The 136,887-nt window shown below is 39.2% G+C and overlaps 2 protein-coding genes across 23 annotated transcripts; one reads left to right on the forward strand and one right to left on the reverse strand.

Moving 5' to 3' along the window:
* Positions 1-8,222: 8,222 nt before the first annotated feature.
* ZNF475 (zinc finger protein 475) lies at positions 8,223-63,079 on the reverse strand. 21 transcript variants are annotated; one of them, XM_070569456.1, is made up of 7 exons: positions 62,665-62,809; positions 54,651-54,733; positions 52,836-52,978; positions 36,097-37,344; positions 23,819-23,857; positions 11,575-11,755; positions 8,223-8,394 (listed from the first exon to the last, which is right to left on the reverse strand). In XM_070569456.1, the coding sequence occupies exons 4-7, from the start codon at positions 37,129-37,131 to the stop codon at positions 8,243-8,245; spliced, it is 1,407 nt and encodes a 468-aa protein (XP_070425557.1). In that variant the 5' UTR covers positions 37,132-37,344; positions 52,836-52,978; positions 54,651-54,733; positions 62,665-62,809; the 3' UTR covers positions 8,223-8,242. The 21 variants fall into 21 exon arrangements, with proteins under 21 accessions (XP_070425557.1, XP_070425562.1, XP_070425558.1 ...); XM_070569461.1 differs by lacking the exon at positions 23,819-23,857 and adding an exon at positions 57,556-57,703 and having other exon boundaries at positions 62,665-62,791; XM_070569457.1 differs by lacking the exon at positions 52,836-52,978 and adding an exon at positions 57,556-57,703 and having other exon boundaries at positions 62,665-62,785.
* A 51,313-nt stretch (positions 63,080-114,392) lies between these two features.
* Positions 114,393-130,803, forward strand: LOX (lysyl oxidase). 2 transcript variants are annotated; one of them, XM_008530548.2, is made up of 7 exons: positions 114,393-115,986; positions 116,318-116,426; positions 117,778-117,915; positions 119,170-119,326; positions 122,675-122,770; positions 123,130-123,245; positions 127,179-130,803. In XM_008530548.2, exons 1-7 carry the CDS (start codon positions 115,356-115,358, stop codon positions 127,183-127,185), a joined length of 1,254 nt encoding a protein of 417 aa, XP_008528770.2. In that variant the 5' UTR covers positions 114,393-115,355; the 3' UTR covers positions 127,186-130,803. The 2 variants fall into 2 exon arrangements, with proteins under 2 accessions (XP_008528770.2, XP_008528779.2); XM_008530557.2 differs by lacking the exon at positions 127,179-130,803 and having other exon boundaries at positions 123,130-123,249.
* The last annotated feature ends 6,084 nt before the right edge of the window (positions 130,804-136,887 follow it).

Genomic DNA, 136,887 nt, shown 5'->3' on the forward strand with positions numbered 1-136,887 from the left:
GATTTATAACCCTCCTAACGTTTATGTTCACTCACCCCATTTTTCCTTTAGATGTCATCTTGTCTAATGTCCCATGGAACAAAACTAGACAAGCCGTACAACTCAACCTGTCTGATTTGCTTTAGCACCTACTGCAAGGTAAGAGATTGGGAGAATGAAGCCATAACTACCCTGATCACTTCACTGTTGTCACCCCTTGTCTTCCTTGCACACAAATCCTGCACCTATCCTTCATCCTTGTTCCAGCTGTTCCTCTGCCTTGCTGTCTATGTTGCTCTCCCAGAAACCTCCACGCACAATACACCTGCTCTTGAATCCCCCTGGGAGCCTTTCCTGATTGCCTCAGGGGTGTTCCTTCTAGCCCTCATCGCTAAAAGGTATATGGAATTGCTTCACCACCTTCTGGATATGAGTTCTTCATCTTTCCAGAAAATTCCACATTGGTGATAGAAGTCGGGAAGGAAGTATGTAAAAAAAGAGGAAGAGAAATAGCAATTTTAGCCAGAGCAAATAACTAAAATGTGAACTTTGATAACGTCTTTTATGAGTTGATCCCACAGTCTGAAGACTTTGTACTTGTCTTCACCATGGTCAATGCCACTTACGAACATATAGGCTATAGAGCTTTCCACCATGTTTCACTTTACAGCACATCTGGGAAATGCTGATATTGGTACTGCACACTGGTGTTAACCACTGATGCTGCTTACAGGCAGAGGTGGGCCCCACGGGCCCTGACAGACAGTCTGGAGGGCTGAAGAGATTAATTTGTGAGCAAATCAATCAGTGGGCACACTGGTTAGGAAGCTGTGGTCTAGAAAATGCACCAGATTAAGGCAAAGCAACATGCCTTATCAAGTTATCAGGAAATCCTGTGGACGAATCCCAAAGAGTAACAAAGAAAAACAAACCAGTTAGAGTGGAAACAAAACATATCCAACCCTGCAATACTTAGAGTAGATCATAGTTTCTGTAAGTTTCTTCCCTGGGGTGTCCTTTAGTGTCCCTGCTGCCTTTACCTGTTCTTCCTTTCAAGGCCAGCTCCAACCTCCTTCTGCTGTGAGGTCTTCCTAACGATGCCAGTCTCCCATCTGCTTTGGCCACAGGAGTCAGAGCCTGTACATCACCATTTGGCTCAGTTACACACAGTCTTACATTGTTCACTGATGTTTTATTGGAGCATGTTTAGTCATATACCCATGCTCTCTGGCCTTCCGGGGTTGCATACCCTTTTGCTAGCCAAATAACCAGGATCTAAGTCCTGATTAGATGACGTCAGGAATCCCAGTCCTCTCCTCAGACGATTCTGAGGATTACTGGAGAGTACGCAGCTGCCTTGGCTGTTGCTTGCCATCTCTTGCCCCTAAGTGCTGCTTGGCATGCTCCATGCAGTTTCAAGTGCTCTCTTGGTCTGTTTGTTCATGTATAGATATTGGCTCCCCTCTTATTTCAGCACTCCACCCCACACCCCAGCACAGCTAACAATAAAGCAGAGTGAAGGCTTAAAGATAATGTACAGAATTAGAATTACAATGCAGAAAAGGAACATTTACAACTTGGTAGCAGTGATCACTGGTCCCAAGTCTACCACCAGCCTTATCCCAATGTCGGCAGTCCCCTACCTGCAGTCTGTCTTGCTGACACGTTGCTATGGTTTCAGTCCCTTCCCCTTGACCTAACTCTGAGTCCAAAACTCCAATTTCTTTTTTTGTCAAGCTCTAACCAGAGATTGAAAGACCAGTTTATTCAATAATGATTCCCCAAAGTTGGAGCTCTGCCCACTGAAAAGGTGGCCATTTACATTCTTTTGTAGAACAGTTTCTCTCCTCTTTGCTGCAACTACCATTCTGAGACTAAACCCAGGACTAAATTTTGCATATCAAAAATGCCCCCTAATGTGTTTCTTCAAACAACAAAGAAAGAGAAAGAATCTTTCCTTTAAACAGTGAATGATGTTGGTATCCCTGATATGTGAAAATAACTGCAATTTTAAAGTCTTGTCTTTTTGGGTCCTAATTGAACCAACCTTGTCTGCCTTGATGGCAAAAACAATGTCTTATCCTCCTGGGTTTTTGCCCAAATATCAATTATGTGCTCAACTGTCAATTTTCCACGAGAGGGCAAGTGGTCCCCTAATGGGAAGCCAGGAATAGCTTTATGTTTGAGCCGCATGGCAGAGACTACTAGTTGTTCCCCCAATTCCCTGTTCACCTCTTCCTCCTGCTGCCACAGCGAGAACACAATGCCCAGCCTCCCTTGCACTTAGGTACAGCCATGTGGCTGAGATTTAGCCAATGAATATGAGTGGAAGGATAAGCATTTCTTCTACAAGAAATGGTTCCACGAGCCTGCCGAAGGCGTAACTCCATGTTATTTTCTCCTTGTGGCTGGGCTGAAAGGAGACAGCCTCCCAGGACAACTTTTGAGTGTCACATGTTGAAAATGGCAGAGACTTCATCAGCCTGGGGCCCTAAATGATTTCATGAATGAGGGACATCTCCCTGTTCACTTGCCCAGGGATCTTTTTAAAGCAAGAGATAAACTTCTATCTTATTTAAGCCATTATAATGTTTTGGTTCTATCAGTTACAGAAACTAGCCTGCCTACCTTAATCCCAGCTGTAAATGTACACCCCACAGAGAGGCCTCTACACAGATGTGGAGTTAGCAGAGGTCTGTGTGGTGTGATAAGGGACACTAATGGTCAGGGAGACCCCACTTCCCATGCTTTCTTGACTTCCACTCCAACATTTTGTCTAAAATTCCATCACATGGATTTTGTTACTTTGGCTAAAGACATAATATTTCTAGGAAACTTCTTTTAAAATATTTCCTGAAAAGGATAGCAATATTAAACCATTATCTTCCATGAGCCCCTGAGCATAGATGACTTTCTCAAATTTCCCTCTAATGAAATACCTAGTGAAAAGTTGAGGAAGGGACACAGGCAGTGAGATGTTGAAGGGGAAAGTCGGAGAGATGGAGAGATGTCAGGAGCATGGAGCACTTGAGATTTTGCTCCAAAAGAAACAGAAGTGTAGGCAGTAGTGGGTGGAAGGTGGGACAGTAGGATCCTGGAGAAACGTTGATGGGAGGGCAGAGAGGGCAGAAGGTTCAAAGAGAGAAGATAAAGGCATTAAAGGCAAATTTCTTTCTTGATAATTTGGCTGAATGCCAGTCCTCAAATCAGATGCTTTTGTCCACCCTTTTCCTACACGTTAAGCAAATTATTTTGATGGTTCAGTCTACTTTTTAGATCTGCATATGACCCCTCAGGAAGACCCTGGTGAAAATCATAACAGAACTTTGGGATTTATTCAAACCATATCTGTACTTTCAGAGTTTGGATGTTTTGACTATTTTTCAGTCGGTACTTTAGAGATTCCTATAATAATAACCATCTACCATTTCAGATTAGGCAATTGTTTTCTTTCTGCAGCTCATAGAAAGGACAGACAGTTGGGCAGGGCAGGGCCATGGGGTCATTGGTGCCAAAAGTCAATTACCAAATAATTCAAACGCCTTTGTCCATTTATTATTATTTTTAAAACAAGTGTGTACATATGACAGTATCAGTTTTGTGGTTAAGAATATTAAGAGAATATTAAAGTTAACATTAATTAAACAGAACATTAAAAATCTGCATCCAGAATTTGTACATGTTGCAAAACAGCAGTGTATTAACTGGTGGCAAATCTTGGAGCCAGTGTTCCTTGGGCTATCTGCTCTACTGCATATTGGCTGTAACATCCTCCTCACTAATCAAGCAGTGGAGATGGCCAGCATCCTTTGTGGATTTCAGGGCTCTACTTCTCTGATCAACAGGAAGATTTATTGGTCCTACCCTATTCCGCACAGATGCTTCTTCTATTAGTTTTTTGTTGCTGCCAAAACAAATTTACTGCAAACTTTGTGGCTTAAACAACACACACTTATTTTCTCTCAGTTCTGTAGATCAGAAGTTCAACCCTGAGTTCACCAGATAAAAACAACTTGTTGGCAGGGCTGCATTCTTTCTGGAGGCTCCGGGGAAGACTGTTTCGTTGCTCATTCAGATCCTTGGCAGGATCCAGTTTCTTGTGGTTATAGGACTGAGGTTTCAATTTCCATGCTGGCTGTTTGGTGGGGCCACCCTTAACTCCTAGAGACTTCTCTCTGATCCTTGCATGTAGTTCCCTACATCTCAGAACCAGCAACGGGGTGTGGAATCTTTCTTGTGCTGCCATCTCTTTCACTCATCCTTTTTCCTTCTTACTCTGCTTTTAAGGACTCATGAGATTAGATTGAGCCCACCTAGATAATCCCAGATACTCTCCCCAATACAAGGTCCATACCCTTAGCCACATCTGCAAAGTCTCTTTTACCATGTAAGGTAACATATTCATAAATTTTGGGGACTAGGGCCTCAACATCTTTGGGGGCCATTATTTTGCCTAACACACTCTCAACTAAGAATTATCTGAACAGCCTTGGCCTGTAGGGTGATAAGTGTGAATCAATGATAGGACCTAGCCTCTATGATGCTTAGGCCAGGTTTCACTTTTTTTTTTTTTTTAATCAGATTTTCAGTTGGTTTATATCCATGCTGGCTTAATCTCATGTTTCTTGAAGTAGAATTAAAATGCATTATCAGAAAGACTCTGGAATCTCATGCTCCCAGCACCTCTCCCTGCCACCTCCATTTCCCTCTTATGCCCAAAAGAGTAGTTGAAATTTAAGCCATTCAAATTCAACGTTAGTGGGATGTGAAGAACTAAATCTGCCTGGGTGTAGAGAACATGAGACATCATGATATTTTCCCCTCTGATGGTATCTATTTGAATATTTTTATAACAAAATTTAAAAACAACTCAGAATAAAGGTATACCATCCTATGATAACTTAGCAGTGTTTTTCCTGGTGTACAGTCTCTCTACACCATCCTCTTTGGCCCCCACTGGCAACTGACTGCTTCTCATTTGTGCTGTTTCTTCCAAGTGCAGGAAAACCTCATTTTCATCTCTGCCTACGGTGCTCACAGAGTGGGCAGGGCCAGCAGAAACAGGCACAGTAGTTCATGTGGGCCAGACGGTGAGTCAGTAGGAAAGTAATAAATGATAAAGGAAGATGGACCATTGCCAGAGGTGGAAAAGAACTCCTCAGGATTGGGGAAGGAAAGGGCTGAACTTCCTGCCCTGATCTGATATGGGATTAAAGACATACGAGTTGGTTTAGACAGGGGTGTAAAGAAGAAATACTGTTAATGTCAGAAGCAGGCAAGTACAGAAAGTGCCTGGGCTGTTTTCAGGGGTGGAGGACTTTGGATATCTGCCCTCCATCTCTTCCCTGTTCACAGATGGGTCTGCTTCTCAGTAGCAGCTTCTTTTTCCATGAAGAGACTCACGCCAGTATTCCCTAGGCTAAGGCAGTGTCATCTAAGAATGATCCTTGGAAATACTGGGAGCCCATCTGGAATTGCTTCCAAGGCTGCCTGATGAGGAGGCAGCCTGAAGAGCTCCCATAATGGAGCTCTAACAGATTCCCATGCTTACTCCTAATAGGAGATTCTCCCTCTCCACCTCCCTTAGGATGTGCTTGTTCAGTCCCCAGTGTTCCCTTCTGATAAGGACATGCCCTGCAACTTGGATGGGAATTCAGTGTGCAAATGAGCATCAAGAAATCCTGGAATTCTTCTCATAACCTCGACTCGAGGGGAATTCAATTAAAGTTTGTGCAGCACCAGTTAACAGGGCAATGAGGGAATTGCATTGTTGTTGGTGCCTGTAATAACCTTACATCCCAGACCAATAACTGCCTGGGTGAGTGTAAGAGGGCCAAGTACCTTCACCTAGGATCTGTTCTTCATCATCGAGGACAGTATCTGTGGGAGCCATTTCGAGGTTCAAATTCATAGCTCACGGAGGTGCCAACTATTGTTAAAGAAATTATTTTCTTTTGAGAGTACAAATATTGGCACAGAAGTGAACTAATTGGGGGAAGGGCAGTTGGGAGAGAGCAGGTGAGCTCTTTCCTATTAATGGGGAGACTGATGACTTGCCTTGAAAATGGACAGGAACTCTTCAATTGAAGTCATTACAGCTGAGCTTGCTCAGGATTTAATTCCATTTACATTTGCTGGCTCACTGAGGTGAAGCTGGAAGTGGAGTCCCCAAAGTCAGCCCCTTGATGTACCTCAAGCTGTTCCCTGTGAAATGACGACCCCTACGAAAGCTCGGCCTTTTCAACCACTTCAAGAGCTCACAGACTTAATTCCTACAGATAAAGTAGGTTTTTGGTCATGCTTTTAAAGCAAAGAGCCCAAGAATCTCTCTTTATGTCTCCAAATGGCAGCTCCTTTCAATGTTGAGGCCAGAACTTTTGCTTTATTTCCCCTGCTATTTGACTTCTAAACGTTAGCAGAATGCAAGTGTCTTTTGAAACACAATACAGCTGACTTTTGTTTTCACCTCAGTTTAAGATAAACTCAGCCCAACAGCTGAACTGCAAGCACCCTAAGACTCCCATTTGCCTTAATTACTAAAAATTGTACAAAACTTTTCACATTTGTCCGATCGTTTGCATTAGTATAGTTAATTTTATTAATGATGGTGTCTAGCATACAAATGGCAATGGAAAGACTATGGGTTTGGAAGACCAACATTCCCGAGTTTGCTTCCCTACTCCATCTCTTAACTCAAGTGCAGTGTGACCTTGAGTTAGCTATTTAGGCTAAGTATCAGTTTCCTCATGTGCAAAATAAGGATAATGAGATTTACTTGTAGGGTTGATGTGAGATTTATGTAGACTGATGTATAGGAAGCACTAAGCACAGTGCCTGACCCATAGCGCACTCACAGATGTGTGAGTTATTAGATGTTGTTGTCATTTTTAACAAAATAAAAGAACCAAACCATCAACTATGAGACATTAAACGTTAGTCTTTCACAAGATGATAATCTTATTTGAGGGTATCTAAAGACTTTTTAAAAAGCTCATCTCTAGCTTCCTTTAGAACAGGCAGGAAAAACCAAATGATTAGCACAATTATCCTAATGTAAACTTCTGTAATACGTAGACGTGTGATCAAAATATTAGGTCAAATAAATTTGCTTATATAATTTGGAGTTAACTGTGCTGTGTAAGGTCATGAATATGAGGCTTGCAGGAACCCAGTGGATCCAGAATTGCCCTGAAGTTCGGCCATAAAATGAACAAAGATTTCAAGCAAAACTGCTGGGAGTCCAGGCGAAGCAGAGCTGCCTGGGGGAGCAGAGTTTCCTGGGCAGAGCACCTCCCTGGGCCTGGCATCCTCCCAGGAGAGCCCCACCTCTGGAATACACATTCAGGGACTCTAAAACACAGAGCAGTCTCACAATCCACTTACTGTGAATGGGCCTTGGGTGGGGAGGCACAGAATTTCCTGGCAGGCTTTTATACCTCAACAATAAAACACCTATAAGCCCCTAGGAAGGCAGGGAGAACTCTCGCTGGGCTTCTTCTATAGAAGGAAGGAGGTAGCCTTCACTCATTTTATGAATCCCCTTGTAGCAATCTCTGACATATGAGGCTGGCACTGGTTCTGAAATCTCTCTGTAATATTTCTCACTATCGGTAAGGGAGTATGAATTAGATATGGGTCTAGTACTTTAAGTCCTTAGCTCTTTTTCCAGTGTCTGTCTTGTTGAATAATTTTATAGAGAAAAGAAGATTCCCAATTAATAACTCAATTAAAAACAATTCCCTGGATCAGAGGAAGCAGGGAGTGGCAAGTTATTTCAGAAAGCACAAGGACGGGAAAGAATCCAGTTTTTCTTGGGACTAAGAAGTTGTCTGAAGTCACCACCCAAAGCTCTGTTCACTGAATAACAGTCCTAATTGTGAGGTTCAGATTCTTGTTTGGGAAAATAGAATGGAAATAAAATGGCAACAATTGGCTCTGAAATTTCCTTGAGGCAAAAATGCCAGCTCTGATGAGGTGCAGCCCACTTATAATTCTGCCTCACAAAAGCGTGACATGCATGCCCCACAGTGTGTCTCTGAACATGCATGCAGCTGCTTGTTAAAAGCAGAACATTTGCCCATCACACAGTGGTCATACTTTTGCCACCAAAGCACTGAGCTGGGCTTCCTGTGCTAGATAGCCTTTGGTCAATTCCAGTTTTCTTTGTTTCCTCTCCTCGCCTCCCTTTTTTTCCTTCCCGCCATATCCCAATCTCTTTCAGAAGGATTTAATCACTGTAACACTTCAGCAGAGAGAGAGAGCTTTACTTGGCGACTTTTGGTTTACAGGATCGTTGGTGAACAATCAGTCTGTCTGGCAGGAAGGTGCGCCCACAAACAGCACAGGGAACCAACGTGCTCTGGGCACTGGTCCAGGCAGCTTCATTTAAGGCATCGAGATCATAGAAACCTTTGGCTGGGAAGTTAAAGGAAAAAAGAAAAGAGAACAGAAAAGAAAGAAAAGGAAAAGAAAATGGTAAAACGGATCAGTTTTCATTCTGGAGAACCATACCCTACTTTTTATGGAAAATATTTTCAGGAAATACCTGTTGACTGAGGCTTTTAAACAAATCCTGTTACTTTTGCCAAAAAAAAAAAAGTACTGCTCACTCAAAGGTTGAGTGAAGTTAGCTATGAACCAGAGATTTTTCACTCTTTGGATTTTACAAAGGGGAAGATATTGCTTTATGTGTTATGATATGCATTCTTCACTAATTATTAATATCTTTGCTTATTATCATGCAAATTATTTTCTTGCAAATATAACTTGTGGCCTTCTTTCAGATGCCTCTAAATATAAGCTTGCAAAGGAAAAAGGACATGTATTTGTATTTTCCTCTTCTGTAATCCTTCAGTGGAATGTTTTTAGAAGTCAAAACTGACAGTTGAGAGTGAATTTAAGATGAATTATATCCTAAAAATGTATCACCTCTTTATGGTCATAAACTCAAAGATTCTTTAAATAATTAAAGTGACGAATACAAGCAGAATAGTTAATCTGATGGAAAGAAGTGTCCTTAAGAAAACAACAAAGATAGCTGAGAGACGTATAACCTTCATTGGCAGAGCATAGAAAAAAGGCATGTGGCTTTGTTTTAGAGAAACCGTGGGACTCAGCTTTAATAAACCTTATTTAAATAGAATGACTTTAGTACATTAAATTGAAAATATGTTTTAGAATTGTCCAAAATAGGCCCCCCAAAATGTAGCCAGGCACTCAAAAATATATAACACACTTTTTATCATTTTCATAGTACATATTTTTTCATTAAAGCCCAGGCTATTCTTATATGATTTCTGTCTAATGGTTCACACAACCATGACAAACCTCAGATTCCTTAACATGCCCATTCCTAATGTTCTTTTTTTGATCCATGGGAAATTAAACCCCAGAAAACCTAGTATTTCTCCTTTGGATAAAGCAAGTACCACTTTCTATGCAGGATACAAATGTATATTTTGAGTGCTTTGAAAACTGTTGAAAAAAGAACGGTACTTTCTCCTTATTCATATGAGTTTTAATGTGGACTCAGATGTTCCAGAGTATTCATTGATTCTCACTTGTAGATGATTCATCACATTTCTTTTTTTTTTCTTATTTTTGAGGAAGATTAGCCCTGAGCTAACTACTGCCAATCGTCCTCTTTTTGCTGAGGAAGACTGGCCCTGAGCTCCATGCCCATCCTCCTCTACTTTATATGTGGGACGCCTACCGCAGCATGGCGTGCCAAGTGGTGCCATGTCTGCACCCGGGATCCGAACCGGCGAACCCCGGGCGGCTGAGAAGCAGAACATGCAAACTTAACTGCTGTGCCACTGGGACGGCCCTGATTCATCACATTTCTAAAAGCTTTTGCATAAGGCTTTGGCTTTGGGTCTGGAGGAAGGGTAATTTGAACTCTATGACTACACTGTCCATAGGGTGGAAATGGTAATGGGAATTCCCTTGCCTACAGAGAAAGAGTACCTTCAGAAATAAAAATAGCATGAGGCCAAGAGGAAAATTGCAGGGACGTGCACCTATCAGACCTACCTTTTCCATCTGTAGGCAAAAACAGAACAAGGAACCTACCTGGGCTTTCAAACTAGTCATCTCTTCTAGATGTGTGATAATTATGCTCAAGCAGAGAAGTGATAAAGATCAGAAGTGAAGGAAACTCATTTTCCACACCAAATGAGAATTGCTGGGAAGAGCTTTTCAATGAGGTAAACAATCTCTTTGTGGGCAAATGCTGTAATTTCAATACATGACGTTTTCATCTTGAGTTCTTTTCCGTCTATATGCAGAGTCCTCTTCTTAGCAAAGACTGTGAATAGTTGGGTTTTAGCAACATCTAGAAATTTATCGTGACAATCTAGGTTACATTCTGTGGGTTGCTGTAAAACTCTCTTTGGGTCACATTTCTAACAAGAGTGTTCTGGACTGATTGACACTAAATGACCTCCAGGTTACCTCCCAGATCTGCAGATCTATGGCTACGTAAGAAGAACGAATGCACTGAATGATACTCCTCCTAAAACTAAGAAGGATTTTCTTTGAATCAGGGGCTCAACTGAGAAAATAACAATGGTAGAAATGTGATGAGCAAGTTTGAGCTTGCTTGGCAAAAATATTCTCTGAACTACTTTATTCTCATTTCCTAAAAGAGTAAGCATGAGGCTCTGTGATGAGGCCACACGTGGCAGTTTATGGACTTTCAGTTTCCTTTGGCTTGAGCAGTGCTTTACAATATATTAATCGCAAAATTTAAAAAATCTGGACATTTCATATAGATGTCTAGATTTCCAGTCTTTTAATGTGTTATTGAAATGTGTGACCACACTGGGCTAAATTTCTGAATAAATAATACCAGCTGGAACTGGCGAGACAGTCAGTGCTCTCCAGCTCACCATGGGCCCCAACTTCCCTTTTTTCACACCTGCACCAATTTATTAAATTTTGCAACCTGGCTAGTGGACCCTGTAAGCATTTGAGTTTGGTACCTTTGCTCTATGAACACTAAGATACATTTATATTTGAAAACTTGTTTCCAGATGCCCCAAAGGTTTTTTAAGTTCTACATTTTTTAAGTATTATGTTTGATGGTACATGAAAGTAATTTTCAGGAAATATAGTAAATTCCAGTGGGTCCCTCTTCTTTTTTTTTTTTTAAAGGTTTATTTTTCCTTTTTCTCCCCAAAGCCCCCAGGTGCATAGTTGTGTATTTTTAGCTGTGGGTCCTTCTAGTTGTGGCATGTGGGACGCCACCCCAGCATGGCCTGACGAGTGATACCATGTCCTTGCCCAGGATCCGAACCAGTGAAACTCTGGGACGCTGAAGCAGAGCGTGCGAACTTAACCACTCGGCCATGGGGCTGGCCCCCTGCCTCTTCTTGCCCAGTTTTGCCAGCACGTAGTGTCTTTCTGTCTCAGCATCTGAAGGCAGCACTTCGGGCAGGCATTCCAGAACTGTTTTTCCTATTTGGCTGTAGCCAAGAAAGTAAATGTTGCTGATTTCAGTTGTTTAAACAAATAAGAAAAGAATATCTCTACTCTTACAGATTTAGAGAGAAAATCTTCCCTTATGCACTCAAGTCTTTTTTTCAAAAAACTTACCAGTGATGGTCCTGACTTCTGGTTTTTTAGGTTCTGGTCTCCTTAACTCCTTAGGCAACAAGTTGTTTTCATTATGCCATTTTTTTAGACATTGTGGCTCATGGATGGCGATTGATTTTGTTCCATATTCACGACCACAAATGTAGCAAACAATTGTTGGTGGACGTCTTATCATTGTTGGCTGCAAGTAATATAACATATCTGTTAGATAAAGTGTAGGTTTGGAAATTATATTTTAAAATTATAATGCATTCAAATTAGCTAGAAAATCAATATGATGTTTAAAAACTCCAACCAGTCTGATGAATTTAAACTTTATGACAAGAGAACAAACTATGTTATCTGAGTGACTGGGGGCAGTGAGGATGTGGGTTTGAGAGGAGTTTAGGAAATAAAGAGGAGCTAACCAGAATTGTACATATCGGTAGTTTATAAAATGTATTTTCTCATTTAATAAATATCGATTGATTATCTTCTGACTATTCTCCGTGCTAGGAGAACACAAAGATAAATCCGGCATGAATCATCTGCTCAATAACATCTAGCTTTAGCATACTGGTATGTCTGAGAAATAAAGTAAGTTCATTGGAGCGTTTATGATAAACACTGTTGTGCCCACCCACATTGCCTCATGTCAACAGCTTTCTATTGCAAGCACCTGTGTTCTCTGCCTTTTTTGACATAGAGTAGGCTCCACTCACAGGCAGGGCAACTAATCAATTATAGATGGGAGGTGGTGGATAAATACCCAGCTTCCTCTCTAAGGCTGATTCCATACAGTCTTCCAGAAGTCCCCATTGGGACTGCACCACAGTTACTCATTAATGTACTATATAGGCTTCCTTCTCTGCCCTATCTCTCCTCCCACTACTTTGCTGGGGTTTCCTGGGATCATCTCTCAAATAAACTACTTGAACTCAAATCCTTTTCTTAGCATTTCTTTCTGGGAGAACCAAATCTGAGGAAGCATTAAGGATAAAATGCAATAGGGAGCTTCTGCTTCTGTCTAGGATATAGAAAGTCATGAGAAACACTGCTCCCACCTAAACAATGAAATAAGTCAAATAGCCTACAGAATCATAATTTTTGAGCCCATTGGAGACTCAAAGTTGCAAGGTAAATTAAGAGTTAAAAGAACTGCCTAAGTTTGAGGGTGGATAAACAGAATCAAGAGAAAACCTCCCACACTCCAACTTTACATGAATATGAGACAACAGTTGTCTGCCACAGAGAAAAGGGCGGACAGCTGAGTGCAAACACCTCTGAGGTGCAGGCATGCAGGGTCTGTGTATATAAACTCTCCCATCCAAAACAGTCCAACACTGGGGAGAGGCAGAAGCCTTGATAGAAAGCTTCAGTAATTCAAGAACACAGGATCTGCCTAAATCTGAGGACAGAGCTGGAGAATTAGGCCATGCACTGAGTCCTGGGTAAGAGCAGTCTACTGCTGAAGGAGGGTTGGGAACACTAAGGGCAACTCCTTCTCTGTTGCAGGCATGTAAGGCACACAGGAGTCTAAGAGTATAGCAGAAGAACTAGGAGGAGCCCTTTGGCTCCAGGCCATTCACTGAGTTCAAGGCAAGGGCAGTTTACCACTGGGGGAATTTAAACCCTGTAATGCACTGAACATAACTAAAGCAAAGACAAGATCCAAACCTTGCTAAATTACAGACGACATTGACACACCAATTATACTCACAGCCTGACAGAAGAAGAGGCAAACTTATTTTGAGTATAAGTATAATCTACTCAGAATCTACTGTTCTCTTACACAGAATGTCCAGCATTCAATCAAAATTATAAAGCACACACACACAAAGAAAATAGGACCCACCACCATCAGATATAATCTTAATATAACCAGACTAAGATATGGCCTAGATAACTGGACTATCAGGGTTTTAAAATAATTATTTTGATTAATACTTAAGAATAATTATTTAAAATAATTGTAGTAAATATGTTAAAAGATATAGAGGAAAAGGTGACAGCATGTGTGAATATATGGAAAATTAAAGCAGAGAGATAAAAATTATTCAAGAAAATCTATGGGAAATGCTAAAATAAAAAACATGATATGGGAGATGAAATATTCATTTGATAAGACTTTCAGCAGACGTCCACACAGCAGAAGAAACAATCAATAAACTTAAGGATATGTCAGAAGAGATTTCCCAAACAGTAACACAGAGAGAAAAAACAGTGAAGAAAAAAATGGAATAGATCAAATGGTCCAACATATATGTAATTGGATCCCAGAAGGAGGAGAAAAAAAGTGAAGAAAAGAAATAGATGAAGAAATTATGTCTGAGAATTTTCTAAAATTAATGAGACAACAAATAACATATCCAAAAAGCTCAGAGAAATCCAAGCAGGTTAAGTAAGAAAAACAGAACTAGATACATAATAGTGAAACTACTAAAGACAAAAGATAAGCTTGAAAGCAGTCAGAGAAAACAGAGACAATATATACAAGGGAACAAGAAAACAATGACAAAAATTTCAGGTGATTTCTCATCAGAAAAAATGTGGAGGACAGAAAATAATGGAATGACATTTTAAAAATGATTAAAGAAAAAACCCACTACCATGTCAATTTAGAATTACATATCCAGTAAAAATATCCTTCAAAATGAAGGTGACATAAACACATCTTTAGACAAAAGGCAAAAGAATTCATCCTTGGCAGAGCTGCTCTACAAGAAATGCTGAAAGAAGTTCTAAATACTGAGGGGAAATATCAGCTAGAAATCTGTTCTATAAGGAATAGAAACAGCATAAAATGCAAATAGTTCAATAAATTAAAACAATCTTTTAAAAATATTTCTAATTTTTGTACATACAAATGACAAAATCTCTTTAGACTAAGGGCTCTTTGAAGAAAAATGGTAGCAAAGGAGTATGGAGTTTATGGTGTATATATATATGTAAACTTTACATATATATGTAAAGTTTTTATGCAAAACTTATTTTGTAAAAAAAATAACTTTACTTATATATATATACATAAAGTTATAGTAAATAAAAGCATAGAATTCTTAGATCTTCCTTGAAGTAATTTTTCACACATAGAATGCGACATGCTGAAGATGCATATTTTAATCTCAATAGTAACCACTGAAGCACTAAGTCATGCAAAGAGGCATAATTAGGGAAGATAGAATACTTAAAAAAAATTGTTGAGTTAACTACCCCCAAAGAATGATAGGAAAAGAGGAGTAGAGGACCAAAAAAAATAAATAATAAAAGAGGCAAGAGGAACAAATAGAATTAAAACACCAAGGTGGTAGACTTAAATCTAAATATATCGATTATTGCAGTAAATATAAATGGACTAAAGAACACAATTAAAAGGCGTAGGTTGACAGACTAGATTAAAAAACTAAGACCCAATTACATGTTGTTTATAAGAAATGCATTTTACAAACACGGAGACACAAATAGACTACAAGTAAAAGGATAGGAAAAAAATTTCACATAAACACTAAGCAAAAGAAAGCTAGTTTGGCTACGTTAGTAAAATTTAACTGAAATTCAGAGGTTGGAAATCTTTCTTCCAGTTGTGAAGATCAAAGAAAGCTTTGAGGAGGTAGCATTTGAAGAATGGGTAGAATTTAGACCACAAGGACTGGGAGGGGTAGAGAAGACTATTGGAGCCTGGGGAAACAGCATGAGCAAAGCCTTGGGAACAGGAATCTGGAGGTGAGTACAAGGAATAGCAAATAATGTAGTTTGCCTGGTGTTCAGTGTAGCATTGAGAACTAAAATCAGACAGGCAGGCTGTAGCCATGCTGTGAACAACCATGAATGCCATGCTAAGGTCTGGGTTTTGTTTTGTAAATGATAGGAAACTGTTAGGGCAGTAATCTATAAAGGGCTTTACAAAAAGGTCTGGCTGTAATGTATCTAAAAGGGCTAACAGGGCAGCATATCTATGAGAACTTCAGCATTCATGGCTCTGAGAGCAAAGAAATCACAGGTCCAAGAGAACACCAATGTTTTATTCTAGGTAACAGGGCGATAGTGATGTCACTTACTGAAAGGGGGATTGAAAAAGGCAGGTTGGAGAAGGAGAAATAAAGGGATTCTGTTCCGGACCTGTTGTGTTTGACATACTTGTAGAATCTAAATGTGAATAAGTCCAACCAAAACAGGAAATAGAGGCTTATAATTTAGGATTAGCAGGTTTCTGAGCTATTCACACAGAAGAGATGTTTAAAATGATAAAAAGTTCAGAAAAGGAGTTTATAGAGAGTATATGGAAAAAAGTTCTTAGGAGAATATCTACAATAAGGAAATTGGGGAAGGGAAATTGCAGCCTAAAAAGATAAAGGTTCAAGTTTCCAGTTAAAGAAACAGAGCATGGGGACAAAAGACTCCATTTAGGATTCTGGAAACACTTCTGGTTTCCAGAAAGATAGTGTCATCAACTCTGTCAAATGTTACAGAGAGTAACGGGTGGTTGAGGGAGGCCGTTAGATTTGATTACCAGTAGATTGTATACCAGTGACTTCTGCAAGTTTAGTTCCAATGTAGTGATAAGGATAAAACTAAATTGTTAGGAGTTAAAGATTAGGTTGAGGAGAAGAAGAATACACTCAAAAAATCTGAAGAAAGGAAATTTGAGAGACAAGCAGAGCTGAAGAAAGATTTGTTTTGTTGTTTTCAGGATAGGAGTGTCTTAGGCAGAGAGAGACTATAGGCTGAAGAGAAAACAAATAATCAATAGAATAATGTCTCCAAGGAGGCAGGAGGAGATGGGGTCAAGGATGTGACTGGAGATGTTAGCCTCTGAAGAAGGGGAAGACGAAATAGATGAAGTTAGAGAAAGGTTGTTGTGGAGAAGTGAGGCGCAAGAGGAGCTCACGTAAGAGGAATTTAGTCTTCAAAGAATGAGGCAAAGTGATCTTCAGGGAATGAAGAGATTTGAATTCTGGGCAAGAGAATAGTGAAAAATATGGGAATTAGGCACTGTGGGGAATGTAATAGTGATTCAATTCGGGAAGAATACTCATCGAGTAATGGAAAAGACCTAGTTAAGTTGAGCTGCAAGAAATTTTAATGGAATTAAATGGCCTTTTTCAATATGTTCTTAAGTAGCACTGGGTGGCATGAAAGCAGAGAAAAATTAACTTGGTGGTGTGGTCTCCTTTGGGGAAATAAAACGTGGCAAAATGTGTGAAGGTTTTAGAATCTGCCTGCTTCTAACTAAGACTATTGGGGATTACAACTGCAATGGGAAGAGCACAGAGCAAGATCAAAATTGGAAGGAAGCACATTTGTGATTTCTGCATACCCAAACCAAAAAACAGACTCTAGCTGGGGAAATCCACAACTGACACAGACCAAGCAAAATGGAAAATAGAGTTACTCTCTGCATGATCCAAGTTTTTTAAAAAAGCATATTATTTGAAGTAGAATATTTTTATTATATTATTCTATACTGAATTATGCCAATAGACTATATTCATCAAAATAACTATAATTGTTTATCCTTCCTTGTTATTAGCCACATAGCAGGATCTATACCTGAAAAGTGACTTTAAAAATATTTGGGGAATTCAAGACCTAAGAGAAAGAATAAGGAGAAGCAATAATTTTCAAAGTATCCACAAGTTCCTTACTAGTTTTTACTTGTTCGCTAACTTGAAAGATTAATTAAGTGCAGGTTTTTTAGTTTAAAAATGAGGTTTTTTTTTTTTTACTTTGAGAATAATGATTTTATTAAAATTCCATATGGAAAGAATGAGCCAAATGCAGTATTTAACCAAGCATATAAGCAAAATAAATGGCATGGGTCCTAAATGAGGACATTCATGTCACATTGTCAGAAGGTTTCTTTTGAAAGGAAAAATTAGAAGAAAACAGGCAGACACAGAGGCCAGAAGACACGCACAAAGTAACTTAAAGAAATGTGGGAGAAAATTAATACCATAAAAGGGCTAAGATGTTCTATATTATATTTTCCAAAGCTTGTTCCATGCTCTGTATTTGTGGTTGAACTGCAGATGAACCTGCAACATACTGCATATTCTTAGGTTTTGAACATCTTACTCCTAAGCTTACTCCTAGGGAAGTGCAAGTAACACAGACACTGCTAAAGAGAAAAACGCATCCCCATGGGTCTGAACAGAGGTAAGAGAATTTCTATTATTTTTCATTAATTTCACGATTGTCAGTCTGAAACTTCCAGAGAAAGCTGAACAATCTCCAACTTGTGGTTACTGCCACTACCCCAACTGCCAAGGTATTACTTTTCAGCCTCTTTCTCCAGCATTTTCAGATGGAAGCGGACGTGTGGGGAAGGGAGAGGAGGAACAGGAGGAAGAGACCATAGCCCTGGCAGAAAGGGCAGAAGGCCCCGTCTTAGAAATGCGCTAATGAGACATGGCATAACAGAGCAAGGCAGGGCCAGTGGAAGATTTGCCCAGGGGGCTCGTCTGCCTGGGGGCTTGCCAGGGCCTGCCAATTCCAGGAAAACGTAATTAAAGGAAGGCAAAGAGGAAACCGATAAGTTTAATGTTTCTGCAGAGCAAAGGATTAAATCAACAGTTTTCCTGTCAACATTTCAGATAATATTTTGGGGGTGTGAAGCATTACTTCTTTAACATCAGGGTAAAAGATTTTTCAAAAAGTTAATCTCTTGAATTTACTTCAGTGTTATTTCAGGTGTGAACTGTTTCCTAAACTTCCTACATGAACCGGCAGCTAAATTCTCCATACGCAAAAGTTTATTAAGGCTCATCACAATTTTGCTTTTGTTCTTTCAGTTTCCTGGGAAAGTGTATTTAGGCTGGATACAGGCAGAGGCACTTGAACACTTCAGGGAAAGTTTTCATATGTGTGTTTTTCTTTTAACTTGAATCCACTAACTTTCATATGTTTTAAATCATTTTGCTGGCCACTATTGGAATTATCATTTTATTTTCCACTCAGCATTTTTTTTTTTTTCTTTTCGTTAATGTCTTTTCTCTGTCAGGAACACCTCATGATCGATCTTATAGGCCAGGACTATGCAAAGCAAAGGGAAGTGGACATTTGACAACTTTTCCCCTAATCATTGTAGATGATCTGTTATCCATCCATTCATTTTTACAGTTTAAAATAAACAGCTGTAATATCACCAATAGATATTGGAAAGGGAAAAGATTAAGGACCAAGAAAAGAGAATGGTTTGGTGGAGAACCTCCAGAGACATATGGGTGGAAGAGAAATAGACATAGTTCTAGAAAATCTAGACTGGGATACCTATTTCAAATAGCTTCAAATGGCTCTCAATAACCTCTCTGGTAGTTCAGGCTGAAAGGAAACCACAGTGAATTGCACAACTCAATAGCTGATAGAGCTTAGGGAAAGAAGCATAAGAATTAGCTAGCAGGAAAAAGTATTCCTAACACTAAATACTGTTGCATGAATCTTAATGAAAGAAATATTGAAAACTAAAATGGAAGTCATTACTAGCAGTTTTACAAAAGATCAGAAACACTCTATATTTGTTCATTTCTTATATCAACCCACAATGAATATTAAGTAACAGTAGTGTGAAGTTATAGTTGTGTGATATTATTTACAGGAGAGTTAGGAGACCATGATCCAAAGATGTAGCTTTTTTGGAGATTTGTTGTGAAATAGAAATTAGCAAGTAATATTTATGGGGCAATAGATCCCTTTGAACACCTAATGACTGCTATGATTATCTCTCCAGAAAAATGCTCATGTCTGCGGAACTATGGATGTGATTTCAAAAAATTGGTGGACTCTTTAAAACTCATCCATTAACTCCAGGAAGTGAGCTGTTGGGCCTTTAGCCAGAGGCAAACTTCTTCCTCAAATAGATGCTCCTTTGTGTAAGGAGCCATTTGGCACCAATTAAATGCATCAAAAAGTGCTGAGTTGAAACATGCAAGAACTTATGAAATACATCACCTCCAGCTTCAGTGATCTTACGTCCTGCTCTGCCTAGAACAGTCGCTGGTATACCTGTTGTCTTGGCTAAGTATTAACGGTTCCTTCTTTTACTTTCTAAACTGTCCCCATTTAGTCAATAAATTGTATGGTCACTCTACCTCTGATCTCCTTTGAAAAACATTCATTAATAAAATACAAACAATCATAGGATGAAACAAGAACAACAAGAAGCTCAGAAATGTTGAAGCTGTGACGATAAGACTGGTAATGAATCCATTTAAACATAGAACTAAGGCAAAATGACTACAGAAATTATGGTTAGAGAAGGGAATATAAAAGGAACATACCTTGACAAATAAAAATACTTAATTATCAAAAATTGGCAGGAGAAGGAGAGGTGTAAAGATGTTAATAAGACTAAATTCCTCACCTTACATGGCAAACAGTCAATTAAAGCAATGTAAAACTAACTCATGGAGTTGAAATTTTTTTTTCGAATCTTTCAATAATTTATCTTTGTTTTTAATGTTGGTAGATCCTTTTAAGAAGTAATATTCTTTAAGTGAAGAAATATTTTTCTGAAGTTCAGCAATGTCAGTTTCACGTTGGTTTCTTTTTGTTAAATTTGAGTAAAAGTTATTGTATCTCTGTTAATAACTTGGATATGCTGATCTCACTTCCATGAACCAGTCCACATCTCTATTTATTTATATATGTTTGTGTATACAGAGAGATGTCTGGAATGATGTTGACTAAGGTCAAACTAATGGAGGTTGGGGTAATTTTTATGCTAATTTTTATACTTTCCTAATAGTTTGAATTTTTGTAATGAACTTGTGTTATTTTTATAAGAATAATAAAATGATAAAAAAAGAATATCAACTCCAGAGTAAAAACATAAGCAGGGAGTAGGTAATAAAATCTGCCCTAAAAGGAAAAATCAAGTGAAGCCCAAATTGCTTTCTGAAAATTCCTTTAATAATTGATAAAAGATCATATTCAAAGCTTTGTATATAATACAGTTTAGTATTATAATCAATTAATAGTTGGAACTAGAATTAATATTAGGTATGAATACAACTTTGCATAGCATAAAACAAAAGTACAAGGCAAAATGAAAATATTTACAGTATCTTACACAATTCTAATAATATTATTTTATTTTTTCAACTGTTTAAAGTTCAATATACATCAGTTAAATGCTTGTATGATGCAATTTAATTGAAGTCCTAGAATTCTGATCCATTTCTTTAAAAAGCAGCAATGAAGGTCTGGAAAAATAATCTCAGGGCAGGATTTAGCTTGAGTCTGTTTCTACCATAACATAATTTAAATATAGCTCTTTAAGATATTTTAGTTTTGTTCAGGCTTGTTTCCCTGGCTTGGATGCATTAACCAAAACATGAATTCACAAATAACTAAATGGGGTTGTATGGTATTCATCTGACATTGAAAAGTGGCAGCCAAAAAGATAACTTGGGGAGTGGATGGACTGAACCATCCCTTGGGTCCTGTGTTGCCCATTGTGGCTGGACTGACAAATCACCGTGTAATTTTCAGCCGCCCAACTGCCCCCCTTCCCTCTGCACTTGATTCTGTTTTGTGCAAACTTGGCTTGTCTGACACGATATCAGGAATTTCTGTGGTTCTCCGCGGCTACAGAATAAAGGCCAAACACTTCATACTGACTTCATTCATGGCCAGCGTTAGCGCCGTGAAACAAATCTGCTAGCTGCACCAAACTCAGCACCATTCCCAAAGCTGGAGGCCACAGTCCTCAACTTTGCTGCTCCATGACTTTATTCATCTAGTCCTTCCAGCAACAAACATTTAATTGAGTATAGTACCTCCTCCATGCTGGAGGTGTTGAGGATCCCCAATCCTTAGTTTTCCTTAGTAATGGAGACAAACGTATAAATTGCTAATTAGAAGGCAAAATTTACAAGTGCCATGGTAGGAAGACATAGTGACACAGGAACCTGAAGTAGGAAGAAAGGGAAGAGTTTTGACCAGAAGCCAACAAAGTGGGTGATATTTGAAGTGGGTTTGTTAAATGGCTAGAACTGTACTGGTGAGGGGAGAATTCCCTCAAGCAAACTGCCAATGACATGACCTTTTCAATAACTAGTTAATATTACTGAAGTATGTTAACATGAAAGCTTTAAAGCCCATAGCAAAAAGACTGATGAGAGGAAGTGTGAGAGCAAGAATTAGTGCATTCAATACAGGACTGAAACACGAGTGGTCAGACCTTGAGAATTCAGTCAAAGTTTGGCACCTTTTCTAAGTGTCCCCCCATCTTCCCACCTTTGTCCTGAGCTCAAACTCCATTCTCTGTCATTAGAAGCTAGCCATGCTTCAGTAGCTGGGTAGGGATTTGACAGACAGTACTAGACACAGGTCTATGCCAAGAGAGCTGGTTCAGCCTCTGTGTTGTTGTGGGAGTCAGGCAGAGAGAGGCAGTAAAAAAAGTAATGAAAAGCGTCTTGATTGTGTTGAGACCTGAATGCAAGGATAAGGACTTAATACCTTTGAGACAGAATCAGATCAAGGAATAGGCCAGATGGAGCAATTTATAATTTTCATATACTAAAACATCTTGATTTTTCTATATTGAAGAAATACAGACTGGTTCTGTCTGTACTGAACTAGACAGCAGTCTTAAGTAGTAATAAAAACACTAATGCAACTGGAAGTATCCATAAATAGATAAACAAAGTGTAATATAGCCATTCGATGGACTATTACTCAGCAGTAGAAAAAGAACTACTGCTACTAGGAACAACATGGATGAAACTCAGAATCGTTACGCAGACAGAAGTCAGACACAAAGGAGTACCTTAGTCGCTGATTCCATCTATATAAAATCCAAACTAAGCTGAAGTAGTTAAAAATCAAATCAGGGGTTGCCTGGAGGCTGGAGGTGAAAAGAGGAATAAAGGGTATCAGGAATCTTTAGGGGTGATGGAAATGTTCTGGATCTTGATTATGGTGGTGGTATAACAGGTACGTAAAACTGTCAAAACTCATTGAATTCATGTGTTTAATGCATGCAGTTTATTGTTTGTATATTATTCCTCAATAAAGCTGATTAAAACCCACTCATGCAGACCTGGTTCAGTGGAGTATTTTAGCATTCCCGTGCTCAGGCAATACAGTCAGTTCCAAATCAGCAGTACGCATTGGCAGATGAAATTCCAAAATCAAATAACATATTTTAGAGTGACTTTTGCCAGGAACTGGAGAATGTTTTTAAGTGATCTAGATTGTAAACCCTTTAATTTGTCTAGCAAGAAATTCTTCAGTTGAACAAAGAGAAAGAATTACCATAGAAGAAAACTACAAAAAGAAAAAAAAGCACCCAGAGAAATTTAGAAAATAGTTTTTTTCCAGGACATTAAAAATTTTGCCAGAGAAAGTGCACTAGGTAGCGACTCCATTCACACACAATTTCATGCAGAAAAGTCCATAGATGCCAGGGCATGAGCCCTGCAGCAGAGATGGGTAGCTTAAAAGTGGGGCTTTCCCTTTGTGCCATGTGCGTGGCGTCTGGTCTGTCTGAAACATAACCGACACCAGTTTCATATCTTCCAGTAAGAGAAATCTCAAGGTCCTTTAACATATGAGTGTGTGTGTGTGCGCGCATGTGCACAATAGACACATAAAGTCAGCCAGTCACTTTCCTCAGCTGATTTCCGGGGTAGTGAAAGGCTCCCTTTGCCTCAAACTATTCATTCCTTTACATTTTCCTCGGTTTTGCCCTTGACATCCCTCCAACCTGTAATTATCATCTTTAGACTCACTCCCCTCAGGAAGGAAGAAAGAGAGAGCTGAGAGCCTTGCTCTAGAAGGTCGCAAGTACAATTCCCTATCTGCAACCAGGGAACAGAGGAAGCCCCCTGCGTTTGCATGTTTGGAGGCAGGAGTTGGCTGGATTTATTTGCTGTCATTGAAGCAGTTGGCCTGTTCTTTTTGCAAAGGCCATTTAGTGGGGCTGTGCCAAAGCACCATATCAAAATGTAAGATATGTCTTTTTTATTACCAAATATGTATGCAAATAAAATGAAATGCCTAACTCTTTCCCTCAAGTAACATGCTTTGCACATTACTTGGAAACAAACAAAAAAGGCAGAAAATGTAAGCGTTATTTTTTTTTTAAGGTTGCATCATAACATCCCGGCACCAAAACAGCCATACACCCTGTTCATTTGGGGCCATTCATTAACCTAAGAGTCAGAGAAATCAAGGAACTCAGAGGTGAGAGAGCATCCTGAAAGGGAACAGTCCCTGTTGGCCTGAACTACGACTTTGAGTAAATTAGAAAAAGGTGCCCCACCTTAAGATGCTTTCGGACCATCTGGTTGTGATCATTAATCTGTAATGAGACAAGTCACAAGATGCACAATTAAAAAATAGTGGCCATGGGAGAGATACATATGACAATCCCTGTCCCAGGACCTGGCCCAGAACCGGCCCCATATATTGATGTATGTTAGAAGGAGCGTGATTGGTAACGAGCTCAGTATGGCCAGTCCGAAAAGATCTGGGTTGAATCAGATATTTTTCAACTGTGCAAAAGCCAATAAAGCAATGGGATTCTAAATATTGATACTAAAGTTGCATTGTAAGTAGAAAGAAACCAGAGACATCTGCTGAGAATCCAGCTGAGACTGATTCGGGAGATGAGAGCGAGAGGCACTAAATGGAAACGCATCTGGAGGAAAGGGCTGTCTCTCAGGAGGTGAGTCAGCTGTACCTCAGATGCCGTTGCTCAGGAAGAATTTTCTGGTTACAGGCAACGTGCCAGGCACTGTGCTAGGTACAGAACCAGGAACTGGCCCTAACAGCGGGAATGACCACGCTTAACTCACCACCTTCATTTGGGAAATATTTTTTGCTTTTTCCTAAGCTCCTTCTCTAGGGCAATAAGTCAAGTTGACAGATCCCTCTTTGGCATGCATGGAGCTCATTCCACCTGAAATTATTCAAGAAACAGGGGCGGAATGAGAAGGACCTGATGAGCAGAGGAAGCATTTTTTTGACTTCTCTGCCCACTGATATGTTTCAATTCAGACCGATTAGTTCTGAAAACTACTCTCCAGATGTGGAGCCTCTCTAGGATCCTGGTCTTCTTGTGGTCCTGTAAAATTCTTAGAAGGTTTGGCTCCCGGATGTCTGACCCACAAGAATGCCCTCATTGTTCTGGAGACTCCCAAATGGTGATTGGCAGCTGGGGTGAGTTCCCCTATGCTCAGCATGAAGTGTGCATGCCAGTGGTTCCTGCACACAACTATCGCACAACTATGTGGGTCCCTTATGGGTCCTTCATGACCCAGGCTATGCTCTTTACAGCCTCTCACCCAGGCTATGCTAACCCCTTAGAACTATCTCCTCTCTGCTCCCTACTCTGGATCTCAAATTGTAAGCTGATGGACCACAGGCCATTTCAGCCAACAGACAGGCATGTTTTACCAGACCAGCATAATCTTCTCAAAACTTTTAAATGTGAATATCTCTAGGTGGGACTTACTCTCCAAGATACCACAGGCTCCACCCCTCCCTATTGCCGTATATACAGCCTCCTCAACCCCTCAAAGCATTTGAGCTTGTGACTCTGAGCAGTCTATTTTCCCACTTCCTCTCCCCACATAGCTCCCCAACAAAAGGTATTTGCCTTATATCTCATTTCCAAAAAATGAGCTAAACTCGTGGTTAATTTGCATTAATATGCCAGTGGCTAAAAAGAGTTTGTTACCTATCTAGGGAATCTATGCATTTTAGCTGGAATCTCCTATAGAGTCAGTGCTTTAAGTCAAAGGACTGAATCTCCGACTGTGGAATTTAAAAAAGTTAGCCAGGTCATAGGGGAGGCATTTTAGAAAAAAAAGTATGCAGTGATATATTAGAGATTGTCACACTGAAAATTCCCTGCTCGCTTTGAATTTAAGCACTTTGGCAATTACAACAGAACTTGACAGGAGGCTTGAAGCCCATCTTTAGGCAAGAGAAGCTCTTACTTTAAGGGATGAGACTGGTTTCCAAGACCACATAGGCACCGTAATCATGTGTAATCCTCAAGTCATTTACTTGTTGGAAGATTTTTTGCTTCCCCCACTCTCAGCTGAATCTCAGGCTGTCAAAAACAGGGGCCCGCCTGCCAGGGTCTGAGGGACTTGTGATGTGACTGTGCAGTTGTTTGAATGGGTGTCACTCCATCAACAAGCATTCCTCTTCCTGGACGACAAAATTAAACACAAAGAATTTTGGCCTTAGCTGCTATTTTAGATTTTCCATACTCGTGATCCCTTCCATTAGGCCAAATAATTGAAATGTCTGTGGTGAGTGCACAGGGCATACCATAGAATGCCGAAAGTTTGGATGGGGAAATAAGAGGGAAAGTTTTCCTCTCCCATACTTGAGGAAAAAAGTAAAACCTCTTTTAGAAATTCTTGTGAATATTCCAATATGAAAATGTCCCACTGAGTAGCAGCTAACAATTATCCAGCACTTTCTAAGTGCCAGGCCCTATACTAATCACTTAACATGCTTTATCTAAATAATTCTCATAATAATCCTCTGGCAAGACTCGGTACCCCCAATTTACAAACCAGGAAACTGAGGCACAGAGTGAGTCGTAAGGGGTGAAGCTGGTTTTCACTCGGATAGCGGGTCTTCAGGCATTGGCGCTGTGAAGGGAACAGGAAGGAGCTGACCAGTGACCACTCGTCGGCTACCATCCCAGGTCCTTTGCAGGCATTCTCTCATTTCAACCTCTCACAGTGGGGGAACTGAGGCTGGGGAAAGTTAAGTAACTTGCTCAAACATACGTGATTTCATTGTGCATCTATTATCTGATTCCAGGTCTGTCTGATTCCAGCTGCTTCTAGACACATGAGTGTCACCAGTGGTCAGACATGCCTTACATGTCCAGAGAGTCAGCCATTGGGTGAGATTGGAGAGAAAGCAGCAAAATTCCTGCTTCTGCTCTCTTGACTGCCTCAAAATTTCATTCCTTGGGTTAAAACTGACCTCTCTCCTAGCTTCTTTCAAAATGCAAATAGTCCTATGAGGGAGATTTTTCTGTGCAGGATTTTGTCAGATTCTCCCAACTCCCTTCCAACAATATCAACAAATGGTGGTTGGTTGGGGCGGAGAGGGTGCAGACGGTGCTGAAAGGAAAAGGAGGTCAGTATATGAGGCTGGGTCACAAAAAACTCACTTCCTAAAGTCAGAATTTTGCCTGCGGCCATATAAAAATTTTAACACACTTGACTGAGACTGAACGTATATAATTAAGTTTCCACATCCCAGGCATGTCCTACACATACAGATAAAGTGTAAATAGCATTTTAATACATAGGAGTAACTGCAGAGTTCAGTCTCAAACCTCAACAATTGCAAAGTTTTATTGTCTAGAAACCACTGGTATTTCACATTTACTTCTGGTGTTTTCAAACAATTCTACCCAAATGTCACATCTGGAAGGATCGTTGTTTGAAATTAAATTGTTTTTGGAAATCACTGGATGCCACGTAAGGAATTTTCCAATCCAGCCTCTCTATTGGGCAACTATTAGAGATGATTTGGAGTTTTGTTTTGCTCCTTTTAACAATAAGAAAGACTGGACTATTCATTTGGAAATGCTCTTAATATTCAAGTATCTTCAGGTAGCTGATTTTTTAAGACAAACTATTGGTAGTTTGTTTTAAACTACCCACAGTTAGTAGTTTGGCATTTTAGTTCTGTAATTGCCTACCCTGAGATACAAGGCTGAAATATGTAAGTCAAAGAATGAATTCCAAGTTAGAGTCTGTTCCTGAAAAGAATACGGTTTCTTAGCTTAAGTTATTTTTCTCTTTTTCTTTTTTCACATTTGAGATAAAACTGCTTTTTTCCCTGATCCCTTAGAAGGATATTGGTTGGAAGGTGAGGTATTTGATTAAATCTCTTGCTAAAATTCTTGCCAAGAATGACTTGCCTTGAAGAGAACGGACAGAGGATGTCCCTCGTGTCTGGTTCTTGAGCTCTTCAGTTTGGCACAAGCTCTGACACTTGTAGTCAGATGGCTTCCAGTTCGTAGGATAAAATGAAGTAGCAAGGGAGCCATGGGGGCAAGACAGGAAAAACCCACAAACTGAGATAGCCACTTAGATTTTCCGGCTTCTACAGTTAGAGAGAAAAAAAGGAAAGCGTAGACACTACCTGACCTGGAACTTGGAAGTTGGCTTATTTCCAATGCCCGATTTGTCTACAATTTATGCTAAAGGACCCTCAGCTCAGGGGAAGGCCAAAGAAAGAAGTTTTCCAATCAAAAGACAAGTATCCCTTTGGATAGAGCAGAAAGAATTCGAACCTTGGGACACAGTTTTGTGTTTTTCTCTCCTGTCCATGTTAGAGTTGTTGATTCCAGGTCCTCCCCATCCTCTCCCTCTCTCCCTCTACCTCAATTTCCTGAACCTTTAGGTTGGGACTAGTGACATTATGATTTCACCTTCTCTGCTTAAACAAAGGTAGCCTGGGATGTGAGAGCTGCTTGGGGACTTTAAATGACAGGATCATGGCATCAGAGCTGGTGCTTGGAACAGGAAGATTGGTAAATTATTGAGTTTCTGGATTTATTAGGCCCTTCTTCAACTTACAGGACATTTCTTTACATATAAGACAGTCTCATAGAGGCAAATATTTGAAAGAGACAATGGATGTAAGGAGGAAGTGAATTACACAATATAAAAGGAAAGCAAGAGATGGAATCCTCAGTCAACTCCTCTCAATGCTGCACGTATTCATAAGGCTGACCTTGTGTCTCATATTTAGCAATGAGATTCTGTTCATAGGACATCACCTTTGTTCCCATAAGAACTCCTTCAAAATTGTGTTGCACTGCCTTTGGTGGAGTTCTAAGAATTTTGGGATAGATTTTAGTTGTTGCGCTTGTAACTCTGATTTATAAGAACTGTGTATATCCATTCAGTGATTACACAAAGATTTCTAAGGATCTCTCATTAGAAAATATGGATGTCTGTGTGTTTGGGGCTCGAAGCGGAGAGGTAGGGGTGATGGAGAAACAGGCTTATGAAGACATATGAAATCACTTAAGCTAGATTAACTCTGAGAATAGGGCATTTTGTAGTTTTATCATTTTCGTCCTGAAAAATATTTGAAGGTATAATACGTGATCCTCTCCTCTTACAGAGGTTACAACCAGTACTTTTCTTTCTAGAGAAGCAGAAAGCCTCATATTGAAGCACCAAATCAATGACCACCTATTTTTGCTTTGGTCTTTTGGCTCTGGGAGAACTAGCTGGAGCTATTATGGTCTCTCTTGCCGTGGATATGTGATATGTAATTATAATTTGAGGTTGATTTTTAAAATAATTATGTTAGACTATAATTTGTACAGATGAGTATTATCCTTCAAATGTTTATGTTAGGAAGCTATACATCAATTTCAGCGGTAATGCTGTTGCTCTAAAATTCATAACTCCCCCCACCCTCAACACATACAGTTTACACACACAGATTCCTTCAGGTTGGCTTCTAGAGCCATAGTGCAGAAGAGAACTGGTCCTTTTACCTTAAAGTTGCACTTTGTACACCTGAGAGCCGTGAGATCCTAGAATCCTGCCCTGATATGCAGGCATGGTTGGCACCAAGGAAAGATGAAGAGCTGGCACATGGAGGTGAGCATTAGTAGTCCAGCTATCAGCATCAACAGAGGGCAGTTTGTGAGGTCAAGGCTGATTTTTATGACATCAGCTCAAGTGAGGGGGTGAACTAGGGCCACTAAAGAGGATTATCAGGGTAAGAACCCCCAGAAGGATCCCACTGGATGTTTTATCTACCACATCCAAGTAGTTTCAAGTCATTCTTGTGTTTGGGAATCCCAGAGGCAAACGGTTCTAGAAGCCTTAGTCTTGATTTCAGGAGCTCAGCTCAACTGAAGGTATGAAGAGACAAAGGACTATGTAGACTCTTAAACCTAACATTTTTCTCTCTCTTTATACCTCTTTCTTTCTCATCTGATAGGCTTGATAAGCTTGCTTGGTATGTCATTGAGAAAACATAAGATATAAACTAGCAGATTGTAGCTCTTTCATCTTCCCACTAGCAACCTACAAACTTGCCTTCATCTGCATTCAACTGACTCCTGAAATGGAGAAGTGCCCTCTCCTATCAAAATCCCCGCTCCAAACAAGCTGGGATCCCACTCCCTGGTGCCAATTTCTTCTCCACTTACCATTATCACCTCTCCAGCTTCTTCACCCTCCCTGTCTCCACTGGATCACCATCCTAAGCATTCAAACATAGTCTAGAAGCTCTCATCTTTTTTTTTTTTAAAGATTTTTTTTTTCCCTTTTTCTCCCCAAAGCCCACCGGTACATAGTTGTATATTCTTTGTTGTGGGTTCTTCTAGTTGTGGTATGTGGGACGCTGCCTCAGCGTGGTTCGACGAGCAGTGTCATGTCCGCGCCCAGGATTCGAACCAACGAAACACTGGGCCGCCTGCAGCAGAGCGCGCGAACTTAACCGCTCGGCCACGGGGCCAGGCCCTAGAAGCTCTCATCTTTTAAATAACCTCTCTTAACCCAATATCTCTATTTCCAGGCTACTTATTATTTTCCTCCTGGTTTTCAAAGCCAAACTTCTGAAAACACATCATATCTTATCATTCATACACTCTACAATCCCCACCACTACACTGAATGTGTTCTTTCAAATGTTACCAAACTAACTCCACATTGCTAAATCAAACAGACATTTTTTTGCCTTCATTCTACCCAGTCTCTCAGCATCCCACACTGTTTTCCACACCCTTATTCTCGACATTTTCCCTGATTGCGGATTCCATGACACCATACTCTCCAGTCATTTCTCCAGTGTCTCCAGACACCCATCCTCCAACCCCTTCTGCTCTAACCCCTAAATATTGTAATGCCTCAGGGCTCAGCCCTGGGTCTATTTTTCTAACCCTATAAGCATTCTGATGACTTTGAATATATGTTAATAACATATAAATGTGTATCTCAATTAATCTTTTCTTTTGAGATTCAGACTTATATATTCAAGCTTACCTACCCACTAAGCCATCTTTCAAGCATTTTGAATTCCATATGTCCAGAATGGAACTATTGATCTTAACTCCCAAGAGCCTGCCCTTTCTCAAGTCTTCCTCATCTTAAAAAATGGCAAGGCTAATACAGTTTTTCAAGCTAGAAATCTGGGATTTGTCCTGACCCCTTCTCCACCCCTCCACATCCCAACCATCACCAATTTCTGCGCCCATTATACCTTACCTCCATCTCTACTACCAACACCCGAGGACAAGCCATCATTACCTCTTGCCCGGATTCTGCGAAAGCCAAACAGCTGATGTCCCCACGTCCACTGGGCAGCTGGAGCGAACTATGCTGTTTCTACAGTCTCATCTTGTGTCCCTGTCCCCTCCTTCATTAAGCTCTGGCCACTTTTCTGTGAACTTTTTAGTTCCATTTTAAGATCTTTCTTACCTTGCAGCCTTCACACATGCTGCCTTTGGCCAAAATGTCTCCTCTTCTTGCCGTTTCCTTCTCCCTGCATCTTTACTCTCGGCTAATGCTTTTATAACTTTCACATCTCAGCTGAAATGTCAGTTCCTGCCAGAGGTTTTCACTAATCAATATCCTGAATATCTACTCCCATAATTAGACACTGTCATATTACAATTTGAAATTTTATATTTTTTATTTATTTCACATCATTTTCTCTATAAGATTAAAACTCCCATGAAATCAAGAACTAAGTCTATCTTTTTTTTTTTTTTTTTTTGGGAGGAAGATTAGCCCTCAGCTAACTACTGCCAGTCCTCCTCTTTTTGCTGGGGAAGCCTGGCTCTGAGCTAACATCCGTGCCCATCTTCCTCTAGTTTATATGTGGGACGCCTACCACAGCATGGCTGCCAAGCAGTGCCATGTCCGCACCCGGGATCCGAACCAGCGAACCCCGGGCCGCCGAGAAGCGGAACGTGCGAACTTAACCGCTGCGCCACCGGGCCGGCCCCCTAAGTCTATCTTTTTTATGACTCTATATTTAGTAATTAGTCCAACGTCTAACAATAATTATTTGCTGAATAAACAAACTTCTGCCTTCTTTGTCCTACTGAACACTCACAGCATGGCAAGGCAGCCATACTCTTTTTGTATCACACATATACCTCCCATTTAGTGACACGGAAAGATGGGCCTTTGGAATTAGACATATCTGGCTCTGACATTCACTATTAAACCCACTGTGTGACTTTGGGCAAGTTGCTTAACCTCAGTCTCCCCACCTGGAAAGTGGGAAAAGAAATATCTGTCTTACAGTAATATTATGAAGATTAAAATGAGATCATGTATATAAAGTGCTGAGATCATAAAGGATCTCAATAAAAGTTAGTTCTCTTTCTTTCACGCCTCCTAATAAACTCCAAATACTTCTTACCCAATAGATACAGAGGCACACACACAACATTTGACAATATGAGAACATCCCTCCTGTCCTTCTGGGTCTTTCTGATTGTGACCTTCCCACTGAGAGTTTTGCCTGTAGGGAATGAGATAATTAGCCATGGGACAGAATTTATAAAGTTAAACCAAATATATAACTGTAGCCCTAAATAGCTGGAGTTTGTATTATAAAGGCATCTTCTCAAATACATTTGGAGGCAACACAAAGAGAAAGGCAATAACATTTTTGATAGGGTAGAAGACATTACTTTAAAAGAAAACACCAGATGGCAGCACCAGATGCTAGAGATGGGTCTGATGGGATTTTTGCTTAAATCTGAGCATCTAGGATGCCAGAGATAGCTTAAAACTACATTCAGAGAAGCAATCATTTCTAGAAAAGATAATTTCTGTAAGGAAAAAGAACGTCTATTTTGCAATATAGTATAGGATTTTCAGGAACAATGTTTCACATGTTTAAAGCAAAATCCTAAGCAAATAACCCCAAGCATTATTTAACTAGTAAAAAGTAACTAGACAAAGGCTTCATTTTGGTTTGTAGTTATATTTAATTAACTTGGTCAATGTGTACTCCAACTAACCAGAAAGGGCCTAAAGTCAAAGAATGAAATACTATCAGCTTCTAGGAAAGGACAATATTTTTTCCAAATATTAAATGCAAATATTAAAATTTATTCACTCATATTAAAATAAGAAGCAATAATGACATCTATTATCATTATTATTATTTTTTTGGTGAGGAAGATTGGCCTTGAGCTAACAGCTGTTGCCAATCTTCCTCTTTTTGCTTGAGGAAGATTGCCACTGAGCTAACATCTGTGCCAATCTTCCTCTGTTTTGTGTGGGATGCCACCACAGCACGACTCGACCAGCAGTGCTAGGTCTGCACCTGGGATCCGAAACTGCAAACCCCAGGCTGCTGAAACAGAATGTGCAAACTTAACCACTACACCACTGGGCTGGCCCCAATGACCTCCATTATTGTACTCCTCAGCATCACTTAGGAAATTGCTTACTAAAATAGACATCAAAGGATCTCATTAAATAAATGCAATATTAAAATTTAAAGTGATAATCTATGGTTTCCGTATTATGCATCAAAATTTCATCTGGAATTAACACCACTTTTAAAATCTTGCTAAATGGGATATTTCTTATTCAGGCTTTTCTTCTTTTGGAGGAAAGGGAGTGCGATGCTGCTCATGACGCCATATAGTAGGAGGCAATAACCCCAGGGCAGTCACACCTTTTAAATAAAAATCCACACCGATGGTTTTATTCCTCTTACACAGTGCTTAGTATCCTTCACAACTTCCCTGTGAGATCAGAAAGAATGGATTCAGTCCTATATTTTGAACAAGAGGCAACGGGACATTTCAAGCCCATCCAGTGGTTAGAGGGCAAAGCAGAGCTAAAGCAAAAAACGCCTCTGAGGCTTCCGAGGAGAACTTGTCTTAAAGGCTTGTGTTTGTGTTTAGACTTTATTGAAGGTTAACAGGAGCATCTGTGTCATAAGGAACCTGAGCCAATCTGTGCTGGAGGAACATTCCAAGAGCAGGGTAGGTCATTCTGCCAGCAAAACAGTCACTGTCGCCCAAGTGGAGTGAATTGTTTTCCAAGCACTACAATCACGGTTCTGAAAATATTTTTCTCACCTAAATGCAAGACAAGATTGAGGCCCCTGAGAACATTAGGCAAGATCACTGATTCCAATCTGGAGTGAGAACAAGGATTCTAGAGGGAAATTGTTCTAACTGACAAGAGAAGACAACAAAGCAAACATCTGAATTGTAAAAAGAATGAGTGTGCATTGTAATCAGCCAAAAGTCGGCCATCACAGTCACACACGAAATTCTGAGATCTAATAACAGATAGGGCAGTGCTCTTTATGGAAAATGGATGGTTCACTGTACTATCTAAATTTCAGGTGACACAAAGAAAGAAAAAACAGCAACAGACAAGATCAAATCATAATCAAAAGAGAAAATTACACTACCCAGGAGAGGGTTTCTGCGGAAAGCACTATAGAATGGCGAGTGTCTTTTCCAGAGAAGGAATAAAGTCCCTTGCTTCAAGAGCTCTTATGCTTTTCTGAAGTCTAGGAGTTTCCTCCATTTTAATTAACCCAAGTTTGCTTTAAATCCGGCGGCTAAAGGGACCCTATGTTGGATGACCTTCCTATGCCCTCCACTAAAGCCTGTGTGGTCCCCAACCAGGCCAGCACACATCTGACAGCAGTGAGTGCCAGTTTCTCCCTGACACTCGCCTTTGCAGGTCTGGAGCAGGGGTGACTGTACTCTGACATGGCCTTGTCCTCTAGATGCCCTTGTTCTGATGGATGCCCCCTACTCTGATGGAAGTGATCAAGTCATTGAGGGCTTTCACTGGCCTCTCCTTTGGATGTTCTCCCCTCCAGACGACTGGGTGAGTCAGGAGGTGTCTTCTTGTGAAGCTGTGGGCCCAGGCCAGCCTCTTTTAGCAGTCGTGACTGAGTGAGAACATGCTGTGCTCAGCCTGTTGGCTCCACTCTTGGGAGCACAAAGTATGTGTTACAACAACAAGCACAAGAATCCTGACCACACTCTTCCTATCTTGAGATCTGCAGTGAGAACACTAGAAGTAAATGCATACAATCAGGAAACAGGGCTGGAAGTCAGAACACTCACGGAGTTTCTCATTTGTGGCCCCGAGACACGGATTCTTTTACTCTCTGAATCCAGACCCCACACGTTTTGGAAGAAAAGCAATAGCCAGGAGATGGGAAAAACAGATCATGTTTATGAGACCAGCCTGCAGCCCATGCCACACTCAAGAGTTTGGGTTTTCATTCGGCAAGGAAACTAGCAGTTCTTTCTTCAAGGTTCATTGGAAAAACTTGCCCAGCATCTGCTAGTTTGATTCTTCAGCTTTAGGATCGTTGTCTTGGAATCTTCTAAACCAGTAAGTGTGTAATTACTTCATTTTAAACATAGAAGTTAGGAAAAAGTAATAGACATTTGCCAAAATAATGCAATAAAAAAGGAAAATTTGGATTAAAAATAAAGGATGCCTCCCCACCGCCCATTCCTCTGGTTTAATCTTTTACAATAGCTTCCATAACTTTAGTTTCTTGAAAACAGTTCATTTAAAGAATGCCTGAAGGTGAGGCATTTCAAGGAGCAAGCCTTAGAGAAAGGACTTTGACCACTTCCTATTTCTCATCGTTTGACAGTCTGTATAAGACAGCGCATTCACTCCCCTGGCATGACAGGACAAAGTGCATAGACCATGCCCTGTCTTGCAGGTGGCCATCCTCATAAGCATCCTTCCCCAATCCTCGCTGACGGTGAAACTTCAGGTAAAGGCCCACCAACACTTCACCATACAGGTTTTGGGGACCCTGGGGTCGTGTTTATTTACAATTGCCCAAGATGGGGGTTAGGGCCTGGTGGCCAACCCAGACACAGAGTACAGAACAGCAGCAGGAATTGAGCACTTCTCAGAACCATGAACACACACCTAGTTGCTTCAAAGTCTACACTGGGGTTAATTCCCCACATACTACAATCATGAAATTATTGAAAGAAAGCATGCCGTATTTGCAGAGCATGTCTATTTCTGCAAGTGCTCCAGTGTTTAATTATTGCTAAAGTCATTTGGGGTTTTTGACACAGTTTCTATTTTAGTAAGATAAACTCAGCATAACCCAGCATTGCCAAAAATGAATTCCTAAGGTAGATGACTAAAATAAACCGGTAATAAATATTGGCTGTTGGAATAGGAATTATATCTCTGTAATGTAGACACAGCACTAATGACTCATTTTCAAATAACAGTCTCTCCCAAGGATTATTGGTATGAGGGATCAGGGAAGAAAGAAGTCCAGCTCTCTTTTAGGCAGCAGAATGGAATAGGACTACAAATTCACCAGGCAACGATGTAATTATATTTACTTTCTCAACAGAGATACAGCCCCTGGTGTCCGACAGAGGATCGGCTTGGCTGGGCTGCGTTGAGGCAGAAATAAGGGATTGAAAGAAATCATCCTAGGGGCCGAGGCAGCTGATTCTGGGGACAGGTTTCTCTCATTCCGCTGGAGGCAGAATGTACCCCCAGGTCTACCCAATGCATCTCATGTGGCACGAATTACCTTATCAGTCACAGGGGGTGCTGCCATGTTCCTTTGTTGCTTGGAATTAGTGGAATCCTTTAGGCCACCTTCTCTCCCTAACGTCAAATTCTGAACTGTTGACCCACTAGGTTGAGCTTTACAACTTCTCTGATGTACCAGAAGGCGGTCTGGGGCAAAGGTCCGGCCACAATTTGGGCAGGGCATGAGCTGAACTTGACTTGGCCCCTCTTGACTGGACAGTCCAGTTGGAAGATGCTGAGGCTTCTGTGGGAATGGCCGGCGGAGCTCCCTGGGGAGCCGATCATTTTCTATTTTCCACTTTTCCAGGCATTTGGGCTCATGAATAGGAAGGGATAGGGTGCCAAATTCCCTACCACAAATGTAACAGATGAGAGTCCTTGGTCGGGCTGGGATGCCACCAGAAGCTTTCTTGAAACCAGTAAGGTCATCAGAGCTGTTGGGATTTGGTACTCTGGGTCTCTCACCCTTTGGCTTGCAGCTTCTCTGGTGAACAAGAAGACGATCTGGCAAGAACGTGCGGCCACAGGATTCACAGGGCAGCAGCTGAGCCTGAGGACTCTGAAATGCTGCCTCATTTGCTGCCTGAAGATTGTAGGACCCGCTGCCACTGACAGGCGGTGGTTTGAAGGGTTCTGGCCTCCTCAGGTGCTTGGGCAACTTGCTGTTTTCAATACGCCACTTTTCCAAGCACTGGGGCTCATGAATGGCAAGTGATTTGGACCCAAATTCTCGGCCACAGATATAGCATACCCGGAATCCAGGCCTGCGGGATGGAATCACAGGGGGGCTGGACTGGCTTTCCGACGTCATTCTCCTACTGGACCGTTTTGAGAGTATCACAGTTCCAGGTCTATTTTTCTGAGGGTTTGTCTTTATATTTTCACCAGGATTGATGTGCCCTTTTTCTGCCAAAAGGCTAGAATGGGAGTCACTAGATAGAAAAGCCTGGTTGATAAGGAAGGTAGGTTCTTTAGAATGGTGGAAAGTCTGTTGCAATTTGCTGGAAACCTTTTTCTTCTTTCCTCTTTCCATTAACAAAGAAGTTCTTCTTTAGTGCTTGCTCTGATTTCAGGCCAGACTCATTTTGGGCTTCTGCTTAGAGCGGAGGTTAGTCAGGTTGGCTGTCCTGGGGTTCCACATTGTTGCCAGTGCCTTAGACCCAAAGACTGTGACTCAGAGCTTCATTGCAGGGCAGCAGTCTGGAATGCTGGAAAGTCCCCATTAAACCTCAGATGCCTCCAAGATCTGCAGGGGGAAACATAAATCAAGAAGCTATTACATACACACACACACACCCCTCCCCACCTTTCAGATTGTAAGTTGATAAAGAGCAGTGATTTTTTTTTTTTTTTGACCTATTATCCTCTTTGGCTAGCACAGTAACTACATATAGGATTTGTTCAGTAAATATTAAAATAAGTATGAAGGGAATTTCCATTATGAATTTCACTGTGATCATACTAAAAGTAGTATTTTGCTCAGAGAAAGATTGACAATTACAACATATCATAGAGACATATGGCACAAACCAACAGAGGCATGGTGATGAGGTCTTAGGAGAGGGAACCAAGAACTGTGAAAATTAGATTGACAAAACCACAGATCATGTAAAAAGACCTCCTCCACTACCTTAGGGATTCCTTTTTTTTTTTTTTTCCCTTTGGTGAGGAAGATTTGCCCTGAGTTAACGTCTGTGCCAATCTTCCTCTTTTTTTTTTTTTTTTTGAGGAAGATCAGCCCTGAACTAACGTCCCCTGCCAATTCTCCTATTTTTGCTAAGGAAGATTGGCCCTGAGCTAACATCTGTGCCCATCTTCCTCTATTTTATATGTGGGATGCCTGACACAACATGGCTTGATAAGCAGTACATAGGTCTGCGCCTGGGATCCAAACCAGCAAACCCTGGGCCACGGAAGCTGAGCTTGAGAACTTAACCACTATGCCACTGGGCCGGCCCCAATCTTCCTCTATTTTTTGTACATGGGATGCCTCTACAACATGGCTGATGAGCAAAGTAGGTCTGCCCCGGGATCGGAACTGGGGAACCCAGGCCACTGAAGTACAAGGTGCAGAACTTCCACGTCTTGGCCATGGGGCCAGCCCCCCAAGCGATTCTTAACTTCGGGCGCTATGGATCCTTTCGACAGTTCTTTGAAGCCTATGGATCTCTTCTCAGAATAATGATTTTAAAGGCAAAGAATATACTTCTTACCATTACAAGTAAAACTAATTTTATTGAAATAATTTATCAAACATTTTTAGTTGTGATATATCTTTTACTTGAGATATAGTAATATGCCAGACTTCTTGAGCATCCATGGGCCTCAGATTAAGATCTCCTGCAGAAGAAGTAATTCGATAGTGAATATTATGAGGATTATCAGGAAATTATGAGGATTATCAGGAAAACCCTCAGATGGGGATAAAGTTCTTATAAGCAACCAGGTATCCAACTTTCTTTATTATGGGAACAGAGTATTAATAAACTGTGGCCATAACTGTTGAGCCAAGAATGCAACTCAGGCCTACGCCCTCCTTGGTGGGATATCTGCAGAGCTTCCCTGGGATGAAGATGCTCAGACTTGATGCTCTTTTTAGAGCTATCATGATCACTTCCTTGTTTTATATAGATATGGATCTATGTACAGATATGATCTATCTTCCAAATATTTTTTATAAAAAGATGGCCAATAGTTTTCCCAAACAAACTAGAAGAAAGGGCTGATAAGGTCTCATCCTAGGCAGGAGCCTAAGGAGTTTTTACCTTGGTGAAATAAATGCATGAGTCAGTTTCACCCCAGGTCTACAATCTAGCCCCAAGAAAGATTATTTTCAGAATTCTTAGGACCTTCTTCATTTCCTGAAAAATGATGTGGATCTGGATTAGAGGCTCTGTAGCATCCACTCCCAATCACAGAGGGAGCAGCACCTGATCTGAGGCTGGACCCTGCAGACCGCAGCAGGCACTTGAGTTCAGGCAGAGCAAGGACAGCCGTGCTGGTAATATCAAAACACTGTTTGGGCATTACATTTGATAAGGGACAAAAAGAACTCCGAGATCTGTGCCAAGTTCCTGTATTTTGGTGCCAAGAAAGGTCTGAATCTTTGCCATTAAGACTATCAAATAAGGTCTGGCACAGAAAAGGAAGTTATTCTTCATTTTGACAGATCCTAAGACAGTGATATTAACACACGTGACAAAAGAATGTGTTGGCCCCAAATGGAGTGGCCAGCACAGAAAATGAAGCTTAGAGAAACAAAATTTATCACTTGATCAGCACCATCCAAAACAGAAAGTGGATCTAGAGAACACAAGGAATGCAGTAAAATTATTTCATTAGGTTTTTCTCAGCACGTGGATGAAACAACTCCCCAAACCGCTCTGCTTCGTCGGTTCTGATTTCTTGTTCACCAAGGATCTCCTCTTTTAGTTTCCCATTTTCCTTGATACCAGAAAGTTTCAGACACCAAACGTACTTCTTCTTAAGACAAATAGGAAAAATCAATGCAATCAAATGACCTTACTTCCCCTAAACTTGCTCACAATTTCCCCCTCTCTCTCACAAATGCACGTGCACACACACACACACACACACACACACACACCCCTCGAAGCAGGTTAGAATACTGAGAAAGCCCATGACTTGCCTCAACAACTCCTCCATCCCCCTTATGACAAGGTAAGAGAACTAATAATTATTGAATGCCAACCACGCATCAGATATTGTACTAATTTTTTTATATACATAATTTCAGTTAATTCTCAAATGATTATGTGGCAAAGTACTATGATTTCAATTTTATAAATGAAGAAACTGTGACTCAGGAAAGACAAGTAAGTTGCCCAAGAGAGTCAGTTTCTAAATGGCAGAAGTGGGAATCAATTCCAGCTCTCTTTGGCTCCAATACTCAGCTCTTCCCATTATTCATTCCGCCTAAAATTCCATTCGCAGAGCTTCTTCTCTTTAGTTTCTGTTCCTGTTTTAATGTATAATTCATATGCCCCCTGGGAAGGTAGCTAAGCTCCAGCCTTTAGGCTCCCCTTTAGGGGAAGGAAGAGGCAAAAGGGAGGAGAGGACTAGGGAGCCGAAGAAAAGAAACCTCTGAGCTGGAAAAAGCAGGAGAGAGAGATTGGGGCCACTGAAGAGAGCGTTCTTTCTTAAGCAACAGGGATCATTTTATTTTGCTGTAAGTGCTTTCCTAGATGAAGTTTTTCCCTGCATGACGTGCAATATAGATCCTTTTCCTGATCTCACCACCATCCTTAAGAAAAATCTACATTACTAGCCAGGGGCGGGGACGGGTGAGGGAGAATTGGGGTGTTATAATGGATGCAGGGTGGAAGCGGCGACTGCTCAGCAGGCTGGACTGTGTTCAGTTTGCAGCCACTTCATTCTGATGAGCGCATGGATCTTTACGCATACAGGCGTTTGTGCACTGCTGGCATTTTCTCCCTAGCATGTGTGACGAAGCATAATAAAATTTCCACTGAATCTTCACATCTTTTCTTTTTCTATCATCTCTTTACTTCTCCAATGTCTTCTTGAAATTTGTCTTATTGTGATTAAAGATACCACAGCATGAAAGATGAGGTATTTAGAAGCAAGTTAAATTTTGGGGAACTGAAGTGTCTAATGGAGAAGTTTACGATGTTTCCACCAGTGATTCTGCTAAGGCACTGTGACAAGGCACAGCACGGTCAGCTACTCTACCCTATAAGTTAGTTCTAAAAGCAAAAGTGCTGGAAAATACTAAATACGTGTACTTAAATCACTTAAGAAATTGGCCCATCACTCAGACACGTCATAAAACAATGTTGCTAGTTTATAAAGAGAACTATTTTGCAAAGCCAGCCAGTTTCACCCCAGGCATCTGAGGAGAAACGTTCACTCCAATTGGCCTGAATTATTCATTTTGACCATATTTGCACACAGGATATTTAAAGAATGTCTTGGAAGGCATCACGTTTTACCAATACGATGCCATTTTTCCACGCCCTTTGGGATTCATGGGAAGGGAGAGACAAACTCACAAAGATGAATGCAATAACCAAGGAAACCCAAAACCCATCTTGTCATTAGAGGGTATTTCTCTATAAAAGAGGGGAAAGAACACAATGAAAATGATTACATTTTAAAAAAAATAATTTAATCTTTTGAAACAAAATAAATATGTTATACACGACCCCTTTCCTGTTACTATAGAATCCAAATTCTTTAAATGGACAGATGAATAAATAAGAAAGATGAAGTTGGGACTGATGCTGGCTGCAAGCAAAATTGTAAAATAGAGGAGGTTTGTCTTAATATCCTCTGTCCACCCCACTGAGCAGCCTCTGCTCTCCCCTGCCTCATGCCCTCATGTGCTCTCCAGTTTTCCTTACCTATGAACTCTCACTTTCCAAAAGGAGATGATAGACTCATTCATACCAAGGCTTATGATTGATGAAGTAATATCTCTCCCAGAGTCTGGCAGAGACAACTAGCTCCCTACCAATACTTATTCTGCCTGACTCCCTCAAATTAACAGAGCCCCAATTTTTAGCTGGACATGTGATTTCCCAGCTAAAAGTCTGTGGGCTTGTTTGTAGCTAGCGAAGTACTGTGTAGGACTTATAAGAACACTTCTTTAAAAGTGGAGGCACAACCTGCTCCTCTTCCCTTCCTTCATCCTGATGCTTAGAACGTGGATGTGATGGATGGAGCTCTAACAGCCATCTTGGACCAGATTACATTCATGTAACCCTTGACATGATAGAGCAGAGACCTGGATGGACTTGTGTCCCTCATAATGTTGGAGCAATTATATAAGCTCTGGAGCGCCTCCCTGGGGCTATATGTACGTAAGAGAAATAAATGTCTATTTGTATTTTAGCCACTTTTTTAAGAGTCCTTTACTGACATGAAAACTTAATACTAATTGAGATACAATTATATTTTAATAGTTGTCATTGACATAGTAGTCATTGAATTCTAATAACGATATATGAAATTTCAGGATCTTTTTATTGATGAAAGAATTTTTTTTTGAGGGAGTATATGTTTGGGGGCAAAACTGGGCTTATTAAATATACACATCTTCCTGAAAATCAGAAATAAAAAACCCTGAAACCATAAAGACTGAATCAGTAATTCTTAAGAATTTGATTAACAATCCTTCCTTTCCTAGAACTATTTTTTTTGAACAAATTTGAAAGATTATTTTGCTTCAGGAAAATAAAAATTGATTTTTCCCCATGAGCGTTTGAAAAAGCTAGGAGGCATCATTGTTATACCAGTTATTAACTTTTTGTCTCTATATTCCAAATGCCCTTTTCTTTATTTGGCTTTGTGATGCTGGCACTGGGACTCTGCACACCCCATTTCCGCTTTGCCAGCTGCCTCTCCGTTACACTCTGCCAAAGGTGGTACTGGACGGAGATTGCAAGGTTGGAGGAGGAAGAGAGGGCTTGCTCCTTTTTAAAGGCTTTCTGTCTGCTTGTGGTTCCTGTGAGCATCAGCCCAACAGCATTTCTTCATCCCAGCAGAAGGAGTTCTTTCCAGCAGCAGCTGTTGAAACCAGTTGACAATTTTTCCAACACTTGCAAACCAGACTCACTCCCCCCACCCCAGCAGACAACATCACCAGCAGGAGACCATCTGTGTCTCCTGTTTGGAGATCTGATTTTCAGCTCCATAGGGTGCTTCTTCTAAGTTTCTAAGTTTTAATAATTCAAACCTCTTCCCTTTCATCCCTCAGCCCTGGGAATGTAGCTGCCACCTCCTTTATATAGCAGTGCTCTCTTTTTACCCTGCTAGTTACCTAGGTAACAGCTTCTTTCCTGGTTAACCAGTCTTTATATTAAATTCTCTCAGTTTAAATAACTGGTACGGTTTCTGTCCAACTGACGTAACCATTCTCAGAATATAAGTAACAAAAATCTGTGATATTCAAGATTCAAATTTGTGCATTACCTTACTATTGCAATAAATATAAACTCAAGTGAAATCTGTCATAGCATCTTAGAAAATAATATGATGCTTATCTTAACATTCAACCCCCAACTCATTCAGACCACTGAAAACAGATTTTTGTAATTTTTACTTTATTACCTGCTTCAAGAGCTAGAAAATGTTGCTCTTCCATCTGTGACTAACAATTAAATCATAAGGGGAAACTTGCCATTTTAGGCATATTCATATTTTCCTTAATTTCATAGGACCTTCTTCCGCTGCTGTCTGCCCAGCCGTAAGGCCAACACTTCCACAGAGGGAGTCAAATTAAAGAGCCGCCATTCATAGATCAAAGATGACCAGGAAGAGCTGAAGGGAGCTGATACAGCTCACTCTAGCTGGTGCTCTGCACCCTCTTCTGGGTAGCACCTGGACCAGTGGTATTTGCAGTGCTCAGTAATTCTGATGAGTGGACAAAGGGCCAGTGAGAGCAATTAGGAACTAAAGGTGGTATGGTTTGGGAAAGACAGGAGCAGTATCTGAAAGGTGAAAACTGGAACCACTGTCAGAAAAGCCATTTAACCTGAGACATATGGCTTCAAGGGAATATGGCTGTCCAGATTGGCATATCCAGGCTGATTTTGAACAGCTAATGAAAACTTTCTCCTTCCTTGTCTCTCCTTCACTGAGAAGAATTTTAAATCAAGAAATAAATTCCTTCACTTTCATTCAATCTAATTATCAGGTGTAGACATAATAGTCTATGGTGTTATGAAAGCTACAAAAACAGAAAATGGAAGAAACGCAGTCCTTATGCTTCTAAGTAGAGCCTTCTGTAAGGACATTTTATGTTGTTAAGTCTTATAATGTCACCCTATGAAAGCTATTGTTAGATTGAGCCTGTAATTTTCACTCTATATTGAGTATCAAAATCACAGAGTACTTCAGAGTCATGAATGTCACACAGGTATGACCAGGTAATTATAATATTGGCATCGAGAGTGGTGGAGAACGGGTTATGGAAACCACCAGAACAATCACATTAGAACCTATAACATATAGAAACTCAAAGGATAGACAAAAATAAAGTGGAGGAGTCAGGTCATTGAATAATAAACAAGTCTACATACCATAGTTTCTGACATTTGGGATAGATCTATTGTAATCAAATAGCTCTATTGCAAACAGCTCTTTCTCAAGGCTTTTAAGAGTGGTTGGAAATGCCAACCTAGCCCAAAGATATGTTCTTTTTGGCCTTCATAGAGTTAAAAATGTTTGAATTAGCTGCCATTATTTTATCTATTTATTTATTTTTTTAAGTTTTTTAAGATTGGCCCTGAGCTAACATCTGTTGCCAGTCTTTTTTGTTTTTAGTTCTTCTCCCTAAAGCCCCACAGTATGTAGTTGTATATTCTAGCTGTAGGTACTTCTAGTTCTTCTATGTGGCATGCTGCCTCAGCACGGCTTGATGAGTGGTGCTAGGTCCACGCCCAGGATCCGAACTGGCAAAAACCTGAACCACTGAAGTGGAGCGCGAGCTTAACCACTAGGCCGTGGGGCAAGTCCCTGCTATTATTCTCAAATTGGGAGAAGTCACACAAAATCAGGATTTTGGGTTTCTTTTGACAAAGCGGAAGATCTGTGTGTAGAGCCCACATTTCAACGTGGTAACATCCAGCATCAACTAATACTAAGTAAGGGATATGCCTGTAGGTCAGACACCCAGTCTTCACTCTTCCAGAGTTTCTCATCAGCCCCTCGCTTCATCAATTCATAGCTCGTGGTTGATTCTCAAAGGCATTTGAGTTTGTGACCGTTTGTGATCCTTACTTTAAAATGTCCCCTTCCCCCCATTTTTCTCCTCAATTAAATATTTGAAAATCACTTCAAGGAGTGCTCATCGTCAGGAAACCGGGAATCCACTTGACGTTTTTTTCTATGGAAGATAATTACTAAAAGCATGACATATTTATTGGTAAAAACTCAGACCAGAAACTTCCCAATGAAAACAGAGTGAGGCTAAAATACTTGGTTCTGGGAGGGAGGGAAATATCCAAAGGTAAAAGAAAGAACCAGTGACCTGAGAAGGAATTTTCATGCATTATTAGAGGGTCATAGGCAATGATGCATCTAATTTCAGAGAGAAAGAAAAAAATCAAGCAGCCAGTGTTTAGACCAGCCACAGGAGAGATGATGGAAGGGAAAAAAAAAGGAAAAGAAAAACACTAACAGGGAAGAAATGTATTTTGGAGACCATCTGAACTTTTTGGAGGCATTCCCATAATTATTTAGTTATCCATTGATATAATAAGAGCTACTTTTCTGCTTAAGGCAACAGTCTTTGATTTAGCATTAAATGATCCCCCAGATGAAGTATGTTGCATATAAGTTATTAGTCTAAAGAAAGAATCTGTCAATAAAAAGAACCATAAATAAGTTACTAGCAAAATGCTGTTGGATTTCCATGATTTGGGCTGGAAATGCTTCAGAAGAGAATTACGCTTCCTTGTAGGAATTACAGAATTTGTGGCACTTTTTTCTTTCTGCCAAGCTGACCATTTTGTTAAGTACCACCTATAAATTAGTTTAAACTGAAAATGTGTAAGAATAGCACAATGATTCCTTCTCAACCTAGAATGAGATATCTCATAGCCATCAAGTGTCTAAAATTGATGAATTATGTTAAAAAAAAGGTGGGGGAAACTACAGATAGCCTTGTTTTAGAATTAAATTTTAAAAAATTACAAGTAGATGCATGTGTTTACTAGCCTCCAACATGTGATATGCTTGCACAGAGTTCCCACTGTCTTCACGCTCATGATTTAGTGTCTTGGAGTTCTAACTCAGTGCAATATCTCTGGCACAGACTTCCAAGCCACAGAGTGATAGTATCAGAAGTGTAGTCACTGGACTAGTGCATCCAGGTGGAAACAAAAACAATGAAGAATACAGCTGCCCCGAAGGGAGCTTCTTGGCCAGGATAGATTGGCATACAAGAGATGGGCCTCACTGTATCCTGGAGGAACCTTTTTGTAACCACATCACCCACTTACCCTACAACAACCTCAAAGTTGTGCCTTAGCATGCCATCCATCTCCAGGAGGTCGGTGCCTCCCGGAACCAGGCTAACACTTAAATTGATGGCCATTACCATTCATTACAGACATCAACACCCTTTGTTAAAAAGGCTCTCTCCATCCAAAGCTGTTTCTGAGGAAAGTTCCCAGGAAGAAAGTCAAAAACAGGGCTGAGCCCATGAGGCAGGCTGGGTTTCTGCTGTGTGTGTAATGAATGTGCCTCTATTTTCTGAGATGCTCAGCATGACTTGCCTGGTGGTGACTGCGGTGACTTGGGAGTTTATGTATGACCACAAGATGAAGGCTGTTTTGAACGTGGGCTTTTTGTTGCTAGTCTCCCACATCTCATCCTCCTGTGTAAATAAGTCAACAAGAAACTATTGTCATTCCATCTGACACCTCTAAATCTCAGGAACAAGGCATGCTTTCACAGGCCAGATGGTTTGAGCTCACTGATAGTTCAGAATCCTCCATACCACACCCGTTCGTTGCTCTAGAATCTTACATGAGGTATTCCTTGCTGGAGAAAACTGCTAAAAAGATTCTCCTGGTGTCTAGGAGGAACTTGTTCATTCTCCATGTCCCCAGAGCCAAAGCTAAATATGAAATGTGGTGACAACTCTTTATTTGCAGATGTCCTTAGCTTGTGGTTTAATTTTTTGGTGGTTTAAAATTTACCGAATGCCTCCTTCTAGCCCAAGCCCAATAACTACCAAATAGCAAGGAAGTTAGTGGGAGTATCAGCTTCTTTGTTCTGTTTTTTAGTAAACAAAAAGAAGATCCATGTGTATTTTAAGTTGTACATAGGATTGGAAAGACTGGGATATTTGATTAGAAGAACTCAATTTAAAATCAACTCTGTGACGGCTGATTTTTCCTCTTGTGTTTTCAGCGGGCTCTTTTCCCAACTTCTGTGCTTTCACTTTGTTTCATTGTTTCCGTTGTCTGTCTGCTTTAAGTCTAAAAGGACAGCCCAACACAACAAGGACAAGGCGCCAGTAGGAAGGGAGCGGAGAATGTGGCACCCCCTGGTCGGCTCCACTGCTAATTTGCTCTGGAGGGATAAGGCAACGCCCATCAGCTCACCACTAGAAAAGTGTGGCTTATATTTTAACTCCATTATAGTCTGGAGAAAGCATGATTAGAAGTGATGGACCCAGTTTAATCACACAAATCCTCAAAAGTGCAGAGCTTTTCCCTGATTTGGTGAACGAGATCGAACAACTGAAGAAGAAAGGGACCCAACTAGCCATTGCTGATTTTAAAGAAGGAGGAAGGGGGCTATGCCCCAAGGAATATGGGTGGCTCTGGAAGCTAGGAAGAGCAAGGAAACACAGAGCCTCCAACACTGGCCTCCAAAAAGGGGCACAGTCCTGCTGACACCTTGATTTTAGCCTCAGGAGATCATGCTGGGCTTCTGACTTAGAGAACAATAAGAGAATGAATTTGGGTTGCTTTAACCTGATAACTTTATGGTATTTTGCTACAGCAGTAATAGAAAACTAAAACACCCCAACAAAAAGAAATCAGCGCTGTGAATGCAGCTTTCTGCAAAAATGGTGCTCAGCTAGTTTCACCCACGTTTTTCCCTAGAATCTTATTAGTCAGCTCACAGGCACCCAGCTCTAATCTCCATTGGAAACACCACCAGGGGGAACTCCGTCCCAGGATTCTTGCTGAGATACCCCAGTCAGCCCTCTAGAATGAGAACAGTAGTACAGCTTACTCTATAGCAACAAAGTGTAAATATTGACATAACATGAGTCAGTGGGGTCCAGTGTCTCTCTCTGGCTCTGGTGAGATCCCTTAATCAGAGTGACTGAGGAAATAATCCTTTCAGAGTTTGCATTCTCCTCAGTGTGGTCTATACAGTTTTCCGATTTCTCTTCTTTCCTCTGTGACTGTATTCTTTGTTTTGGCATCTGCATATTTAAATCAATTAGAGCCTTATGGACTATTTTCTTCAGAAACTTGAGTTAAATGCAAACTGCTCCTGGCTAACTGACTACATTTCTGGTTAATGAGAGTGTCGTGTGCATAACAATTTTTCTTTCCCTTCTTTCAACTGTGTTCTCAGGACCACAAACAGTTTTTCTCTAACAATTGGAGGTAGATGTTTAAATCCTTCCTGGATGGAAAGGGTCACTTCCAGTTTGGATCCTGAGCTGAAAAGACATTTCCGTTTTGTAGTCATTTTCTATTTGGAATTATAGGGTATCAGAATATGCCATTTTGGCATAAGGATTATTTTGAGCTGAAGGCAATTGAGAAAAAGCAGATACAAGAAAAACTCTCTGCCCTCCCTCTATTTGCCTGAAAGCAGGACATAAATTTGTAACACTGTCTCCCTTTCTCAGACCAGGAAGGGCAGAACTCAACTAGTGACAACTGTAGGCACTTGTCAGCCCAGAGACAAACACCAAGAAGAACCTATATAACAACATTACTAAATAGCCTTTATCTTCTATTAGTTTCCCCCATATATTTACCTTAACATAGTTTGCTGCCCCTGAAAGCCTAAATCTCTTTTCCTTTGTCTTGTCACTTCTCCGCACATTTATTGTTCTTTGTGAAGGTGCTATATAAACCTCAAATTCTGACCACCCTTCGAGTTACTCATTATTGAGTCCTTCCATGTGTACGCACAAGGCACAGGTTAATAAACTCTGTTTTTCTCTTGTTAATCTGTGTTTTGTCAGATTATTTCACAGGCCCTCCCACTGAAACAAAGAGTGTAGAGAAATTTTTTCCTCCCCTACAGAGTCCCAGTATAAAAAGGATCCCCTGACATGTTGTGCCATGATGCTTTCTTTCTGTGAAAGCCCATTAAATGGCATTAGTAGTTTATGGTCATTACTGTTCAGCCATCACATATCCAAGGTTTTATGCACTACACACACAGGAGCAAAGCAAAAATGAAATGTAGAATATTCTGTACAAATAGCATAAAAACATTAGAGATGTTGCCTGGAGTGCTCAGAAGGGAGAGGTAGATTTTATTTTAACGTAGGTGTGAGACTGGGTATTTTGTCCTTAATTGACTCATATTTGGGACGTATCTACAGGTGGAAGAGGGCCACACAGGGAAAATTATTGCACTAACGTGAGGTAATCACCCCAAATATAGGACATCCATCTCTGTTTTCCTGCCCATGTGTTCCTTCACAAAGAAAGACTGAGTCAGTAATTCAGCCTCCGAGTGTGTTGCTTTAAGCCTTGGTGAATGGGTGGTCTGCCTTATCAATGTGTTTCCCAACCTCAGTTGTGGTCATGTGACCTGCTCCTGGGCCAGGTTTTCCTCAATCTGTATTGATGCAATTGACTGTTGGGATCTAATTATAGAAGTTCACATTTTCTTAGGTGCATTTCATCCTGTTTGGTTTTATCACTTCATGATCCTATAAAATGTATCTTGGTACCCAGATATTAAGAATTAATGTTAACTTTTTAGGTCTGATGATGACATTATGATTGTATTTGTGTGTGTGCATGTGTGTGAGGAAGATCAGCCCTGAGCCAACATCTGTTGCCGATCTTCCTCTTTTTGCTCAAGGAAGATTGTCACTGAGCTAACTCTGGCAATCTTCCTCTATTTTATGTGGGATGCCACCACAGTGTGGCTTGACGAGTGGTGCTAGGTCTGTGCCTGGGACCTGAACCTGCAAACCCTGGGCCACCAAAGCAGAGTACACAAACTTAACCACTACTCCTCCAGGCTGGCCCCTTGTGATTGTATTTTTAATTGCAATTTTTACTGAGATAGTTGTAGATTCATATGCAGTTCAAAGAAATAATACAGAAGTCCCTTGTACATTTGCCTAGTTTCTCCCAATAGTAACATTTTGCAAAACTGTAGTCTAATTTTGTCACTGACTAACTGCCCTGAGGAACTCAAGGAAGCATTCAACTGTTTAAGAGATGCAATCACCAACCACCTGGAATCAGACCAAGCCTCACCACAAGAGCTACATCTATGACCTTTGCCTTATTTTTCATGCTAAGATCTCCTCTCTGGGAGGAACTTAGGCCTTATTACCATAACCCGCAGTGTATGTGGAAGCACTTTTTCCAACTGATGCTGCTCCATGTGAATGCCCACCTCTCCCTTTCGAATATTCATTCCCCATCCAAAACAAAAGGCCCCTGCTTTCCTGTGTTCAGGAACAGTGCAACTTTGGAAACAATTCTGCCTGGCCTCCTGTTTGTTGCAAACAAGTCCTACTTCGTGTGACAACTACTTCTGCTTGAGAGCCTGATTTTAACTCGGCAGGAGGAAAACCCACTTTTGGTTTGCTAACAATATCTCAAGCAGAATATTGAAATTGATACAATCCACTTTTGCCTGTCCTGATGTGTGTGTGTACATATTAAGCTCTATTTTACACTTGTGTACATATCCACCACTACGGTCAAGATACTGAACAGTTCCAACACCAGAAGGATGCCTCTTGTTGCTGTTTTATACCCATCTCTCTCCCTCTCACTGCCCTCTCCGAGTTCCCGTATCTTACTGTTAGAAATCACTAATCTGTTCTCCACTTCTCAAACGTTTTTATTTTGAAAAGTTAAATAAATGGAATTATACAGTATGTAACCTTTTGGGATTGGCTTTTTTCTCTCAGCATAATTCCCTGGACATTCATCCAAGTTGTTTCATGTATCGATAATTAGCTGTTTCTAATTGTTGGGCTGTATTCTATGGTATGTATGCACCATAGTTTGTTTGACCTGCTCAAGGACATTAGGTTGATTATAGTTTGGCTATTACAAATAAAATTACTATGAACATTTGTGTGCAAAGTAACAATGTCATTTGAGCTGGTTTTTGAAAGATGAATAGCAGTTAGGGAGAGAAGAGGGAAAGACATTTCCAACTGACAGAGGGGCATATACGAAGATGTGGGAACCTAAAAGAGAATGATATGCTTGAAAAATTGTGGGACTTGGTTTGTGACAGGAAGGATAGGTGTATGCATGGTGAGTGTGTGGGGTAAAAGGGGGAGGGGTTTGAGTGTGTATATGATTATGACCAGATGGCTATGTATGTGAATGGATGAGTGTGGGTATGTAATTAAGTATAAGCAGATGGATGTGAGTGGATGAGTGTGTGTGTTTGAGTATAAGTGTATAGATGGATATTAGTTGGTGGGTGTGTGAGGATGGGTGTGAATAGATGGGTAGGATTATAAGTATGTATATGAGTGTGTGTACTTGAGTGGGAGTGTATGTATATGTCAGTGTGTAGATGGATATGAGTAGATGAGTGTGGGTATATACATAAGTATGAGTGGATAAATGTAGGTGTATGGATAAAAGTGAGTGGATGGGTGTGATGTCAGTGTATAGATGGATCCGAGTGTGTGGATGGGCGTGAATTACTAAACGTGGTATGTGTATGGACGTGAGTGGATGTGTGTGTATAGATGGGTGGGAATGATTGAGGTGTATGTAGACAGGTGTAAGTGAATGGGTGTTTAGTGTTTAGTGATGTGAGTGTGTGGGTATGGAGTATGTAAATGGATGTGTATATATGAGTTTGTAGATATATGTGAGCATGTGGATGGGTAGTAAGATGTGGGTGAAATGAGAGAGGGAAAAGAATGGTGAACAATTGATATAAGTAACTGGGAAGGTAAACTGGAAACAAATTATAAAAAGCATTGTAGCTAATCTCAGGGATTTTTGTTGCCCTACAGACAAAGAAGAACGTTTATAGATTTTCTTATAACACAAATAACATACGATTGAAAAAACATCTTGAGTAATCACATCTGGAGAACATCAACTTGTAACATTTAAGGGCTACACAAAGGAAGTTCTTTAGCTTCCTAAAAGGACCCATTGCAGTTTCCTCTAAAAGCAAACTTAGTAGGAAATGAGAGCACCCCGATTTACAAAAGGTAATTTGCACCTAACTTCTTGAGACTATGTGTGCTACACAAAGCCTGTCTTGTATTTGTTCTTTCTGGGTCTGAAATGTTTAATGTTAGTTCAAACAGTTGCCTCCATGTCCCATCTTATGTTACTAGTAGGTGACATATGTCTAAATATTTTTGTTAAAAATCTTGACAAATACTTCTGGACCAGAAGGTAAACTTCTGGGGTCGAATTTTGCTGCATTTAGACAGAGCTTAAAGAATGAAAGAATTTATTTCCAACGGCATCTTCCCTTTGCATGCTAAACCAATTCTGATTCCCTTTTCTGTGTAGCATGGGATCAGGTCATTCAGATCTTAATTTTTGTCTTTTGGTGAGGAAGATTGTTGCTTAGCTAACATCTGTGCCGATCTTCCTCTATTTTGTATGTAGGACACTGCCACAGCATGGCTTGATGGGTGGTATGTAGGTCCATGCCCAGGATCTGAACCTGCAAACCCAGGCCACCAAAATGGAGCACGGGAACTTAACCACTACACCATTGGGCTTGCCCCCCAATCTTAATTTTGATACTATCACATCTTGGAAAAAAGTCCAGGTTCAAGCAAACTGTGAAATACACTGGTAAGGTCCAATTTGCTAAGTAAAAGCAGAAAGAGTAGCTTTTGGCAAAGAATCAAGTAATATTTTGTTAGTCTCCACTTCAGAGTACTTTTTGCACACCCCTCCTGTAAACTTAGGCCTAGTTCAAACACTAGCTCCAAAATGCCTTTTCAATTTGGAATCTTGGGATACATAACTTCTCTGTGCCTCAGTTTCATCTTATGTTTAGTGGGACAATAATACTTACCACACAGGGTTGTTGTGAGGATTAAAAGTAAGATAAAATGCTTAGCATAATGCACAGTAGGTGGTAAGTATGATATTATAATTGTTATTATATGATTTTAATATCTGTCTTCTTCTTCATACTTTTATAAAGAATCCAGCAGGCTGAAAAATATAATTAGGAGATTAACTATAGATTTTTAGAATTATTCTTCCTTTTGCTAAAATATTCTGAGGAATTCCAAAGTTTTCATTCTTTAGTTAACCCAAATCACATTTTATTAAAAGACATTCCAACCTGCAGTCTTGAAAAGGAAAGAAATACTGAAAAGTTATGAGAAATATGAGTACACTTTCTAAAATTATCGAATCTAATCAGTATGAAATACGTTACTCAATTTTCCATCCCCAATCTGAGCTGATTGGAATGAAGCCGGGCACTGGACGAAAGGCTCACCAGTAGCCTCTGACGTGGCCTGACATGAAAAGATGAAGTGGTCCCATCACATTCCTATCTTGAGAAAGATAACAGTAATGGTTGCAAAAGCAGGGAGGGTACTGAGAAGAGTTATGAAGTGGAACAGCAGAGTGAAACATCATGGCAAAGAAATTACACATAAGAAGACAGAAAAGAGGGAGAGGGAGTGACTGTAGTGAAATAGGATAGGGTGTGGGAACAGGCTAGCGCTGGGACACTCAGGTGAAAGTCCATGCGGGGCTGCCATGACTACTCGGGTACAGAAGATGTGATGTTCTGTGGTCTTTATATCTTACTCTATGTCTAGAGAATATCTGTGCTCCTAGAATGTTGTGATAGTGCTATTAGAGAATAGAAGAAGCCTTTGTCACAATGTCCCAAGTAAGAAATGAGAAATTATTTTTGGATGTTATCACTGTCAATTATGTCAGGTGTGAAAGAGGAAGAAGGTGACCTCACGGGTGGAAAAGCAGTGACCAGGTTGGGTTGGCAGGGCTTGACTGCTGACAGGACTCTTTCCCCACTTCTCCTGGAAAACGAAGTGGGGTGGGCGGGGGTGGTCCTCTAGTTTTGGTTCTGCTCATTTGAAACAATTCAAGGAAAAGATCTGATAAGCATAGGGATGAAAAGCCACTGGAATCATACCGGATTATTAACACTCTACTCAGCAGAAATAAAAAGAACTTGGTTGAGAAGCTCCTTCGATTTTCCTCTAGAATTCTGAAACTTTTATGAAAAATTACCTATTATTTTTTTTTGATGTCTAGACCAGAGAACAGAGTCCCCTCCACTCTTTGGCTAGGAATTGCCCTGAAGCAGGTAGACCTTGTGCTTCCTGAGGCCCAGTTGTTAGATTCCCCGATGTTTCCACACATATGTACCCTTCTAATGAATGCCCCACTGTCTGAGGATGCTTGAGTCTAGTAAGAAGGCCTGCCTGGACCTGGATTTATTTGACAGTTCACTCTGCCTGGAATGCTGCCTCTGGCGCTGGAGCCCAGAAGAGAGATTTTGTGACAGTTTTTGAGTTCCCGTCACCACCACCATATTATTCATTAGAGATATTTCCAAATAACCTGACTCTTCCACCCATGAGTTAACAAGCTAATGATTACAATATGTTTACTTCAATTACGCATCTGTTAGCATCGTGCCTCGCTACAAAAAAGAAAACCCTACTCCTGCCACTTAAAGAAATAGAGGCATATTTCTTTTATGTCAAAGTAGGAAGTCTAGAGATATTCAGAGGCTCAACGATACCAGTGCTTCAGTGCTGGTCTTGGCCTTTCCCTCATGGATGCAATTACTTCACTACTACTACGGCACTCTTTAAATTATGTCATTTTACTGTCTTCATACCCAGCAGACGGACCAATCCTTGGTTCTAGTAGAGCTCTTGTCCTGTGTGGGTTTTCTGTGATGGTTTGTGGTTAGCCCAGCTCCTAGGGAAAATTTTCAGACAATTCCGTCAGCTTAGGTCCACGGGACACCAACGATAGGCATCATGAGTATCCTCTTCTTTTCACTCTCCTCCTCTACCTTTCCTGTCCTTTCAGGAGCGGAAGTCCCATCTACCAAGGCTGCTCCACTAAAGGACAAACATGGAAGATTTGTCATGTGGCTCCTAAGCTGCCTAAAAAGGTTTTTCCTTCTTCTCTGTCTGGGGGACTATGTTTTCACCCTGCCTCCCGGGGTGGGAAAGCGCAGATGACATGCAGTTTGTCAAGTCCCCATTTGCTTTCAGTGAACTTTGGCAATTTTTCAGGGCTGCACTTTTATTTGCTGTTCACTGTTCTTTCCTCCCAGTTGTCTTCTCAAACTTCCACTTAAGTGTTGTAAGCTGGTTTTCATTTATTTGCTCATACCATTGTGTTCCTAGTTTTCTAGTTTTTCAGATGTCAGGATCTTACGATGCCACAATTATATGGAAAAAGTATATAGAATAGGCTGAGCTCTCTCAAGACATTATGGAGCCAATCTTTGGAAATTCATAGATTCAAGAGCTGTCCTGTAAATGTCATGAGGAAGAATGACACAATTTTAGGCTACAAATCTTGAATCTTTTTTCGGTTAGTTGTAAAACTCCAGCTACAAAATGAACACTGAAATAGATTCAGTTACATTAAAGATTACTAAACTGTTGGTGAATCACAATAGATTAGGCAAGCAATTGATAATTCCATTTAAGTCACTTTAGCTGGAACAGTATTCCTGTGCTACTTATCAATAAGCTTCTCCTGGGAGTCTCTGTTGAAAACTTTATTTGGAAACTTCTTGTCACCCACAAATACCCCAATAGTTAATTAAACTCCACTTGACATGGTATTTGACATAGGAAATAGGCTAACTGAAGAGGAAAATGTGGTTTTAATTTCTGTTGATTGAAATGGCATGTGTTTCATATATAAGATGGCTCACTTGGAACTGAATAGATAAAGCAATCCAAGATTTGTCTTATTTTAATGTTGCACAACCATTTGGTATTTTTTGAGAGGAAGTGCCAGGGAACTTATTCAAAAATAATGTAAATACTAATTTCTTATTACACATTTCTTATTTTAAAATGAGCCATAATGTAAACAGCTTTTCAAAAATCAAATATATATATTTCCATCCTTTCAATAAATTTGTATGCTTGTTTAGAAAGAGGCTGGAATTTTATTAGTTATATTTATATCACTTCGCTGAGCACTCTGCTTCCAATTGCTCACACACAAGAACACATACACACCACACACACACACACACTTCTCTACACATCCCTCTCTATGTTCCTTATAGGACAAGAGATGTATTGATAATCATTGTCATAATCTTCATTTTGCAATGAATCCATGCTAGGATGCCCATCCATCTAATGCTTATTTGGGAATGCTATGCTGGATTGTAACCAGGTCAGATGGTACTAATAAGGACAACTGTTGGCTGAAAATGGAATTCTTATTCTTTCTCCAATTGCTTATTTCTTCTGTCTCCAATCCTCACTACTTCTCATTTTGTTCTTTGTTCACTTCACAGTAATTTTAAAAAATAACCTTTGACTATATCTTGTGACTTGAGAGAAGTCACACTGGTGGTGAGGCCAGGCTGAGAAGATCATGAGGATGTTTTCCTCTGCTCCGGCTCTCCCACTAGGTTCTTGATCTTACTGTGGGCTTGCATGGGAGATGTGGGATTGGGGAGAAGAGAGCAAGAGGAAAAGTAAAATGCACTAATAGACACTCTAAACAAATACTTAGCATCTTTTCATTCCCTGTATGATTGCCTATTAATGATTTGGCAGAAAAGTAAACATCTTATCCTACTCTAGTCATCTTCTGACGCTCTCTTTTTTCGCGTTTTCTCATCTCCTGCTCTTCCTACTTTTTGCATCTTAATACATCTCTTCTTCCATGCTCTTGCACTTCTTTCTACCCCCTTGATGTTGGATAATCTCTTGGAATGTTTTATTAATTCACATATAAACATTTGCACTTCTTTTGTTCACATGGCCAATTATTGCTTTTGGGTGTTCTGCCTTCCTCTTAAGTTGACTGCCAGGTGGGTGAATGGGCCTGTCTCGCCATCCTTATGCTGTTCAGCCTTAGCCACTCTTGCCCCCTCTAATCCATCTTTTTCAGAGCAGTCATATTCAACTTCTTCAGTTACAAAACATATCCTAAACCTCCCTGGACTAAATGTTCCATGGTTGTCCCATTACTCTCAAAATAACATCCAAACTCTTGACCATGAGGATCCTCTGTACTCTGGTGCCTCCTTAAATCTCTGCCTTGGTTTCCCTTTACTCTGCCCTGTCTGCACTGTGCTTCATCTGTGTTCACCTTTTAGTTCCTCAGACAAGCCAAACTCATTCTTTCTCTGGGGTAGGTTAGGGGAGGGACTGGAAAGTGGCTTTGTACATGCTCTTGTCACTGCCTAGAATCTTCCCCCAGTTTTTTGCATAGCTTTCTCATTTTGTCCTTAAGGTCTCTACTTAAGTATTATCGACTCAGAGACCGTTCTTGACTACTTTTTCTCAAGCAATTTCTCTTTCTCTCTCAAACACATACACATACACGTGCATGCACACACATACATGTAGACACACACCCACACACAGAGACATGCATGCACACCTGCATCCATGTGAACACATGCATATACATGCACACAGAGACACACATACACATGCATGCACACACACATACACATGTACACATGTACCACTGCCACTACCACCCTCAGAGTTAACGACATCATTCTTTATTTTCTTCCCAGCACTTACTAAATATGTTTTTGTCTTGTTTGTATACATGTGTAGTATCTCTCCTTTGCTTGGACTCCAAGACATTAGGGACTTGTTTTCTCTCCACATGGTTATATCCTCAGCACCTAGCCCAGTACCAGGCACATCACAGGTTCTAGCAAAGTACCTGTTGAATGTACATGTTGAATGAGCTGAGTGAGATTAGCTTGATTTTATCTTAAATTTTGAAATAGAAATCAAGCTTGTTATTTAAATACAGCAATAAAAACATAAAAGGACTTTTGAAAAGGAAGGGTTAACAGCCAGTTTTGTGGTATTTTCTCAAGTCTCAGGGATACCTGAGCATCTAACCCTTGTTCAATTCTCCTTACAATACTAACTCCAGGACTTAGTATTCTAGCTTTAGAAGTATGACTCTACTGAATCCAAGAGAAGTGAGAATCTAGCCAAGAACTATCTATGGGACCAAGCCCTGTACCTTGTGGTAAAGATTGTTTCTCAAGTCATGAACAACCAGCATTGATGGCATGGAGCTGCCCCTGAGAATGGAGCTAGATGGGCACACCAGAGGTGGCTGCATGACTAGCTAGACACATGCGCTGGGTGCTATATGAGTAGGTAGAAAGCTGAAGGAGAATCTGAGTGTTGGCCTTTCCTGAGCTGGCCTTGTTCATGTATTGTTTCTCTTGACCACATGCATTCTGACTTCAGATGACGGTCAAAGTTTAATTCTCCTTGGAAGTCATATCTCTTCTGAAGGGAGCCCCAGAGTACCAGGTATCCAGAGGAAGAACAATTTTGAGGCTACAAGTCTTTAAATGTCGAAATATGATTTTAGAAGATATTTCATCAGAATTCCTTGAAGATTAGAATGAGGGTCCACAAACTACAGCTCACTGGCCAAATCTGACCAGCTATCCACATCTTTTTGTAAATAAGGTTTTATTGGAATAGAGTCATGTTTATTCATTGATGCAGTTGTCTCGGACAGCTTTTGCCCTATAACTGGAGAGCATATGGCCTACAAGGCCTAAATTATTTACTATTTGAGCATTTATAGGAAAAGTTTCGTGACCTCTGAAGTAGAACATACAAATGAGACTCCCTTTTATTCTAACAGTAAAACTTCCAGTTATTAATGTGAATTTACAAATAGCATTCAATGCAGGCCTGGGCCTTGTGGCATAGTGGTTTAGTTCAGTGTGCTCCCATTCAGCAGCCCAGGTTCACAGGTTCAGATCCTGAGTGTGGACCTACACCACTCATCAGTCATGCTGTGGTGGTGACCCACATATAAAGTGGAGGAAGATTGGCACAGATGTTAGCTTAGGGGTAATCTTCCTCAAGCAAAAAAAGAAGAGGAATATTGGCAACAGATGTTAGCTCAGGGCTAATCTTCCTCAGGAAAAAAAAAAATAGCACTCAACGCAACCAGAATTCTACCAAGTTTTGCTTGCATACAACTCTATTAGACTCCTCTTAGAGTCTCCTCTCAAAAAAATGTTTGCCTGCTTTGCCCCCTGGACATTCTATTTACAACTAGTCATCACTTTTAACCTGTTAACAACTTGCCTCCATTACATTCTCCCTCTCTGCTGCCCTCCACATGGTGTATGCCTACTGCTGTACTTGCATGCTGTGATATTTTGAAAATGTTTCTATGTTTTTAAGACTCTACAGGAATCACCATGACTCCCTCAGGAAGAATGTTCTGGAATTGTTCAGATTCTTTACCATTTATAATTTTTTTAGAATTACATGTATTCTTCAAATGTTTCACTCACCACAGAATTGGGAAAACTATTTAAAATAATATTATATATTTGTTGACATTATATAGATGCAGAGAAGCAACAGCCATATTAAGGTCCAGTTTTCAAACAAATTTCTCTTAGAAATAATATATAAGATTCAAATTGTAAAATAAGCTAGAAAATGCAACTGACAGAAATGATAGTTTACATTCTCAGGCTCAAAAGAAATGGATATTTTATGACAGTGATAGCAAACTTGGAAAGCCTGAGCAAATGTTTTTCCACAGTAAACGTTTGAGTATTGACAATTTTCTATCAATTCATAGGTATGCCTGAAGATATTGAATCTGATGCTTGTTTTACCAAGTATAGATTTTTTTCTCTGTAATTGTGAGAAATACATTGTTAAATATCCAATAGAGTAGAGATAGTAAATAATTTCCTTGCAGAAAGTGAAACAAGAAATAGTCTCCTTTCCTCTTTCCTTGTCTAGCAGTGTCTGGAACACAGTACTCAATAAATGATTGAATGAGTGAATGAAAATCAAGTTTAAGTCACATTCTGTATAAATGGGTTTGAAAAATACATCTCTTTTGCTGGCATTATCATTCTTGAATAAATTTATAACTGCATGGTTTTGGCTCTTCCTTATTATAGAATCACTTAAAATCAGATTACTGCCTAAGGAAAAGTTTGGACAACATTCAAGAAAGAATGCCCAACCTGATGCACGTGCATGGTTCCACTGGCAAGCAGACATGGAAGGATTCAACTTGTATATTTGGGGTTTTTTTGTTTGTTTATGTTTTGGTGAGCAAAATTGGCTCTGAGCTAACATCTGCTGCCAATCTTCCTCTTTTTGCTTGAGGAAGATTGCCCCTGAGTGAACATCTGTGGCCATCTCCCTCTGTTTATATGTGGGACGGCACCACAGCATGACTAGGTGAGCAGTGTGTAGGTCTGTGCCTGGGATGCAAACCCATGAACCTTGGGCCGCCAAAGCAGAGTGTGCAAACTTAACCACTACTCCACCTGGCTGGCCCCAACTTGTATATTTGTTTTTATACTTTCATACTTGCTTTACTATTTGCAAATCAAGATGAGCTGGCTTATTAGAAACTAATGATACCAATAAATATAGATAAATAAATTCACCTAACAGAGTCCAGAAATATATGGTTGATTCACATATGTGGTCAATTCATTTTTGACAAAGAGGCTAAGACAATTCAACAGAGAGAGGAAAATCTTTTAAACAAATGACGGTAGAACAACTGAAAAATTACTATCAATGCTCCACTTTCACCACACACAAAAATTCATTCAAGGTGGATCATAGAACTAAATATAAAACATATATGAAAATATATAAATATAAACACTATAAATCTCCTAGAAGAAAGCACAGAATATCTTTTTGATCCTGTTATTTGCAAAGATTTCTTGGACAAAACGCCAAAAGCACTAAATTTAAAAGAGAAAGAATTAAAAATTTTCCTTCATAAAGATTAGAAAATTCTACTCCTTAAAAAACACCATTAAGAAAATTAAAAGGCAAGCTGTAGATTGAGAAGAAATGTTTGCAAGACATATATTTGAAAAAGATTTATATCATATGTATAAATATATATATTATGTCCTATGTCAAGTAACTCAATCTTAAAAATGCACAAAGCTTAGAATAGACTATTCACAACAGAAAATGTATAAATAGTCATTAAGCTCATGAAATAAAATTCAACATTATTAGTTGTTAGTCATTAGAAAAATGCAAATTAAAACCACAGAGATACCACTAAACACACACTAGAATGGCTAAAATTAAAAAGATTGCTAATACCAAGTGTTAGTGAGGATGTGGAAAAACCAGAACGCCCATGAATGCCTGGTGGAGGTGTGAAATATTCTCATCATTCTGGAGAACTGTTTGGCAGTTCCTCACAGAGTTAAACGTACACCTACCTGATGACACGGGCATTCTATCCCTAAATAATTACCCGGGAGAAGTGAAAATGTACGTCCACAAAAAGATGTACACAAATGTTTGTAGCAGCTTTTACTCTTAGTGAAAAACTGGAAACAACGTAATATATATGATCAAATAAATGAATAAACAAATTACGGCATATTCATACAATAGAATATTACTTCGCAATAAAAATGAACACTCCACTGATACACACAATGACAAGGATCCCTCTCAAAAATATTATGCTGAATAACAGAAATCAGATACAAAAGAGTGTGTACTGAATTATTCCACATATGAAACCCCAGAACAGGCAAAGCCAATCTGTAGCTGAGAGAAAATAGTGATTTTCTGTTTTAGCGATTGCTTGGTGGGTAGATGGATGGGTGGAGAACGGACTACAGAAGTTAATGGACGTGTTCTTATATTAATTAATATTAGTTACGTGGATGTAATCATTTGTCAAAACTCATCAAACTGTGTACTTAAAATGAGTGCATTTTATTGTATGTAAATTATACATCAGTAAAGATCATATAAAAAAGAAAAAATCTAAAATGGGCAAAAAATGTGAGCAGATGCTCAATGAAAGTGAGATATAAATCTCCAACAATCTCATGTGAAAATGTTCAACTTCATTAGTTATCAGGGAAATGCTAATTGTAACCACAGTGACATATCATTTCATACCTATTATGAAGTTAAACAAACATCTACCTATCTTTCATCAGTTTCAATTCTAGGTCTGAACTCAAGATAAATGAAAACATATGTCCACCAAAAGGCTTGTGTAAGAATGTTTATAGCAACTTTAGTTATATGAGACCCAATCTGGAAACAAACCAAATACCAATCAATAGAAGAATAGATAAACAAATGTGGAATAATACTGTAATGCAATAATACTCACCTACGCAAAGAATTGAACTAGTAATATACACAGCAACATGGAAGAATCTCAAAAACATTCTCCTGAGCCAAAAAAGTCAGATACAAGAATATATACTGTATGATTCTATTCATATAAAGTCCATGAACAGTCAAATTATTCATGGAATATAAATCAGAATTGTGGTTGCCTGTGGAGGGAAGATTGACTGGAAGGGATGTGAGCAAACTTCCCAGGTGATAGAAATATCCTGTCTTGATTAAGGTGATGGGTTACGTGGTTACACATATTTATCAAATTCATTGATTTTAGGAACTTCAATTTAAGAACTTAAGAGTAATTATTTTTCTTTGAATTCCTTTTCTATAGCAAGGAAATATTTACTACACACTGGTGAGAAGGAAGCAGAAGAGATCAAGATTATCTGAAATAAGTAGCCATTATTAGTTGAAAGGTAAGATTTGAGACTGATTAGCTACCAGCCAACAGAGAAAGAGCCCACCTGAGAGCCTCACCTTGTGACATTTGTTCTTTGCCTTGGTACTTTGGCTTTTATCACAGCCTCTTGAGCCCCTCAGGGAGGGGGCTGATGGAAACAGGAGCAGAATAGCTGGGAGCGCCACAATTCACATTCACTCTTGCAGGAGTTCTTATAGTAACAGGAGCCCTGGCCTTTGTCGCCTGGATGTATCCTGGCAACCTGTCAACAAAAGGGACAGGACAGAGTTCTCTAGTAACGGATTGGAAAAATCCAAAACAAGGAGTGAAGGAACTTAGAAACTGACAGCAGATTGGGTACGGACCTTAGCTTCCTTTGAAGTTGACTCCAGGAACTTTACCGATGGATGAATCAAACAAGGAGAGGCAGATGAATTTAAATCACAAGGCTCTTCTTGGTGTGGGAAGAAAAAGAAACAAAACTTACTGACTGTCTTATTGACATTTTCTAGGGTCTTTAAAAAGCATCAGCTATATAGGAGAGCTTAGCCTCTTCTAAAAGAGGGAGATGGATATTCCCCATGGCTCTCAAAGATCTGTGCTTTGGTCTAAAACATAGGGAAATACAAGATGTAGAAGATATGGTTAGCTTATTTTCTAATCTATCTTAAGATAGAGCAAACATTTTTAAAAACTAAGGTCAACATTTAAAAATGTACCTGAAATAATTATGATTTTTAGGCCCCATGTTTAAAGATACTCTGAGACACTAAGCTAATTATGGTACAATCCTACAATGAAATACTCCTGCAGCATTAAAGCTCAGGAAGGTAAAACGTTTCATTAACACAGGAACAAGTCCACAATATATTTCTAAAAAGAGATGCTACAAACAGAGTAAACAATATGATCTTATTACACTCTGTGTATGTGTGTGTGTGTGCATATGCATGCGTTTAAAGAACATACATGAAAATGTTAATGGTAGTAACAGCTGGATGACGAGACTAAGAAATACTTTATTAAATGTTTCTTAGAGCTGGGAGTTGGGGGAAAAATCCCCCTAACCTTTAAGATTCTAAAACTCTGTCGCTCACCCCTAGATAATTGAACTGGGATATATAGGTAATTCACAGGACTGTTAGTTCTGTTGAAGTGACTTCAGACCACGCAATCTAAAGACACCACTGGCTAATGAAGTTCCACATTCTAACATCCTATAACACTCTAAAGATGAATAGACTTATCCTCTACAGAAAGTTAAAGATATCTCAGGTATACCATCACATAAGATAATTCTAATTTGGATGCTTTTCGTTTGAAACCTTTCATAAGATGCCATATATGGATGATCAAACGTGCTTAAAATGACTTAAGAACTGCTATAAGAGGGACTAAATATTGAGATGGAGGCAAGACAGCTTAGTTTTACATTTGACTTTTTACTATCTCGTGGGTCTCTAGTCAACATATTCCTTACTCTACACAAACTTCATGCTTTCTCTGCCCTATTGTGAGCTACATGAGGGATTTTTCTAAAGAAATTGCCCAACAAATAAACACCATCCCAAATGCACACACAGTATTCAGTCCAGTGGCCGGCTTTTTGGGCCAGATGGCAGAGGAACAGACAGGAAATGCTGGCCTGGGACAGGACAATCCCGGGAAAACACCGAGAGAGCAGATATTTCCATGCTAAAATAGGGCAAAGGGTTCTTTATCTGGACTGCAGCCGCTGCTCTCAGGAGGCCCAACACGACAGCTCCTCCAGCAGTGGGCACTGGGTAGCTAACGGAGCATCCACAGCCGTCTCTTCCCTGGCGGGGTCGCCGAGTTGCCAGCTGCTTTTCTGCAACCATCGGAGCTCCCTCTGAAACTGGCTCGAGAGGAGCTTTTGTTTTCCCTCAAATTCTCGACCCAATTGAAATTCATGGATTTATAGTTTCAGCTTAAATTAAACTTCCCGATATTCAAATTTATTTCATCTTGTCAAAACAGGCCTTCTTAGGTGGCTCTCTCGCGCTTTCTCTGTCTTTTAAAGGGACCAAAACTTTTAAGTGGCTTATATTTTTTTAAAAAAATCAATCTTAAAAGGCATCTTGGACATCAAACAGCTCTTACAACACAACCTTTTGATGACTTAAGTGTAAATGAAGCAGAAACATATGGATTCCATTTCCCATAAATCACACACGGTCCTTAAAAAATCAAGGGAGAATGTGCTCAGCACGATGTATTCTGTTTGGTTGAACCCAAAACTTCTGAAGAATACTTAGAGGCTGATGAATCCAAAATATTTACCCATCCCTATTTATAACATTGGGGGGAAAAGCCCTTGATTCATGGTGACAGCTAAACTGCTCACATCTGCTGAGTGGGCAAGCAGGACCAGAGCTTCAAGATAACTGTGTTCCTTCTTCTGTTCCCACTCCAGACACTCAACTAACCTCAGATCAAAGACACTGAAGCCCTTGCTTAAACAGAGCTTGTCTGGTTTGGTGTGACTTGAGCTTTTCTCACCTAAAACAATTGCGAGTTATTTCAAACTATCTGATGTCCAGTCATGTTTGTGTCACTGCAGGATGATGCCAGCCTCCACCAATGATCCCTCGTGGCAGCAGCCCCACCACAAGGAATTCTGGCTTATTTTCCCTTCATAAAACCACAGCTGTTGTGCATTCACAAGCCCCTGACTTTTTCATCAAAGGAATAAATCATGGTGATTCTATGGAGCAGGAGAAACGCTGCTCCTAGCTGCTATCTCTGATCATCCTGGTGTCTCTTCATTGATGCAAAGCCCAAATCTTACTCTAAAAGCTACTGATAATCCTTCTGAGTTTATTTAAACTGGTCAGGGGCTACATTCTGTGTGCAAGACTTTTTTTTAAACAGCTGCAGCAGGAACTCAAACAGGATGTTTGTGAAATTTGGGAAAATAGGTCCACCGGGCATCTCGTTCTCTTCTACCCAGTTATTGTTTACCTCGCCTTACCACCTAACTCAAAAACAGCCACTGCCAGCCAGCTGACATCCGTCATCTCAAATCCTTTAACAACCCTATAAGACGAAGAGCTAGTATCCTTGTTTGCAAGATAAGGAAACTGGAGCTCAGGGCCTTTAAATGACTGGCCCCCAATTGCGAGGCTAATCCATGGCAAATCTGGGATTGAAATGTACACCTTTCTGATGCCCAATGACTCTTTCCACTGCCTCCCGCAAGACCTCACTGCCAGATTGCCACACAGAACAGTCTGACCTCAAAAAAAGAGAGCCGTTTTTCAAGATACGCCTGTCACAGGAAAAGCCTTTGCATAAATTGAGTTTTGTATACTGTGTTGAATTTTAAACGTCTAAATTTAAAACATTGCAAAAAGTGTCCTGTGGTAAATTAGAAAGAAAAGGGGGAGGATACACTTTAAATACAGACTTTTAAAACTTAAAAAAACGGTATTGTATTTGTTGCATCAGAATCCTGCCCAACACATCTTAAATCCCCGAGGACTCCTTGCCCTGGGGCAGTGTTTCTCAACTTTTTTTTTCATTATTGCTTCCCATTTGAGTCTTTTTATATATATTTTTTCTAATACTCCCCAATTCTGAAATTTTAATACCACAGGTTTACCTTATATCTGTTTATGTATTATGGCCCTTTGGTGGGCCACAAACCAATGTATAATCTAAAATTATGTTATCACAAAGCCAATTTATACTGGCTCCATGGGAATGCCTGAGGGACAGACGTCTGAAGAGCTGACAATGCTGACCTCAGATAAACTTACGGTCAAGCTAAGACAGAGAAAAAGTGACCAAGAGGCCACAAAAACCATGGAAATACTTCCTAAATTGCCAAAACAGAAAAGCACAGCATATTGTTCCTTAACTGTGTTCAAGAGAAAAGTGGACTTATTTGAAAAGGGCAATAAGTGTATTATATTTTCTATGCATTTGAGTGGTTTTATCATAGAAATAAAACTCTTGCAGCTGAAGTGGACTTTAAAATAACCTCTAGTCCAGCCAGCTGTCTTCAGGCAAAAATATACCATTGGTCTGACTTTTTAAAATTGACAAGGCATCTAAAGAGAGGACATTAAGTTATTTCTTTAAGTGCCACAGATTTAAACTCAGACTCCAATAAAAAATTATCAAAGGACTCTCTTGCTTTATCTCTGGCATAATAAAAACACTGCCAGGGAAGATAGAAGGATTTCTTTGTTTTGATCTCACTTCCGGTGGACTGGGATGTGTCTTCAGTGTTATATCTGGTGCTCTGCTGATAATAAAATATTTTGTATATACTGTGTTGTTTATATACTCCTGTTTCGAGGGCCTGAGATTCTAAGTTTTAAATATTTGCTGTGAGTCTGGACAACTCATCACAAATTCTGGCTCTCCAAGCTGTCCTGGCACAGCTCTCCACCCTGCTCCTCCACCTTTTCTCCAACATCCACTAAACCAGACCGAACACAGGACTTGTACACAGTAGGCGCTCAGTAAACATTTGCCCACCAAGCTGGGCACACAATCTTTTGTTAAAAGAGAAAATAAGAACCAGCTTGGTTGAAGATGACTAAAAGTTACAAGATGTTAAGGCCACATTAATACTTAGTTAAAGTATTCTACTTAATATAATATAAACATTTTGAAATAATTTTGCCTCTCTTTTCAGAGAATTGGCAGAAGTCCAGCACCTTACGGAAAGTGAACGATAAATGTTTAATAAATACTTAATCACTAGTTTATTACCCACAGATTTCTAAAGCTGGTTTAAATTAGAGTGTTCAGGGCTGATAACAGTCTAATATTTTACCTTTCCATGTACATTTTATGAAAGGCATTTCAACCTCTTAATTGAAAACAGTAAGTTACCAGGGAATTCCCTCTTTTAATTCTTTCCACGAGTCTCAGAGGGAGGGCTGTTTCTTCTCTGGTAATTTCTTCCCTGTTATCCCTCCTCTCTAGCACCTTTAATTTCTCCTTCTTCTATTCTACTGGCTTCTTCCCCTCAAGCTTCAGCCAGTCCCAGGTGCCCTCTGTCTTAAAAAATAATAATCTGCATTTGTTCTGTGCACCCACCCTCTTCCGGTTTCTATCCTCTTCTCTCACCGAAGCAGCTTCTTAGAACATATTCAATGATATTCATATTCTTAGAACATATTCAGATCCCGATCAACTCATCCAAGAGTTTTTTCCAGTTTCCATTACCCACAATGACTTTGATGTATTTAACACTGTCACCCTTCCACCTATTAGAAGTTGTCTCCTCTCTTAACCACTCCACTGGTTAAAAAAAAAGTACAAATTCCTCAGACTGACTTCAAGACCCAACGAATATAAATATAATCCATCCAAGAAATAAAGGGTCCAAAACCAAAGTCACAGCCCACAGTTCCTGGTGTGTAGGCTGTTGGTCACCACCCTGAGTGAGTGAAGAGAGAGATGGCAGCTGGTAAGCAGGGAGTGCTATATTCTGTGAGCTAGAAAGAAAGAAGAGAGGTTACTTTTGTGGTATGCTTGTTCAGACAGCTTGCTGTTGAGTCCTCCCTTTGCTATGATAGGATGGAGTTTTCTGTCTCTCCCCACTCCCTGATTTCCTGCAGATCTTTGCTGAGATGGAAACTTGGTTAAAGTAATAACTCAGGAAAGCTTTACCAAAGAGTTGGTCAATATCAACTGGTCCTAGTTTCTTGGCCTTGTAGAGGCGCTCCTTGAACTCTGAAAGCCTTAAGCTAACTCTTGTGGAAACAATGTCCCCATCACCCTAGTGAGCTGCCTAATAAAGCTGGATGGTGGGCACATGGTAAGGGACACTGGAAAAAGACAATATTGTCCAGACGCCAACTCTAGTCTAGCTCTGTATAAACCAAAATGAAACGTGATAGGAAAATCATCCTCTGAATCATTAGTTCCCAAACCAGTGCAGATACTCCACTCCACTCCCAGGGACATTTGGCAATGTCTAGAGTTATTTTTGGTTGTCGTATATGGGGTTGGGGGCTTGCTGCTGGCATCTAGTCGGTAGAGGCCAGGGATGCTACTAACCCTCCTATAATGTACAACACAGCCCTCCACAGAAAAGAGTTCTCTGGTTCAAAATGTCAATAGTGCTCTGTACTCTTCATGTGTTCAAATGAGAATGCTTTCTTTCTCGAATAGGCTGTGTCAACAGGTTCTTTCCAGACTCCTGCTGCATAACTAAGGGATTACATTACCAATGAAGCAGCAGGCACAGAGAGTCTAAGTAGCTGAGTCATATTTCTCCAGCCAGCAAGTGAGGACACCTTTGAGATGTGAACATAGGCCCTGCCTGAATGACTTCAAAGCCTATACCCTTTTCTGCAGCATCTGCCCTAAGCAGCTAAGTGGCAGACGTTCAGTCATATGTGACTAAGGGTGAAAACACTTCTACAATGCAAAAGCCAGCTAGAGAAGGTGCAAGAACAGAGAACTAAACCTAGTCGTCCCCTGTGAAAGCTGTAATGGAATTAGAGTAGGTGGGAATAAAGCTTGTTCCTGTCTGAAGTGTGGGCAAGTACTTAATCTAAGGTATGAAGCCACAGCCCAGTTACAGGAAAATACTAAGACAAGGTCAACTGAGCTGGTCAAGGGCAGCCACACCAAAGTTTGCTTCTAGATAAAGCAAAGGCTGGCAGAAGCTCTTGTGAAGTGATGATCCCAGACAGGCAAACATAGTCTTAACCAAGTTCTGCCCTTGAATGTGCCCTGATGCTATGTCCTCTGAGCCCTTAATCGCCATGCTTGCCTGTTCCCCATAGCTTCCACCTCAGGAACTTCTTTCCCCTCTCACTTCCCTAGTGCTCCTTCTCAGAGCAGCTGCTCAATACACAACCATTGACGTTTGAACTTTTTGGCTACAAGATACTGCTTCTGGCTTATATTGTTATTATTAAAAATATATTGCTTTTCCCACATCAGACTCAGAACGGAAAACATTATTTTCTATAACTGAGTCCCTGCTTTAAGAAATATTAGCTATTTCTGTAGTCTAAACTCTATCCCACTTTATTTCGGAAAAGAGTTATCTATGGTGCAGAGGGAGAAAATTATCTACCCAGTTTAATGCAGAGCCAATAAAAAATATGGTCTTTCTCACTCTGTCTCTTGATATTATATTCATTTTCTTGATTGGGCAATATATACATATATATGCAGTACGAAATGGAAAAATGGTCTACATACAAAAAAACTCTTTTTCCACCCCGACTCACCAGGTTCCCACTCCAGACCTACTCCAGGAGCAACCTCTATTACTAGTTTCTTGAAAATCCTTCCAGAAAGTCTATGCATTTACAAATATATACCTATGTGTGAATATTGCCTCCTGACCTGCAGGCTGGTGCCCTTCCCATTTCTCTCTATGGCCACTGCAGCTTCTATTGCTCAAGACGGGCCATGACAAAACAGATGACACATTTGTGCTGTTGAAGGAAAACTCTGTGACTCAGATAGACACAAATTGTTCCATACACCTTTCATCCTCATTACCAGGTAACTTTGCCAAGGTCAAGTGGTGACATTCTGATTTACCACTAAGCAGGCTGGATACAAGTCACATTTGACGAGAATCTGAAATTCAAATACCAGAAGAGAAAAAATATATTTTCTTAAGGCTTGTAGTTTCGTAATTGAACTTGCTTTTTCCCTTTGTTGAAAATATTATTTTCCTTTTAATTCAATGAACACAGTCTATGTGAAAAAATAAAAACAGGACTCCCCCAAACCTCCAATTAATCACCAAATCTTTAAATTTAAGATCCAGTTTCACCACATTCCTGAAATCTCCTTTTAGCATCTCAGAGAACAAGCACCAAGGAGCCTCATTGTTTTCACTGGCCAGATTAGGTTGAGCCAAATCCAGGCTCCAGGTATGAAATGCAAATTTGGCCTACTGTGGCTTTGCCATTTGCAAGAACCTGTATTCGAATAAATCAAGGATACATTTCCCTTGGCTCTTATAGAGAGCCTTTTAAATAGTGACTTCAGCCCTCCTAAGGTTTTTGTCCGGGTTGCCTGAAAGTGGACAATTTTCACAAGTTTGCTTTGGCACCCATGGCATGAATTTTTATTGAAAGTCACAGTTGTTTTAGTGGGCACCACGGTCTGCCAGCAGATCTCTGTAGGGGCCTCCCAGCCAATTCAATGAGAACTATGTGCACCTAAAACATGCCAAGCTTTGTAAGGAGTGACCTGTCTTCCAATTCTTTGCTCGCCTGTACACGACCACTGACTCATTTGCACTTTCGATTTAAGGACACACTCTTGAACGTGTCTGCAGCATGTCTGAAGTCAAATAGCCATCTCTATACTGAAGACTTCTCTGCTTTTTCCTTACAAAGCTTTCTGTTTCTCTGGAGTTACACCCAATTTATTCTATCACATCAAACAGGTAAGGCAACAGTGAGATATATTCATTGGGAACATGCATTTTCCATGGAATTAAACAAAATAAAGATTTAGTTGGGAAGAGATGGGAATATAACCCAAAATCAATTCTCAAAATGCCCTTTAAACAACCAGTGGGAAAGATCACTGATTTAGGATGCTTCAAATAAGTGTGTAGACATATTTTGAGACAAAAAATGTCCATTGTTTCCACACTACCACATGGAAATTAACACATAATCACCAGGAGGTCAAACTAAAATTGGCTTAAATTGGAGTTTACAAAGTCCTTACCCCAAGATTGAGAAGTCTCCCACATTTTTCCTTTATTTTATTATTTTTTCTGTATGCCATTTTATCCTTGTGTTTTATTACTTTGCGTGATTGGAAAACTCGTTAGAATTTTACTTTATGAAACACTTAAGAAGGCTAAGCTTATTAATGGCTCAACCTTGAAACAGAACAATTCTCATTTTAAAAATTAGACTAAAATCCTCTAACCCAGTTATTTCCTATTTATAAACAACCCTCTTAATATATTTTCAATAAGGCCATAAAACTAATGCATAGCAGAGAAAAGGATGTGCATGAAAGTAGATTTTATTAACTGCTCTAGTGGAAAACTATTTCATACCAACCAGAACTGAAAAGAAATCTGTTATTTTACAGTTTTTTACCTTCCCTTCAATTATGCTAGATTTAATGTTTTTCCTTTGAATTCCCATGGGTTAGACAGCACTCTTAAACCTCAAGATTACAAAAATAAGAAACCTTTCCAAAATCACATGAATAAAGTCTCACCCTCCTGTTAAAAATACTCCTGATGAGGCCAGTGTTTCATCCTCTGGGCAGGTTTCATAAGCTACATGAACTCGGAGAGCCACAGTGGGTCACCCTGAACTGCAGGGAGCATGGTGTTCTGTACGACTCTGTCCCCGGAGAAATACTGTGGCAGATCCTGGGAGTTGTCCCACAAACAGACATTCCCTACTTCATTTGCCCTTTCCTGTTTCTCACTAAAGAGGCTAAAAAAGGAAGATGACTTCCCCATTTTGCCTTTCACCAGGGGATAATTGTGTCACCAAGTTCTGGCTAAAAAGATATAAGAAAAAATTTATTAGAATAGTACTTCTCAAACTTTACTGTGTATGCAAATCACCCGGGAATCTTGTTAAAATGTAGAATCTGAAGCAGTAATCAGGATGGGCTTGGGACGTTGAATTTTGTTAAGTTCCCAGATCATGGACCATGCTGTGGTCTGAGGACCACAATTTGAGGAGCAGGGTATGAGAGGGCTTTTGGCAATAATTTTCCTCCTTGATTTGCACAGAGGTGTGCAAGGAGAAAGCTACTTCCTGTCCTTTCCTCCAGCTTCCTGTTTTTGAGTAGGATTGAAAAAGGATGTGAGTGTGGGGTTGTGTCAGCCACCTTGTATCCCCACGAGTTGAGAACAGCAAAGTAGAAGAACGGAAAGCATCTAGCTATTTGGCGATGTCATTAGGCCACCGAAGTTAATGAATCTTGGGACCTCCTAGTTCTAGACATCTTTTTTTAATGGGGTAACAAATATCATTATGATTTAAGTCACTGTTTGTCATGTTTTCTATTATGGACAACCAAACAGTTCTTATCTATTACATGAACTCAGCTGATCCATTCAGGACTGGGCTTACACTCAATCAGCCTACAGGCAGATCCTATCTCTTACAGCCCGTGGCCTACAGAGAGTCACTGGACCTGGCAGATGGTAATTCTCTGGTTGAAAGTCTTCTAGGAGTAAAGAATATTCACTCGTGTGCTGCTGGAAAAGGAGTTTATTCTCAGGATTGTAGCAATTTGGTTTTTAACCTCTGGCATAGAAGTGGGGAATAGGAGAATGGAGAGAGGCAAAAGATTCTGAAATATTTCTTCTATTGTCTTAATCTTCTAATGAAACTATTCTGAGGAATGAAAGAACACGTGGTTTTCCATGGTGGAGCTCATAAAGTAAAGTTAGCTGTTGAAACTTATTGGCATTTAAAGGCATCTTTGATGTTCAATGCTGAGGATATGGGCTGCAGAATTACAGTAAATTAACTAATGTGTATTATTTTGGAAAAACCTCACACTGGCTTCTCCTTATATTGAACAAAGACTGGTGGGCGTAACTTTGTCAGCAATGCATTTTGAATTTCTTTGCCTTACCTTAAGTGTATTTTACCTTAAAAGAACTCTGATCTTTCCAGGTTGGCCAAATCTTTGGCACTTTTCTTTTTACTGTTTCAATTTTCTCATTGTATTAGTTATGTTATAATCTTATCTTCCATAAAAAACAAAATAACAGCGGCTTAAAGTAGATAGAAATTTATTTATGTCTCATTTAACAGTCTGAGTGAAAATAGCCCAAGACAGATAGGCAGTTTTATTGGTCAGGGACTCAAGCTTCTTATATTTTGTTGCTTTACCATCATGTGGCTTCCATCTCAGGGTCTCAAGGTGGCTGTTCAAGTTCCCACTATTGTATCTCTCTTCCAACCAGTCAGAAGAGGGAAAGAAGAAATGGAAGGGGTATCTCTCTCATTAAGAGCAATGTATGCCTTTAAGGACCGTGTGTCCAGGTAAAACTCAAGTTTTATTATTAAAGAAAGATGCGAAGAATGCATTTGGGAGACAAGTAGTTTCTGCCACCCTCATTAGTCAGCTGGCTCATTGGGGTTGTAGCTGTCTTTGCATAATAGTGATTTTTTTAAAAAGCCTCAATTATTGTCCTTCAGAAACAAGTGCAGATGTTTAGTTTCCACTGTGATAACATCCTCTTTCTAATGATGTTCTTTTCCACAATAGAATTTACTTTGTAAAGAAATTCTACAGTGGCTCCACACTATAATTATTTTCTTTTCCTTCATTTCACTCTAATTCAATTCTATTTAGTTCAGTGTCTTCTTAGACTGATCCACAACATTCTTGTCAATACCACCAATGAAACTCAGCAAGCTTGAAAAGTATTTGCAGGTGAGTACCCAACTTAGGCCTAACCAATGATCACTCTAAGACCAGTCTGGAGAACAGATAGGCTGGGTCCATCAAGTCTCTCTGTTCAAAAGGGCCTGAGGAGACTCCAGGCAGAGAAATTATCTGAAAAGAAGAATGAATCTTTTCGATGCATTGTTTTATATGGAGTACTCACAGCCAAGACAGAGGGTAAAGATGAATCTGAGCATAGCCTCATTTCTGCCTGTTGCTCTTGTCTAGCTGCGATGATCTCATATTTGAGCTCAGAGACAAAGAGGCCTGGAATGAAAAAATGAATAAAAACTAACATAAACAAGATTTTTGAGACTACATGGCATTGCTATATTGATGCTAGAAGCTTCCATGACAATGTGAGGGGGCGTTTGTCTTACCTGCAACAGTCAAAGCTTTGGTTTAGGTGCCATTGCCCTTGGCAAATGGTGCTGCCATTTTGGCTCAGTAATTGCAGTATTGTGGCAGGAACACCACTGGTGTGCATTGTTGAAAGAGTGGCTACTTTGTTCATTGCCATTGCCATGGAGATTTGGAGCAGCAGAGAAGATCACAGATGGTATAATGCAGCCAAAAGATTTGGCTACAGAGCACAGCAAGAGTTTCCTGGGAACTTTTGGGACTACTTTGGAAGAATTTGAGGGTTTCTGGCTTTTCCACAAAGCATGTGGATTGTAGCCAGAGAAATACTGATTTGTAATTGTCCATTTTTCTTCTTGCTGTGATTATGAGAATTTATTCTTCAGTCAATAGTCCTCATAGCTCCACATTCCCAATGGCTATTGCGTGGGTATGGTTTAAAGCAAGTTCGTTTGATCCTATCTTCCACTGGCTAATGCTTTCATCTGAAAGAGACACACATCACCTTCATTCCCATCCCACTGGCCAAAGTAAGCCACAACTTTAAGGAAGGCGGGGAATGAAAGTAACTACCACATGCCCAGAAAGAGGAGAATCAGAACGTTTATAATCGCCAAATGACTGCCACAGTGCTTAAACAGTGAACGGCAAGGGCCAGACGAGAGGACTGGAAATATTAGTTATGATGATTGCTATGACCAAATTCAAATTAAATCACTGCACCTAATTTTAGTGCCAACAGCTGCATTAATCACTGTCCTCCTGACCTAGTGCAACTCTTCCTGACTCCCTAAGGTACAGAGTGTGCCTGCTAATGCATGGCCTAAGAGCCAGAGTATAAAGGAACCATGATTCTGTTGGTCTACTTTACACTGAGAAGTTGGCCGTGCAACAAAAAAGGTCTTACATTTACGTTTAAAAGAAGTTACATTTCAAAGGTATTTTCCACTTTCCTCTAAAATGGCTACTGTGGACAGGGCTAGGCCCAGGAAAATTTGTGAACAGGGTGTGATTTGGAGCCATTTCATCATCTTTTGGGGGGTACTACCTTTTTTCCATTCTCCACGCCTGCTTTCCAAGTCTTCCATGAGTCTAATACCCACACCTAAGTTTTCACTTTCCAAGGAGAAATTCTTTTTAGGGACTGTTTCTTTCTCAAAATCCACGATCAAAATTTAACTCTGCTGTGATCCATTCTTTAAAGACATAGCTCTTTGCTAACGAACACGAAAAGATTATTATAAAATGTTCCTGTCTGAAGGGAATAGAATATGTAATCTTTTCAATAGTAAATTTACAAATTGACAGAAGCTTTCAATACCTTAAGCCAAAGGAGAGAAAAATAATAGGAGTTTCAGTCTTGGGGAAAAGAATACAGGCGAGCTCTTGAAAAGAGGCTTCCCTTGGGAGTGTCCATCGAATCACTCCATCGACCTTGAAATGATAGTTATAAACAAAAATAATATCTTTTTTACTCTCCTTTATTAAAATAACCTAAATGATACCATCTGATGCTGGCAAGGATGCAGTTTAACTGGCCCTTTCATACATTGCCTTCTGTTAGAATAGGATGACTGTGTTAGAAAGGAAGCTCGGATTGTGAACTCACTACGTAAAGCAAGAATTAAATATGATTGTTGATGAATGCTAAGCAAAATGAAAAAGAAATGTTCAAATATTCCTACACACGATCCCCTCTCCAGGCACACTATATATTCATTCAGTTTTTTGTCCACCACGTGTGCTTCCTTGCTTCATGGTCTTTCACATGCCATTCGCTCTGCCTGAAGGGCACTTACCCTCCTTCCCTATGCCACCCTACATTTTTGCTGACTAGTTCCTTATTCTTTAGGGTTTATTTAAATGTTACTCCCCCTAGGAAGCCCTACAAGGCCCTGGGATTAGGAGGTTGAGCCTCATCATTGTGTTTCCAAAAGACGTCTATTTCCCCATTCAAAGTACTGGTCACTCTGTAGACTGGCAGAACCACCTATCATAAGGAAAGCTTCATCAAGACAAGGATGGTGTCTCCCTTGGTCATTGTTGTCTTTATAGCATATCAGGAATAGTACTTGACATAGTTAGTGCTCAAAAAGGGTATTTTGATTAAATTAATTAGTACACTTAACACTGTAGAAAATTGTCTCTTTCCATTATATTAATTGGCTGTAGTCCTGCCTGATGCTAGGGTTTCAAAATTTACCTATTGCGGTAAATCAATAATAAATTGATGTAGATAGATAGACTCTATTAGATATAGATTTGGGAAAATTAATAGATTATCTATAAATAGATAAATAATTCCACTATTAGGTTAAACAAAATACTTAAAAAGCTATAAGCACAAAGATGCTCCTAACGGTCTTATCAAACAAATATCAGATGCATTTCAAATGTTCACCAATAGGAGCTTTTCTAAATTAATTATAGTGTGACACCTAAATGGAATAATATGTAGCCATTGAAATAATGGTTATCAAAGAAGAGGGTTGAGGAGACTGTCACAATATGGAAAAATCTTATAATAAAATGTTAATTGATTACAAAGTAGGATACTAAAGTATATGGACGTCACTATTATAACTATGTGAAAACATGCATATGAAATGAAATAAAATAGTGATTGCATTAGAGTGGTGGATTGTGGGTTAGTTTTTGCTTTAGTCCATATTTTAATTCATGTGATTTACTTTTATAAGTAAAGTATGTAATAAAGATATCTGTGACTTTAAAAGCCAATTATTATACATTATGGGTGACAAAAAAAGATTTCAGCTAACCATTATGATTGAAAGTTTAAAAGATAAGATGCTAAGACTGGAAACTACTATTGACTGGATAAAAATAGGGATTTTACTTAGCGGTGATGAATTAATGGGAAATAAATTGCTAGTTGGCTAACAAATGTTTCTTTTGCAGAACTCTTTTCGCCCAAGAGAAGGAAAACAGCTGCACTGCTCCCCAGCAGGGAGGAAGGCACACCTGGAGGGTGCAGTGCTAATCACAACAGGAAATGCTCCCGAATGTATCATTCTTCTCCGATATTTACATACAGAAATGTGAAATTTCTATGTGAAACACCTGAATGATTCGGTGCCAAATGTAGAAGAAATGCAAAGTTAAAACAAGCAAATAGCTAAGCAAGGGAGTGTTTCAGCAAGGAAATATGTCAGGCTTTGGCTCAAAGTAAACGGTCTTCTTGTGAAGGGAGTGTTCTCAGCATCCATTGAATGCACACTCAATCACAAAAACAAAACCCATCTGTTTAAGATTAACATTTGTAATAAACATTTTAAAAGAAGGAATGTAGAAGGCAAATATATACTGTAAAACAAAATCGACACTCTTGGGATGAGTAATACTTCTTCAAAAGAATCGCAGTGCTCCAGAGCTTAGTGTTTATACCCAAAGAAATAACAATTAGATGCTCGACACCACATTAGCAGAAGCACATTCAATTCTTCGAGAGGGAAGAATATTAAGCTGAAAATCAAGCACATGATCCCACTACGTAGAATGCCAAACTTTCTTAGAGGCAACTGACATAAGAAAAAATATATAACTGGAGAGTATCCTAAAAATTAGAGACACAAATTATATACTTTAAAACCATGACTTAGAGATATTAAATTGTTTGGCTACCCTAAGAAGTTATTTGTCAGGTATTTCAACACAGAATCATGACTTGCTAATTTATATTTAGACACTAGCATTAAATGAATGTATAAGCATATGTTCAAAAGGATGTATTTGAGAGATGCATTCTGGGGCAATAGAATACTAAAGGCTAAATCGAAGGCTGTTTTTTCCCCCCTTTTCAATATTTTTATGGCTAAGTTTCATGCACACAGACACAGACTGTATTAGATATTTAGCAAGTGGAAAGAAAAAGAAGCTATTTCTGTTTTTTATATTCCTGTTTATTCCTTTTTTTACATATCTCTGTTGAGAAATACACTTTCGTAAGTCTGTCCAATTTGGAAAAAGTGGCCTCTTGGTCAATTTTGGATGGTCTGGAGCTGTGCTATTCAAATTAATAACTACTAGCCACATGTAGCTATTGAATGTAAGTATAAATTAACTAAAACTAAATGTGACATTTAATTCAAGTGCTCAATAGCCACATGTGGCTACCATATTGTATATCGCAGATTATAGAACATTTCCATCATCACGGAAAGTTCTATTGGATAGCACTGGTCTGAAGTGAGTTTGAGAGAAGACTGATCTATAGGAATCCTGAATTTGGGGGTCAGTATAACTTTAAAGAAGGGGCAAGGAGATCTGCAGGGTGAGGGTGAAAGCTGCAGTGTTGGGAGAGGCTAAGTCCTTATTTAAAAAGAGGGTCTGTTGATCATAGTGAGACAGGAATCGGCCTAATGAGATAGGGTCATCCACAAGGCCCCTGGAAAGCTAAGACAATCAGACAGAGACCACCAAGACCCACATTCCGAAGCTTCGGGACTTTTCTTGGCTTACACATGCGCCCTAGCACCCAGGAGTTGTCTGAAGGTGACCCTAGTCCATTAGCATAGTCAAAATCACACCTGGGGTGGAGAGCTAGCATGCTAATGATACATGCAACACATGAGGTGGCATGTCGAACAACAGCGCAAGCGCAAGGACAACCCCGCCTCTACATGCCATGACAAAGTACTCCTCACCGGTAACAATAGAAACGTCTGGAGTGTTTTTACAAACATGAATATCTAAAATTCAGTGTGGAGTGTTCCACCCCATCCCACCCATACCCTTTGTTCCAAATCCTCAGGAAATTCTCCCCACATAGCCTTGGGTCAGTGGTATTTAGGGGAGTATGAGTTCATGTCACACTGTAGGTGGAATAAAGAGTGGAGATTGGAGATTCAATGCAAGTAGAAATTTAAGATCAGATGTAACCAAGACAAAAAATACTCCCTTGCCTGCCATTACTCCAACTTACTCCCAAGTAAGAATTCCTAGAGAGGGATTTCTATCAACTTTACCTTAAACTAATCAAGGTACAGGTGACCCCAATTAATTCTGGAATTACTTCAAGTTGCCAATTGACACAGGTTCCACATCTGCGAAAAAAATTATAAATTACTATTTTTTCTATTTGTTTCCTGAGAGACAGTAAACATTTTTTTAGGCATTAAGAAAGGTAAAGAAGCCAATGCATTCTCCTTTATTTATCCAGCTCAGGAAAAGCTTCAGTTAAAAAGAGCTAGAGATAATTTTTTGAGGTGGAAATTTCTTGATGGATGATGAGAGATTTATTGGAAACATCCTCTTAGCTTTATTTTATCTTTGTCCGCTCTTTGCTACCCCTTTCAGAAATATTAAGAATAGAAAGGGCTTTCTTACAGAGCTGACTTTTTGAGTTATAAGTTCCAATTCAGAAGTAAGGCTTATGTCACGAAATTTCTGGTTGTCAATATTAGAAAGTCCTCTGGCTTCATCCTTTTTTTTTTTTTTTTAGATTGGCCCTGAGCTTATATCAGTTGCCAGTCTTCCTCTTTTTATTTTTTCCTCCCCAAAGTCCTGGTACACAGTTGTATATCTTAGTCATAAGTCATTCTAGTTCTTCTATGTGGGATGCCGCCACAGCATGGTTGATGAACAGTGTGTAGGTTTGTGCCTGGGATCCGAACTGGTGAACCCTGGGCCACTGAAGTGGAGCACGTGAACTTAACCTCTCGGCCATGGGGCAGGCTCCAGTCCTCAAGCTTCCTGGGTAGGTGCAAGAGTGACTGACTGTTCTTTTGTATTTCAAAAACCAATAACATCCACCATATTAAACAGGAATTTGATGTTTATTTGTGGATTTTTTTAAGAAGGCTTTTGGTCAGCCCTGCAAATAATACAGACTTCCAAAATTAAAGGAATACCAAAATAACTATGGCATTTCCTCAGTTGAGCATAATGGTCTCTTCAGAGCAGATTTGCTGCATAAACACTGAACATTTTCTTTCCCTCCAGTAACATCTGTGAACAAGTCTACCACATGGGAAAATGAAGGACTAGTAACTACGTCCAGACATGGGTGGCACAGGTGCTTCAACACACAGTTCCACAAACACATCTCAATTCTGACAAGTGGCTGTTTCTGACTGACCCCTTCAGACTTCAGTCACACTGTGCATTTGGCCTGGGAGAAGGGCAACCCCGCTGGCAGGGTTGTCAGCATCATCATCTAAAGGGACTAACTTTTTACTGGCAGAGTGCATCCCCTGAACATATTGACTCTCCGAACAGAGAACATCAGCCCAACGATTTATTAAAAGCAATTGTGTGTTTCCTATGTCTAGCCAAACATTTGGTGCATGTTATACAACCTTGCAAGAACAAACTTCAGTCCTACTTCTTTGAAGAAAACCTTCTCCAACTAGCCCAGATTCTGATGAACCTCTGATTTCCCATGGCAACCATTGTCTGGAATGTTCACTGGACACTTAACCATGTGCTGCCTTGTGAAAGATACCTCTTCCATTTGTAATGAGTAGTTATTTTAAATTTTTATTCTATTTAATTTCTCTCATTTAAAACTTTTGCTCCTTACCTCCAGCTACATTTCATACTCTTTGATGGCAAAGATCGCTCTTTATATTTACTTGTTTACCTAATAATAATGATAAATTAGACCTAATAGGCCTTAATATATTGTGGGTTTGAAAATTGAATTTTTAGATTCCAATTTAAAAATAAGCATAAACTCCTAGCCCCTGATAAAATCATTTGGGGTAGCAAGATGACATTTTTCTAGCATCTGGTAGTATGAGAGGAAAAGAAATAAATTTCATTTTTATTACAATTGGGGGAGGGGCCGGCCCGGTGGCGCAGTGGTTAAGTGCGCACGTTCAGCTTCAGCGGCCCGGGGTTCGCCGGTTCGGATCCCAGGTGCACACAAGGCACCGCTGAGCAAGCCATGCTGTGGCAGGCGTCCCACATATAAAGCAGAGGAAGATGGGCATGGATGTTAGCTCAGGGTCAGTCTTCCTCAGCAAAAAGAGGAGGATTGGCAGCAGTTAGCTCAGGGCTAATCTTCCTCAAAAAAACAATAATAATAATAAAAAAAGATTAAAATTGGGGGGTTGGTGGATGTGCAAAGAGGGAAGGCAGAACAGACAATTCATGCATCCAGAGTTCCAGAGTAATCATCTTGAGTACTAGCTGAAGGAAGCGTATTGAATCAATCAAGTACTTGAATGCATTCTCCCTAGTTTTATCACTAATCAAGCTAAAACCCAGATCCTCTTCTCTGCTTCTTAATGTCCATTTTCTGGAGGCTGATTACAGTGATGCTGTTATGGTCATAGACATATAGTGCTTGGATTTTCCCCATAAGTTGCACTTTCTGTATAGTTTTAAAAATTAAAGTTACAAAGTATAGCTCACAGAAACGTTTAACAATTCACTAAATTTTATGAGGTGGCTCATATATTAGATACATCAGCTAAAATATGCTCAATGTTTTATAGGTTAGTAGTTTCCAAATTTGATGTTAGCAAACAACCTCTTTCAAAAGACCTCTTATTTGGGAGATCGAGAACCTACAGAGAAGTGAACACAACCTATGCTGGAATTCTCTAAAGAAAAGTCTGGAGAATTAGAATTATTTGGCTGTCTAATAGAAAGTTGAAAGAAGGAATTAGCTACTCTCAACCTTATCAAAAGACAGATTAAGAGAAAATGCATAAATAGAATGTTTTTAATACTTGTGTAGTAAGAGAGAATCTTTTTTCCCCCCTCCTCCTCCTCCTTAAGGATTGGCAGCTTGGGGGGTTTTAGCAAGCCAGAGTCAAGAAGCAGGCTTTGTTGTAATGATGCATCACACATGAATATACACATGAAACCAATACATAATCAAGATAGTGAACCTGTTCATCACCTCTAAAAGTTTCCTTGTGCCCCTTGGTATCTCTCCTTCCTGCACCTCCTACCTGAACCTCCCATTCTCAGATGACCACTGATAACCTTCTGATGCTATAGATTACTTGGCATCTTATAGAATTTTATATAAATGGAATATGTACTCTCTTTTGTACTCTCTCTTGTCTTCTTTCGCTCAACATAGTGATTTTGAGATTCACCCATATTGGTGTGTTCGTTAGTTCAGTTCTTTATATTGCTGAGGATTATTCCATTACATAGGTACACCAAATTTTCCTAATCTATTCACCTGTTGATGAATATTTGGGTTGTTTCCAGTTTTTGACTATTATAAATAAAGCTGCCATGAACATTTGTCTGTAAGTCTTTGTATGGACATGTGCTTTCCTTTCTCTTGAATAAATGCCTAGGAGTGGAAAGCCTGGATCATATGATAGGTGTATATTTAACTTTTTAAGAGATGCTCAAATTGCTTTCCAAAGTAGTTGTACTCTTTTCTGCCACTAACAGCATCATACGAGAGTTAAATTTCCTCCATACCTTTGCCAACATATGATATGATTAGTCCTTTAATTCTAGCCACTCTAATAGGTGTGTAGTTGTATCTCATTGTGGTTTTGCTGGCATTTCTCTAACGGTTAATGATTTTTAACATCTGTTCAGGTGCTTATTTGCTATTCATAGATCTTATTGATGAAAAGTCTGCTAAAATATTTTTCCCATTTAAAATTTTTGATTGTTTACCTGTTTTTTAATCTTGAGAGTTCTTTACATTTTTTGGATACAAGCCCTTTATCAGATATATGATTTACAACTATGTTTCCTGGTTTCTGACTTGTCTTAATTCTCTTAAAAGGATCTTTTGAAGAGCATAAGATTTAATTTTGTTGGAGTCCAATTTATCAGATTTTTTGTGTGTGGGTCCTGCTTTTGGTGTTGTATATGAGACAAATTTGCCTAAACCAAGGTCAAAAGTTTTTCTCCTGTGTTTTTGTCTGGAAATTTTGTAGTTCTAGATCTTAAATTTGAGTTAATTTTTGTATGTAGTGTGAGATATGGATTAAAACTTATTTGTTTGTATATGGATAGCCATTTGTCCCAGTACCATCCATTGAAAAGAGCATCCTTTCTTCACTGAATTGCCTTTGCATCTTGCTGAAAATCAATTGACATATATGTGTGGGTCTATTTCTGGACTCTCTCCTCTGTTCCATTCATCAATTTTTCTATCTTTAAATCAATACCATATTGCCTTATTTACTGCAGCTTTATAAGTCTTCAAATCAGGTGGTGTTGGTCACTTGAATTTGTTCTTTTTCAAAATTGTTGGGCCTATTTTGTCTCTTTTCATTTCCATATGAATTTTAGAATGAGTTTTTAAATTTCTACAAAATAGCCTGCTGAGATTTTCTTTTGTTTTTTTTTTTTTTAGACTGAGTGGAACCTATTGATCAATTGAGGAGAATTAACATCTTAACAATATCTTAACATATTCTGACCTATGAATAAGCAATGTCTCTTCATTAATTTAGGCCTTATTTAATCTCTCTCAACATGATTTTATAGTTTCCAGGGTATGAGACTTGCATATCTGTTGTCAGATTTATCCCTGTTGCATATTATCTAAGGATATTGGAAACGATATTATTTTTTACTTTCAATTGCTGATTGATTGTTGCTATTATATAGAAATACAATTGATTTCTGTATACTGATTCAATATCCTACAGCCTTCTTAAACTTATTTATTAGTTCTACGAACTTTTTTGTAGATTCCAATAGATTTTCCAGAAAGACAACCTTGTCATCTGTGAATACAGTTTTGTTTCTTCCTTTTCATACTGGATGCCTTTATTTTTCTTGCTTTGTTGCACTGGCTAGATCCTCTAGTATAATAGTGAATAGATGTGGTGAAGGTAGACACCCTTGTCTTATTCCAGATCTTTGAGGAAACATTCAGTATTTCACCATTAAGTAAGATATTAGCTGTATGGCTTTTTTTTTTTTTTTTTTTGTAAATCCCCTTTCTCAGATTGTTTTCCTTCTATACCTTGTCTGCTGAGAGTTTTGGGTTTCTGTTTTCTTTTTATTCATGAATGGATACTGGATTTTGCAAATCCCTTTTCTGTGTCTATTGAGTTGATCATACGTTTTTTGTTTCTTTGTAGTCATATTTTTTTGTTGTTTTAGTATTTTTCTGCCTTCTTTAGAATTATTTTTATGCTTCCAGTTTTAATCTCCTTTTTTTGCTTATTACTTATAACTTTTTGTTTTATTAATCTAGTTGTTTCTTTCAGGTTTATAGTATATGCCTTTAACTTATCACATTCTACTGTCAAGTGATATTATACCACTTTGTGGATAGTTTAATAACCTTATAATAAAATACTTCATTTCTCCCTGTGGCCTTTATACTGTTGTAGTCACACATTTTTCTTACACATATATTGTTGTTTAAATAGTCATTATGTTTTAAAGAGATTTAAATAATAAGAAAAAATATATATTTGATCACATGTATTTGCACCTTTTTTGGTGCTCTTCTTTTGTGTATATCCATATTTCCATTGCCATTATTTTCTTATTTTCTAAGGGAGCTCTTTTAAGATTCATATAATCCAGGTCTTTTGGTGACTAATTCTTTCAGTTTTTGTATGTCTTAGAAAGTTTTTATTTCGCCTTCATTTTTTGAAAATTATGTTGACTGTGTATAGAATCCTAAATTGATAATTTTTTTCTTTCAGTATGTCAAAGATGTTCCACTGTCTTCTCACTTGCATTGTTTCATTAAGAAATCTGATGTAATTCTCTTTTTTTTTTTTCCTTTGTAGGTAAAGTTTCTTTTTGACTCTGGCTCTTAAAAAAATTATTTTTTAACGATAGGTTTCATACAATTAGGTTATGATCATGATTGTGTGGTTTTCATCACAATTTTTGTGGTTTGGTTAGTTGAGTTTCTTGGACCTGTTGATTTATAATTCTCACCAAATCTGGAAATTTTCAGGCATTATTTCTTCAAATATTTTCTCTGTTTTCCCTCTTCCTTCAGTGAGTCCAATTATGTGTGTATTAGGCTGCTTGAAGATTTTTCACAGCTCTTTTATGCTCATTTTATATATTTTTAAAATTCTTTTTGTCTGTGTGTTTATTTTGCATTGTTTTTATTACTGTATCTTCAAGTTCATTAATATTTTTCCCGGCAATATATAATCTGTACTTCATCTGGCTCCATCTTAGAGGAGCTGTGACAAGTCATTCTTAGGCATCCCAAGAAAAGGCAGCAAGTGTTTCTTAATCCTCAGAGTAGGACATCTGTAAGATGAAGAAATCTTCTTCTTGTTAGTGTTGACCACCTCTCATAACATAATTTCTGTGTTGTTATTAGAACAACCATATGTCCTGGTTTGATTGTGACATTTTGGTTAATGCCCATTGTTTTGAGCTAATTAATATATTCCCTTTTACTCTTAAAAATCTGCCAGTTTGAAAATAAAGTATATAGTCACCTAAGCTATTATCCTAAGAAAATTCAAGTCCCTTTACTTTCTTTTATTAGCAATTCTCTCAGTGTTAGACAATATGTAAGTAGAAGTTCCTCATAATTTTGTTGGGTTCACGGTGTCAGTGTGGTTGAGACAATGCTGGCTCACCAGCGCTTCTGTCAATTTCTCTTTGGAAAAGACCAGACGAAATGGCTGTCATATGAGGAAACAACTATCTGTGGCTCTGTTTTCTTTCTGTCTGTACTTTAATGGGCAAAGGAGACCAAGCAGAGGTTATTAAAGCTACTTTGTGTTTGACACTTCTGAGAGATGCATCAGGTCAGCGGTGAGGGCGGAGAGGCATGTTGAGAATCAAAGGCCGTATTGCTCTGTTTTCCCAGTCTTAGGACTAGAGACCTTATGTCACTGGTATCTCTTTCAGAATCCACCAGCTGTATTAGATATTGGAGAGATCTTACCTTTTGGTGTTTTTATTACTCACTTGTTCAGTTCCCTTGTAGTTTACCCAGGAACCCAGTTTCCAGGGACCTTTTATTGCTACTCCTTGGATCAGAACAAGGAATGACTTTGGGCAGATGTGTATCCAGATAGAAACAATGGGACTTGAAGAAGGCAAAGGGTGATATTTCACCTGGGAAGAATTTAAGAAATTTCTAAAGAAATTTCTAAATTTCTAAAGAAGAATTTAAGAAATTTCTAAAAGGAATTTAAGAAATAATATTTAATGTGTTTTCTCTCACAGTTATTTAGTTTTCCCCTTTCTACTATTACCCTTCAGCAATTAAGGCTAGATCCAGAGTTTTATTGTCCCAGGGAAGGAGTAGTAGTTAGATATTTCCTAGATCAAAAGTATCATTGCTCAGATTTGAGTCTAAAAGCACACTCTTTTGAATCTTTTGTGAAATAATAGCATTGAAATCTAGGCCTTGTTGAAACAGAAAGTTTTTAAAAATAAATTCTAAACTTTCCTTTTATATTAAGAACAAAACATGAGGGTTTGAATATATTTATTATAGGCCATATTAAAGAAAAGAATGAAGATATGGTGTAAAGGAAGACCCTATCCAATAGAAACAAGGAGAGATTCTTCTAATTGCTGTGGAGCCGACTCAAGAAAGGTGAGAGTTGGGCACGTGGTCACATGCAAGTATTCTAGTTCCTCTCTTAGGGCCATGTCCCTGGGGTGAGAGCAGGACAAATATCAAACAGGTTAAGTGATGATTCAAGAACACTGGAGCTAGTGGTCTATGTCCACAAAAACAGTAGGGGAGACTACATCCTTTAGCAATGTCTCGTACCCAGTTTGGTTTGGGAGCAACAAGGCTTATATGAGCAGAATAGCAATGGCTGAGGGAGGGGCCTTGAGCTGTCTCACAGAATCCTGCAGTCTGCAGTGAGGTGTGGAGAAAGCAGGCAAAGATTCTGGACCTTCCCAACGGCACTCTGATGTGTAGAACCAGCAGACCAAGGAGGCCTGTGCCACAGGGGTCATTGTACATAAAAGCAATGGCTAAATCCGTGATCACTGACCTGTGAATGCCAGCACAACACCACAGCACAGTCCAGACAAGACCAGCCACAACTCAGCAGACATCAGCACAACTCTCCCAGGAACAAAACCAGACGAGGGCATCTCAGCAAAGGCTGGTGAGAAAGAGACTGCCGTCCCCCAGTGCTCTAAGGCTGCTAGCTTCTCCTTGTATCCATATGCCAGTTTGGGTAGAAATGAAGGGAGTAAAAATTTTCAAAGTGAAAAGTAACTCTGATAAGAAATTTGGATTTTAAGAGAATATCTTGCCTTTTATTGGCAAGCGCAGTTATTCTTCTGCCATCAGTGGGAACAGGGTTCCCAAGGCAAGTTGAGATCAGTTTTCAAAAATGAAGACACTATATTTTGTTGCACTTTTGGATCCTGGTGTATAGTTTTCAACCCCTCCCCTCATTGCACTACACATTCCTAAGTATTAGCAGTCATCCCTCAGGCAGAGTTCCCCAGGGACAGGCTGGCCCCTCAGGGAGACGCAGACACCTCCAATTTTCCAGAGTCAGAGCCCAGAGCACCAGGGCTACTCCCATCTCTGAGCAGCTGGTGCTGCTGCCTTGTGCACAACAAGAATCTTCTGGAACAAGTAAACACACAGATGATGATGCTTTGTTGGATCAGTTCACCTTCTTGAATTTTCTCTCACATAGGCAAGGACGAGACAATTAGACTCTTGTTCTGACTCTGAATACGTGAATAGTGCACATGAGAGAGAGACACAAGGAAACTTTATACAAGTCTCTTATTCTACTCTATTAGTCTTACAAATAGTTCTATAGAATATTTATGAAAATAGAAATCATATTTAATATTTTAAAGTTTTAACTTCTGGTTGGTTCTAATTGTCACACAATAAAAATCCTAATGCAATCTGGATCAATAGTTGGTCATTAATAAAAAAATCAGTTAAAAAATTTATTCATAAAAATTATAATTACTTTTAACTTTTTATTTCAAATACACATTTATTCACTGTTGTGCAAATGAATGCACATTTCTTCACAGTCTTTTGATGTACAGCCAATAGGTCAAATGATTGAATACATGCTGGTTTTTTAAAACAAATAAACCATTTCACCATGCGTTATCTATAATTTCTAATTTCTATTTCTTTTATTTGAAGAAGAAGATTAGCTCTGAGTTAACATCTGTTGCCAATATTGCTCTTTTTGCTTGAGGAAGAATGTCACTGAGCTAACATTTGTGCCAATCTTCCACTGTTTTATGTGGGATGATGCCACAGTGTGGCTCGATGAGCAGTGCTGGGTCCACGCCTGCGATCTGAACCTGTGAACCCCAGGCTGCCAAAGCGGAGCGTGCAAACTTAACCACTACATCACTGGGCCAGCCCCTCTAATTTCTACTCTTTAAGATGGATTGAAATTTTGAAAATATTTGTAAAGCAACTGAGTGTAAAATCCTTCTTAAGTTAAATTATTCTCCCCTCCCCCAATTTTTACGCTAATTTCCCACAAGTAATTCAATAGTAATTTTTAGTGATTCACGTCTATCAAGTCTTTTTAAAAGCTTTCAACTTTATTTTCATAGAAACAACAATTTTCCGTTTTTTCACTCATATTTCATTTATTTATGTAATACTTTATACATTTAACATTCTAAGTGCAACCGGCATAAACAGGTTTCAGAACAAACACAACTGTCTACTATATGAGTCAACATATGGCTCAAGTGCTGGGAGCTTGGCTGACTGGAGGAAAGCCTGACCACCACGAACATTCAGCAAGGTGTGGGCACCAATCAGTGTGCTTTATGGAGAGGAATGAAAAATATTGGTTACTATGGTAGGTTGATGAAACATCATAAGTTGATAGAGTTTCTTACAAAATCATTCCTAGCAAATTCATATCGCATGACACAAACAATTTTTTTACAGTGCCCACCAGCAGCATCGTTTATAACAAAGTCAACACGGTTCTCATGTACTTGCTCTGTAGTGTTCAGTACAGGCACTCCTTATAAAATCCTATTGTGATTTTTTCATTACTGTCTTTATAATCTATTTCCCTTCTGGTCTTCTAGCTCTGAAATAATGAACAAGTTCTGTTTCTTTTTTGCATATAGGGAGCTTCTAGCCAACCTTTCTAGTTATGTCCATCCTGCTTCTCTGGGACTATTCTTATTTTCCTGCCATTGTTTGTCCTTCCTTTTACATAATCCCTGGATCTATTCTATCCAGTCAGATTGATCAGATCTTCTAAACTTGAGCGGTTTTTCAAAATGTTTAACAATCACTAAGGCAGGAGCACCTGTCAATCAGATTGGAGGCTGCCTAGTACTACAACCAGGTCATCTGGGCTCTCTGCCATGCTAAATTTGAACCCTGTAGTCCTGGATCATGAGGAGATTCAGGGAACTATGCAGCCAGATGCAGACAGGGCGCTTAGAACAGCAGCTATTCACCTGCAAGTATCTTAATATTTTAGCAAGTACGCTAAACCTGTGTGTGCTGACTAAATACAAGCCAGCAAACTACAGGATTTTCTCACAATTCAAAGGCATTTCACTGTGCGTATACACAATGAAATATATATGTATGCTAACATAACTCTCCAAAATTGTTTCCACTGCCAAATTATGACACCAGGAGTTGTAAAAAAAATCAATATGGCTATTTTAATAGAGAAAAATAATCATTTTTAAACTTCCCATCATAGAAGTCAAGAATTAACAATTCTACCCTGAAAGTGGTAGTAACTGGAAAATATTCTTACTTCTGATGGAAAACTTTATTTGAAGTTGGAATGGTTTTACTTATGTTTCTATTAATAGCCTGGATCTAGTTAAATCATCAATGCCTTTTAAATCCAGTGATACAAATTAAAAGCAATAAAAAGCAAGGAGAGCTTTAAAATATCTCTTTGCTTGAGTGGAGGTTAGAGCTGACCATACCAAAGACATAAAAGTACATTTTAGTGTGAAATACAACTTTTGGCCATGTTTCACTTTCTCTAGAAATGTTAAGTTCATGACAATCATCTATCTTTCTGGAAAGTTTCTTTTTTTCCATTTAAAAATGTGTTTGTTCTCAAGTATTTAGGGATAAATTGATGTGCTCTCATGGATTTCAAAAGAATCCAGTGGAGGAGTGAAGGAATTGGGGCTACAGATGAATGAGATTGCCCATGTTTGATAATTGCTGAAGCTGGGTGGTGGGTATCTGGGGGCTCATTACATTATCCTCTCTACTTTCATCTATGTTTGAAATTTTCCATAATAGAAAGCTTTTTTCTCCTTCATTTTCTGTTTTTTTACTTTAGGCATAATTATATTTACATTTCTAATTCATTTTTTTTGCATGGAAAAGAAAAGATCTTTGGGACTGTATATATCCAATTAAAATGAAACCCATCTTAAAATAATGAGCCCTTTCCTATAACCATTCCAGTCATTATTTGTAATTCATTCATGGAAGTCGGTTTTATAGGAACTGGAAAAATTATCTTGGGCTCATCATTACAGAGTTAACAAAATTCAGAGTATTTCTGTCCATTAATTCATTTAACAAATACTAACTGAGCACCTCCTATATACCAGGAAAAGTGTGGTAGGCACTAGGGTTATCTGTGGTAAGTGAATAGATACATATTGAAAATCTTAGTGTAGGAAACAGACAATTATCAAATCTGTGCTGTATTTTAGCTATTTTCCTATTTGGAAGAGCAAAGTGAACAGCATGCCTTATTAAAATTTTATTAGAGTTTTGTTTTCTGATAAGAAATATACTATTTATAAGACTAACATATTTTCATGTTCTGAGTATTTTTAAATCTATTGATTTCCATAAATAGTGTATTATCAAAGTGGGATAAATCAGTAAGATAAATGAATTAGCTTTTGGAATTGGCCCAGGTTCTAACATATAAAGAAGGTAAAAATATTATTTGTAGAATGGTACGGTGAAAAAATATTTACAACTTGGTGGGAGGCTATTGTCAGGTCTGGGATTTGATTTTACCCTACTTACAACCTAATAAATCAGCCTATTTCTGTTTCATGGGTGCTGGCTGAAGACATGAGACTCCTGGATCAGAAACACAGAACTCTCTTACTCACAGCGCAGGAGGTGGCATAAGCATCAGCACATTCACATTGGTTCCCATTCCCCAAGTCCTACTAGCATGACCCAGTATGCTCAGATGGATTCAATGCACAGAGTGAGTTTGCATCACAGCTAAAGACTGCTGATCTTGGGGAATCCAGTGCTTTTAAGCAAACAATAAGCAAGCCTGTTCTTTGTCTGGGGAAATACACTTACCTGATCTCTCAAAAGAGATTGAAAGTTCAAGTATATCCCAGACTAGAAACTGGGCTAGGGGTCACTACCAACTCTGATATGCTAAGCTCATTAGGCATAAGAGTCCCTAATTCAATCACAGTTTTTACACAGGTATAAAAGATAGAATTTTTCAGGAATAAATTTCATATAATTTCTGGTTCTGAGACCCCCGTTCTACCTGATGCTCAAAACTTAAAGTAAAATTCACTGATTTCACAGCTATTTAGGTTTAATACTCAATCACATTGGGCTGCTCCTCTTTCCCTGGGGTTTGATGCTCCTGGGGCTTGTACACACTCTGTTGTGGTATGAGCGAACATGGGAGAGGAGAAAGATGTTCACTTCCTTATCTGCTCAGGTTCTGGGCTGGATTCCTGTTCCATATGTCACTCCTGTCATGTTCAAACAGGCCAAATGCAGGTTCCCCTTGGATTGATGGTGAAGTCATGAGAAAAAGAGAAGAACATACCAGATAACAAAGTATCATCCCACCACACAAGCTAATCAAATACTGCATGATGATCAAAAGTGCTAGGGTGAGGGAAGGAAATAAGACTTCAACTCCTATAAAGTTAAAAGTCGCTTATCTTCAGATTTCTTTCCTCAAATAGGAAGTCCAGCATGAAGTACATGTGTGGATGCACACGTCATGTTTCAAAGCAAAGTGGAATCTAGAAAGAATAGACTCCTGAACATTACTCACAGTGACCAGGAGAGGGCACCTAGCACAAATGAATGAAATACTTCTGCCAACACCAGGTTTTAAAGATTCCTCTTTGACCCAACTATCTGTACTTTACAAATCAACGTATTTTGTGTCCATTGCAAATTCCTTTTCATCTAAGTATAATTGCAATTACACATTCTTCTTGATGACAGTTCCCAGCTATATAATATCTCAGGTGGCTGAGACACTAGTTTTCCCAAGCAGGACATAGGAACAAGTCCATATGAATATAAAACAATTTCAGAAGGAAGAATTTATTTTGGTAGACTATTTCCCATAATGAACACTTTAGAAGAATTGAAATGTGTTCAAGCAATCTTTCAAAGGAGGAAAAATTCATATATTTATTGAAACCTTCTCGTGAGGAAAGACTCCTGATTTTCTTTCTTGCCTCCATTTCTTACACATGTATGTGGTTTGGTCCAGATTGTGAACTCAAAGAATTCAAGACAAAAGAATTCATGCTCAAAGAATTCACCTTTGAATACACTAATACAGGGGAAAGAATATCATTCTATCATAAAACAAAATGGGACACTATATTTCCCAGAAAAAAAGGAAACTTGAATCTATGTATTTCCTTTTAGGTCTAGCACAGACATAAACAACAATAAATTGGCCAACCATGTTCTTCAGGCATATAATTTTCTTTCTTCCCAAAGTGGACACTCCCTGGGAAAATACAAATAACTTCTAATTTCAAATCCCTTCAACACAAAAAGAAAGTAGGCCACCTTGACCAGAGCACAAAATAATCTTTTCCAAGAGGATTTGAATGAGCACCTCATTATCCAAGGAAAAAATACATACCAAGATTTTTTACTACTTTATTTTCAAATACTTTTTATAGCCATGGAAAAAAACATATTGATGAATCGATTTTTCCAAAACAAAACCAGTATGTCTTTTAATTTTAGCCTGAAAGTGGCTTCTCATCTCCAGTATTTTAGAAATAGTAACACTGTGGCAGAATGTGGCAGAGAGACCTGCTTTGCACATCCAACATTTCCAACATTGGGGGTAATATTTTCACCCATGAAGCATTGATTTTATTCTATAAAGTCACCTACAAATTCCAACCTGTTTCTGTCCTCTCTGTCCTGCTAGATATGAAGAAGTCTCTATAATCCAAAGAGATTATGGTTTAATTTACATTATAATAACTGTAACCAGCTTTCCTTCAGGAATCTAATTATTTCCCATTGAAGGGAAGCACATTTTGCTCTTGGTTGATAATTCACTTTAGATGTCATCAATAATAATAATACCATTATTGTATGACTACTATGTGCCATTATCCTCTCAACTGTCTTACAAGATAGTTTTTATTATTCTCATTTTGTAGAAGAAAAGACTGAGGGGGCTCAGAGTTCTTAAATAATTACCCCTAAGCACAGAGCAATTGGTGGAGAAGCAGAGGTGGTACCAGCTGTGTCTGGTGCCTAAACCTTGCTGTTTTCACCAAGCCTCACTTCTTAATTGCATAAATTATTTTGCCAAATTGAAACACAAATGTCATTTTCTGTTAATAGCAATGGTAAAATTTTGCTGATTTTCTATTGTTTAATTTGGGCCAGAAAGGGGTTGCATAGCACATTAATTTTTTATTGCACCTGATAAGAATCCAGAAAGTATTATAAATTCTTACTATAAAAAGTACACTTGAATTACTAGGCTGAATACACCATACTGCATTCATTTTCCAAGGGATCTTTTTATTAATATTAAGGCATTTTGTCTATTTATTTATTTCATTTTAAACCCAAGTAAAAATCTTATTGTTAGATGATACTTAATGATCAATAATCAAGTTCTTGAAACAACAATAGCCAGTTATCTGTGATAAAATACAAATTTCGTGATTTAAGTGGATTTTCTCAAAAATCTGTCCATGTGCTCACACTCTGAGGCCTACACAATTTTTAAATCACTTTCATGTATTTTGTCAAGTTCAAACTAGGCGACACAACATGCTTTAGAAAACCAAGGGCTTATTTTTACAAGATTAGGTACAGAAAATCTCAGAAGTGCATACAATCCTTTTGAACTGTTGCCATCTTCCTGAGTGCCATCAGTGTCAAAACAACAGGCAAAGATTTCCATGTGGTCACTGGCTGCCTGAGCCATTCCTTGGCAGAAGTGCTCAAGACCAGCTGAGCCTTGGGGAAAATACCCAGAAGCTAGAATTCTGGGGGCTCCAAGCCATCTCAGACCAGCCTCCACCTCTGGCTCCTTCCCTCTCCTGTGGGTTGTAGCAGTGAGAATCCTGCCTGATCCACGTGTCTAAAGGATCCCATGTAGGGGGCTGCTGTGCAGGTCAGAGTGCCAGTGTGTCCAAGCAGATGCAGGGACCAGGTTTCTCCTGTATGTCTCCCTACTTCCTTGTGAACCTGGAGGAAGTCCTGGTCTTCCAGCCAGGAGATGGCTCCAAGGGCTGCTTAGCTGGTGGGAATGATGGGCTTTTGCATTCCCTCTGATCAGTCAGTCCACTTGTTCCCTTCAAATGAGCTACCACATGCCTTAAGAGAGAGAATCTACCACATTCAGTCCTGCTATACCCATCCCAGCTCTGTCCGCTACACTGGGGTGGGAGTAGGAGATATAGCTGGCTGGGGAATGATGCCCAGGCTCCAAGTCACCTGAGTGGCAGGGTTCCCCTTATCATCTCATCCTCCTTCCATCTCAGCCTGCTCACCTCTGAGGCCTCTGATCTCTGAGACCCCAACTGCGGCCGACAGCCTTCACCCTTTCTGTCAGTCAGCATGATAGAGTTGTTCCAGCCCTTGCTTCCTCACTTACTGCCTGTCTGACGCTGGAAATCACTTCACGTCTCTGAGGCTGAGGGTCACATTTTGTGCAATATATAAATTGACATACAATGTTGCGTAAGTTTAAGGTGTACAACATGTATCAAATCAATATGCTATATACAAACTTACCAATGTTACATGGCAATTATATCTCAATATAAACAAATAAATAAAAAAAAAAGCAAGGTTTGACTCTGATGAAGCAGCTTGAAAGGCAGTGATAACTTACTGGACCCTGAGGGACACAGGGCAGATAAACCTAAAATGTTATCTTTGAGAATCTTCTCCAGAAGGCAACATTGCATAGTTGTTGAAATGGGGGATCTTGTCATCTAGAAAGGAAAATAAAACGGTATCCCAGTGTCACCCTTTACACCAAAAAGAATACCATATTTTTAAATACAACAATAAAAAGCATAAATGAACTGAAAATAAAATTCTGCCTGGAATATCAATATGTAAACAAATGAGAATAATGTTTGCAACACAAGAAAATTTTTAAAAGCTTATTCTGTTAATATACAATTAACTACCATAAATCAAATTGAAAAGACTAACAACCCATGAGACAGAGGATATGAACATTTAACAGGAGTGGAAATACAAATTACTTTCAAACGTAAGAAAAGATGCTCAAAATCACCTATAATAAAAGAAACACAAATTAAAACTATAAGAAAGTCACCATTTCCATTTATCAGGTTGATAAAGACCAAAATGTTTGACAACACTCCGAATTGAGGAGGATACAGGAAAATAGGTGCTTTTATATCATGTTGATAGGAGTGCAAACTTAAGTAATCCTTTCAGAAGGCAACTTATCAGTGACTAACAAATTAAAAGCACACATACCCTTTTATTCTATTTCTAGGAACATATCCTGTATATATACTCGAAAATGAGGTAAAAGCTATATATACTAGGATATTCTTTGCAGCATTTTTTATAATAGCAAAAGATTGAAAAGAACTTAAGGATATATAAGTAAGGCTAGTTATGCAAATAAAGCTCTATGTAGATGACAAACACTGCACAGATATTAGCAAACCCAACAAAGTCACTCTACTTGTACTAATCTGTAATGGTCGCCAAGACAGGCAGATGGATATATAAAAAAAAGAATAAAATAGTGTTATGTTCCTATCTTTTTGTCTTTTTAGGATAAATATTTACATATATTTGTATACATATGTACATATATACATAGGGAGTACACAAGATATTCTTAATAGCACCTCAGGTAAACTGGCAGCTGAGGAGAAAGGGTGAAACAGAAATTTAGTTTTTACTGTATATCTCTTAACTGTACCTTTTGAATTTTAAAGCACATCCATGATTTATTTAATTTTTTTTCTTTTAAGAGCAGGGGCTTTGTGCTCAAACAGCTCTGTATCAAGTCTCAAGTCCCATGTCTACCGCTCTAGACAGATTACTCAACTTCTCATCGTTACAATGAGGATAATACACTAAACAGAAAGTGCCATTTTTACAAGGGCAAATCTTAAACCACAGTAATGGTTTGCTTGCGGCAGATTTTCAGGCATGATGGTGATAATGGGACGGGTGGGGCAGTGGCTTTCCAGATGACGTGAGAGTTGTTGTTTTGCTCCCCACACTCTTTTCCCTTCTTCTGGCAATCATATTCAGATAGTCCTTTGGAGAACTACTATCTTCCCAATTCTCAAACCATTTGTTTTGAGTGGACCTGATGCTTGGTACTGGGGGTTGATGTGACACTTAGTCTTGGCCAATCAGAGCTTTGCATCCCCTGGTCACAGTAAGGTAGAAAGCAAGACTGTCGTCAACATACCATGAACAGTGCTTTTCCCAGTTGCGCCTCTTCCTGCCCAGACCCATACATTCACTGGTTGAAAACAGATTTCGTCTCCTATGTGGACCCCAACTCACAAGGATTTGACTTCCACCTAACATCATAAGTCCTGTCTTCAGTAGGCTGTTTCATTCTTCTATGAGGCCAGCTGCTTTGTGCAATGAAGTATATGCTAAGATTTACAAATCTTGTGAGAATCAGCACATTTGTTTACTTCTTTTAGTAAAATTTTCCAATGTTTTGAAGTGCAAAGTATTTTCCTCTCAGGTGTGACTCGAACTGGGTCCCCGTGGTATCTGGGATCAGATTCTACTTACGGGTCTGGAAGAAATGGTGTAAGTAGGATGGAACACAAGGCAAATTAGTATCCCCAGGTAAGGTGACAACATCACCAAAGGTCACTACAGGTTTTAAAAGTGAGGGAAGACTAGAGCGCAGTGTAGAAATGGCTACATCTGCTATCGTGGAAAGGTCAGTGAGTTTAGGTTTGGGGTAAACAGAATTTTCCAAATCCTCCCAAGGATCAACTCTCCAAATCTCAGAATCTTATTCTTTCCCAAGCAGTGTATTTTCACATAAAAAACCTAGTGAGCCTTTAAATTCAACCTATGTTGTAATTTAGCAAGCCATAGGATCAGACTCTGTGATTGATTTCTGGCTACCAACAGCCACAAGAGAGAAGATTCTTGTAAGGCTAAAAACTCCCTGTTTCTCTAACCACGTTGAGTGGATAATTTTAAACCCTGAATTTCTCATTTCTCTCTTTAACGTCTGCTGTGCACTTTCTGGCAGCCAGTTCACCTCTATGTAACATGTCTTCATCCTGTGCCTTATCGCTCAGTTATCAAAGCCATATTTTCTATAGGCACTTCATGCCAGGTGAATACAGTTATAAGCAACTATTTCACCAGCAGCTGCCGTGGATTATTATTATCCCATCATCTAATGGTAAGTTGATCCTCACTTCCTTCAAACCCAAGTAGGTTAAATACCAAACCTACTGCCTCAAACACTAGTATCAATTCAGTCACAGATAACAGAAAATGCTCTATTTTAAGCAGAAAGTAACTTAAATCAGGAATTAGGCCCTTATAAAATCATTGAAAGAGATGGAGAATTGGACTCTAGCCTGACCTCCAGAAATAATTTCAGAACAATTCTGTAACACTGGCCTACCAAGGGAGCTGCTTCCTTGACCACGTTTAGGGAAGCTGGGAATCTGGAAGCTGTCCCTGGAACTATTGCTCTGGGCACACTTACCTTAGCTGTAGTCCAGGGATCTGGAAGGGGCAGCTGTTAGCTCCAGAAGCATCCTGCACCGCTAGGCTCTGTTCTACACCCTAGCCCTGCACAGCCACTGAACAGACCCCGGGGACCTCTCCTGCAGCAGGGAGTCCTAACTGCTGCACAGGCATGCTTGCCAGCAAAATCAGCAGAAACTGAAGAAGGGAAACCTCTGCCTTCTGTCAGTTTCAAGTTTTGTGCATCCCATCTGATTGCAGAAGTTCATTCTTGACCCCCAGCTTCACCAAGCTCTGAGACGTGTAGATTTTTAGCTTTCCCACCTCTGCAGTTCAAGAAGTCATGCGAGGAGGGGCACAACCCCCATAAAATCCTAAAGCAAAGCTCTAACAAGCTTGAAACAAATGACCTCACTTATTTGTGACTTTGTAATAAATGTGGTTCTTGCATGCTTCATATTTACACAATATGTTAATAATGTAAATAATTATTGTTAATAATAATAATAGTGCTAATAAGCTCCACTCTAAGTCTAAAATCAGCTTAAGCACATGCTTTTCCCAGCTAACTTCCAATGAGTTGGGCCTATGCTACTTCCTGAACTTCCTTCTCTACGTGGTCAAGGGCTGAATTCTTTTTTTTTTTTTAAATTTTTTTTTTTTTTTTTTTAAAGATTTTATTTTTTCCTTTTTCTCCCCAAAGCCCCCCGGTACATAGTTGTGTATTCTTCGTTGTGGGTTCTTCTAGTTGTGGCATGTGGGACGCTGCCTCAGCGTGGTCTGATGAGCAGTGCCATGTCCGCACCCAGGATTCGAACCAACGAAACACTGGGCCGCCTGCAGCGGAGCGCACGAACTTAACCACTCGGCCACGGGGCCAGCCCCAAGGGCTGAATTCTAAGCAAAGCAAATCAACTTCTAGGGATCTGTGAACTGAAAGGTTCTATAAATATCCTTTTAAGCAGTCTTTAAAATTATTCAGAAGTTTTGGGGTAAAGTTTCGTATGTCTCAGTGGAAGAGGTAAGGAAATATTTCAGCTATTATAGGTGTTACAGAGGAATATTATCTGCTTCAGTAGTTTTTTGGTCTGTTTTTTAGAAAATGTACTGATCTTTTCATTTACATTAGCTGACAAAGAAAGCAACTTATATTCTGATTAGGTACAGTAATTTTCCAAAATAATGAATATTAAAGTAACATACATACATGCCAGGGGAAAACAGAATGGATGAGAGCCCCGTGTCCAGGGAGGTCCCTAGACAGCAGCAGGCCCATTTGCAAATGTAGCCCGCCGCACATCAGCAACCACATCTCATGGTTTAGAGCTTTTACCATATGGACTCATCAAAGAGGAGAGAAACTTTGTACTCTTTAACTGTTTAGGTTAATGATTTGAGCTTGAAAAGCAAAAATGAATTGTGCACAAATAAGTTCAACGGATTGAAATAAAAAGGGAGAGAAAACAAAGGCATTGTAATCACTTTCAGAGTCTAATAAATGTCCTGCCATGAAAAACTGCTTAAAATTTAAAGTTGTTCTTTAATTGTTTTCTGCATTTGGCACATCCTAACTAACACTTTGGAGATAAATCAGCCTATAAAAAAGTGAGTTTTTTAACTTAACTTTTGCACATAGGGTATACCATGTGCAATTTATTTGCTTACATTTACATTCTGAATTTCTGCAGATTTGTTCCACACATTGGCAACCTGGAACGAATAACAAGGAAATTCGGTTTCAACTCAAATTGAGTGAGAGAAGGATGCCAAAGTCTGGATTTGGACACTGTGGCTGAGAGCCGTGCGTTCCGTGTGTGGCTTAGTTGAGCAGTGACGTCGCAGCCCCCTGCTCTCTATCTTGCCTCGGTCCCTCACAGCTTTGTGGTTGCTTCTGAAAGTCCATGTGCGCTCTTAAATAACTGAGCCCTGCTTCTTAACATGAACTGAGTGTGGTCTTTGTACTTATATATCCAAAGAGAGTATAATTTAATAAATGATTTGTTACTGTGGTATGAAGAACTAAAAAGAGCAAGAAGAGTAAGAAAAAAGAGGCAAACGGTTAAGAGAAAAGGGGAACCAACAGCAGAGGTTAATGCAATTCAGTGTTCAATTTGAAGAAAACATACACCCTGTGTTTCTTGGACCTGCTGAGTGAATCCATCGATAAATCTCTTCTTCCAGCATATGGGCTTGAACTAACCCGCCAGCGATCCAACAGACTAATGCCTCCACCCAGCTACTCATTCCAGACTTATAGTTATTGAGTCAAATGCCTTGGCCATTCTAAGAAAATTCCACAAGTAACAATTACTGTACTTGGCAAGAAGCCTGGTAATACCCGGCTAGTTCTTTATTTTTTTCTTGATTTAAAAATGCATTTCTAAAATATTTTTCAGATTTATTGCTACTTAGGAAAGTGTATTATCAAAATATAAAGTGAAGAAAGAGCTAAAGAAGGTAACTTAGGCTAACAAACACATAGTAATATTCCAAATCAATATGCGATTTAATTATAACCTAAATACAATTGAGGCCCTGTCCCCAAATGGCCTATTCTCAAATAGTAAATAAAATCTTTACTAAGTCTCTTGGTGGGGGCAAATGCCTAAAAATGAATAATGTATTCCTAATACAAGCCACATGACTTAACATTCTTTTTGTTTTTTTGAATCGTTTTCTTGCTCCTCATCTCTTCACAATATTAACTTAGTCCCTTAATGTGGTCCTCCCACTGCCACTCTTTCTCTCTCATCTTCCTCCTTCCAGAGGCAGGAGCCTCCTACCAGTCCCTTACCAACAGCTCTAGTTGCCTGCAGAGACTTTGCTGCCTGCAGCCCTCTTTCATCTTTATTCTTGCTCTGTGCTTTGATTGCTTTCCTCATAAGAATTATCCCATCACTCAAATTCTGCATGGAAAATGAGACCCAATGCATAAGAAGATTTCCTCCTTGGAAGAAAACAAAGGGATGAGGGAGGCTGTCTCTTTTCTCTGTCACCCTTTCCTTCAATAGATCTTCCTGTACCACAAGCAAGAGGAGAATGCCATGTGTGTTTGCACCACCCACCACCACCACTCATCACACTCCAACACGCTCTTCTCCTTCTTCCCTTGGGGCAGACATGTAGATTCCCCCCAGGCACTCTGGAATGTGTGCCATGCCTATGTCTATCTAAGTCATTCCTAGGAAATCGGAAAGGAAATTCATTTCTATTACACAGGCAGTTGACCACTAGGTGACCTGCACCAACACAACTGAGACAGTATGGGACCAAGCCAAGTCACCAAAGTTTTGGGGAGTCAGAAGCGGCCCAGAAGAATTTTCTTCCCATCCCAGGTACTATAAAATATAGGGAATTGAGTAGCTGAAAAATTCTATTGGAGTTAAATAAGGTGGGGCAATCCCCAACCTGGCACTCCCTTGACAAGACAGGGTTCCTCAGGGTCGAAGACTTCAGGTTAAAGCATCCCACTTTAAAAGGCTGAGTAGGTCTTGCTTCATCCCTTCCTCCTCACGTCTTCTGAAGATCTGAGGTTTAGGTTCGTTCATCTGTAATGCTCCTGCAGGGCAGTTCCATTCTTCAGTTGATCCACATCAACCCTGTTCAGCTTCACTAGCCACAAAAATTCAGGGGGCTTCTGGGGACTATAATAAAGTTGAAGTCTGTTTTAATGTTTTCTCGAGTCTAAGACTGTTTAATAATTCTCCATGATCAATCTTTTCCTCAGGAACTTGATCTAGGCAATTCTGAGCCTGTATCATACTCTATTGCCCCCTAGAGGATGACTCATTCTTGTGGTTTTTTTTGTAAGAATGCAAAAGAAGAGTTTTTACCCACTCAGTTATGAACTTGACATATGAATTCCTGGAATTCTCCATCCTGCCATACACTGATTCTAGAGTAGTGAGGAAGTCCACTTTGGAAAGGAAAGTATTGTGTGGCTTTGGGCCCACTAGACCTATAGAACTAGCCCACTAGAACATTCTTCTGTCTCCAAGGAGGTCTACTAAAGCAGTTTTAAGTCATTCACCAACCACACCTAAAATTCCTTTTCTTGGGTTCCTGGTGAGACACCTCCCATGAATTGCTCAAATTCCTAGTAGCAAGTAGCCTGTATCAGTAAACCTAGAAACTGTTTGACTTCAAGTCTCCCAGTGGAAGCTATGTTCTTAGGACATGAGGTTTTTGAAAAAGGAGCAGAGACATTAAACTAATAAGAACATGTCTACCATAATCTTTTTTTTATTTTAGGAATTATTACAATACGTCGAGAATCTGTTGAGAAAGGATTACAAACCAAGCTCGTAGATATCCTCACTACAATGCTGTATAAACCTAGTCCCACATTTAGAGCATCCTGTGCCCAAAGTTGACATTTTGCTTCAACACATCTCTACAACATTTCATTGACTTTTAGTATTATTCTAAAAACCATTGGCACTTGCTCTGGGACTATTTCCTCCTTTATAACTATTCTGCTAATAGTCTGGCAGTCATGAGGTAAGTGTTTAGTTCTAGCGATTATTATACGCTAAGCTCAAAATCCCAAAAAGTAGTCCCTAACACATAACTCAAACAGAAATTGAGCTCCATACCAACTCAGCAGAATGTCAATTCAATAAACAACAGTCAATCATCCTAATAATAATTAAGCAATTAGAAAATTTGTTCAGTCCCCAAGGAAAATGCCAAAATAGAGAGCACATACTTAAGACATAGTAAGTTTTCTGTAAAAATCTCTTTAGACATCACACTCAGTCTCAACTTCTGGCCAATGTGAAATAAACATTGAATATTTAAGACAGACCCCCATTCTCTTACAAAGTGTTATGGCATAGCCTCTAAGAAATTAAGTTGGAATACCATCATGAAACATATTTCTTTTTGTTAAAGGTGATTAAGTAGAATGTAGTATATTGTAGCAATATTTTATTTAGTGGTCCTTTAATATCATGGGAAAAATGTGTTATTTACTTCCAGAAATAACCAACCAGATAATATCAGTTTACTTATAAGGAAATGAGTAAATTGTGTCAATTTGTTCTCACTAATCACTTCTTTCTATAGCTGATTATTAGTACAGGGTTATGGCATAGTAAAAATGTACTGATAAATAAAACAGTAACTTCTGTTTATGTTTAGCCTGTGCTGCTATAGCTAGTTGTAGGGAATATTTTTTGTTTTTGAAAGCAAGCCTTTGATGGAGACACTTAGAGAAAAGCCTATTTGATTGTGTACATAAGTGTCAACACAAACAGAGTCTGCTATAGTAATTTGTGGATTTCCTCTGCGGTTTACTTGAAAGATCACTAAATGATCATTTAGTACTTCACATATGAAAATATCACCATTTGGATTGCAGCTGGAGCTGCTCTTAGCTGGGGCCCTGGTATTTCCCAGAACAAGTCACAGAATTTTTAAGAGCCCTATCTCAACGCTCATGCATGCATTCTGCCACACAAACCTTGCAATTTAGTTAGATCATCTTAAAGTATTTCTTCTCCTCATCTTAGTCACAATTTCCCATGCAGTCATTGTTGAGATGCCCAAACACCATTCTTGACAAAGGGCAGCTCATACAGTAACCAGAGTCTTACGAAGATGTGAATAAATGCTCAGTTAAAGGAATTATTCAATTTATAAATGAAAAATTTAAACGGGATAACTCTAAAATGATTTAGTCTACCATAAAACTGCTTTGTTTACAAATAAGTTACCCTTGCCCTTTTTAAATTAAGAAACATGTAGATTTGGTACATGTGAATGTGAGGGCCTGACTGAAGCCAGTTTGGTGTGGTCAAATATTGGGCAAGATTTCCCATTCACCTCCGCCAAGACCCTGTCATTTTAGTGAGATTAAGGTTCCAATTGCTTCAGCCCAAGACCTCTCTGGAGCAGACACTCTGCTATTCTGGTTAAATCATGCCCATTTCTCTCCCAAGTGAGTAAATACTTAAGTTTCCAGCTGAGACAGCTGAAGCGACTTTTCATTTGGCAGACTGGTTCTGGGAGTGTAATGCATATTTGTTGAAACCATGCTGGGTTGAGACAAAGTATTTTTATGATTACTACTTATTAACATGTATTGAGAACAAGATATTGTATTTGGTCCACACACAATACATAAAATAAGTCATCATTCCTACAGATGGAAATGAACAGCTTGGATGAATATAGTACTGATGAAATTTATATCCTTATGCAAATTATAGTTCAGTTGAGAAGACAAACATGGAACACATAATTACAGGTGAGGCCAGCTTTACAAAGAAAGTACATAGCAGTATACTATGTACGTGCAAAAGAGAAGGAGGTGACATTGTCTTGGGGTTAAGGGAAAGTCTCCAGAAAGAAATGACATTTGAACTGAGACTTGAAGAATGAAACAAAGTTGGCTAGCAAAAGAGTAAAGGTGGTTCATGAAAAAAAAAAAAAAAAAAAGCCCTGACAGGAGAGGACGTGCCAGTTTGGTCAGGAAATTGCAATAAATAATGGCAGTGTAAAGGAGGTGGAGCTGTGGGGAAATGGGGGTGGTGGTGGCATTGAACCTGCAGAAGTAGGCAAGAACAGGGTCCATTAGGCCATATATGGATTTTCTACTTTATCCTAAGGGCAATGAGATTCTCCTAAGTCATTTTGATGACAGGAATGGCATGGTCAGATTTGTGTTTGTGAAAAATTCACCCTGGCTGCCGTATGGAATATATGAGTGGTGGGCATGGGTAAAGGTGGGGAAATTGGTTAGGAGGCTATTGCCTAAGAGACAGATAAATAGTGACGCGGGCAGAGGTGTTTGAAATGGAGATGGAGAGAAGTAGAAATGTCCAAGAAATATAAAAGAAGTCCAATGGACCATATATATATATATTTTTTTTTTGGTGAGGAAGATGGACCCTGAGCTAACATCTGTTGCCAACCTTCCTCTTTTTGCTTGAGGAAGATTATCCCTGAGCTAACATCTATGGCAATCTTCCTTTATTTTATATGTGGGACACCGCCACAGTGCAACTTGATGAGCTGTGTGTAGGTTTGCTCCTGGGATCCCCAGGCTGCTGAAGCAGAGTGTACAAACTTAACCACTACGCCACAGGGCCAGCCCTCCAACGGACCATATTTGAAAATGGATTAAATGTTGTGAAGGATAGAGTGACCTGAGGATGACTGCCAAGTTTCTGGACTAGCCAGCTGGGTATATGGTTACCAAGATAAAGAACAATAAAAGAAAAATTTTGATGCAGAAAAATAATCAGTTTTGGAGATGTTACATTATATATCATATATGTATTAAGGTATTATTAGCCTTTCATTTAAAAATTATTTCCTTTTCATCCATGATTAAGCAAAGAACATTTTCATACGTACAAATACCACTCCTGCATCTCCTTACACAATTCTTTCATGGGTTAAAATTATTTAAAAATAAATAAAATACTTTATACTTTCTTTTTATCTTTAACTTTTTAAGAATCACCACAATTACTTGAGAAGTATTAATATTTTAGATTAACTAGCAAGCAAATATTTTTGGAAGTATCTGGTTATTCAAATATTGTAAATATGTGAAATCAATTATATTCTTTTCAACAGATTTTTTATAGTCAAAATTATTTTCCCCAATAAGTTGATTCATTCACAGATAGAATAGAGTATGTATCATGTATGTTTCTGAGACAAAGATACAGCTGAATGTATCTGTATGTGTGAGCCCAGATAAAAATAGCAGCTGAACCACTCAGCTAACCCAAAGAATTGTAAAATAATAGTATGTGTATTATTTTAAGGCACAGAGTTTTGAGATGGATTATTATATAGCAATAGTTAAGTGATATAGTACTGTTTTCTATTACCTACTTTCTAAAATTGTTCATGTGGAATCATTCCTGTGTCTCTTGATCTTTTTCTTCTCTTATGTACATATACCAGGTCTCTTTTGCAGTCTCTTATTCTCTTCTTTAAATCTTAATGAAGAAAAGTTATTAAGAGAATATAAAGTCAATATGTAAAATCAATTGTATTTCTATAAACTAGCAATGAACAACAAGAAAATTATGTTTAAATATTCTCATTTACCATAACTTCAAAACACACAAAATACTTAGGGATAAATTTAACAAAAGAGATGCAAAGTTTCCACACTGAACATTACAAAACATTGCGAAAAGAAATTAAAGAAGACCTGCATAAGTGGAGTGACATATCATGTTCATGGATCAGAAGATTCATGTGGTTAAAATGTAAATTGTCCCCAAATTGATCTATAGATTCAATGCAGCTTCCATCGGAATTCCCGCAGTTATTTAGGTAGAAATTGACAGGCGGTCTCTAAAATGTACATGGAAACGCAAAGAACCTAAAACACTCAGAATATTTTTGGAAAAAAATGTAATTGGAGTACTTTCACTACCTGATTTCAAGACTCACTATGAAGCTACAATAATCAGGACAGTGTGGTATTGATGTAAGAATAAGTAAATAGATCAGTGAAAAGGAATAGTAAGTCCAGAAATAGACCCCCATATAGGGTAAATTGGTTTTTGACAAAGATCTGAAAGGGCATCTGGGAGAAAGAATAGTGTTTTCAACAAATAGCGCTGCATCAACTGGATATCCATGTGGAAACAAACAAACCTCAACTCCTCTCTCATACTACACCCAAGAGTATTTTTAAATGGATCATAGACCTAAACATAAAGCTAAAATTATAAAGCTTCCAGAAGAAAACATGGAAAAAAGTCATGTGGACTTGGGCTAGAAAAAGATTTCTTAAACAAGATACAAAAAAAGCACTAACCGTAAAAGAAAACAAACTGATAAAGTAGGTTTTATCAAATTTACAAACTCTTGTTCTTCAAAAGATATCACTAAGACAATGAAAAGGTAAGCCCACAGATGGAGAAAATATTTGTAATACATATATCTCACATAAGTTTTGTATCCAGAATGTGTAAAAAACTCTTACATCTCAATAATAATAAAAAAATTAAAAATTGGGCAAAAGGTTGGAATACAAATTTCACAAACATATAGTACACAAAAAATAGCACATCAAGGAAATGTTCAAAATCGTTAGTCATCAAGGAAATGCAAATTAAAAAACAAAGAAATACCACTTCACACCCAATGGCTAAAATGGAAAATGATTGAAATATCAAAAGGACAGCAAAGATGTGGAAGAATGGGAACTCTACATGTGGACAGTGTGAACATAAAATAATACAATTACTTATAAAAAGATCTGACAGTTTGTTATGAAATTAAACATGCACCTAACCTAAAGAGGCAGCAATTCTACCCCTAAATACTGTATTTACCAAAAAGAAATGTAAAATACATCCATAGAATAATTTGTATATAAATGCTCACAGCAGCTTTATTCATAATAGCCCCAATCTGGAAAACAAGCAAGCAAATAAACAAGTTATGCTATGGTCATAGCATGAATTACTACTCGTTAAAAAAACATGAACTGCTAACTGAGCAACAACAGGGATGAATCTTACAGACTTCCTGAGCGAAAGAACAGACACAAAAGGGTATCTGCTGAATAATTCCCACTTATATGAAATTCTACTGCAGATAAAACTAATCTAGGTGAAAAAAATCTGAATTGTGATTTCCTGGAGCAGGAGTGGAGGGGGCTGATTCATGGAATGATGGAAATATTCGATATCTTGAATGTGGTGCCAGTTACAATGGCATATATAAATTCGTTAAAATTCATCCAACTTTAGACTTAATAGTTGTGCATCTTATTTTATATAAATTATATTTTAAAAAATTGATTTAGTTTTCAAAGAATGTTCCTGTCTCAAAGTAACAAAATAAGCACTTTAAAAAGTAAAAATGTTCCTTTTTCCTTGTCTGTAGAAAATGCCTTTCTCCACGATGATCTATACACAAACAGTCTTTGTTGACTTTTAAACTCTAATGTCCAAGTACTAAGCAGTAACAATAGTTACCATCTACTTAATGCCTAATATAAACTAGAGTCTCTGTCATATACTTACAAACATTTCATCCTCACAACAACCCTGAAAGACAGGTCTCATTATTTCTGTTTTTGGTTGAGAAACCGGAGTCTCAGAATAGTTAAGTAATTCGTCTAAGAATTCCGTGTTAGTAAATAGTAGGGGTAACAGTTATCCAAGGATTGTCTGTTTCCATTACCATCTCCTTTACATCACTCGTCACCTTCCAGTTAACTTGTATGTCACACTTTTCCCAAAGTCGTTTACCCATAGGCACTAGGTAAATAGTCATTGCGAATCTACTCACTTAACTGGCCTGGCCACAATCTCCTTGTCATGGAACTTTTAATGAGTCACTCGGTCTAATTTTTCCAATACTTAAAAGGAAGAAAAAAAAATCAAAGAAACAAATGCTTACCTTCTTTCGACTTCACATGGCAAGAGTTTAATATGGTGTTTGTAACAGGATAGACCTGGGGTTCAAGATCCAGCTCTGCCAATTTTTAACTGAGCATATTGCTTAATCTCTCTAAACTGCCATTTCTTATCCATAAAATGAAAATATTAATAACCACCTCACAGGGTTGTTGTGAGGATAAAGTGAGGTAATGCATTTAAGCACTTTGCATTGTGCCAGGAACATAGCAAATGACAAGAAAGAGAAATGATTATTATTAATGAGGGGACAGGTATTGTCCTGGTAGGGAGGGTGATGAAATTGCTTATTTTTCTTACTGTTGCATATTTCCTTATTATTTCCTTCCTCTACTAGGGATCTACTTAGCAATCTTGAAAAGGCCCTGTGTTTTCAACTCAATTGTTCGGGCATCGGAGACTCCTCAGCCACAGGTTGTTTTGAGATTGTATACATTCATTTCATATTTTCACTTAATATTGATTTAATAACTTAATTTAAGCAATTCATTTAATATTTTCCAATATGCCATTGTGTTATAGACCCTTGTTTAATAGTTTGCAGAGACTTATATATACCATTGAGATTAAAGTATAAAAGCTATGTCACTGGCAGAAAGCCTGTCTTGCTCCCACAAGTAGCCTAGAACAGTGGCTAAACCATCCAGTGCCATGATGTGGACTGTAGGAGACACAGTTCCCACAGACTTTATGAGCTTTCATTTTTCTCTTTTTATCTGCCACATTCTGGAAGAGATGACTGCGATCTATGAAACGGTTGAATGTAAGAAAAGAAAATAAATAGAAGCCAAAGAAACCCACATTTACAACAACGTGCTAACTATAAGTAACTGGGCCTACTTTAAAAGATTCTCATAGGGGCTGGCCTGGAGGCATAGTGGTTAAGCTCCTGTGCTCCGCTTCAGTGGCCCAGGGTTCACCAGTTTGGATCCTGGGCATGGACCTATACACAGCTCATGAAGTCAACCTATGGTGGCATCCCACATAGAAGAACTAGAAAGACTTAGAACTAGGATATACAACTATGTACTAGGACTTTGGGGAGGGAAAAAAAAAAAGGAGGAAGATTGGCAAAAGATGCTAGCTCAGGGCCAATCTTCTTCACCAAAAAAGAAAAAAAAACCAAGAAGATTCTCATAGCTTTAAGAGCCATTATATAAACATTTTTGATTCTTTGCTTAAGGTACTACATAATCAAGAGGAAGTAAGATGGTAAAATGAATAGCATTCTAATAATAACAGAAAGAGAAACAACAATGATTCCCAAAGTTGACCTTAAGCATGACTAGGAAATAGGTTTTCACCTTCAGAGCCCCATCAAAATCTTCCTTCCACTCCTCCTTTACTCCAAACATGCATAGCGCCCTCAAATGTTCTGAGATCTATCATCTTACAGGAAAGCGGGGGAAAAACCCTCCATAAAACTTGCTTTAGGTTATTAGTAATGTGTCGTCTTGCTCCTCCTGGGCATTAAATGAAGGCAGTGCACCTTGAGTTAAGTTAAAGCAGAGGGATGACTAATGGTGGATTGCAATCATTGCATGTCACAAGTAGATGAAGGACACGCCTTAGTTAAGCATAAATGGTCTCCTGACCTCTATCTCACCATCTCAGAGGATCATACCCAGGTTATATTAAAGTAAATAACTTTTAGGATTCTGAGACAATGAAACTGAATCCAGCAAGAGCTGAGAAGCAGCAAATAAGGCAGGATGTGGACCAAGGAGCACACTTAATTGTATCAATTAAAAACAGAAATGACGCTAGTATACCCCACAGCATGAAGAACAGTTGCCCCTTTGTCATTGGACAGTCCATCAGGCCCAATCAAACCACTTTGACTTCACTTATAGGCAGTTTTGCCTACTGGCTGACCCCTTCTTTTTGTGGTCAATATAACCAAATTACTTTGAATTCTGATTCACTGAATTTCAAAGATCCACTCTCCTATCATAACTTCACCTCATCTCATTTTTCCATTTTTCTATAGTGACAAACATTATTTACTTAATCTCATATGAATATGCATTAAAGACACTAGGATGAAATATTTTTCCATCCCCTAGGGTTAAATTCCACTTTTCCGTTCCTTAGGTAGCCCTAAGCGATGGGTAACCAAACAAGATATATTTAACATTCATTATTTCTGGAATTCTTCTACCCAATGTGTTGACAGGTTTTTTTCAGTTCCGTCTTGACACACAGACAAGTGTGTACCCACTGTCTACTTTTTATATTTGGGTGAGCACCTGGAAGTGGTATGTGGCAGAAGACAAGAATGAGAAGAAGGGAACACAAACACACTGTTAACTTTAAGACCAACTTACTCCCCTCCTCCATTTTACCCCAAGTAAAAAGATTTCTGGTTCTTGATTTCACTCTGCTACACTTTCTGAATCACTTAAAAAATATGCTCAGTGTCTTCATTGACCTCTCAGTTCATCCCTCTGAGCTGGATGTCACACATGCCTCTTTTCTCAATCATTTGCCCATTACCCATCTCCAGCTTCCCACTTTGTTGATTTTATTCTCTGTGATGTTTTCAAACTATATGGCACCAAAGCATATATGAGCATTAGTCTTTACCAAAGAACCACATTTGTATGGGCTTCCTGAGCTTCAAACTAAAGAATTTCTGCTCAACCCAAAGCCCTTTGACTATGGCATTAGTGTTCTGGCTATGGTCATTCAGGGGCACTGCAATATGGTCTGGGGTTTCTGAATAAATCTACTTTCCATTTATACTAATTACCCCACAAATATAAATACAGTTCACAAACATTGGAAACATAGCCTTATGACAACTTTCACTTCTTGGTCAATAGGCCAGACATTGTTGCAGTTTAAATTCTTGGTTTTTTTTCTTTTTAGTTTGGCACCTGAGCTAACATCTGTTTCCAATCCTATTTTCTTTTATTCTTCTTCTTCTCCCCAAAGCCCCCCAGTACATAATTGTATATTCCAGTTGTGAGTGCCTCTGTTTGTGCTATGTCGGACACCGCCTTAGCGTGGCCTGATGAGTGGTGCCATGTCCGCACCAGGATCCCAACCCACAAAACCCTGGGCCGCCGAAGCGGAGCGCATGAACTTAACACGGGGCTGGCCCCTACATTCTTGATATCAATAGCCTAGAACCAAAAAAAAGAATGAGCATTATTCTCTCTCTTCCTCTTATGGTATCCACCGCAGAACTGTCTACAAAAAGAAAGTCTCAAGGTCAAAGTGGAATCTGCTCTGGATCTCACCAAAGCTAAAAAGCTAAAAGTATCTTGATGTAGCTGCAGTTATTGTTGTTTTATTATTATTATTATTATTATTATTTCGGTGTTGAGCAGAAGGAACCATGGTTTCTCCAATTTCGTGAATAATAGTTTTGTCATTGAACAGAGAGCACAGTGTGTGGTTGGATTGTCTCCCGTAGGGCTCAAAAATACTCTCAATTGTCCCCAATGTGGTAGCCACATGTTTGTTTTCAGTTGGCTGAGTTTTAAGCCAGAGGAAATTTAGAGAAAGTGAAAGAGAGAGAAAACCAACTAAGCATCTCATCAGGATGTGTGACAAAGGGTGATGAGTTTTCCCACCTACAGTGATGTGTGCGTGTTTAAAAAAAAATAAATACTGCACACCATTACTGTTCTTGTTAGTTATTTATACTCTGATAAGACATTTTTCAGTCTGTTGGAACAAATTTGAAAACAATTGTGAATGCCATTCAGCTATAAATTTTGAAAATGAGTGAACCAGTTGACACTCATTGAGTGCTCATGTGTGCAAATCCCCACGATGGTGCACTCCACTTCAGAGCATGAATGTGTTCAAGAAATATTTTAAAACAAATAAGCATATGTTGCATTTCACTGATGAGAAATATGCAAAAAGGGAAAACAGCAGTGTGTAGACACTAACTCACACATAACACACACCCAATGTTTTACAGCCCAACTAATGGAGCTATTCAATTAAATACTAACAATTGTAATCAAACATTACAGTGAATGAATTGAAAGTAGCTGGAATTACTTGGATTTCACAAAAATCAGAAGTTTTAAAATTAGGAAAAACACTTTAGAAAGGATTTGGGTTAATCCTTGAAGCCTACAGATAACTAAGAGCCAGGGAACATAAATCAGCCACCCAGAGACACCCAGCTTTTTCATGCAAGCACTAGGATTGGAAACAAGGGTATTTTATCTGAGATCCAGCATAAACTTTCTCCCCTCCCATTAGGGTTTGCTCTGGTCTGCCGCTCCGACAGTCTGATCTCCACAGCAGAGGTCTTCCCTCAGCGACCCGCGGTGCAGCACTAACAGTTGTGGGCTTTCTCTTTTCATGGAGAGCCTTTTTCAGATGAGAGATAATTACACTCTCTCTCTTCCTGCTTCTCCTATAATTTGGCCTGTCCATCCAAATTATATACACCTGCTTCTTCTTTTTACTCAATCTTCTCTTAGTGGGTTTGGAGAAATTGAGTTGTCTAATTTTAAGTTCTGCAGCAAGTCTATAAAATGACAGCTAGAGATGCCTTTGACCTTCCTTCAGAGAGATGGCACTGTTGACCTGCCATCAGTGCGATTTGCACTTGAATGTTTATTTGCATCCTGTATGCAATAGGTTTGCCAATCCACGGGCGAGCTTCCATACCCCTTTGTGACCAAGGATGTTGTGTGGTCACAGGCAGAGCAAATCTAGGTTGACTCAAAAAGAGCCAAACGCATCACCTTGGATTAAGAATCATGTGATCTGATTAGCTGAGAGAACCAGCCACCGCCCCCTCAGCCTCAGTCAGGGTTCTTAAGTGGCAAACAACAGAAATTGACTCTGACCACATTAAGCCACAAACGAATGCATTGGAGAAATGGAAGGAAAAGCTGAAGAATCAGGTCTTGGGAGGGACCGGCCTAAAACAGCTCAGGGGGAATCTGGGTAGCAAGAACTCATAGAAACTTTCTTCAGTAGTGAGATGAGTGGTCTCCAACATTTTTGACTCTTGTGTCCTTCTACTCGAGATTCAAATTCTAGGGAGCCAAGCTTGGATCTCATGACCACTGCTTGAAGTGGGGAAAAGTCTTATGAATGTTCAGTGAGTCCCACTACGCAATTGGGGAGGGGAAATTTCCCAAAGGAAAACCCAGTTGTTCTTACCAGAAAAAAAGGGGAAATGGATGCTGGGCAGTTAAATCAGCAGATGTCCACCACACATCCAAAATGTGGTGATCAAACACGGAAAGACAGAGATCAATAGTGATAGGTGAATATTGAAGTACATTGAGATAACAGCCCAATGATGAGACAAATAAAAGGTTATTAAAATCTGATTTTGAGTTGTGATTTTAAATCAGGCCATTTAGAAACGTTTTTCTTTGAAATGCTTCCAGCGCTGCACAAACCCTATGTGAATAACTGGTCCCTTAAGCATCTTTCCAGTGAGCATTACCATCTCCTACCCATACCCTATTACCCATTCTCCTGCGGCCACTCCTACTCCCTTCTCTTCAACAAAATCTGAACCCCAAGGCTGTTTCTTTAGCAACCCCTTTCTTTACACTGGAAAAATCAAACACCACAGGATGCTTTACTGACTTTTCAACACTTAACAAATGGTGGTTTAAGTTTTTTAAAACCCAAAGTCAAACCTCCTTATCAGAAGTAGAAAGAGACAAAAGTCAGATAAAGTGCTCATTTGAAGCTGCCTTCTGAGAGCTGTTTTAGGCAGATTTGCTCGAACTCCCTTTACAGAAACTTCCTGGTAGACACTGTCGAGATGAAAGACCATTCTTCACTTCCACTCAAAGTACAAATCAGGCCGGCATTTTGAAAAAGAGACAGGTTTATTCATGGCTTCAGCGTTAACTGGTTTTGGTCCCTGTAAAATTTCACTTTTGGTTATTGAAATATTCACTGTAGGAAACAAATTTGTAACCCATTTCTCACATTACCTACACACAGAAAAACAAAATTTGATATCCTGGGGTTTATTTGCTGAGGGCGCTTCCCATAAATGCGAGTGAGTGTGCATTAGGAAATATGTCTGGTTAAATCCTTATGGATAAACGTTAGTCACAATCGTCCCTCCGCCCCCCCTCCCCGACTCTCGCCCCCAGCACCCTCCCCACCTCCGGACTTCCCGCCTCTCCAGCGCTGGTGACCTAATAGCATTTTTGTTCGTGCATATTTTGGCGTCGCCCCATGGCCTGGCTGCCTTTGCCTGTCTGAGTCTTTTGAAATTCCTGCATGTTCGCCCCAGATTAAGCCGAGTGTGTCTCAGGATGTGTGTTCCGTTTTGTTCTTTCCCCTTAACGCTCCCTGTGCAACGTGTCTGGGGGGAGGAGGGCAGGACGGGGAGGGGAGGGGAGGGAGGAGCAGAGGCGAGGAGCTGTCCGCCTTGCACGTTTCCAATCGCATTACGTGAACAAATAGCGGAGGGGCGGCCGGGCCAGAACGGCTTGTGTAACTTTGCAAACGTGCCAGAAAGTTTAAAATCTCTCCTCCTTCCTTCACTCCAGACACTGCGCGCTCGCCGGGGCCGCCGCGCCGCTCCCCGTCGCCTTCCAGAAGGACTAGGAAAGAGGAGAGAGGCGAGTGCCACGTCCCAGCAGCCGCCCTTACTGGAGAAGGGTCTGCAGCCCACGCTTGGCACTGCTTGGTGGGGACTGAGATACCCGCGTTCTGCCCACCTCCTGGGTTGAAGATTTCTCCCTCCCGCACGTGATTTGAGCCCCGTTTTCCTTTTTTCCGAGCTACGTTCTCCCTGAGTGGGGACAATCCGGCAAAGGGAGAGATGCGCTTCGCCTGGACCGCGCTCCTGCTCGGGCCGCTGCAGCTCTGCGCGCTCGTGCGCTGCGCCCCGCCAGCCGCCGGCCAGCAGGAGCCCCCTCGCGAGTCGCCGGCGGCTCCAGGCGCCTGGCGCCAGAGGATCCAGTGGGAGAACAACGGGCAGGTGTTCAGCCTGCTGAGCCTGGGCTCGCAGTACCAGCCGCAGCGCCGACGGGACCCGGGCGCCACCGCCCCGGGCGCTGCCAACGGCGCCGCCTCGCAGCCGCGCACGCCGTTCCTGGTCCTCCGCAGAAACCACACGGCGGGGGCGCGGGCGCGGACGGCCGGTTCGTCCGGAGCAGCCGCCGGCCGCCCCCGACCCGCCGCCCGCCACTGGTTCCAAGCTGGCTACTCGCCGTCCGGGGCCCGCGACGCCGAGTCTTCGCGCGCCGGTAACCAGACAGCGCCGGAAGACCGCCCGGCGCTCAGCAATCTGCGGCCGCCCAGCCACGTGGACGGCATGGTGGGCGACGACCCGTACAACCCCTACAAGTACTCCGACGACAACCCCTATTACAACTACTACGACACGTACGAAAGGCCCCGGCCTGGGAGCAGGTACCGGCCCGGATACGGCACTGGCTACTTCCAGTACGGTAAGCAATCCCAAGCCCCGCCGGAACACCCGCGAAGCCCTTCCCCAGCCCTGTGGTTCCCCGACGTGGCTGCTTGGGCGCGGCAGGCCTTAGTCCCCGCAGATCCGATCCCTCCCCCTGCGCCTGCAGAGGCAGCCCTGGAATCTGGTGCAAACCGCGCGCCTGGCCCCTCCTTCCTTTCCACTTTGCTTTGCAGCCCCGTTCTCCTGCTACCCGCAGCCTGACATCTTAGTCCTGTTGGGCGAAGGGTGAGGAGTAAGGGACACGGAGGGACCTGGAGCCAGGGTGGGAGGTTGTCTCACTGCTACACTCATCGCCTGCTGATGTTTAGGTCTTCCGGACCTGGTGGCCGACCCCTACTACATCCAGGCATCCACCTACGTGCAGAAGATGCCCATGTACAACCTGAGATGCGCTGCGGAGGAAAACTGCTTGGCCAGGTACCGGCTGGGATCTTGGCGGACTGGCTCCTTCGTCTTGGTTCCGGGGGCTGCTCCGGTGCTTGGTTCTGACCGCTCTTGTCCCTTGCAGATAAGAGTTGGGAAGTGGGACAAGAGCTGGGAAGTGGAACCTCATCTCCTGGGCATGCTGACCTGGATGGAGAGTTAAAATTTTGAAGATTTCTTTGGGTTCTGCCTTTCAAATGTTGGCACACATCAGGGAGATAAAGCAAAGCCTTATCCTGGAGAGTGGGGGTCTCGTATTCTTTTTCCAAGATGCTTAAACTTTGGAGCTGTTTTCAATAACTTTCGATTAAACAACTGTACAATAACGTGGAAAAAACTAGTAGTGGAAGAACCCTTAAAACCCTTAAAAGACCGGCGCCTAATTTGCCAGTGTGGCACCCCTCACTGGCAAAGCCTATTTTCTTCTTTTGTTTGAAGCCACAATTAACTTAGTTGTTTTGGTCTTACTTCAGCCAGGATAAGAGCATGAGCAAGAGCTTTGTTTTTGCATCAGTCCTAAAATAAAATCGCAGCAATTTTAGGAATGGAATTCTCTGAGTTTGCCGCTGGGAAACCAGCAGAGGGAGCAAACGATGTTTTGATAGGTCTCATAAAATTTTTTAAAGTGTAAAATAAGGTCATTGATAGTATTTGAATATATATTCACACAAAATATATTAGAAGGAACAAAGTAGTGTTTATTTGTATAGTTCTTCCACTTTGACCCTTTGTAACTGTCAGGCTAAAGGAAGAGAAGAAATCCAAGCTCATCATTTTCGTTCTTGAGTCTTGCATCACTCACACCACTGCACTCCCTATGCTGTTATTACAGTAATGCCTTTGTTTTGAAGACAGTGAAGTTACAAAATTATTGATCTAAGCTGGATGTACCTTAGAGTTATTTCCCTACTTTACACTTTGGTTAACTGTTTAAGAAGAAATATATTGTTAAATTCAAAGTTCTTAATAAGTCAATATGGATGATTTTTTAAAATTTGGGATAATTTCCACCTCAGTTACACTCTTTTCTATGGTAAGTCTTGAACTGATTATAACTACAAAGTTTACTTATCACGTGTAAATTTTTAATGCTAATTTTATTATGTTTTTTCACTTTTAAACTGTGGATTCTCATAATTGTCATTCATTCACCCATCAACAAATATTCACTGAGTTCTGACTACTTGCCAGGCACTGTTCTAGGATCTGGGGTTTCAGCAAGAAACAAAATCAGCAAAATATCTTGGTCTCTTGGAACTGATAGTCTAGTTGGGATTTTGCTGGTAGTTTTGTCTTTAGTTAATACTCCGTGAAAATCACAATGTTTCTTTTTTCAAAATCACAGCTCAGCATACAGGTCAGATGTCAGAGATTATGATCACAGGGTGCTGCTAAGATTTCCCCAAAGAGTGAAAAACCAAGGGACATCAGATTTCTTACCAAGCCGACCAAGATATTCCTGGGAATGGCACAGTTGTCACCAGTAAGTGGATGGGACTCCTGGGTACTTTTGAGTTGCTTTCTCATCTTTCGGGTGATTCTTGATATAACAAATCCAGGTCGCAATCCTTACACAACGGGAGAAAATTGCTGTTATTTACATTTAGAATTTATCTCTATGTAATTTGACATAATCAAGGGAGTCTGTCTTTAAGATAATACATCAACTACCAGATCCAGTTATCTTTTAAATTAGAAACTCGAAGTCTAGCTTCTTAAAGCTGTTGCTAGGATGTAGCAGTTGGCTTCACTAGAATTTTACTCCAATATACTACAGGTAAGATTTCTAAAAAAGCCTATTGCAGCCAAGTTCATCTACAGTTAGTTAGCATTTAATAGGGTTTGATAAAGACCACAAGTTGTTATCAAAAGGATTCAGATACCATTGTCAAAGAAAGATGTAGAGGTTGTACTCCATGAGCTGAGCAGGACTTGCCTTCATCTTTTAAAAGACCAGTATCAAACCCAGGGTAGTTGCCTGTTCTGTCTTAAATTTAAAGACTTTCACATAAGGTAATTCTATAATTTGCCTTGGTGACTTGCCCAAGAGTTTATTGCCGAGAAATCCTGATGTGTGCCCTTAAACTTTCTGCCATTTGAGCCATTTCTTCTCATTCCTTCCTTATGTGAGAAGATGAACAGCTCAGCACCTTCTCTTTAATGAATGAGAATAATAGATATGAGCACCTAATTTGCTGACAAAATAGAATTATTTTATTTCTAAATAAAAGTTTATACTAGTTAAATTACAGTGGTGGAGAAAGCATGCCATTTTTCTCTTTTGCATTTCAGTAATGATTTTAAAACTGTGAGAACTCAATTTTTTAAAAGCTCACAGAAACCTCCCAGGAATCATGTGCTCTTCTCTTTTGGAATGAAACATCAGTAGTGGCAGCCAAAAGAAATATACTAGAGAACATATGGCAAGTTTTGCTTAAACACAGATAATTTATTGTCTATTTCTATTTAATATTCAAAGATAAAACAGGATGTAATAGAAAAGCAAAATCCTCAAAATGTGTCTTTTTTTCCTAGCAGCAAAGTTAAAAGCTTACAGTTCTGATAGATTGCGGTCCCTGGAAGAAAAACCTAGCATGAATTTGGCTTTAAGAAGATGAACTGATCTCAATTTTAATGTGAAAACAAATGTGTCAGGCCGCTGGGGAAGTTGTCTAAAATCCTCATTGCTTTCTCTGCGTGTTACTGACCTCTGTCTCTGTGTTGTGTGGGACGTTAGACATTACCACAGCATGGATGAATTCAGCCACTATGACCTGCTTGATGCCGGCACCCAGAGGAGAGTGGCTGAAGGCCACAAAGCAAGTTTCTGTCTTGAGGACACATCCTGTGACTATGGCTACCACAGGCGATTTGCGTGTACTGCGCACACGCAGGTAGGTTGGCACTCTGAGGTCAGGAAACTGCAGGCTTCAAAGAGAAAACAAAACGGTCTTCTATCTTCTTCCCTCCTGCCTGTCTTTTATAAGGGGGTCATCTAGTCAAGATGGAAAATAATTGGGAAAAGGAAAATGATGGCTTGATGATCCAAATTACTTTTAAGTATTTCATCCTCACAGAAGGTCAATGTGCATACTCTTTATGCTCCACAATGAAAAGCAGCAGTTTACTCTGTGAAAAAATCTGAATGGTTTCCAATATCTGCACTCATTCTGTATTCTAACTGGCTTGGTAAGTAACTATAGAAAAGATATCTCTGTTTTCTCACCTGCAAAACCATTGATCCCTCCATCTAATCTATTAAGCTAAAAAAAGAATGGTGATTGGGCTTAGCAAAAGGAGAGAAAATAAGTTTCTTCAAAAGCATTTTAAGAAAACTGTCTCTTTTAATCATGCAAATAAGAGCAGAAGGACACAATTTCTTTCTCCACGCATATATATTTAAATCTACAGTATAATTGATGTCAGATGTCCTTTGGATGGATTTTTAAAAATAGTGCTGAACTAAGCAGTTTGTATGTCTTATAAAGGGAAAATGTGTGTCAGTTAAAAGCTATGCCAGTATTTCCATAAGAAACCCTAATTTGTAAAAGGACATTATAATTTTACTCCAGCCAAAATCTTGGCTACCAGTAGTGAAATGTACATAACTCAGGGCACAAAGGGATCAGCAGCTGGCATCTTGGGAAGCAAATTCCAGGGCTGTGGCAGGAAGCTTTTGGTGACCTAAATGTTAGCATTGCTTCTTTCTCTGAGCTTGGAACAGCACAGCAATTGGAGGCAGAAAAGGCTCAATTCCATGTGCCCTGGGGCAGCACTTATTCTTTAAGAAAACAAGATGTAACCTCCCCACACGTTGCACATATGTGCACACAACAAGTCCCTTTTCACTCAGTGATCTGCAAGTCCCACAGCACCTGCCTGCGCCGGGCACCTGGAGTGTATTCTGTTCATTTAGAGAAAGAGGCACGCTGGACAGCTCACTGCCAAAATACCTGAATCTGGGACTGTAGGTATTTATAGCGCTTCTGGTCCCCCGACTCCTTGGGGTAACCCCACTTCATTTTATATGGTAGCTTTCTTGTTTATCATCCTCATTTATCTCCTCTTTAAGCATTATTCATCAGGTCTTGCATTACAAGTGATTTATGTATTTGTGTTTTTCACTACACTGGTGGTTTTTGAACGTGGACTTCATTTAAAGGAAGAAAAATTCTCACAAAGCCCCACTGTTGACTTAGATGTGTTGTGTTACAATGTGGTTTAAATGCATCCAAACACAAAACTAGATATAGCTTCCTTGTATTTATACTTTCATGTAACTCTTAAGTTCTTAAATAACAAATTTACATATTAAATATGTATGAAACTAGAAACCATCACAGTAACCTCATTAATTTAATGTAAGAAACAGTTGTGTTTTGCTAACCCCAAATAGCTAATTTAGACAGCCTTGGTTAAGGTTCTACGTTTAATCTATCTGTTTTTAAAGTTTGACGTTGAATACATGAAATGCCTGTTTACTTAATGGCCTTAAAAACTGCTGTTTTTTGTTTGCTAGTTCAAATTATCAAAGCTCATACATAACTTAAATTCTGCCTTCTGAGTAATCCTAGAATGCCAGTTTCAGCATTCTTTAAAGCTCTTTTGTTCACTTGAAGGTAAGATAAGCATTGCAGCATTATTTAAACCAGTCTCAAGTAAGATTAAGTATCTAATCCAATGAATCCCTTACACTGCCATGGCATTGGTAGTAGTAGTTAGTAGTTAGTAGTAGTAGTTAATAGTAGTAGTAGCAGTAGCAACAGCAATAGCTGACACTCATTGAGTATCTATTATGTGCCAGAACCAGAATTGTGTGCAGGAATCAGAAGCCAAAAATTCCGTATTATGTATTTGTTACTCAACATACTGTTAATGAACAGTTGCAAGTTGGCATGGATCAAGGTGGGAATATGGTCCTCACTCCTGTGGCCCAGGTACTTTTGAGTGTGGCCTAGGTATGCTGTGGGAGAGCACAGTTCTCCCCTGTTCTTCCCAAATCGGGCTGTAGCCAAACCAACACTGGGGGGACATACTTAGAGATTTTACCATCTCTTTGGTGACAAGGTAATCTTCAGCACTGAGGTGATTTTGGGTGCTGAAATTAAGTGGCAGTATAGAGTGAAAATGATGCTAGCACATGCTTTTTAATTTACTTTAGATTAGTATTAGAAGGAAAATACAACAGTTAAAACTTCTCATGAAGAACTAATGGAATCAAGAACATACCTTTTGACTCCAATTTGAGCAAATTTCTCCAGACTATTACTTTCTGGAGAGCAAGGACCGTATCTTGTTGGTAGTTTTCTCCTCCCCAACCATAGAAGGCACTTGTTTACTTATTGAAGTGAGTATCTTAGCAAGTGGAGTGATGTGGCCTTCATTCATTGAGGCTTACATTCATCACTTTAATTCAACAAAATATTTCAGTGACAATGTGAGAGAGTGTAGTGTGGTGGTTAAGAACAAGGACCTTGAACCCTGAGTGCCTAAACTCAAAACTGGCTCAGCCATTTACTAACTGTATATCCTTGGGCGAGTTATTTGACCTTATGGTGCCTCAGTTTCCTCATCTGTAAATTGGGGAGAATAATAGCACCTGCCTCATGTAGCTGTGAAAATTGAATTTATATATGTAACATGTTTAAAATTGTAACTGGTACATAATACATACTTCATAAATGTTATCTATTCCAAAATGCAGCACAGACTCCACTCTTAGGGAGTTTACCGTCTCTAGTTAGATAAAGTTTTATACTGTATGGTTATAATACAGAGAAGAAAAGGATACACACTATAAGATCTATACGCACAAAAAAAGAATCACGGGCATTTGGAATACAGGAAGGTAACTTCCAAGAAGAGAAATTGGGGAGGGTACACTAAGAAGAGGACATTTGAGCTCGGTTGACTATCACATGGCCTTTATTCCTGACCTTGGTGATATTCTAAAATTTTGATGGAGGCCTATTTTGTCAGTTAAGATTGTATTTATCACTGGTTATTTATAACACTTTTAAGAAGCTAGATGTACTACTACTTATATTAGTCCTGTATTTTTTTTAGCTGGAGGTGCTTTAAGGCTGAGTAATATATACTTCTCAAAGGAGATGCAATATAAGTATAGTTTTATGTCAAACTCTTGTAAGTACTTAACATTTAATTTGCAAATAATATGCATATTCTTTAGCCTACTCTAACCATATACCATCTTTAAAAATTTTTTATTTTATTTATTTTAGGGGTTGAGTCCTGGCTGCTATGATACCTATAATGCAGACATAGACTGCCAATGGATCGATATTACAGATGTAAAACCTGGAAACTACATTCTAAAGGTAGAGACCTTTGAAAATACATACCTGTAATTTGTTTCGATTGCAACTGCATGGCCCTCCTCCTCTGGAGTCAAACGTTAAATGATAATGGTCCTGCGAGCGATTATACATCTTCTAGAACTATTTCTAAACCAACGTAGATATATGAGAAAAATTCTTATTTTAAAGAACTTCAGGGAAAAATATACAGCCTTCTTCTGTAACTTCCCCAGAGTTTAACAACTTGCCTGACTTAAACCCCCTCCCTGCTTGATTTAGTTGAAGCGTGTCCCTGTTCCAGCTCCCTGGAAATAGGAAGAAATTAACCAGTAAACACTGCTGATGAAATCTGAAACACAGATGCCGTTTGTGTTACCTAGGTCAGTGTGAATCCCAGCTACCTGGTGCCCGAATCGGATTATACCAACAATGTTGTGCGCTGTGACATTCGCTACACAGGACATCATGCGTATGCCTCGGGTTGCACAATTTCACCGTGAGTTCTATTTGCCTAGTTAAGCAATTCTCTTCACAAAGCGTTTTAGTTTATCCATGACTTCAGCTTCCTTGTAAAATAGACTGAAGGTAGAAAGTGGTAGACAATCTGCATTATCACATAATTAGAGCTGATCTTTTTTTTTTGATAATGCTAGAGAAGAGGGGATGTACACAGGTTTTTATCATCCTAAAGCTTAGTTTTCAGGACAAGACATACACACAGAACACATCGTTTACCCAAAAAACCTATGTGGAGGCTGAATATATAAAATATGCAATATGCAGGGTGGGTGACCTTGTGGGAGCCCAAACAGTTGGGCTTCCTGCCTCTTCCCCATAGTCCATGAAGGAGCTCTGAAGAAATTCCAGGAGCTCTTCAAAGTACGTTTTGAAAATCGCTGCCTTAAGTTTGCAATTGAAGAGGTTAGACCGTCTGTTCTGTAGAAATCAAGATTTCACATATTTGAGTTCTAGAACCATAAGTACTAAGGAAATACATTGCAAAAGTAGGAGTGTGTCAAGTTTCCTTCATAATATTCCTGGTCCTGACACCCTTCTTTGAATAAAATCTTGGAAAGAATCCTAGCACAGGGGCTGGCCCCGTGGCCCAGTGATTAAGTTCGCACGTTCCGCTTTGGCGGCCCAGGGTTTTGCCGGTTAGGATCCTGGGCGTGGACATGGCACCTCTCATCAGGCCATGTTGAGGCGATGTCCCACATACCACAGCTAGAAGGACCCACAACTAGGATATACCACTATGTACTGGGGGAATTTGGGGAGAAAAAGCAAAAAAAAAAAAAATGTTAAAAAAAAAAGAATCCTAGCACATAAATATTAACAGGAGTGGTGCTTTGATGAAAATAATTAAAGAAAGTTGGGTAGTTTTGCCTGCTTGTCTCTCTGTCCCACCCCAACCCCTTAAACACTGCCTGCTCTAGAGTTGCTGGGTTATAGATCCTAACTACATATGCCACCTGTGTGTGATACCATCCCAACAATGAGAACACTGTTAGAGTGATACTGAACATGCATCAGCTTCGCTTTGACGTGGGAGAGGCACCAGTACCTCAGGGTCGTGCAGAAAGGTGCAACAGAGCTACACTGGAAACTTAGAATTAATAAAATTTTCTCTCTAATAGACAAACCAGGACAATGTTTGGCTGCACATGAACCTGTAGTTTGTGGCTTTCCCAAGTCCACCTAAACCTGGTTTTGCCCTACACCTGGCCAGGGGAAGGTGGGGCTTAAAGCAGCCCATGCTCCATTTCAGAGCCAGGTACTGTGGCTTGGGCTGCAGTCACCTGGATAAGTCTTTTCCTTATTCCTATAAGGGAGCAAAGCCTGTGCTTTGGAAGTATCATCACAGGATTAGAGATAGATGTGGCCTATGACAGCAAAGGGACAGCGCTGAAAAAAGCCAATCAGATATATTCTTCTGAACATGCCCCCAGTACAGAAACCCTGGCTGAGTTTATGGCCCATATTGTGTGGAGTTGATCATAGTATAACTGAAAATCCACAGAACATCAGTGTAATTTCAGCTAAAATAAATTAAAATAATTTAAAATACCTGGATTAATTTCTCTTAATTTTTTATACTTCCTTAGTTTATTCATTCATTCTCTATTTATTCATTGTCACTCTCACTTTTGCACTATGTATTTTTTGAGGTCCTAAACTAGATATTGGAAAGTGATGCAAAGATAAATATGATTCCTGACCCTTTACTGCTCCTTTGTAGGGAATGGCTTTAATGTTCCTCTCCTGCTCCACATCAGCATGCCTGGGATCTAGTCTCTTGTCCACCACTGTATACCCATTGTCAGGTACAAGTCTGCCACCACGTAGCCTCTTATTCAACGTTTAATAGATAAATGACTCTCTCTTTCAAGGAGTTTAGAATTTGGAGGGTGAGAAAGATACATTCATAATTGTAATAGAGATACAATATGAAAATTCCATGAGGGTCAAGTAAAATGCAGTGGAAACCGAAGGGCTTCTGTCAGAATAAGCTAGGTGACTCCCAGGTACAACTGCTGACCTCCCAGTAGGAACAGGTCTGGCGAGGTGACTCTGTTGTTGCATAGACTGTGTCTTGCTTTTCATCAGTAGAATCCATTGAATTGGATATGGCCAGATATTTAAAACAAATAAAAATTGGTATATTGCTCCAGCATAGAGTTGTTCTTTTTTAAAACTAGCTCTCACTGACTGTAACTAAATTGCAAGAATGGTTGAGGTAAAATTTTAGTAAGCAGTATTGATCAGATGAAAACATGAAAAAGTGAAATGACCCATAGTTAGTGATCTGTAATAAAATAACAAGATCATAGGGTCAGCCTGGTGGCACAGTGGTTAAGTTCGAACGTTCTTCTTCGGTGGCCCCGGGTTCACTGGTTTGGATCCCAGGTGCGGACCTACGCACCATTTGTCAAGCCATACTGTGGCAGGTGTGCCACATGTGAAATGGAGGAAGATGGGCACGGATGTTAGCTCAGGGCCAGTCTTCCTCAGCAAGAAGAGGAGGATTGGCGGTGGATGTTAGCTCAGGGCTTGTCTTCCTCAGAAAAAAAAAAGAAAAGAAAGCAGTGAAGATCATACTTATCCATGAGTGGGAAATAATGGGAGAAGTGCAGAAACCTTGACTTGAGAAAGAAATCCTTACGTTCGGGAGAGTGATGCTTGACTCATGTTTTGACTTTCACTTCTGGCCTCCCTTGCTGGGATCAGAGTTCAAAGGAAGGAGAGATTTCCTCTATCTGAGATTCAGGAGTGGCTTTAGGAGAGTGTTTGAATCGGGCCTTGAAGAGTGAGGAGGCGTGCACTGGGGAGCATTAAGGAAGGGCATGCCAGGAGAAGTCAATGTCACCGGCAACTACATGGCAGGAAGTTGCAGGGGATGTTTGGAAAAGCAAGTCTTCTAGTTTGGCTGAGGCATAAGTTTCACAGAGTTAAGAGTTGGGTAAAAAGGATGGAAAAGTAAGTTGGGACCAGATCAAAGAGCACTGAAGAGCAAGCTAAAAAGTTTGAACTTCTTTCTGGAAGCCATGGGGGTCTTTGAAGTTTCTTGAACAGGGAGTGAACTTGCCTAAAGCCACGTGGTCAGTCTGGTGGCTCTGTAAGCGCAGTGTGTGTGATTCCCTTGGTAATGTTATTGTACCCTTTTAACTCTTAAAGACGTATCTCTCAGTTCACTGATTGTTTTTCACGCTAATCAAATATTTGAGAGTATTCCATTGGTGTGTAAAAACCACCCAGTAAGAAAGTGTGTGCCTTTGATGTATCCTCTCTTGCCCATTTCCCCAACTGTGAACAAAACCTATGAGTGAGGCGACTCTGTGGCCCAGTTCAGTTCGAAGATGCGATAATTAAGTTCTCTTCTCACAGAAATTACTACTTGGAAATTGCTGGCTTATGATTTGGACTAAATGGTTCTTATCTCCTTTATGTGGGGACCTATGATCACAATATAAATACAATATTCGGTTTATTGGCTTTGTCCCAGTCTATTAATGCATCATTCTACATCCAAAATCATGCTGGAAAAGAAGTACTGCAGGATGGTGCAGAGGCCATGAGCCTGCTTCTTGGTGGACATGCCATACTTGCTCCATGGAGTCAACTCACCTGGGTGAAGCTGCTGGTCCTTATGAGGGCTGCTTAACTCTATTGTTTCAGAGTGTGTTTCTTTGAACTCTAAGCATCAAGTTTGTAGGCATCAGACATGCACTTTCTGCTACTGACATAATCACTTTCTTTAAATCAATATTAAAATAATGTATTAATGGATAATTTCCTAAGGTGACTGTTGCTTAGGTGGAGGGAAATTGCTACATACATTTTATAAAAGGTTGACTTTAAACTTGTCTACTGTACTCATTCATAATACTATCAGGTTGATAACTTGTCTTATTTTGTTTTCTTAATCTAGGTATTAGAAAGCAAGCCAAAACTCCCAATGGATAAATCAGTGCCTGGTGTTCTGAAGTGGGAAAAAAATAGATTAACTTCAGTAGGATTTATGTGTTTTGAAAGAGAGAAAAGAAAACAACAAAGGAATTTTTGTTTGGACTGTTTTATAACAAAGCACATAACTGGATTTTGGACATTTAAATCGGCATTATTTGGGAAATCTTTAAGAGTATTATTCACATTACTTTGTGAATTAACACGTTTCAATTCTGTAGTTGTACACTTGGCTCTTTCAAAGAAATCCATATTTCTTATGCTTCTTTTTAAATTGTAGTGCAAAAGGGAAAATAATATTTCAATGAATGAGCCAAAATTACTTTGAACTGAGAATTTTCTAAAGTGCTGAAACTTCAGTGAACCGTAATAATAATTGGTTTATATATGTCCTAGCATAGATTAATTTTGAAATGAGGCTCCTACTGTTTAAATAGATATGGACACACTTGGTGCTGAGGAAGGAACAAACACATTACCATTGGTGTCAAGAAATAGTACTATATAGCAGAGAAATGGCAATATATGTATTCAGATAGTTACATCCCTATATAAAATTTATGTTTACATTTTCAAATTATTAGATAAACTCCTTTCTTTCTGTCAAGTGTACAATTTCATTCTGACTTAAGTCACCTTTTGTTTTGGAATGAATTAAGTAATTGAGCTGCCCAACTCCTGTCTGACATTTGTTGATGCTCCTCTCTACTCTTTAGTTTTCCTATGGGCAGAGACCTTTTAAGTGGCGTTCTTAAAATTACCATTCTGGGGACTGGTATATATAGGACAACTGTGCCAATTCTGATGATGTCATTCATCAGGAAGTCATTCTGATGATAGATGTGACACATCCGGAGATAATATGCATTTAATTATATTGAACTAGTAGCCAAAAGAATTTCCCTGCTGACATACAAATCATACAAACAAGTCCCCCAAACCACAACTGTCTCTCAAATACTTAAAAAAATTAACGAAAAACATCTTGGGGTTTTCAACTTTTCACATTTTTTAATGTTCAGCTTTAAAAAGAAGAATGCTAAAAAATGTTATATTATCCAGAATAAATGACATAATATGTGTGGATACAGGACTGTTATCCTAGGTCATCCAGGAATCAGTCATAACGTGTTTTTTGTGTGTGTTTTCCCAAAATATAATCCAAATTAGCAAAGCACATAGCATTACATACTTGAGGGGTTGGCAAATAAGGGAAAAAAATACTTTCTGCAAAACCAAGGACTGTGCTGCGTAATGAGACAGCTGTGATTTCATTTTAAACTGTGAAACCATGTGCCACACCAGAATTTGGAGAATTTCTCTTTTTCCTAGATTCAAAAGGTACAGAAAGAAATCAAATTACACTTTTAAGTTAGTGGTGCTTAAGCAGAAGTTTTCCTGCATTATCCAGTACTAAAATCTCAAGCAAGGTGTTTCCAGTGCCAGGACATGTTAGGTAGAATTTTAAAGTGAGCTGGCATCCCCGTATTTTATGTCGTAGAGTTGTAAAGTCAACACCAACTACTACTAATCGTTCTGCACTCACTAGTGCCTAGCACAGCAAGAAGGCCTAGAGATGGACGGTCATCAAGGGGTGGAGAGAGCGGGCCACGTGATCCTCATCTGCCAGGGCACACACTTACCAATAGAGAATACAGAGGGCTTGATAGAGACCCAGAACTTTCATTGAGCTAATCTGAGCTCTGGAAAAGCTTCTTTGATGTACCTCTTTGCCTTAAATTGCTTTTTAGTTTTAAGATAGTAGAATGATCCTTTCAAATTGTAATCTTAGATTTCTAATAGAGATATTTTAATATACTTGCTTTTTTAAAAAAAACAAAAACTACTGTCAGTATTAATACTGAGCCAGACTGGCGTCTACAGATTTAAGATCTATCATTTCATTAAGATTCTTACCCCCGTAATTAAAAGCTAGCCAATATCATGGCCCTTGGATACATATGAGAAGACATATTTACTATCATTCAATGGGTCTTCCATCTGTCTGTCCATTCATCATCATCATTTGGCCTAGTATATGCCAGGCACACACGTGCTAGGCATTGGGATATAAAACAGACTGTCCCTAACCTCAATAAGTATTAAAAATATCATTATTACCATTAGACTCATCTTATTTCATTTTTAACAACTATAAGTACATCTAAAAAATTTCTATTTTAAGCACTATTGTTTTTCATGACCATGTTTTATTTTAAAAAATAAGTTAAAAATGAATAGTTATATGCATGTATGTGTTACTAATAATTAAAACTATGTTTCTAACCCCTGAAATGTGTGCGTTTTAAATATAACACATACTATTTGATTGATTTTGAAAAAAAAAGGCATTTCAGTTAGGAGGCTAAAGACGCCCACTTATCCGTTATATAAACATTCCTTCCCCGCCCCCCCAAACACTCCCAAATGACTTACAAGTATTGATTTTACACTCAATATTTTTGAACCTCAAGGGATCTCTTCTCTGAATAAGGAACAGAACTCACAGATAATGATTAGCTGATAAAAGTTGTCCATTAATAAAATAAAAAATATAATCCTGTCTTACCAAACTCCAAATAAAAAAATTTAAAACAGGAAGTAGAAATGCTGCAAAGAATGTTCAGTACTGAAAAGAGATTGGCTTTTAAACTAACAAAGACTGTGAAAAAATGGGCTTAACAGGAAAATAATTTAGTGAGTGTTCCACATGCCATATTAGTGGCCTCATAATTATTCAGACTATAGTCTGGGTTAAAGACATCTTGACCTTTGGGACTGGGATTCAGTCTCCCAACAGTACCATAACATATGAATCCACAATTTGCTTATTTCCAGGAAATCTTTAAGTTTTTACATAATAATTTTATTCACAATCTATCATCTAATTATTCACTAGGCATTATTTATAATAACAATTTTTTTCTCCTTGAAACCTCATAGTATAATCACACTCATAAATAGTCCCAATATACAGATTCTAGAGGAAATGCAGTCCACTAAAATTATTGTGGCTGAGAATTCGTCTTTAGCAAATTGTGTGAAAATATTGAATTCTGGTCAGAAAATATTTTTTAAAAAATAACTTGTTTTGACACTAACAGTATAGCAACTAATAAGCAAAAATTACCCTTTTTCTATATTTTTTATGTTTAGAATTCATATTCACAATCAATATATTTAATCAACAGCTATATTTCATTCCAAGCCATCAAAAGTCCTGAGCCACTTTTGAACACTTAACGCATTTCATTTATCCTTCAAGCCAAAATGGTGCTGAATTATATCAACTTGAATGTAAAATGTGTTGTTTTAGCTCACAGGATATAAACATTTAATTACTATATAACTGCTTGCTATGAACTAAGTGACTTGTGATTTGGTATTGTTTTTAATGAAGTTTTAGTTTCTTCCAAATTTTTCAGGAATCCTATTTGTAAAACATTTATAGCTTTTTTGAAGAGCTCTTATTTTAAATGCCCAGACACTGGCTTATGTTCTTCTTTACACTCTCACATTCTTTTATTATACGCCTATAGTATTATTGCAAGATTATGTAAAAATGCCTTGAATAAATGATTTCAAGTGTCTGTAGTGGTCATTTGTTGTTACATATAAATAAATGATATGAATTTCATTTTAGGTTAAAATCTTAAAGCCATGTGTATGATGAGTGGTTTTGCTTAATTGCCTTTTGTATTAACAAATTGTTTAATAAGCTCACATGACTTGAAATCTGTCTGAGGGATAAAAATCTAGCAGATGTTTTAAAAAGAAACTATCATACATGAATGGATCTTAACTTTTGTCACCATTACCAGCCACCTCTAAGGATGCAGAGCAGCCATTGTGAGAACAACCACACTCTTTTTTGATTAGGGTTTGAAAGAAATGTACATGATCATATATACACTCAGGGGACACATCCAATTCAAGCTGCAAATTATCCATATAAAGAGAAATATTGCCATCATAGTAGTCCTTATTTAAACATATACCAGATTAGCCTGGAAGCTGGTAACCTGAGAGGACAGACAGGCCCCAAAGTGTGGGCATGTGTTTTGGGGGGATAATTAACCCATAAAAATAATTGATCTTTAAGGAGCTCTCTCAGGTAAAACCGATGTAGGCTTATGGCTAGTAGTTTGCAGATATGAGTTGTAAAATGTCAGTGATACATGAAACCACCAATTTCCTGCTTCCCTGCTTGCTCAAGGCAAAGTATCTGAATACGCTTTCGATATTAATGCGAAAGATGATTTCCTTTGTCTCATCAATATGCAGTGTTTCAAGCACTGTTTATTATTAACCTATTAACTAATGATAGGGGAGGGAAGATCTTTCCTTTTGTCAGAAAACTTGACTGCCTTGTGTTACTCACTTATTAATATTTCCAGTCCTCGCCACAGATATTAATAGAGGATTAACACATAGGTCGAACAAATCCCTTAAAGCATGTACTGAGAAATTCTAGTTTCACAAGGTTGTCTACTCAAAAAGAATCCCATAGTAAAATAAGTATGGGAAGTATCATCTCTATGGTGGAGATTCACAGTACCTACTACCATGTTAAAGATTCGGAGAAGCCAAGTAGTAAAGAAACCACTTGGTCTTTGTTATCAAGTGTTTCTCAAATTTGTTTTGCCACAAAAGTCTTTTTTTTTTTTAATTGCACTTATTATCCTGTGAAATTGTTTTTTCTTGGAAAACTCTGGGATGTGATATATTAAGTAATTATCAGTTCATAAACATGAGATCAAAAATTACTTAAAACAAATTACTTAAAACAAATATGTGATAGTGGCAGCACTTGAGCTGTAGGACACAGGAATCCTGAAACCCACCAATTTACTGCATGTCTTTCTTCCTAAAAACTGCATGATTAAATAGGATCCTTTCAATGAAAATGATCATTTCAGTCTCTAAACCATGTTCTATTTTAGAAACAAATATACGTCTTTCTTATTTGTCAGATAACTTGAATGCTTTATGTACCCTTTATTAAAATCTTTTCTCTCCCAGATATTAGTTGTTTATAACAGTTAGGGTGAACCAGTCATTTTCTTCATGGTTCATTCCGTTTGTATAATTGAAATTATACATATAAATTATGAATTATACATAATAGTATAATCAAATTAATTTCCATTAAATCTCAGTAAATTTCCATTAAATCTCAGTACTTTTCACAATGGGCAGAGAAAAACAGCATTGGGAATAAAGGACTTGAAAAGATATATGCATGCATTTACAATTTGTTCCCAATAATTTGTTGCTTAGCTATGGGTAATAGGCACCATATTTGGAGAGAGAAAAAATAAAATCACAAACCATAAGGCAAACCATCAATATAATGACCAAGAATATACCTTTGCCACTGTTGAAATATAATATTGCAAGTACCCAATTTCTTTACATACCAAGTCAAACCAGAGTTCATGACACAATTGTGCATAACAGGGACTAAGGACAAACGTATGATAGAGCCTATTAAGAGATAACTACTTTTTTTAAATAAATCAAATAATATTGGATCTTCATTGCACATATATTCACTGAACTAACATAAATTTGTAGCCTGAAAAATTTGCAGCCAATATTACCAACCAGTTGTTTGCAAACTGTTGAATTATACCATTGTCATACAGCAAACATTAGAGTCAACTACTTTCAATTACTACGATGACATTATTTTTTCAGAGGGATGATATTAGGGAAAAAAAATCTTTTATAACAATCTATGGTTGAGCTGCTGCTGGGCTAAGATTCATGGACATATAAATAATCTGATAGTTGTGATTACTTCACTTTTGTTTTAGGGCCCTTTGGTTTCTGGTAACAGGAATATATCTTAAACTTGCTTAGTCCAAAGAAGAATTTATAGGCTCATGTAACCAAATGGAGGAAGGGCAAAGAGAGGGTTTGTCTCAGAAGCACGTGGAACCAGGAAATCAAATATCATCAAGCCCACGTTCTTGAATGTCTTTTCTCTGTTTGTGCATCAACTTCATTCTCTTGGTTTAGTTTCTCCATGAGGATGGAAGCCTTGTTGCCTGTAAATCTGGATATACATTTACATGGCTTGTTGATGAGATTTCAAGAAAACAGCTTTAACCTGTAGCTCAAATTTGAAAAATCTAGGGGAAGGCATTTCGGAGGCTCAGTCTGGGTCATGTGCCAATCCCAGACCCAGTCATTGTGGATACTGTGACAGGTCCGGATTGAGTCAAGTGCTCTTCCTTATTCAGTCACCAAAGTCAAGGAGACAGGATCAAGTAAGAGAATGGCTACTCCCAACCAAATCACACGACTGTATTTTGGCTTTATGTGTGAGTGTGAGGGGAAGGTAGGGAAAAGGAAAATGATTACTCCAGAGGAAGGGGGTGAGTAATTATGGATATTATCAATGAGAAGATTTCTGGGAGCCAGCAAGCCACCCTATTTATGTCCAGCAAAATGACTGGTAAAATCAACATCTATATAATCCAATTCAAAACGTTTCTTTCCAAGCTGCTCATCCACCTGATTTCTGTTAAGAGATCCCCATATTCTCAGTATCTAAGGGCTGACTTTTCCCCCAGAAAGAAGTAATGCCACCTTTCTCTCCCTTTTAACACTATTCCCCTCCCTTGTTGGCGGGTCTAAACAGCCTGCTCACTGTCTCCTCACCTGCTGTGTTTCATGAAGTCTTAGTAGGGCATTTCAGGAAGAAAGCTCCTCCTTACAAGTGAGAGAAGATCCTAGTTCCTTCTTATTCAACCAATCACATTGGAGTTGCAAAAAGGAAGGTCAATCCAAAGAGAAAAAGGGAAAAGATCAAGGGAAAGAGCCATCCTTTTAAGGTTTTGCACCTCCAATTGCTACCCATCCCCACTGACCCCTCCACCATCCCTCTACCCTGTTGTTTGTCTTTGACCACAGCGAGAGGCTCCCTCTGGAAGGGGTACCTTAGGGAGGGAGCGCTGCACTCTTTTCTTCTATTAGTTCCATTGTGATATTAACACATTTACAATCCTGTAGAGTGGGTACAGTTCAATGGTGGGGAAAAGGGGGAAGGAAAACCTCAGAGAGAAACACAGCAAAATATCAGTGCTCTGGAAGAACTACAGTGGGAAAGAGAGGCTTGGGTAGGAGCAACAAGTAGGCAGCTAGACCTGTACCTCTCCCAATATTCTCTCGTCCTGTTCTCACCGTTCTTTTTAATCCAGGGTATAGAAAAATTTACATGTGGTTGATGCTGGGGTGAGGTGGGAGTGGTGCACAGGTATGACAACTCATCCCAGAGGTTTCTGAGCCTGAAGCCAAAAACATCAGTAACTGGCTTAAATTTGCTTTGCAGAGCAGAGATCTAAAGAGATGAGGTCACAGGAATGGGAGGGAAAACACACACATGGTGTGACTTCTTCACTAATTTAGGCAACCTGTCTGCTGGAAAATGACCTAGCAAGCCAAGATTTTCTCCAAGGACCAGGCTGACCAGAGATGCCTTTTAGTCCACGGGGAGTTATACTGTTATTCTTGCAGAGTTTGAGAAGGCTTATCAGGAGCTAGGCACACATAGCCTTATTCCTTGCCTGCTCCTCCCCAATTTTCTCAGGGGAACACTTCTGAGTATTAGAGATGCGGGAAAAATGACATATTCTCCTTTTCTCTCTCCACACGTAGATTTCACAATTCAGCTACAGGGGGTCTTCTGGGATTCTTTCTCTCTCAATGATCAACACGAGGCCAAAGTGAGCACTTTAACCTCAAACACTGGTCTCATTTGAATCTGCTAGAAAAAAATCTAAGAGTTAAACATTGCCCTATCAGAATATTTTGAATCTTCACTCAAAATTGATACTCCCATCCCGGTTCCACGGCAATCATTTTAAGTCGGTTGTCATCAATAAATAATATCCATTTCACTGAGATAACTACTAAAGTAACAGTTCCTTAAGATCATAAAATATATAGTTAGTATTCAAATTTCACCAACTGTCTCATAATTTTTTCCTTTTATTTTTAAGTTGGTTTGTTTGAATTGGGATCAAACAAGGAAGATAAACTGCCTTTGATTATTATGCATTTTCAGTCTCTTTAAAATTTATATATATATTTTCTTTGTCTTGCTATTAATGTGTGTGAAAAAATAGGTATTTTTATAGACTAGCTATAGTCTCATTAGAATTTTCCACATTTAGATTAATGTATTTGGTGGATACATTTGCCTGTTCCTTATATTTCCTATAAAAAGTCAGATCTAGAGGCCTGACTAGATAGAGGCTAGGTTTGATTTGGGGGAGCAAGAAGACTTGATAGGTGGTGGTGTATCCTTCAAAACTGAGTTATCTGAGGAAGCCCAGGATGTCTCCAGCTGTCTTTTTGCAATGTTAAGAATGATCAGTGGGTTCAGTGTTGTCAGTCTGATCCATCCACTATAAAATTCTGCATCAGATTTTCACCTACTCACTTTAGCAGCTATTAATGATTACTGCTAGATCCATTACCCAATTATCAAAATCAGTGATCTTTTTTAAATAACTGAGAATATTCCATAACAGAATATATGCTTTTTCATTTGATCTGAACTGTTTGTTTCTTTCATTAATGTACTTTATTAAATTAAATAACACTTAACATGAAACTTGACCTTTTTTTCCTTTTAGTAACTTGAGATAGTTTTGGAACCTTATGAAAGACATTCAAGGTGCTGTGCTCTTTCACAAGAAAAGCTAAAATGTTGTTTTTGGAGCTGTTTTTGTCATGTGTGAGTGTATTTTTGTCATTATTGTCAAGCATAATTTTAACCTTACACAAATGATCTGTTGATTTGAAATATCATGGGAAAACTTTGACCTAGAACATTTTCAAAGAGGTTAGTCACTGGACACACAAGAAAGCTAAGGACACTTGGCAAGGTGGTTGTATTACGTGGTTTAAATCTCTACACAAGTACATAGCTTTCTTCTTCCTCAGATCTTTCAATTTTAAATTTGGTTTCTCAATTTCCTGTAAACTAAATTTCAAGAACCTTAACTGACATTCAAGGCCTTCCTTTATCTGGCCTCCATTCTCCCACTTCATTGGTTTCATAGACCGCCATTTTGTTGCATTCTCTCCTCCAGCCAAACCAGAAGACTGACTATTCGCCTTAGACCTCTTATCTGCCCACGGGTAAAGTGCTTGCCCTTTGACAACAAAGAGGCTCTATCTCTTAAGGCATTCATTTCTTTCTTATAGATTCACATATATGCATACTCTTTCATTAGGTTTGTAGTGGACAGCGACTCTTTCTTGGCTAACACCTTGTTTTCCTACTTTTTAAAAGAAATTAGCAGCCTAATTTCCTTTTGGGGAAATACCTCCCCCACACGGCATTGTTAATCCTGGTGTCCTACACCAAGCAATATATAGCTCCAGGTCCCAAGCTAGATGGATTAAAAGACACTTTCTCCCTAAAATTTTTATTGTAAAGCAAAGTAACTAAAAGATTGGCAATGGTCAGAAATGACTAATTGGCAACCAGGGGAGTTTCTCGAGAATTAACAGCTAATATTTACTGAGTGCTTGATAAAGAACCCTATGTATTGTGTATAGAATCCTATTTGCAAATGCGGCAGGGCTAGGTCTTAGTATTTATTTTGTTGTTTTCAGGGTATTTCCCACGCTTTCTTCTTTCTCGCTTATACTCA

Source organism: Equus przewalskii, chromosome 13 (assembly GCF_037783145.1).
Source record: "Equus przewalskii isolate Varuska chromosome 13, EquPr2, whole genome shotgun sequence".
Lineage (NCBI taxonomy): Eukaryota > Metazoa > Chordata > Mammalia > Perissodactyla > Equidae > Equus > Equus przewalskii.

Excerpts from the sequence above, each read along its gene's own strand:
- ZNF475 (XM_008530601.2), bottom strand. The coding sequence starts at position 37,131 with ATGGAAAGAGGAAAGAAGAAAAAGGTTTCCAGCAAATTGCAACAGACT. Across the intron at positions 11,756-23,818 it reads TGGTCCGAAAGCATCTTAAG|CCAACAATGATAAGACGTCC; the intron begins GTGGGGCACCTT and ends TATTACTTGCAG. Across the intron at positions 8,395-11,574 it reads AGAAGTCAGGACCATCACTG|CCAAAGGTTTCTATGATCTC; the intron begins GTAAGTTTTTTG and ends TTAACTTCCCAG.
- LOX (XM_008530548.2), top strand. The coding sequence starts at position 115,356 with ATGCGCTTCGCCTGGACCGCGCTCCTGCTCGGGCCGCTGCAGCTCTGC. Across the intron at positions 115,987-116,317 it reads CACTGGCTACTTCCAGTACG|GTCTTCCGGACCTGGTGGCC; the intron begins GTAAGCAATCCC and ends GCTGATGTTTAG. Across the intron at positions 119,327-122,674 it reads CGTGTACTGCGCACACGCAG|GGGTTGAGTCCTGGCTGCTA; the intron begins GTAGGTTGGCAC and ends TATTTATTTTAG.